General features: G+C 44.9%; 1 protein-coding gene across 1 annotated transcript; it reads left to right on the top strand.

The window, feature by feature from the left end:
* Window positions 1-41,084: 41,084 nt before the first annotated feature.
* On the top strand, window positions 41,085-108,087 carry Slc44a5 (solute carrier family 44 member 5). The gene is made up of 22 exons (XM_052178817.1): window positions 41,085-41,105; window positions 43,213-43,286; window positions 47,378-47,484; window positions 54,990-55,074; window positions 70,501-70,585; window positions 75,091-75,216; window positions 76,187-76,247; window positions 79,012-79,135; window positions 79,425-79,508; window positions 84,528-84,640; window positions 87,650-87,781; window positions 91,021-91,120; window positions 93,875-93,967; window positions 94,848-94,935; window positions 95,136-95,398; window positions 95,881-95,975; window positions 97,986-98,089; window positions 99,539-99,612; window positions 100,624-100,694; window positions 100,813-100,901; window positions 102,163-102,247; window positions 107,984-108,087. Exons 1-22 carry the CDS (start codon window positions 41,085-41,087, stop codon window positions 108,085-108,087), a joined length of 2,178 nt encoding a protein of 725 aa, XP_052034777.1.
* Window positions 108,088-144,179: the final 36,092 nt, after the last annotated feature.

Here is a 144,179-nt window from a genome sequence, read left to right as displayed (position 1 = left end):
TAGGACTCACAACACTGTCCTTGTGTGCCACTATTGACCATACTTTGCCTATAATATAGGTTTGTACTTTTTTCCTTCTGTTGACGACAGTGTGTGACTCATTCACTGTCCTATCCCATGTAGTGCCTCTGACCACACAAAGCACACACAGCAGGTACACATTGGGTTGCAATACATATGACTGAATTCTAGTTTCAAACTGTCTTATCTTCCTCTTCTTGGATGTGTATATGCATGCATGCATGCACTTGGGGGCATGCACTTACAGTTGTTACCACACCTAAGTCTACTGTTCTAACCTAAATCTGCTTCTGTTCTAACAAATCCTTTAGGCTTGATAGTTTGTAGTTTCTGAGCACAGACTTTATTTCCTACAGTTGAAACACCTCAGAGTCCACGATCAAGGCACTGGTAGGTCTGACATGGCAGTTGTCTCATTCCGAGGTGGTGCTTTTTGCTGTGCCTTCCCATACGGAAAGGAGGCAACATGGACAACATAGTATCTTAACATGCCAGAAGAGAGGGCTTTGTAAAGGCCGGGTAGCTCTTTGCATCTGTTGCCTGGAGGTGGGGGCAGGGTGGAAGTGTGGGGTGTATTGCTACCATTCAGTCTATGATTCTCCTATTAGTCACATTGCAACAGGGCACACTAACCTTTCCCCACAGTCATGAAGGTTTTGATTTCTTTTTTTTTTTCATATTCGCATGTCATTTATTTACATAACATAAATCATAAAACGAAACTACATGCACAGCAGCTCTGGCTAACCTCCACTGCCTTCCTTCACAAAGAAACTCACCTGAATAATAAAAGTACTATTCAAAAACAGAATCCTTCATTCCAGCACATTTTGATTTCTAATAACAGGGACTGAGGAAAATTGGGCTATATTGGCTTTGGGGCCCACTTTTTGGTAATGTCATTTCAAGTGTTACCAACAGGAATGAAGGATGTAAACATTCAGAGCATAGCACCATGTGACTTAGTATCTCATTGATTGCTTTATATGGAATGCTCCTTCTTTAAGTGGAAGTAGACATAGCCTTCCTGAATGCATTAGTATGCAGATTCTGCTCTCTAAGTGTTAACAGACCTTGGGTCTGCTGCAGGATAACCAGGATTCTTTGGTCCAGGAAGTCATAGGTCCAGTTAAAAAGTAACAAACTGACATGACCAAAGAGGTGGTTTGAAATCTGAATGTATTTTTCGGGTATCTCCCAAAGTCCAGTCAAGTTAACATCTCAAATTAAACATCACATACATCTGTAAAAGGCTAGCTAGGCTTTCTCTGGCAATACAGGGTGTTTACCCAAAGTCCAGGGCCCATGCGGCTAAACTGCTTCTTTATCTTGGTCTCGATGTTGCGCCGGCCTGGGAGCTGAAGAAGGATGATTCTCGTGCCTAGCCTTCTGGCAAAAATGGCGACATTGTAGAGCTTCGGAAGCTGCCTGGCTCGTGCTGTCTTTCAAGAGTACTTCTGCCTAGTCTGCTGGTTGCATTCTTCTCTGTGCCATGCTTGGGGCCATCGTGGGCCCCGGGCGATCAGCTCCAGTAACAACCTCTAGCCTCTAGCTTGGTAAAAACTAACTCATTCCTCTTCTGAGTGTCTGAGCAGAAAAAAATCTATTGCCTCTCTGAATAAAAGTTATCTACTGTTATCTAAAGTTATCTCTGAGACTAAATTGAGTCTTTGTGAGTATTAAGTATAAACTGTATCCTGAATCATACTTGGATAAGCTAAGAAATGTTGTTTTTCTCAAGGACTCCCTGCGTGAGGCCTGTAACACAAAAAGCCAGTTCTTTATAAACTTCCCTTGCTATTCAGGTGGGCCTGAGATAGCCTGTCTGCAAGCAAAATCAAGAGTTAAAGGCAGAACTAGATTAACTTGTGATGGAAGGTAGCTATGGAACCAACTCAAATGTAAATTCTTTTTACCTTGCTCAATACTCATCTGTATGGCAGGGACCTCATAAGATTTTTTAGATGTAAATATCCTTAGTCCTGGGTAGTTCCAGGATCTACCTGTCCTGAAAGGCAATGACTAGAAAAACCAAAAATGAACTTGTGACTGGATTTTCTGCAATGCCTTTTCTACCATAATAACATAAATGATTGGAGCAGAGCAAAGCAGAATTTTTTGCTATAAGATGGATTCTTACATATCTATATTTGCTTGGTTATACCATGTCTCAGCTATAAGGAAAGAGGAGAGTTTAGGAAATTGCCAAGTGAGAGTTTCAGCTTCTAAATATACGGAGAGGTCCATTATTCCCAGGAGACTTTTCTTTCGCCTGTCTGTAAAATATGTTTGCAGACTTCACTGGGTCACCGCGGCATCTAAGATGAAGGCTGACCATGCCTTACACATCTCCTGGACCTCCTCAGACAGTTCTGTGTACCCCAGATGGTTTGTACATATTTACAGGCTGCTTGGTTCCTGGATTTCCATTGCAAATCTATGCCTTTGCTGCTCTGTCCTGCTTGTTCCCACCCACAGAGGCCTCTGAGTTCTCCAGTGTGCTTTCCTACTTCGTGAAACTAGAGTCAACTTGCTGACATGCAAAAGGCTTTCCTCTATGCTTCTAAGAACCTATCTTTGATTCAGGACCAATTTTCTAATAGACTCAAATGTCTAGGAGGAAGAGGTTGGAGCACCCACAGGGAGAAGCCCTGGAGTTGGAGTTTATAACTGCAGGCTTTTGGCCAGAGGAAACTTTACAGAACATGACCTGTAACTTGTTACAGACAAAGGCCATTCCTTTGTCCAAAGGCCAAAGGACAAGGACAGGAGTGTTGTAGCACCACCGTAGTACAACCGTGTCTGCCAGTAGATTTTGAAAGAAACCTACAATATGCAGCCAATAGGGCAGAAGTCTGCAAGGACTGATAACTGGACTAGTGAAAGCAGGGGACTAGCTACTAAGAAGAAGAACTGGATCAGTAGCGTCTCCAGTTGGGATGTGCGCCTCACAGGTCCTCAGCCACACTCGGCCATGGCAGATGTTAGAGTAGTTGAGCAGTTTTGAAGGGTCCCCCAGATTTGTGTCCCCCAGATTTGTGTCCCCCATCTTCAGGGTTGATGCTCTTGACAAGAGTATATTTTCACAACATATGGGGCCCCCATGGTCTTGCCTCTCACTGGAGAGAAGACAAGATCTTGACAAGTGTGAAGAGGGCGCCCCTGTTTTTTCAGTGGACAAAGTAAGGATTTACCATTGCACAGAGCAGTGGGCCAGCCAAGAAGGTCTTTCCTCCATAATATTTTATATTAACTTATTTGCTGTAAATAAATTGGCTTCTATACTTAAAAAGATCTTTGTTTTAAATGCAGGTGACCCAAGGAGGTATGATCCAGATTTCCGGGGACCTACTGCCAAAAGGTAAACAACTTTTTTTCTAGTGAATGCATTTATTTAAAAACAACTACCAAAAGTTTATTTTGGGTACATCATTTTATAGCTCATGAAGAATTCTGTCTACTGTCAGGGACAAATACCTTACTTCTGCCTGAATATAACCTTATTTACATAGGGAGCATACAGAGAATAAGTCTCTCCTCGAATCACGAGCACTGTGTTCATTCAGCAAATGATCTGTCGTTAGTCACTAGACCTAGAGCTTGTGTTTGCCAAGAGAAAATCCCTGAGAAATGTTTTGTGCAGCTTATCATCCCTGTGGAGACTAGACTCATTCAGGTGGCTAGTTTGTGTGTCTGTGAGCTCTGTGACTCACTGTGGCCAATACAGAGTTGCTATGCCAACCTCTTCCATGCCAGCCATGTGTACCACTCAGCCCCCAGAAGCAGGGAACGTCTCAGAGACCGTCATTCTCTGATGATGTGTCATGGGTCTTTAGGACACCCTCCAGGGAAATAACCGTGTCTTTGCTGGCACTCCCCTCCCTCAACTGTGTGACATTTCAATTTCAGCCAATACTTTAACCCTCTTAGGATTTAGCCTATCCTGCATCCTCAGCTTTCCAGCTAGTCAGGGACGCGGCTGTGGGTGGAACAGCTAAATGGGAGAGGATTATGCAGCTGGTAGCTGTTTTCTACTGGGCCTTGACTTTGATTTTTGGCAGTCATATGTCATAATAAACCACGGTGCAAAATAATGATCAGCGCCCTCATTTGCACGTGCCAATCATTGGGACGTGTGCCAGCCATTTCTGCGATTTCCCTCGAATCTCCCAGCTCTAAGCAGCTTATTTTAATTCCATAAAATGTCAGGCCGGTTTTTTCAGGCTCCTCATCCACAGGCCTGCTTCTTTAGGAGGGGTCTGGAGCCTCTGTCACTCTCTCGGTGGTAATACTGTGAGTGTGCTCTGTCGCCTGGAGAGCAGGCAGCCTTCCTCAGCGTGGTCTTTAAGCTTCATAGTAACTAATTGACGAGGACTGAGAGGGGCCTGTTGTCCCTCAGGGAACACTAAATATCACTGAGCTTTGACAAGAATAATAATTGTAGTAAGCCACCTGTCACATTTAGACAGAGGAAGTATGAATTTCTTTCTTTTTTTTTTTTCTCGAGGCAGGGTTTCTCTGAAAAGCCCTGGCTGTCCTGGAACTCACTCTGTAGACCAGGCTGGCTTCAAACTCAGAAATCCACCTGCCTCTGCCTCCCAAGTGCTGGGATTAAAGGCGTGTGCTACCAAAGCCCGGCAGGAAGTATGAATTTCAAGTGTTCCTCTCCTAGCCACACAGAAGGCAGACGAGACAGGCCTGGTTGGTTTTATGGAAATAAATTGAGATCTCCCCCACCTTCATGTTCACATGTAGTGAACCATGGGTGGGGTGGTGGTTACACCAGAGCATAACGGATCATGTGTGCAACAGCAACGTGTCATCGAAACGTCCCTGCCAGGTGGCATCACAGCAACCACGCTGTCCTCATGTATAATGCACTGCTTCCTTGCACTGGTGAGTTGTGTAGACCTGTTGAGATGCACATGCGCTCACTGTTGGGTTATAGCAGAACTAGCTTGATGTACAGGTGTGTGGCTGAGGAACACTAGGTGAGGCTATTCAGTTGTATGTGCTTATGTGCCTATGAACCATTACCTAGAGATGTAGTGTAGCATTGTCTACCATCTGGGATCATGTAACTGTCCCTCCAATATTCTCACAGTGCCAGAAGAACTAGTGATGCATTCCTTAGAGATCCCTACAGTTAATAGACACATGATTAAGGGCCCTATGAGATGGCGCAGTGGGTAGGGGCACTTGCCACGGAGCCTGAGGCCCCGAGTGCCATCCCCAGGGCTGAATGAGTGGAGGAGAGAGTGATGGGAGAAGACAATGACTTGTCTACAAGTCGTCCTTGAGCTCCACGCATACACACTGTGGCATGTACACACTTACACACACATGAATACACGTACACACACACACACAGACACACTAAACTCTAAACATCCATGATAATCACTTTGAGGAAATAACTTTAATCCAGGGCTTTGGGGATCCTTCAGACACCACATAGGTGTTTCTGTGAACTCACCACACACCATCCAAGGACTGAAGTCAGGCCTCCACCATCCATCTAAGGACTGAAGTTAGGCCTCCACCATCCATCTAAGGACTGAAGTCAGGCCTGCGTAGAAGGAAGATGCTGGGAGACTCTGGAAGCTGGGAAGGCAGCAGGCAGGCTTCTTCTAACCCTTACCAGGGAATGAATTGGGACACTTGACATGGGCACAGGGGAAAAGTTCCTGAACAGAACACCAATAGCTTATGCTCTAAGATCAAGAATTGACAAATGGGACCTCATAAAACTACAAAGTTTCTGTAAGGCAAAGGACACTGTCAAAAGGATGAAATGGCAACCAACAGATTGAGAAAGGATCTTCACCAACCCTAAATCCAACAGAGGGCTAATATCTAATATATACAAAGAACTCAAGAAGGTAGAACCCAGAAAACCAAATAACCCTATTAAAAAGTGGAGTACAGAGCTAAACAAAGAATTTTCACATGAAGAAATTCAGATGGCTGAGAAACATCTTAAGAAATGTTCAACATCATTAATCATTAGAGAAATGCAAATCAAAACAACCCTGAGATTTCACCTCACACCAGTCAGAATGGCTAAGGTCAAAAAATCAGGAGACAGCAGGAGTTGGCGAGGATGTGGAGAAAGAGGAACACTCCTCCACTGCTGGTGGGATTGTAAGATGGTGCAACCACTTTGGAAATCAGTCTGGCGGTTCCTCAGAAAACTGGGCATGACACTTCCAGAGGACCCTGCTATACCATTCCTGGGTATATACCCAGAGGATTCTCTGGCATGCAATAAGGACACATGCTCCATTATGTTCATAGCAGCCCTATTTGTAGTAGCCAGAAGCTGGAAAGAACCCAGGTGTCTCTCAACGGAGGAATGGATACAAAAAATGTGGTATATTTACACAATGGAGTACTATTCAGCCATTAGAAACAATGAATTTATGAAATTCTTAGACAAATGGATGGAGCTGGGGAACATTATACTAAGTGAGGTAACCCAGTCTCAAAATATCAATCATGGTATGCACTCACTGATAAGTGGATATTAGCCTAGAAACTTTGAATACCCAAGACATAATCCACATATTAAATGATGTCCAAGAAGAACGGAGGAGTGGCCCCTGGTTCTGGAAAGACGCAGTGCAGCAGTATAGGGAAATACCAGAACAGGGAAGTGGGAAGGGGTAGATGGGGGAACAGGAGGAGGGAAGAGGGCTTATGGGACTTTCAGGGAGTAGGGAGCCAGAAAAGGGGAAATCATTTGAAATGTAAATAAAGAATATATCAAATAATAAAAAAAAAGAACAAAAGAAAATGTCCTGGCAGGTAAAGTCCTTGTCAGAACAGCAGGGGTACTGGCTCCAAACAAACCAGCAGGAAAGCAGCAAAGTGAGACCCCACCTTCCCTTCCCACCATTGATTCCACAGTGTGTCTGTCAGGCAGTCTCCACCACCCCTTTTTGTCTACCTGCTGGTCTCTCCCCTCAGCGTACAAACACAGTACAGCGTTTCCTGACTGGTTGCCTCATCTGCTCTTGCTTACTTAAAATAGAGTATCTGGAGCAAGTTCCATAATATTGTCAAAAAGGTGATTTGATCATTATGTTTTTTTTTTCCTGTTCTGTTTGGAAAAGTTGGTCTCCAGGCCACATAGGTTACCTTCTATATTCAATAATCATGAAGGTCGGTTAGTGTTGGGTTGATGCTGTAGAAGCACTGCATGTGGGGGCAGATGCGGCAATGTGTAGAGCCTGGGAGACACTACAGGAGCAGAATAAGAAAGGCGAGCTCTGGAACAAAGCAGCGCCCGAGGGGTTCTGGGTATAATTCAGAACTGAGAAGTTTGGTTTTTCCCAACAGACAATGTGAGCTATGAGGGTCACTGCTGCCCTGTTGTGCTGATGTGTCCAGAGCCCACTAATGCATCTAACTGCCCGCAACTGAGTGGACCTTGAGTTAAGAAGCCTCTCGCTCAGCGGGGCATGTGGGTTAAAGCCTATATTCCCAAGCTACTCAGGGAGTTGTCTCACAAAGATCACAAGTTCATGGTCAACATGAGCAAGTGAGCAGGACCTCATCTCAAAATAAAAAGTGAAAAGAAGTCTGGGGAACATAGCTCAGAGCTAGGATGCTTGCCTGGCATGAGAGAGTCCCTGGGTTCAATCCCAAGCATGACCTCAAACAATCACAGAGCCCCAGCAACCACAGTGGCGGCAGCGTGTGCACTCAGGGCTTTTTCTTTTTCTTTTTCTTTTCTTTACTTTTTTAATTTTTATTTATTGAATATCATCTTCATTTGCATTGCCATGGTAAAACCTTTCCCAATTTCCTCCCTCCCCAAAGATCCCCCAACCCCTCCTCCCTCCCCTGCCTCCACATATATGCCCCTCCACCCGACACACTCCTACCTCCCCCGACTCGGTTTCCCTTTGTTGGGGCCTCTGTTGAGCCTTTACCTGACCAAGGACCACTCCTCCCACTGATGCCCAACAAGGCCTTCCTCTGCCACATTTTTGGCTGGAACAATGTGTGCCCCTTGGTTGATGGTTCAGTCCCTGGGAGTCTTGGGGTGTCTGGGTGGTCGAAATCATTGTTCTTCCCATGGGGCTGTAAGCCCTTTCAGCTCTTCTGGACCACCCTCCAGCTCCTTCATTGGGGACCCCATGCCCAGTCCAATAATTGGTTGCTAGCATCTGCCTCTGTGTTTGTAAGGTTCTGGCAGGGCCCCTCCAGAGACAACCATGGCAAGCTCCTTTTGGTATATACTTCTTGTCGTCTATAGTAGTGTCAGGGATTGTTGACTTTATAGGATGAATCCCCAGATAGGGCAGTCTCTGGGTGGCCTTTATTTCAGTCTCTGCTCCACGCATTGTCTCCCTTATTGTTCCTGTGAGTATTTTGTTCCCTTTCTTAGAGGAACCAAAGCACCCTCACTTAAGTCCTCCTTCTTCTTGAGCTTCCTGTGCTGGGTGAATTGTAACTTGTTTATTTTGAGTTTTTGGGCTAACTTCCGCTTATTAGTGAGTGCATACCATGTGTGTTCTTTTGTGATTGGGTTACCTCATGCAGGATGACACTTTCTAGTTCCATCCATTTGCCTAAGAATTTCATAAATTCATTGTTTTTAATAGCTGAATAGTACTCCATTGTGTATATATACCACAGTTTCTGTATCTGTTCCTCTGTTGAGGGACATCTGGGTTCTTTCCAGCTTCTGGCTATTATAAATAAGGCAGCAATGAACATAGTGGAGCATGTGTCCTTATTACATGTAGGAGCATCTTCTGGGTATATGCCCAGGAGTGGTATAGCTGGGTCAGCAGGTAGTACTATGTCTAATTTTCTGAGGAATCACCAAACTGATTTCCAGAATGGTTTTACTAGCCTGCAATCCCACCAACAATGGAGAAGTGCATTTATATGCACCCTCTATGTGCAGTGTCCACAGAGGCCAGAAGTGGGTCCTTTGCAACTGGAGTTACTGGTGGTTGTGTGCCACCATGTGGGAGCTGGGAACTGAGCTCGGATCTTCTGCAACACCAGCCAGTGCTTTTAACCATCAGAAATCTCTTCAGTCCCTTTGGCTCTGCTCTTAATGCCAAGAGTCAGAGAGAAAAGCTTAGCTCAGGCCTAGGAGATAAACACACAGCCCCTCGCCAAGTTCTGAGGAAGTCTGTGTTGTGTTCCTTAGAGAACTTCTCAAACTATCTTCACAATACTGTCTCCCTAAATTATGCAAGTCTCGGGGTTTTGTCTAAATTGAAATAATTGGTGTTCCTGTCAGAGGAAGTTAAATATCCAAAGGCAGTGTTAATCCCTATGTAGAAAACACAAGGAAAAGTCACAGTAGGCAAAGCCCAGAGTCCCCGAAAAACAAACCACAAATGTAAAATTGTCTGGGAAGAGGCCATAATCAGTTTTGATCTGGAGCAGAGGTTAAGGCAAGGCCTACAGCTGTAGTGTGCCATTTGTTGACAAGTCTTTTTAAAGTCACAATGAAGGAAGTAAAAGTAAACCATTGTCTTGAACAGCTGGTTCCTCTGCAGCTGCTAGCAGGAATTGGACTAGCCAGGCTCTAGAAAGCTTCAGAGTAAAGGCAACCCAAGAAGAGTCAGTAGCATGGCTTCAAGTCAGAGGCTTGAGAACAGCTGACCTGGAAATGGCCGTGTGTGAGCAGGACCCTGGAAATGGCCGTGTGTGAGCAGGACCTGCATGCCGTGTGTGAGGAGTGGCATGAGTGAGAGATGGGGCTGATGGGCAGAGAGGAATGCTGGGAGGTGAGGACCAGCAAGTCCACCAAAGGGTTAGACACAGTTCCATGTCTAAATAAAACAGCTAGCTGTTTTATTCTACAGACGCTGATGTAATTAACAGTTCTCCAGAGGAACAGAAACAGTAGGTGTATATGGAGTTTTAAAGGGGGATTTAGATTGGCTTACACATGTGACCAGGTGGTTTAACAATGGCTCTCTGCATGGTGGAGAGAGCCCAAGAGTAGCTCAGCTGGCTGCCTCATTCTCAGTCTGATTTAAAGGCTAGAGGGCTCCTGGGAGTCACTCACCCATCAGGGAGTGAAAGGTAAGTACTGTCCATTTCCTGAGCCACTTGCTGGAAAGTGCCCCTGACTGGAGACAGGGTCTTTCACCTGACCTCAGTGCAACTGTTCTGGAAAAGCCTGGTGAGCAATGCCTGCTGTCACACAGTCGTGCAGCAGCAGCAGACAAGCTGACCTCTCTCTGCTCCTGAGACCCCTCTTGCCCTGGGCTTCCTGGTGTCACACCAGTCAGCTTCTGTCACCTTATCGCCTCTCTAGCCATCTCCCTTCCGCTGCTTGGTTGTTCTCCACATGTGTGTGAGCCCCAGGACTGGCCTTTCCCGCTTCCTGCCTTCCTTCCCCTCCCTTCTCCCCTCCCTTTCCCCCCTTCTGTTGGAAATGTTCCAAGCCTGTGCTCCTGTTCACCGGTGACATCATCCTGTTATTTTTCTGTTGAAATGCTTTGCTCCCGGACAGCAATGGATCATTCCTTGTCATCCAGCTTTGAACTCAACAGTGATCTGCCCCAAAGCCCTTCGTGACAACCCCACTTTCCATCCACTCTCTGACACACTAACTGTATTTACTACCTCTGACAACTTTTTTCTCGATGACATCATGACTGTGTTGTCAAGACCATTAGTCTGTGAGAAACAAGGACCGAGATTGTTTTGTTCCCTGGAAAAGTCTCTTGAGATATGGCGTCCATTTGTTGAACAGTGGAATGGACTGCCCTGCTCTCCTAGATTCAGAATGATGGAGGGCTAGGAAGACAATGGGCCATTTAGAGAGCCACTTCGATGACCCAGCTAGGAAATTATTAAAACCTGGAGAAGAAGAGAGCTAAGATTAATACCCAAGCGAGACTCTACCTGGCTCTGGACTCAGGCTCTGTGTGGAGGAGGGGCTGGTAAGGCAGTGTCTGAGGGTGGAAGCACCTGCCTTGCTCCTGGAGTTGAGGAGGCTGGGGCAGGGGCTGGCAGAGGCTCATGCATTGAAGAGTTGATCTGGGGAAGCCTGGTCATATTGAGGTACTCACCAGATGGGTAGGAGAAATCTAAATATGTGTTTGGAGCTCTATGGACATCACCTATTTCTTTAAACTAAAGTGCAGGGACATCTGTGGAAGAATGCTAAAGCCCTCTGGAGATTACCTTCTCCTGCCATACTGCTGGCTCACCTGTGAAAGCCTTAGCCCGGGCCCTCCTGGAAGGGAACGTGGGTAATAATGTGCCTCATATTGCCAGTGTTTCCTGGTGGCTCCCCACTGCTCCATGGGCTTCTCTGAGGCCTGTGTGTGAGGAACAGTGAGTGAGTGAGTAAGAAAGGGAAGGAGTGAGGGAGTGAGCTAGTGAGTGAGTGATGGAGGGAGGGAGTAACAGAGGGAGGGAGGGAGGGAGAGAGTGAGGGAGTGAGTGAGTGAGTGATGGAGGGAGTGAGTGAGTGATGGAGGGAGGGAGGGAAGGAGAGAAGGAGGGAGGGAGAGGAGGGAGTGAGAGAGTGAGCTAGTGAGTGAGTGATGGAGGGAGTGAGGGAGGGAGGGAGAGGGGGAGCTAGTGAGGGAGGGAGTGAGGAAGTGTGGGAGTGAGGGAGGGAGTGTGGGAGTGAGGGAGTAAGGGAGTGAGGGAGGGAAAGAGGGAGAGAGGAAGGGATGGAAGGAGGAAGGGAGGGAGGAAGAGACAGAGGGAAGGAGGGAAGGAGGGAAGGATGGAAGGAAGCTTTGACTGTGTTACTTTCCTTTCCCAAAATTCACCAGTGATTTCCACTGCCTCCGTTTGACATTTCAATCCCCATCCAGTCTTGACAGAACATGTGTGTATAGCCTCTGCTATCTCTCCCCTTGCTCCTTCCTTTCTCTCTCCCTCCCTTTCCACCTACTCCTCTCTAACCTTTAATAAACTTACTGCTGAGCCAAGCCACCTGTGCCCTCACCCTGGGATGCTGCCACCTGGGCATGATGACTGCCACTGATGACAGCCTGATAGGGAGTGACATCATCCGGTAATGTCACTCAACAACCCTAGAAACTAATGATCCCAAGGCCACTTGATGTGTGTGGGATAAAGCAGGGACTTACAGAATGTCTAAAACTTCAGGCTCTTGAAGCCTGTGGTAGGAGGATCTTCCTCTGCATCCTATGTCCATGGGACTGTGTAGTCTGGACAGTGGCCACGGAGCAGCAGGACCCTGTGTTTCTCCTTTACGCTCATCATAAGCTCTACACATGCTAGGTGCCTACCAGATAGAGTGTTTAAGGCTATTTAAGTTCAACTTGCTAAGCTCACAGTGTCTGCGGTGACTGTCACCCTCATGTGTTCAATCATTATCAAGTTCTCAGAAGTTTAATTTTGGTGGGCCTCCCTCATTTGAGGCAATGTCTCACACAACAGCTAAGACTGGCCAAGCTAATCTGAAATGCATAGTAATTCTCCGTCTTTAACTTCTTGAGTGCTGGAGTCATAGGTGGCTCACAAGGCCACTCTTCACGTCCCTGAGGTTTAGGGAAGCTCCTCACATGAAGTCAGATGCTTTGTTGTTTAATAGCCCTGTGAAGGATCCAGCCCGCCTGACCCTGGCCCGGCATGCTGTGCCCACATTTGGTTCTACAGCTGTGCTTTAGTCCATAGTCTTGGGTACAGTCTAGACTGGTTGTTACTGCTTTTTGCCTGTCTGTAGATAAGTGCTGTCTTATCCTCCACGACCTGTGCTAGCTAGGAATTTCCCTTGGAGGACATAGGCCTGTTCAATCTACAGTTGAGAGGAGGGCTGGCTGTGTGTGCTGTCGTGGGTGGTGGTTTTCACTTCTCTAGATGCGTTCGCTGTTGGCTAGACAACACACATTGGAAGGCGTTCTGTTCATAAGGAATGGTGCTTTCTGCAGCTGCTCTTAAAAACACCGAGATTCTTTGTAGAATTGTTTTGAGTTGACACTTACAATTGCATTCATTTATAGACTATACAGAGATGTTATGAATTATGAACACAGTGAATAATAACTAAATTAAGCTAGTTAACATGTGAACTAACTAGTACAACTGTTTAACTTTTTTTGTAATGAGGAGACTTTGAAGTTTACTCTTAGCATTCTTGTTATTGGCTATGTGTATCAATAGATCTAAGAGAACTCGGACATTCTTCCGGTCTGAAGTTTGTACCCTTTGATCATTGTCCGCATCCTTCTCCACATCTGAGCCTCAGGTCCCACTATTCTGTGTCCTGCTCCCGTTAGTCCGATTACTTCGACTCTGCATATGAATGAGAAGATGCATTGCCCGCCTCTTTATGCATGATGTTCTCTGATCTACTTGTGCCATATAGAGCGAATAGTTGACTTTTCTTCTTTGCACGGCTGACCAGTGTTGTACTGTGCGCACCCACCACATTTCACTTATCCATTCGTTCATCCGTTGACATCACTTAGACTGCATAATGTGGTTTTGGTGAATGTGAACATGGAGGACAGACATTTCTCCACGGACTGGTTCCCATATGCGGGTGGGTACTCAGAACTGGGATCTGTGGATAATATATTCATCCTGTTTCTAATCCCCCAGCAGTTTCCACTTAGTCCTCTATAATGTCTGTGTGCTGGCGGGTTCTGTGTGTCAACTTGACACAAGCTGGAGTTATCACAGAGAAAGGAGCTTCAGGTGAGGAAATGCCTCCATGAGACCCAGCTGTAAGGCATTTTCTCAATTAGTGTTCAAGGGGGGAGGGCCCATTGTGGGTGGTGCCATCCCTGGGCTGGTAGTCCTGGGTGCTATAAGAGAGCAGGCTGAGCAAGCCAGGGGAAGCAAGCCAGTAAGGAACATCCCTCCATGGCCTCTGTATCAGCTCCTGCTTCCTGACCAACTTGAGGTCCAGTCCTGACCTCCTTTGGTGATGAACAGCCATGTGGAAGTGTCAGCTGAATAAACCCTTTCCTCCCCAATTTGCTTCTTGGTCACGATGTTTGTGCAGGAATAGAAACCCTGACTAAGACAGTCTGCATCAATTTACATCTTTATTAACAGAAGATGTGGGCTCATTTTCCCACAGATCCTCCTCATCATCTTCTGTCTCCCACAAATCCTCATCATCATCTTCTGTCTCATCATCTTCTGTCTTTTTTATAATAGCCTCTGACAGGTGTGAAAGGAGATTTGCATTTCTCCAATTATTTCCATGGATCATTGTCTATTTGTGTATCTTCCTTTGAGAATTACTGTCCATGTCCTCTTGTCCCCCAAATGTCCATACTTTATTAATGGACATGTTCATGAGAGGTTTTCTTTCCTGCAGTAACATGAAACCCAAGTAAAGCCATCTCCTCCCCCTGAGTGGCATGGGTGACTTGTACTGTACTGCTGAGGGTCAGCTTGGCTTCACACAATTTGAACTTTATTTTTCCAGACTCGAATCACAGATCAAGCAAATGCTTACAACACTGTAATGATTTTTACCTTGACATGAAAAGACTGAGGTAAACTAAATAAGCTGAAGTTTTTCCCACCAGGACCCATGAATCTGACCTGCCTTGATATCGCATGCTTGTATAACACAGTACTGCAGCGCCCGGGTCACATGGACACTTCATCAAAGGCGCGGAGTTAGCACACAGTCTGAACTGTGTCCCATCACATTGGTCACGCAGATGCCCAGAGCCAGGCGCTCATTTCCTTCTTCTATATCTGAATGCTCAGACCAACCCAAAGCCCCAACGATGGTGGCAGCGTTGAGCAGTTGGAGCACAGACACTTAGTGAGGACTTTAAAGCCCTCTGATGTCAACCTTCACCGGTGCATTAGTGACAGTTTTGTCTGGAATGTGAGACATGTCTGTGGTCATTTCCCACCTCTTCAGGGTTTATCTTTGTCTTTATCCACATGTTCTGAGTTCCGTGTCTTCCTTCTCACCCTTATTTCTTCCCTTTAATACTCACTGATAGGAATTTATTCCAGGTTAAGAATTATATCAGGTGATGGTAGCATAGTAGTGAGTTGCTCTTGTTCTTAAGGAGTTTACACACAACAGAAGGGACTGGCAACCAGCAAGGGTTTGCCGTCCAGTGAGAGAAGAGAAGCTGGGTACAGTGAGAAAAGGCCCCTTTCAGGGGGGTCTCATGTAGCTTCCATTCATAGGATTAGTTTTCAGAGATTCTCATTCAGTAAATATGTATTGAGCATATACATATGCACGTCTATTATGTGCATAGGTTCTCTCACATGTTACAGACAGCATGATTTCTGATAGTAGGTACTTATGACTTAAATACTGTCCCTCAATTGGTAGTGCTGCGGGACCTACGGAAGACGAGGACATGGTGGAGACATTGGTCAGTAGGCATGGTCGGGAAAGGCTCCATTCCAGTACCTGGTTCTTTCACTTCCTTGTTCACTGTGATGTGAGAATCACAAGCCCCTGCGGCCATGACCTGAGCTGCTTTGCTGCACTGAGGTCAGCCCCAATAAGCAAGCGATAGTAAGATGTTGAGAGTAGAGAGGTTGGAAACAGGAGGTAAAGGCATCAAATGGAAAGATCTGGCTTCTCAATGGGGATGCTCTTGAAGAAATCAAGACCTCTGCTGTATCCATGTGATGTGGACCGCCATCTAAATAGCTTCCTGGTGAGGGTGTGCATAGGTCTCCAGCTCTATGAGGAATAAAATCAGCTGGTGTGTGTGTGTGTGTGTGTGTGTGCCATGCAATCTACCCCCATGATGTGTCTGAATTTGTGTTCCACTCACAGAGGTGCTTAGCCTCATTACTTCCCACACTGCCACGTCAGGCTTGGTTGAGCAAAAGCCCTTTGGTCCTGTGGGCAGCACTGGCCTGGCAGACCAGGGCACTGCCTCGGTATCTGTGCTACTTACTTACATTGAGCTTTGCTTGACATAGTTAATGGAACTGTTGATTCAGAGAAAACTGATGAAAGAGCTGTGACCTGTCTATGTGATGGGAACTGGCAGATCTGGATTCAACCAGCCTTACCCAGAGCAGAAACATTTTTCTTCATTTTATTTTGAAGATGGCTTACAACTCATCCTTAAACTGCCTCATTATGTCTTTCAGAAACAGTTCTCAGAGAACAACTAATCAAGAGGTTCAGGGTGTTGGGAATACATTGGGAAAAACAGATGTTTGCTATTTAAAGCTCTGCGGATGATTGTTCATTCTGTTTCTAGTGAAAAGACGTTCTCACCCTCTAAATAAATGTATTGTCTCTATGTTCGTGCCCTTCTGTGTCGTGGCAGAGGGACATTTTCACTGCTGGCGTTGGAAATGAAAATGTTCTGCTCATTTTGCACAGTAGGGAAGGGGGGGGATGAGGAAAATTCGGTAAATTCACTCTTCTTAGCCTACCATGGGACAGGTGAGTGAGAAGGTGCTGAGGGATGCTGGGAAATGCTACCAGGTTGCATGACCTCAGAGGCCAGCAAGCTTAGTTGAGTTTGTACGAACACTATAGAGGCGGTCACAGGTAAACATAAATGTTAACATTTTAGCCAAAAGGAAAGATGGAGTGGGGGAAGAGAGCCATGGCCACGATTGCATACGACACTGTGCTGTAGAATTTAAAGGCATTAGCATTGTTAAATACTGACAAAAACAGGTTCTAAATAATTACCCATTTAATTAGCAAAGAACTTTACCATGTATTCAGTTCAGCTGCCGGTTTATGGGTGGAATCAACAAGCCCAAAAAAGACTGGAAAAGTCTAATCACAACGATCTGGTGCTGGGCTGGCGAAGTGCTGGATTCTGCTCTCTAGGTTAGACCCTTAGCAGGTTTCCCTGGCTTGTGCCACAGAAAGGTGAGGGCCCCCAAGTTCAGACCATTGACTGAGCTCACAATTTTCCCATTGACTCTACTCCTGGTGCCTACCAGTAAGGGAATAAAGCAAGCATATTAAGATCTTCAAGAGAAAAGGATAAGTGATTTATAAAGGCAGGTCCACTGGAATAACCCTGCATTTTTTAAACAGGAACTTTTACAAACAAAAGGAACTGAAAAGGTATATTCCGAGTTCTAAAAGATCACCTGTTCACCTAGACTACTATAACTTGAAAAAAAGGGAAGTAAAAATTAAAAAACAAAAAACAAAAACAACTTTCTAGAGCAACCAGATACTTATTTCCACTACACCAGCTCTAGAGATGATACCTAAGGAATACTTCAATCTGGAGAGGATAAACAGCCTAGAGGTCATAGGGAACAAGTAATCAACACAAGGTCAGGTAATCAAGAGATCTGAGGAAAACATCACAGGATCCACAGAATGACAGGAATTAGCACGCGCCTTTAATCGTAGCTCTGAATGTTAACATTCTCAATTCTTCTGGCAAAAAGACCAACCAGCAGAAAACAAGATCCATGCTTCTGCTACTTCCAAGAAACACGCCTTACCATCAGTGATTGATAGATTGCACCACTGGGTAAAAGGATAGGAAAAAATACTCAAAGCAAAAAGATTTTATAAACAGATTTAAGATCTGACAAGACAGACTTCCAGTCTCTAGACTGCACATCTTTAGTTCTTTCTTCTTCGCTTCTCAATATATAATAATTTTCTAGCATGTGCGACACTTCAGATTTCTGGCCTTGCTGCATAGACAAGTAAACTGGGTGTGAGAGGGGATCCACATGAACGCCCTTGAAGGAGAAAGAGGGAAGGGAGAACCAAGGCTTGTTATAAACTGAGTTTTGCCCCCAAGCTCCTGAATTGCTAATTTTCCTGGTTGCTGAGAGCTTTTAGACTGTCTCCCAGACTGCCGAGGGTGCTGCCAATCACTCAGAATTCAGTCAAATTGAGGAGGCAATACACGCCTATATGTACAATCACAGCTTTGACTGGAGATCATGCTAGGGTTTACCTGATGCAGTAAATGAGGTTTAAAGAGAGCAGGTGCACTGTATATATTTATTTATTACTCCCATACATACGAAATATAGGATGTTATTGTCAATAGCTTTCAGTTTTCAATGCGACACTAGAAAGAGTTACCCCATTGACATCACAAATGAGGTTTGAATTAAATTTCTTGTGCCATATCATTCCTGGTACCTTAAAACTAAACATGATACCACTGGGGGCAGCTGGACCGTGAAACTAAGAAAGTGAGGACAAAGACATAGCTGTTAAGGATGAATTAAGAAAACATTGAACTTTAAATTGCAGAAATCACTGCATTATTCATATAATACCTGATGTTAGAATGCATTTATAAACGTAAATCACATAAGATCGGTAGATCACTGAATATCTCCTTTACTTGCCAAGGACCAGCCTCAGCTTGGAGAGGAGTTCTGAGAGAAGGGTGTCTGGAGGCAGCAAAAAGAATGACTGGAAGTCAAATTGTGGGGCCAAGCTGCCGACCTGTGTTCTGCTTGATAAAGCTTTTCCAGTCTGCTTCTCTCTCTGTTTCGCTGGAGATCTCTCTGTCCTTGTCCTGCTTGTTTGTGAATGTGTGTGTGTGTGTGTGTGTGTATGTGTGTGTATGTATGTATGTTTGTGTGTATCTGTGTGTGTATATGTGTATGTGTATATGTGTGTGAGTGTGTGTGTATGTGTTTGTGTGTGTATATGTATGTGTGTATGTGTAAGTGTATATGTGTATGTATGTGTGTGTGTCTGTGTGTATATGTGTATGTGTATATGTGTGTTTGTATATGTGTATGTATGTGTGTATGTGTGTGTCTGTGTGTATATGTGTATGTGTATATGTGTGTTTGTATATGTGTATGTATGTGTGTATGTGTGTGTCTGTGTGTGTGAGTATGTGTGTGTATGTATGTGTGTGTTTGTGTGTGTATATGTGTATATATGTGTATGTGTGTATGTGTGTGTATGTGGGTGTGAGTGTGTGTGCATTTGTGTGTGTCTCTGTGTGCCTGTGTATGTGTTTGTGTGTGTATATGTGTATGTATGTGTATGTATGTGTATGTGTGTATGTGTGTGTATGTGGGTGTGAGTGTGCGTGTGTTTGTGTGTGTGTCTCTGTGTATCTGTGTGCGTGTGTGTTTGTGTGTGTGTGTATATGTGTATGTATGTGTGTATGTGGGTGTGAGTGTGTGTGTATATATGTGTGTGTTTGTGTGTGTGTGTGTTCTCTAAGCAGTTCTCTTTTTCTCCTAAAAACATTCTCTGGATAGCTCTTCTCCAGCAGAACACAGGCCCAGTCTTTTATTTTACACATCAATCCACTCATTTACTCCAGATTTCCTTTTGATTATTTTACAATCCTGTGACCCCAGCCCTTTGATTTGATTTGACAGCAAGCATACATTTTTTCTTAATGTTGCAAAAGAATTCAGAGATCTGTCTGCCTTTGTTAAGCACAGATGATAAAGTAGTTGCTGGGATCTTGCCCTGAAATGACCGTTTCCACCATGCTCTGTCCTAGGCTGATCCTGAACTTCATCAGTCTTTGCATAAACAGACACTAGCTGGGTGGGATCCCCTGCGATGCCCACTCCCTAAATCTCGTTATTCCCTCCCTTAGTAAGTTCCTAACACGTTGGCCCACAACGCCACTGCTTTTGTTCCTTTAGATTCGTGAAGCCCCTCATATAATTAATGTTGCATCCTTACTTTTTGCATAGTTGAGAGATTATATATTTTAGAACTCATGTATTTGGAGCTCTTTCCCAGAGCCTGAAGGGCGTCCTGAAGGTCCCAGTGTTTACCTTTTTGCTGAAACATTAGCCCTACCTGTGACTCCTAGACTCCTGCTGTTTCTAATTATCATAGAGTCATTAACATTAACAGTAGGGACATTCTTCAGAAGGAAAGAGTCCTCCACTGCTAGTGGGTCCAGCAAATGTGTGCATTATTACACAAGCAAGCCTTACATGCACAGCACCAGTAACACTTGTGGGGCTCACACCAGGTCCCTATCACAGGGGTAGGAACCATGTCACTCTGTCCTCACCAGGACCACATCGGCCTCAGCATTTACTTAATTACATATTTTTAATAAACCTGAGCATGAGCTGAAGGTCTGTGTTCTTCATAATTCATGTAGTTAAAGCCCATGTCCTCAGTGTGACAGTATTTAGTATTTAGGTGGGGGTCCCTCTGGGAAGCAAAGAGATCTTGAGAGTGAGATTCAATACTACAGTCAGTGTCATGTTTGAGACATAAGAGAGATTTGTCTTCACTGTGTGAGAACTCAATGAGGTAAATTCACCTAGAGAGTAGGAAGGGGTTGGAGAGACAGCTTGGTGAACAAGAGAACTTGCTGCTTTTGCAGAGGAGCCCCAGGGTTCTATTCCCAGCATCCCCATGGTGTCTCATAACTTCATGGTGTCCTGTAACTTCAGCTCCAGGGAATCCTATGCCTTCTTCTGGCCTCTGCAGGCACCTGTATGCACATAAGCACATGCATAAACACACATGCACATAAATAATAAATCCTAAATCCACAGTCAAGAGCAGACAGAGAATGGACACGTGCATGCCTAGTGCTCAGCTTACGTTAACTACTCTTCCGCAGTCTATTGACCCACACCCCAAAAGGCTGCTGCCTGCTTCACTGTTCCCTTATCAATTAAGTTAAATGAGACAATCGCTTGACCGATATGCCCACAAACCAATCTCATCCAGATAATCCTTCATTATAGTCCTTTCCCAAGTGATTCTATGTTGCCTCTAATTGACATTTAAAACTAACCATCTCAGCTCCGTTAGAGCTGGGTGTCCAAGCCTTTGTCCTCACCAAGGAGGCAATAGCAGGTGGCCAGGAGTACAGTTGTAGCTTCCACATCTGCAGAAGATGGTTCCAGAAGATGAATGGCAAACCCTGGCTCTGAGGCCCAAGGTCTGATTCCTTTTCCTCCTGGTTAAAATAAACTTATAATTGAAAGATCTTAATAAAGCTAAGAATTTTCTGATTGGTAGATTTTGTTTGCGCTCATGCTGCAAACAAAATTGAACAACAAAAGCTTTGCAACAAAATTCAGCAAATATATGAATGTGGAATGATGTTTATAAACTGTTCTGCCATCTGAGTTGTTCTGGCATCTATGACAAAGTCCATTTCCCTTCTGCTACTCTTGTATTCATAGAATGTGTTTGCTCAGAGACCAGGGACAGGGAGGGAAAGGAAAGATTGTATTTCTCTTATGTGCAAATATTAACATTTCTCAAGGCACACAAGAGTCTGTGCAGGATCAGGTGAAGCTAAATAAAAACCAACACGGCACACTGTTTACCAGACCCGCTTCTAAATGTCAGCTTGGCCAGACCTGTTTGCGGGTTTCCTTATTTGATAGTTTGATGTGCTTTTGACAACGAAGCACATTCCTCTGAAGATTTGCAGATCTGTAGTTATAGAGAGACTGGATGGGGGTGGGGTGTTGGCAGTGTCCTCTGTGTGAAATTGAACTGGGTGTTTACAATGGAGGGTGCTAGATTAATGTTAAGTATTGGTGCTAAAGTACAGGGCACAGGCTTTGCCCTTTATATTACTACAGAGGTCATCTCCTGCATCTGACAGGTGCCACAAATGCTGGGGAGACCTTGCAAGAGAGTGCACACAAAAGCTGAAGCTGGACATGTGCCCCAGGCCAAACATGAAACATGGGATGAAATACTGACTGGGGCAGGTGTGAGACCTGGGGACAATGGACTTTGTCCACACTGAGGCCAGGGGGTAATGTGGGTTAGGCTGACACTAGTGCCACCCTTTTACCATTCCTGGGGTTCATCTGTCCTTAGATTCAGGAACATGAAGCTACATCTCACTATGCAAAACCTATCTCTGATGTCCCAGAACTACATTTTCATGTGACATTGTAATCTGTGCCTCAATAAAATAACCAGATTATCTTGCTTATAATTAAATATACTCACTGATGTAAAATGTTTAGACATACATTTTGGTTTAATTTATGTAGGAGATTTAAGCTGTAAGACCCCCCCCAAAACCAAGGGTGCCCCAGCACCCCACACCCTGGAAGGTGACACCCAAATCGCTCGCGAGAAACGGTCTCGATGCAATAGCATGAGGATTTCTTTATTCCAGAACTCTGGGTTCCACAGCCGTACACCACGCAGGGGTAGAGGACTGAAGACCACGAGTGCCGAATTGCGACAGCTTTTATAAGTTTACGACAGAACCCGCGAATCACAAACCAATCATTTCTTAGCAAGGAGAGCCTGTGAAATGCGAGCCAATCAAGACAGCTTTTATAAGCTTACAACAAAGCCCGCGGATTACAAACCAATCATTTCTTAGCATGGAGAGCCCGCGAAATGCGAGCCAATCAGTTTAAATTATTGCAGCCCGTGCTCAGTGGACCAATTACTTTCCTATAATGTCTACAGCTGCATGAACTCCTGCATGGGGGTACAGAAGCAAGATAAGCTTAGCCCAGTTCCAGTTACCTTATGGGGCCAGGATCACCTATTCAAGGCCTTTCTGCTAGCTCTAAACAAAGGGCGGGCTCTGAAATGTGACCTTTTACCTAGTTTCTAACAAAGCGAGATAGCATTTTAAACTTCTGACTTCTTGGGGTCATTAGAGTTAGGCTGTATTTTTTCTATCCTTTCAAAGCAGCTACCAAGATTGTGAGGCACAGAGGGGAGCACATGGGGACAAGGAGCCCATGTGTATGGAAGCCAGGGATCGGTCCTGGGTGGTGGCGCTTAGGCTCTGTCTGTCTTGACTTTTGAGGAAGTGTCTCTCACTGACCCGGAGATCACCAGTTCAGCTGGCTTCCAGCAAGCCCTGGGGATCTGCCTGTCTCAGCTTTCCCTGGGACTGCAATGATGAGTAGACACTGCCACACGCAGCTTTTGTATTCTCCACGTGGTTTATGGGGTTACACTGAGGTTCTTGGGCTTGCAAGGCAGGCAATTGGCTAAATGAGCCTCCTCGGCCTGGTGAACAGAAAGGGGATGGATCCTACACCTACAGGACGATTTATTGAGAACACATCATGTAACCCATCTAAGGAATTTACTCTCTTTAGACATTCGAATCAATTTGTGCAAACCTGTAGCCATAGGCACCTGTGTCTGAAAGCTATGGTTGCTGAGCTGGGTTGTCTGGCTACTAGGGAGGCTGAGTCAGGAAGAGAGCGAGTCCAAGGCTTGTCTGGGCTACACAGCACATTGAACAGCAGCCAGAGATATTTTTTCTTTTTTTATTAGATATTTTCTTTATTTACATTTCAAATGTTATCCCCTTTCCTGGTCCCCCCATCCCCCAAAAAACATCCTATCCCATCCCCCCATTCCCCTGCTCACTAAACCACCCACTACTGCTTCCCAGGCCTGACATTCCAAGAATTCTCAACTGAGGAATACTGAATGGCTGAGAAGCTCCTAAAGAAATGTTCAACATCCTTAGTCATCAGGGAAATGCAAATCAAAATGACCATGAGATTCCACCTCACACCTGTCAGAATGGCTAAGATCAAAAATTCAAGGGATAGCAGATGCTGTCGAAGATGTGGAGAAAGAGGAACACTCCTCCACTGCTGGCGGGATTCTAAGCTGGTATAACCACTCTGGAAATCAGTTTGGCAGTTCTTCAGAAAACTGGACACAGTACTACTGGAGGACCCTGCTATACCACTCCTGAGCATATACCCAGAGGATTCTCCAGCATGTAATAGGGACACATGTTCCACTATGTTCACAGTCAGAGATATTTAATGAGACTGTTTCAAAATGAAAAGGGGAGGTGTAGGCTGGGGAGAGAGCTCAGTGGGAGACTGAGCCCTTTTCAGTACTGTAAACAAAAGTCACTTTGGTTCCTGGTACATTTCCATGACTTGGGGTTGGGGTAGGGGATGGCCCAGTGTTCCCTGGTTCTGGTTTACATCTTTCCTAAGTCTGGGACTTGGCCCTGAATCTCTTACATGTCTTCTTCCCAGCTACACATCCTACTTGTAAGGGGGTGAGTCAGGATAGTAGCCATCTTTGCAGTATCAGAAAAAACAGAAGAGTTACAGCACACTATCTCCTGCATTAAAATTATGCTTTTGGAATGTGTACTATTCTGATTTGGTAGATGTAAGATTCTTGTCACACATTTAGGTGTCATCTCTTCCATTTCTGTGGTTTTGGGGCCCCTCCTCCCCACTTAATTCAACAGATTTGTGAAATGTCAGATAGTCAACTTTCAGGATATGAAAGCTGACAGTGACGCCAAGATTCCTCTGCAGATGGTGTAAAACCCGAAAAACGAGGGCGCCCCAGTGCCCCATGCCTCGGAAGGCAACACTCACATCACTCGCGAGAAACTGTCTCGCTGCAATAAGCAAGAGGATTTTTATTCCAGTCCACAGTCATACACCACGCAGGGGTAGAAGACTGTGGGACCCCGAGTGCAGAATTGGGACAGCTTTTATAAGTTTACAACAAAGCCCGTGAATCATAAACCAATCATTCCTTAGCATCGAGAGCCCATGTAGTGCGAGCCAATCGATTTGTACTACTCCATAGCTTTTAGGCCAATCAGTTTAAATTATTGGAGCCTGTGCTCTGTGGACCAATTAGTTTCCTATTTTCTTTGAGGTCTACAGCTACATGAGCTCCTGGGTGGGGGTAATGGTGGAAGCAGTTTACAGAAGCAAGATAAGCAGATAATTAACTCGTTTCCAGTTACCTTATGGGGCCAGGATCACCTTCTCAAGGTCTTTTTGCCTAGCTCTTAACAAAGGGCAGGCTCTGGAATATGACCGTTCACCTAGTTTCTAACAAAGCTGGTTCAAGGAATATGAAGTGTTTGGGGCTCCTTAGAAGGCTAGAGTTAGAGCTTCTTTGGAGTGAGATAGCATTTTAAATTACTGACTTCTTGGGGTCATTAGAAAGTTAGGCTGTATTTTTTATCCTTTCATCGGAAGCACTTGGTCCTCAAGGTCCTTCTTCCACGTCGCTTGGTGAGGAGGTTTGTTATGTCCACGGCATTTGATATACTGAAAACAACTTTGGTTGAAATATTACCAGAAATGATCTCAGGGATGATTAGCAGTTACTTTCCTTGAGCTGCTGTCCACACACAAATGTGCGGGCTTGAGTTCTTAACACTGCTATAAAGACCCAAGTGTGGCAGTGCGCACCTGTGATGCCAGTGCTGGGGAAGAGGAGACAGGCAGAGCCCGGGACCCAAGGCCCAACTGACAGAGCTGAAATATTTTTTTCCTGGGAAATAAATTTTCTGGGAATAATAGATACTAAGACTAGATATCCTTGGTATTTGCTTTAGAAATCAGCTTTCTTGTTTAACCATCGAGTTCTTTAAACTATGAAGGAGGTTGTGAATTAAATAAATTTAAGGTACATTGACACCATCTTCCATCTTACTAACTACTTCCTCTCACTCATAAAATAGCACTTCTATAAGTGGTTTGTTACCTGGTCTTTTGTTCTATCCAAACCCAAGTAGGTTTCGGGAAGTTTCTGTAATTGTATAGCCTTGGCTTATTCTCCTCCCCTCTTTCTTTCTCTATCTCGTGCTCATGTTTGTGTGTGTGTGTGTGTGTGTGTATGTGTATGTGAGAGTGTGTGTATTTTGTAAGTGTGTATGTGTATGAATGTATGTGAGTGTGAGTGTGAGTGTGTATGAGTGAGTGTGCAACTGTGTATGTGACTGTGTGAGAGAGTGAGTGTGTATGTGTGTGTGAATGTGTAAGTGTATGAGTGTGTCTGTGTGTCTGAATTTATGTGTGAATGTGTGTATGTGAATGTGTGTGACTGTGTGTGTACATGTATGTGTACAAGTGTATATACATGTATGTGAGTACGTGAATGCGTGTGAGTATATGAGTGCCTGACTGTGCGAGTGTGTGTGTGTGGTGTGTGTGCACTCACACTCGCGCACACGCTCAGGGAAGCCAGAGAATTAGCATGGTGTCTTCATCCTAGCTTTTGAGACAGTCTCTTCCTAGACTGGAGCTCATGAATTCCGCTATACTGGCTGCTGTCGATCGAGTTCCCAGGATCCTTCTCCTGCCCCTCCCTCTTCCCTGCAGGGGTTATGGGCATGTGACACCACACCCAGCTACTTTATCTGGGTGCTGGAGATCCAAACTTAGGTTTTCATGGCTGTGTGGTAAAGACTTATTGACTGGCCCATCTCCCCAGCCCCTATTTTTAGAAATAGTTCTATTTTCTCTTGATCTTGCTTCTCTGATTTTTCTATTTTATCAGTTTCCCCCTGTATCTTTAGCATTTCACTTTTAACAGGAGCCCAGCCATTTCTGTCGCCTTCGCATCACTTCTCTCTTCTTGTCTTGCTTTCAGCTGTCACAGTTTCCTCTCCCTCCCTGACCTTTACCCTGAGAAGCAGCTGGCAAGTGCTGGAAAGGCACCTTTCAGTGACTTGTCACTTGTGCTGATGATGGGCTCTCTTCACCAGAGCCATCTCTCTTGAGACAGTAGAACAACCCATTTCATCCTTTGCAGGAAAAACAGGTGAGCTAACCATGTCACAGCAGAAAACTGAGAAGTAAAATCTTTGATCTCCAGAGGCCCAGGCAAAACACACTTCCATCAAACTGAGGCAAGAAATCCTGGTGCTTCCAAGTTGAGAAGCTCAAGCTGCTCTGGTAGCTCTGAGGCTCCTTTCCCTCAGAGTAAAAAAGCCTTAGAAACCTGGTCCCACCCAGCCAGTCTGCAGGGCACCTTTGAAGAGCTATAAACTGTCCCTGTGGGGTTCCGCTCATCCCCACAAGGCCCCGGAGGGGTGGGGCGGGTGGCTAGTGATAGTGGTGGGGAAGCAGCCCAGAACGCACTCCCCTCCCCGCTCCAGTCAGCTCCCACCTTTCCTGCTCCAACTGATCGCTGCTGTCTGTGTCCAGTACCTGAAGAAAACAGATCGCGGTCTCTCGGTGCCTGTCTCTGCAAGCTCCTCCAGTAGGAAATGAGCTGACATTCCAGATGTGATTAAGTTAGTTCTTGTCATGATCCAGGTGAGAAAATATCTGTAAAAGTTAGGCATGGATTATCGGGCCCTTTAGTATTTGAAATATCCTTACTGTGGATTCCGGGAGGGCGGGGCGGCAAGTACACATGGCGACCATTGGGTCCTCGCTCATTCGACTCAGGCACTTCTCCTCCCCGGCCTCAGGTCCCTCTCTGGACGCCAGCCTTCCCTTTCTTCTCTGTTGGTTTGCTCAGAGCGTCTGTCTGTCAGCTGCGGGACACACCCTGACTGTGCAGGACTTCAGAGTCTTGCTCTTTCTGCTGTTGGGAATATATATACCCTGCCATTCATTGCCTTGACCTTATTTTCCTCTAACGTTTATTACAGACTCTATCATTTTATTTATCGATCTTCCCACACGAGGTTGGGTCCTTGAGCCTTCCTTTCTGTCTAGCTCTCAGGGTATTCACCCCAACTGCACAGGTGCAGAACTGTAGCCGCCCGCGGCCACATGCGAACCGGAATACCTGGAAGAGAATTCTGGGGGTAACGGGAAGGGGGCGAAAGAGAAATGAGTCAAGAGGACAGTTGTCCATAGAGACTGACTTTACTATTATTTAGCCAATATATATAGTCTTTGGAAAACCACCCTGCCCCCCAAATGGCCACGAATTCCTTGGATCTTCTTCTCAGCGGGTTGCCTGCTTCCAGTCAAGCAGGTTTCTGCTGGTCTCCAGGTGAAACTGCCCTGAGGCAGCCTTGGTAGTTAAGGAGCCAGTGCGGAGCCCCAACTCATTGGGAGAACAAAAGATTGGCTGATTTTTGTGTGGTTCGAGGTAGCTGTTCTATCTGATAAGAACCCTAGCCAGCCAGACCTCTGTGCTTGATTCTGTTCCGTAGGGAGTTCATACACTTCCCTTTGCTGGAGCTGGGTTCCTTTTGCCACCTGTTAAAACCATACATATAATCAATACGCGAGCCCACCTCCTCTCCTCACTCCAGCCTCTCCTCTGCTCTGGCTCCAGGCTCCTTCCTTACCTGTGCTGCTTGGCTTTGCCTGTGCTGTAAAATGTTCTTTTTTTGCCTAAGAATTTCATGAATTCATTGTTTCTAATGGCTGAATAGTACTCCATTGTGTAGATATACCACATTTTTTGCATCCACTCTTCTGTTGAGGGATACCTGGGTTCTTTCCAGTATCTGGCAATTATAAATAGGGCTGCTATGAACATAGTAGAACATGTATCCTTATTACATGGTGGGGAGTCTTCTGGGTATATGCCCAGGAGTGGTATAGCAGGATCTTCTGGAAGTGAGGATCTTCTGGAAATTCTTAGGCAAATGGATGGAGCTAGAGAACATCATACTCAGTGAGGTAACCCAGACTCAAAAGGTGAATCATGGTATGCACTCACTAATAAGTGGATATTAACCTAGAAAACTGGAATACCCAAAACATAATCCACACATCAAATGAGGTACAAGAAGAAAGGAGGAGTGGCCCCTGGTTCTGGAAAGACTCAGTGAAACAGTATTCAGCAAAACCAGAACGGGGAAGTGGGAAGGGGTGGATGGGAGGACAGGGGAAGAGAAGGGGGCTTACGGGACTTTCGGGGAGTGGGGGGGCTAGAAAAGGGGAAATCATTTGAAATGTAAATAAATTATATCGAATAAAAAAAATTAAAAAAATGTTCTTTTTTACGATAATCTTTTTATCTTTGTGTGCTTTTGTAAAATAGAGAAATTGCAGCATGTAAGAGCTAGGATTACGTTTTTCACACTTTTCCTTTCCCTTGATCATTTAGGCACACATCACTTCTGTCTTGTTCTATGTACATAAACACATGTACATACATGCACACACACACACACACACACACACACAACTTCTCACCAGAGTAGCAAACAGCAGATGTATTCTAAACCGCCATAGAAAACCACCTGCTATGTGTTTTTGATGAGGCCCTGAGGATGGACGGGCCCCACCTGGGGGATGCTCAGAAAACTCAAGCCCTGCACAGACAGACTGCAAAATGTCAGGAGAAACTAGAAACCAGACCTTGTGTCTTTGGTGGCAATGTGTTTGGGTTGTTTTGTTGTCGTTTTGCTTTTTTTTTTTTTTTTTTTTTTTTAATGAGAATCAGGGCCATTCTTAGACAAAATTAAGTATAAAGTGTCTTACTGACTTCCAGAGTTATTTCCAAGTGTTTAATGCTGAAATAACGAAGACTGGTAGAGTTGGTGATATGTTTTGTATCTAATGATCAAAGACTATGAGGATTTCAATATGCAGCCTGTGATGGTTGCAACGGTATATATTTATGAGGAATTTATTTACATTTCAAATTCCATTCCCTTGAACATGAGCATCAAGGACTATATATATATATATATATATATATATATATATATATATATATATAATAGAATTTAAAATCTAAAATTATTTTCATCTCTAAGTTCCAAGAACTTGCTACTTTTCTGTTACTGGCACCAGGTCTAGACTGTGCTTTGCTGGGTAATGAGCAGAAGTTTGTCTTACTTTGAATTCTATAAGAATACAAAATATTCAGTTTCCCTAGATTTATCTTATAAAATGCATAAGTACTTCATAATAGAGAAAAATGTCACATCCTTTGCATAATCCATTTGAGTGAACTTAAAATTGTTAGAAAAAACATTTTGGTATAATTTGTGCGTGTAGTGTATGCATGTGTGTGCTGGGGTGCACACGTTTGTACATGTTTGTGTGGATGCCAGATGTGGATGCCAGATGTTGATGCCAGATGTCTTTCTTAGTCATCCTGTATGTTATTTTTTGAGACAGGATGTCTCACTAATCCTGGAGCTCTCTGCTTTAGCTAGGCCACTGTCCAGGGAGCTCCTGGGGTTTTCCTGTTCCCAGTTCCCCAGTGCAGAGATTGTTGATATGACATCCGGCTGACTTCATAGGTGCTGGGGATTCAAACTCCGGTCCCTGTGCTGGTGTGGCAGATACTTTAGACACTAAGCCATTGATCGACTTTCTGTAATGATACTTACGCTCTCTCTCTGTGCTTCGTGGGATATGCAGTGATTTCTTTTTCTCAGCGTCCATTCCAGCCTCCCTCCCCTCACACTCGTGATGTTAGAGGCAGAAAGGCCAAGGCTTCATTCTTCTAACCGCTCTCTGCAGCAACAGCCATGGTGCAGCGTTCTGACCGGGACTAAAGGAGGCCGCCAGGGACTTTCAAAGTCTCACTCAAGAGAATCAGGTGTCCTGCGTGCAGCCAACTTCTGACGGAGAGCTGACAGCATAGGAACAAAGCTGTGTGTGCAAGCTAAGGAAGAGGTTCCAGAAAAGGGCAAGTCTCCAGTTCCCAAAGGATAACACACCCCAGCTCAGGATCTAACCACAGGGCATATTTCTACAAACAAATTCTGTGGAACTTAAGACATACTTTTTAGTTTTAATTTTTTTCTTTCATAGTCACATATTCTTGGTGAATGACCACAAACTCCTCATTTGAATATATTACACAGAAAGTATTGTTAGAAATCTAAAACTCAATAAATATTTTAAAATTACTTAATTTTGGGAGATGACAACATGGTTCAGCCGGCGCTTGTCACCAAGCAAGATGCCAGGAGTTTACTCTTGGAACTCAGGAGTGTATGTGTGTGTGTGTGCCTGTTTTTACTTTCTTGATCTGTGAATGTATTGGCAGCAGAATGCTAACCCCAGAAAGCTTTTTGTTTTTTGATTTCTTATTAGCTTATTGTCTATTTAATTTAATTTCAAATTATATCCATGTGTATATGTGTTTGTGTGTGTGCATGCATGTGTGTGTGAGTGGGTGTGTATCTGTGTGCATTAATGTGATAGTAGGCACCTGTGTGTGTGCATGTTGTGTATGTATGTTGTATATGCATGGTAGTGCAGGCATGCATGGAGGTGGGGTAAATCAGCTCCTTCGAGTTGCCCTCTGACCTCCACCTGTGTGCACGCACATACACATACACAAGACAATGTTAATTTTTAAATTTAGTTTTTGTTAAAATACTCATAGAGTTTCAAAATCAGTCTCTCTCTGTCAAGTGCATGCTTTCTCTCTCACAGTAATGGTCCCATTACCAGGAAGACAGGTATTTATTGTCACATCAGCTCGTAGGTTGTATTGGTCATGTTTTGTTGCTATGACAAAAACAAATCAAGAAAGTAAGGATTGATTCTGACTCGTGGTTTGAGGACATAGCCGTCATGACAGGGAAAGCATGTTTGAGGGAGCATGAGGTGACGGGACCTGCTAGATCACCACCCGTCAGTAATCAGAGGCAATGGATGCTGGTGCCCAGCTGACTTCCTCTTTTCCCTCTTATCAGCCTGGGAATCCACCTGTCTTAGGGCTCCTGTTGCCGCCATGAAACGCCATGCTCAAGAGCAAGTTGGAGAGGAAAGGGTTGATTTGACTTACACTCCCGTATCATAGCCAGTCACTGAAGTCAAGACGGGAACTCAAACAGGACAGGCACCTGGAGTCAGGAGCTGGAGTCGGGAGGCCATGGGGGTGGGGATGCTGGTTGTTTCACAATGGCTTGGTAAGCCTGCTTTCTTACAGAATCCAGGACCATCAGCCCAGGGACAGAACCAACCATCCACATGGGCCAGGCCTTTCCTCCTCAATGACTAAGAAAATGCCCTGCAGCTGACTCTTATGAAAGGTGTTTTCAAGTATTTATTTATAGCCCAAATACTGTCCTCCCTCCTGATCCCTCCCTTCCAGAGTCCCTCCTCAATCCCCTTCTCCTCTGAGAGCGCCTCCCCCACATTCCCCATCCTGGCACTTCAGATCTCTGCCAGATTAAGCACATTCTCTCCCACTGACGCCAGACAATGAATGGAACTAGAAAATATCACCCTTAGTGAGGTAACACAGACCCCAAAGGACATGTGTGGTATGTACTCACTGACAAGTGTATATTAGCCATACCATGCAGAACACCCATAATACACTCCACAGACCCGGAGACAATAAATGAGAAGGCCCAAGCAAGAATGCTTGAATCACACTTAGATGTGGAAACAAAATAGTCATAGGAGTCAGAGGGAGGGAGAAAAGTGTGTGGGAGAGGGGGTGGGGAGGAGAATGGGGTTGTCAGGGTCAGGTGTGGGGAGAGACAGGGGAGAGACCCAGAGAGCCAGGAGAATGGTTGGAAATCTGCAGTTGGAGGCATTTTCATAGTTGAAGTTCCCTCCTTTCCTTTCAGATAACTCTAGTTTGTGTCAAGTTGACATAAAGCTAGCCAGCACAATTGACCCCTTGTCAGCTTGGTACAGGGACACGTAACTGTTCAGTCACAACCTTTCCTTTCTTGTTTATCCCCAAGATCATACGCTAATAACGCATAATATAAAATATTTTGCAAACTCCCACCGTCAACACATTCAACACTTTAAAAGCTGATCTCTTTTAAGATTTTTAAAAATTCCAAAGTCTTTTTTAAACCTAAATATTTTAAAATTCAGTCTCTCAGCTGTGGGCTTCAGTTAAAGAGGAAACTTCCAGGGCACAGTCACAGATCAAAACAGCTGGATCCAGTGTCTGGGATCCACTTGCAATCTTCTGGGTTCTTCTAAAGAGCTTGGGTCACTTCTCCAGCTCTGCCCTCTGTAGCACACAGCTTGCCCTCAAGGCTCCAGCTGGTTCCACTCCCTGGGATGCTGTTCTCGGTGGTCAACCCATGGTACTGGCATCTCGAAAATGCTGGGGTCTTCTGTTGTAACTGGGCTGCTCTTTCATCAATAGCCTCTCCTAGGCTCTCTTCCTGGTGCCAAGCTCAACTTGTCTGCATGGCCCCTTTCTGCTTTCAAAGCCAGTATCACTTGGGTGGCTTCTACACAACCAAGTTTGGCTACTAGCTGAGGTACAGCTTGGTCACTCTGAAGCACAGCTTCTGTGTGCTGGATCTCAGGAAATACTTCCCATGAGATTTCACCTTGGGAGTGCTGGTCTCTTCTTACTCACCACTAGTTTCTCAGCTCCAGCTAACAAGCATCAATTATCCCAGTAAAACAAAGGTTTTCTTTTGTAGTTCTGGTCTCTTGTTCCTAACAACCAATTCTTCAGCCCCAGCTGATCAGTACCGTGGACTCTTCAGACAAATGACAAATTTCTTTCATTTCAAGCCTGGATCCCTCTTACATTGCTCAAGCCAGGTCTCCATTGTCCACACTGCTCTCAGCATTCTTATCTTTCGGGCTCCAACAAAACACCACGCAGACCTCTCAGTACCCAATGGCTCTTATAGCCCATTATACAAAGTCCTTCCACAATCTTCCTCAAACACAGTTCACAGCAGTTCCCAACTATCCTGGTACCAGGCTGTGTCTCAGTCAGTGAAACTATGACAACTCTTACAAAAAACAAACAAAACAATAACAATAACAATTACAATACAATACAACAACAACAGACGTTTAATTGGGGCTTGCTTATAGTTTCAGAAGTTTAGTCCATTCTTACCACAGTGGGAACCATGACATCGCTCAAGGCAGACATGGTGCCAGAGAATTAGCTGAGAGTTGTAGATCCTAATCCATAGGAAGCATGGGCTGGGCTTGATCGTTTGAAGCCTCAAAACTCTTCCCAAGGGACACATTTCCTCCAACAACGCCACACCACCTAATCCTTTCAAACAGTGCCACTCCCTCCCTAGTGACCAAACATTGAAATCTATGAGTCTATGCGGTTCTTTTCACTCAGGCCACCATACACCCCACAGACTGTCACCCATGGCAGAACGGGTCTTCCTTCTTCAGTTAAGTCTTCTGAAAACTCAGATCCTCCAAGGGTGTGTCTCCGAGGAAATTTCAATTGTAGAAAAGATTGCAATGAAGATGAAGAGATTGGCAAATAAGTATGGGAAAGGACTTCTTGTATGACTGCAGGCTCTACATAAATGATAAGAATCCCTCGTTTTAAGGGTTGGAATTCCCTGTTTGTGGATAATGTGAGAGCAAAGGGTTACAACATTTGATGCATTTTTTGAAGGTGCCTAGAATGTATTAGCATCTGGTGTCAGGAGGCGTGTGTGTGTGTGTGTGTGTGTGTGTATACGTGTGCGCACGTGTGCACGCGCGCGCACGTGCATGTGTGTGTGTGTGTGTATACGTGTGCGCACGTGTGCACGCGTGGTCGGTAGGTAGGCTCTGAATGGCAATGGATCTTGACTCCAGAAGCTCACTGACACTTGCTGTATCACGTCAATCCATTCACTCTCTTGGTGAAACGAGCAGCCTTCCACTTGCGAGTGGGTTTCCCAGCAACCCCAGAGCCCAGTGCTTGACAGTTCTGCTGCAATGATGTCACCCGCCTTCATTGTTCTCCTCTGGAAATGGAATTATTGCTCCAACAAACTTGTAAACAAACTTTTATGATGCAGAAACTGTGTTTCCTACTTGTGTGGTTTTAAAGTACCATTGTCTTAGCTTGCAAAACTTGTAAACTTGTATACATAAACTTGTGAACTCAGAAAAGATCCAACACATTCAAGGGGGTTTAAGCTACTGATAGCAGGGTGGTGAAATGACTCTGTGACTGCCACCAAGTCTAACACCCTGAGTTCAATCCCCAGGCCCACATGGTAGAAGGAAGGAGCTGACTCCAGCTACTTTCCTCTGACCTCCATTTGTTATTTCCCTGCTTTGCCCCTCTAAAAACATTTAAACTAATTTAAAAGATAATTAGATTTCTAATGATCAAAGTTCAAATTTTCAATGACAATGACTTAGTAGTTCTCAATCCCATCCGGGACCAAGTCCCTAATGGCTTTATACCTAGCTAGCTGAGTGGCATTTGCATGAAACTGAGGAATCATATGCACTCATATTAATATCTGAGGTTATTTCTATTTCTAAGGGTCACAAAATCAATACAAAAATTTGTATATTGAAATTGTTTTTATTTTGACAGTAGAAGGAAAATCCATTTACAATGTAGGAGGTACAGAAAGATAAAGTAAAAATCTCTCTCTCTCTCTCTCTCTCTCTCTCTCTCTCTCTCTCTCTCTCTCTCTCTCTCTCTCTGTCTCTCTCTCTCTCTACTTCAATTGCCTTCTGAGATAGCCACTAACTCCATGCCTGGTGTACTCTCTATAAAAATAACTTAAAAGTGTTCTTCATCTAATGGACGCTTAATTATAAATACAAACAGGTTTTACAGGTGAAGTGGATTCATTGCTAAGCTAATGTTCAAAACTAAATTTTACTCTCAATTTGAAAGCACTGTGATGTCTACTGGGGTTTCTGGGGTCCGTCTCCTAGTGACTGCGGTGTGGTAGCTCGTTCTGGAGTGAGGATGCTCAGACTGCTTGTGCTTTTGTTCTCCTCCTTGGTGTGTTTGTGTGGTGTGAACCTACTCCAAATATTTTGGCATTTTTTTCTATTTTGTGTCTGTATTGTGTGTGTGTGTGTGGTGTATGTGGTGTGTGTGTGTGGTGTATGTGGTGTGTGTGTATTATGTGATAAGTGTGTGAGGTATGTGTGCAGTGTGTATATGTCTGTGTGGTGTGTTATATGTGTGTGGTGTATGTGATGTGTGTGTGGTGTATGTGTGGTATATGTGATGTGTGTGTGTGTGTGTGTGTGGTGTATGTGGTGTGTGTGTATTATGTGATAAGTGTGTGAGGTATGTGTGCAGTGTGTATATGTGTGTGTGGTGTGGTATATGTGTGTGGTGTATGTGATGTGTGTGTGGTGTATGTGTGGTATATGTGATGTGTGTGTGGTGTATGTGGTAAGTGTGTGTGTGATGAATGTTTGAGATATGTGTGGTGTATGTGGTGTGTGTGTATGTGTGTGTGTGATGAATGTGTGAGGTATGTGTAGTATATGTGGTGTGTGTGTGTGGTATGTATGTGATATAGGTGTGTATGATGTATGTGTGCATTGTGTATATGTTTGTGTGGTATGTGTGTATATGTGTGTATGTGATGTGTGTGAGTTGGGTGTAAAGTATGTATATATGTGTGTGGTATGTGTGTATATGGCTTACACACCTGGGTTATAACCAGAATGTGGTGGTGGGATGTTGCAGGAAATATTAAAAAAGAACCTGCCAACTCTCTGAGCTCCTGCCTGCTTCTCTCAACCCGCCAACTCAGCCTGCGACAACTCTGTCTTGCCACTGCTGCATCTGCTGCCGGCTCTGTCCCACATTCCAATAACCAAATAGATCAGCCATCCTCGCGGTTTGATAACACAATACACAGTAACCCCGTAGAAATCAAGACTCTTAAAGCTTAATTAACCAATCAGATTTATATATCAATAAAATCACAATTTACAAGATGCCGATAGAATAATTTCATAGCCAGTTGATAATGATAAAAGCTTTATCCCAATATATCTAACTTTGTGAAGTGAAATCATACACTGTCAGCAGCCATCTTGGTTTCTCTTCCTCTCTCCGACTCCCTCTCTCTCCATCTGCAATTTTCAACTCCCCCCTTTCCCATCCAATCACAGGCCTCCTCTGTACTGATGTAATTGGGCAGGGTAAATCCTGTGGCAGTGGGCGTGGCCTGCTCTATCACCCGCCTCTTCATTCTCTTGAGGCTCTCTCAGCTCTCCTGGAGCTGGGCTGCTGGGCAGGCTCTTCCTGCCTGTGACCCCACAGTACTGACTGATGGTTGTGCATGTTCAGCCACACTGGGCTTTCTGCACAGGTGCTTGGGATTTGAACGTTGACTCGTGCAGCAGGGTCCATCTCCACAGCTCCAGTATTAGCGTTTTAAACGGATAGCGATTCTCTGTAGAGCAGGCATTGATGACTTTGGAGAAAGGCCTGGCTGTCTGAGACCTGGCTGTCTTGTGCCTCTGCTGTGTTGCCCTTTGGTCTGTGGGGCCAGGTGTAAGATGGGCAACACCTAGGATCTGCCTTGCACCTTGGTTTCCTCTTTGTTTGTTCAGACATACACTGCCTCCATATACAGTACCACCGTGAACTCCAGGCTGACCTCAAACTTGTGAAAATGCTTCTGCCTCTGCCTCCAGACTGCTGGGATCGCAGGTGTCTGCCACCATGTCCAATCTGGCTTTCACCATAACAGCACTTTCCAAAGTGATTCCCACCTACCGACAAATCCTAGAATATTGCACAACATTTATAAACATGATGAATCATCCATGAAGACCAACTTTATCTAATCCTACTCCATTTTAAACAAAAGACATATTTATAGAAGCATCACTTAAACCCTGTGTAAAAAGAAATAGGCTTTATTTCCCTTGACAAATAGAAAATATAAATCATGCCCAGCTAAAGCTGTTTTCGCAAGATAGCAGAAACTCAAACGCAAGGAAAATGGACTAGAAGATTAATTGCAGAGAATACAGAAGGTTTTAAGACACAATTATTCAAAACCAACTAAGACAGATGCAACACTAAGCAATCTTATCTGACCTAAAAGCCTGAATGACATTGTCTGTGTTATCCCATAGTTCCGTGGAGGTGGGCTGATTGTTGAATTTTCAACCACAGTTTCCAAGTTCATATAAATATTAACCCTGTAAAATAAGTACTCTTTCTCAGTGGGGGTGCTAGTACTCCAATGTAGGCAAATGGTACCTTTGATGCAAAGTTTTAAGAGATCTAGAAAGTTAGAGTTACCCTTAAATATCCCAAAACACAGATTGATGTAATAGCCCTTCCCAACTAAGTTCCTGATTTTAACAAGTGAAATTCTTCCAAATATCCTAGAACTTTTTAGTGCAATTTAAAGAATGTGTTTCTAGACCTTTTCACATGTGTATGTAATGCACTCTGACCAGTCCCATCCCTCCCCCCTTCCTTCCTTCTCTGTGCATGTGACCAGGAGTTGGGAGCTGTCCATTGGAGCTTAGTAGTCTCAGCAGGTGCATAAAGGAAGACCATGAGTCTCCTACCCAAGCTTCTATCAGTAGCTAGCAGTGCAGTGGTAAAGGGAGCACCTCTGCCTCCCATGACTGATTATTAATAAAACAGTCCTGTGTGGATTCAATGTATGAAAACTCAGGATATCTATACTTATCACACATACACATGTGTATGTTCACACCTATAGATCCATACATACACGTGTGCACACATACACAGGGACAGATGCATGTGCACACACATATGCACATTCAGAGACACGTAGTGGGAACCAGCCTACTGTAGTGAATGCAATGAGCATTTAGGTAGTGTTTCTAGTAGGCAGAAAGCAGCAGATACAGACTAGTTCTTCGCATGCAAGCCCTAGAGCCTACTCCCCTCACAAAACCACCAGAGTTTCTACTAATCATGTAAAGTGGAGAAACAGAGGTCAAGTACTTGTAACTTGCTTTATCAGTTCCTTTATCTGCTACAGAAGTGACTTCAGGAAGGAGAGGTTTAGTGGCTCACAGAGGGCGCAGCCCATCATGATAGGATGGTGATGGAGCTGCAGTGGCTAGGTCCAAGGCAGCAGGAGGCCTGTTTATTATGCCCCCACCAGGAAACAAAGGTGAGTTTACCTTCAGGGATGACCCTAAGCCTCCCACTTCTGCCAGCTAGGCCATAGTCCCAGAGGCTCCGCAACCTCAGTGTTCAGTCATAGGAACTGGTGGAGAGTGTTTTGCATTCAAACCACCACACTTGCCTAGAATGCCACCTTAAAAGGCTTAACACATTTTGCCCTATGAATAACTTATTTGTTATTGGCTAGGGCAATGTGTGCCATTTCTACCACGTTCTACAGTTGGTAACTCAGATCTTAGCCAGGTTTAGAGGAAGATTCTCGAGTGCACTGTCTTCTGTTAAAGTCTCTGAGAAGTGAAACATGTATTCTGTTTGCTGTAGGAGGTGTGTGTGTGTGCGCGCACATACACACATGTGTACATGAATACATGTATGTGTGCATATGTGTACATGTGTGTACATGTATATGCACATGTATGTGCATGTGTGATGTATGCATGTGAAAATGAGTATATGTGTATATATGAGTGTGGATGTGTATATATGTGTAGGCTCATGTGTATATATGTGTACACATGTTTATGTCTGTGTATAGTGCACATGTGTATGTGTATGCACTCAAGAATACACAAGTGCTCTTGTGTGTTTGGGTGTACCTGCATGTGGAAATAAGAGGACGACCTTAGTTACTACTCCTGTGCCATCCACCTTGAATTTTGAGACAGGATCTCTCATTGGCTTGGAACTTGCTGGTTGGCGAATGAGCCCCAGTGATCTGCCTGCCTCTGTCTCCTCAGCACTGAGATTAAGCCCAGGCTAGTATGTCTAGTCCTCCAGAACATCGAATTGGGGCCACATGTTTTTATCATCTGATACCCCAGCCCTGGAGCTGAGCTTGGTGTTGAGAGCACATAGGTGGGGTGAGAGAAGAGTCAGTAGTATCATTCTGTCCCAGCAGAGCCACAGCACGGTGCCACTCCCAGCTGGTTGTTTATGCTACTGTGCTGGAGACAGGAGCTTTCAGTGGCTGGAGTCACCGACTGTGGACAGCTCCTAAGCGGACTCATTAGGCAATGACAGGGGATCTGTCAAAGAGTAATAATAAGTCCGCGAGCTTCCGTTCTCACTCTAATGGTTCTTATTAACAACCTTTCGGGATGGCCGGTATTGGAATTCCGTCTACCACAAAGGAAGAAACCTAGAAAATTAATCAGTTTCTGGATGAGCATGGAAAGCTGTCTCCAGAGAGGAAGCTGAGTGACGGTCATTGGGAATAAAAGCTAGCTTGCCGCGGAGACACACACACTGGCTTAGCGGATAGAGCTCTGTTGCTCCCGTGGAACTGCTTTGTTCTTAGTGACTTGACTTTACTGGTGGCTGTGTAAACAAGACCAAAACAATTAAATCCCTAAACAGCTCAGCCACTGTGCAGGGCGGGAAGAGAAGGGAAGTCTGAGCTTGGACGTTCAGCAGAGGCAGCGGTGACTGCCGACCAGTTCAGCGTGACTCTGTCCGTGGTGTGTGTGCATGGCTCGTCAGGCCTTGTGCTGAATGCTCTTTCAGAGCTGTCCATGTCTGGGGTCAGAGATCAACCAGCCTTTTATATAATGGCTCACGAAATAAATGTTTTTGATTTTGCAGGCTGGGTGATTTTCTCATGTAACTACCAAATTCAGCCATCACAGAACAAAATTGGCCACTGACCGTGCACATGCGAACGAATATTTGTTTTTTGAAAAATTCTTACTTATGGACACTAAAATTTGAATTCTGAATTTTTTTTACGTCACAAAACATGCTTACTGTGATTTTGTTTTTGAGGGGTTTTGTTTGTTTGTTAGGCAAGATTTTTCTACATTTGTATGTAGCCCAGGCTAGCCTCAGACTCACCCACCTCCTGCTTCTGATCATCCCCAGAGCTGTGGTTCACAGGTGTGCACCTCCATGCCAGGCTCTATCTGGGTTTTTGAAAACTACTTAAAAATGGAATACCCAGGAGAAGGCAGAGGATCAAGACTCTGAGGCCAGCCTGGTCTACACAGCAAATTCCCAGCCAAGTAGGACCCTTTCTCAAAACAAATGAAGAAAGTAAAAGTCACACATAGACAAGGGAACACTAGCTTTGCTGGTGGCTGGCAGCACCCCTCCCCCACCACCCTGGTCTACATCACAGTCAGGAGAGTGTGGACGTGGGGAGACGTACAGGGCATTGCTGGAGTCCGCAGATCTGAGAGGCATCTCGTCTGATGAATCCTTCATCTTGTTTAAAAAGTGTTTCATCAAAGGTTGCACTTCCAGCTGCTTAAAGGTTTTACTCAGTGGGTTAGAGACCCCAACTTGGACGTCTTGAGAACCAAGGGGACATTCTTGGTGGGATCTGCAGCCTCACGTGGACACGCGAACTCTGATGTGCCAGAGGGCGCGTGTGATTACCCAGGAGGGAAGCCCAGTGTGCTGTGAGCAGAAAGCTCTGGCCGTGATGGACAGATGGACAGACTGAACTGTATGCACAGGAAGCACACTGAGAAGGAGCTAGGGAAAATGGCCCCGGAAAAGGGAGTATGGGGCTCTAAGAAGGACTGGACTCAGGTTAACGTGAAACTGTGACATTCTGAAAGCCGGTCGTAAGGGAAATGGTGTGAGAGAAACTGATGTCGTCACGTCCTCGTGCTTCATGGCTGCAGAATGACTTGGGTGAGGCAGAGACTGCTGGCAGGAGCCCGGTAAGGAGGCCATGCGACAGTCTGAGGAGAAGGTGAGAGAACATAACGTACTCCAAACAACAAGGCCAGAAAGTGGAAGGTGGATTAAAGTCAGACCATGGAGGGGGAGCCTAGAGGACTTGCCAACTGGATGTAAAACATGCTTAGAAAATGGGAAGTCAAAGGAAAATCCCAATATATCCAGAGTAAGTGACCGTGCATATACCATATCCATGGTTTAGCGATACAAGGGGAGGAGACATTTCTATGTGCGTATATAACTGGGAGCCAGCTCTTACAATGTTTGGCAATTAAATACCAGGGAGCAAAGCACTTTTATAATTTAACTCGAACGTACTCTTGTGTTATGGATCCTCAATCTGAATTGTGGTTTTGGACGCTTTTTGGTAAACAGACGTGAGCAGCCTTGTTTTGGAAAATGAGATTTTGATTGGAGAAAAGTAATGAGGAGAGTGGGGCCATTTGTCCATTAATATTCATTCCCCCTGGGGAGAATATGAAGAAGGAGGCAGAAATAAATAAATAAGTAATAGTTGGCAATTATGGCAGATAATTATAATTACCTGAAAGTGGATGCATGAACATACACACACAGACACACAAGCACACACAGCACACAGAAACAGAAATACACAAATATACAAGCACACACATAAACACAGATATACTCAAAGAAGCACACACACCTATGCTAAAAGGTCAGTATATCCGATGCCTCTCAATTAAAATATTTTGCCTTAAACATTCTCTTCTACACCTTTTAATCCTATCAAACTGGGTAGTTTTTTTTTCTTTCAAATACATCCCCATGTGTAGCTAAGACTGCCTCAAGATTATATGTCTCCTGCCTCATCTTCCCGGGTGCTAGGATTACAGGCCTTACCACAGCTACAGGCTTAGACTTTTTGTTTAGTTTTTTTTTTTTGTTTGTTTGGTTTCTTTTGGCTTAACAGTTGAGTCATAAATAAGTTTTAAATGAATATCCAGTAATGTTGCTCACTTTAATGATGTAACACTAACTTTTAAGCCATTGAAGGCAGAACACAATATTACAGTAGAAATTTGAAAACCTTCAACATCATGGCTGAAGAGCTGGCTCAGTGGTTAAAAACAGTCTGCTCTTCCAGAAGTCTGAGGTTCTAGTCTTAGCATCCACACATCAGCTCACGGCCATTTATAGCTCCAGTTTTAGGGGATCTAATGCCCTCTTCTGGCCTTCATGAGCACCGGGCACACAAATGGTACACAGGCATACACATAGGTAAAACACCAATATACATAAAATAAAAGTCAAAATAATGAAAAGAGAAAACTTTGGAAGTTTTGGTTCCATAACCCTGTTCCTCAGAGAAAGTTAATGTAGTCAGTCCCCTTTACATAATAACCACACCAGTAGGACACATGTGGGAAACACGTGAAGTAAGGACTAAGTGTTTTAGACTGTGAGTTGGGAAAGCTTGAAAAAGAAAATCATATGACCAAACTATTTAAATAACATGTTTTAAAGAGTCAAGAAGACCAGTCTTTGGGTGACTTGCTTGTAGTATAAAAAAGCGAACCCATGTTTGAAAGCCAAATCAGAGGGGGGGGGGGAACTTGCCAATTGAATGCAAGAGATGCTGAGAAAATGTGAAACTCCCCAGCACCCACATAAAAGCTGATGGCTCTATTACCTCACCTGCAATTTCAGCCTCCAATGTGAAGGAGACGGGATCCTGGCTAGCCTGCAAGGGACTATTCAAATCAGAGGGCTCTGTGTTTGAATAAGGGCCTCAGTAAACTAGAGGGGATGGATTAAGGACATTTCCCAGTATCAACACTGTTCCCACACATGCAGGCACACACACATGCACACAAGCATGAAAAGAAAAAAATCTACTTGATGTCGGAGTATGATAATCTCTAAAAATATTTCACAAAAGAGCCAAGAGAGAACAAATCCTCAGAGCTCTGAGGGAGCTCTTGTCACGATACTCCCCCACTCAAGTCTTTGGTTGTCCAAATGCACCTGTCCTGCCCTTCAGGATTGCTGGCTCCAGGAGGCTTCTTACACTTACTATCTCTCTTTCCCTCCATTTCCGTGCCATGAACAAGTCACTTGGGATGCCTTTTAATTCTTCATTCCTTTTTTGTCTTCAGGAGGTGTACGGACGTTCTGTGCTGTACGATCTTCTTACTGTTTATTACGGGCTACGCTCTGTTAGGACTCTTGGGTGAGTAACCCCGGGTATAGACAATATTTTCCATTTGTTAATGGATTAAGCAAGTTGGTAGCTCATTTTCAACAGAAGTGATTTTCTTTGTTATTGACTGTTATCTTCTTTGGACCTGTTTGGTGGTAGACACAGGATAAGATCAACTCAGACCAGAGTAGCCAAATGCAAGCCCAGGTTAAGTAGGTAAGATAACAACAAAGAAGAAAGGAATTTCTACTTTTTCATTCTCTTAAAGAGCTGATTATATCTGTGCTGTTGCCTGCTGTAATAACTAGGAGAGAAGATTGCTGGGGCAATCTACAAACTTGTTTATTCATAAACTAGCCAAGGTAAGGGATTATGAATTTCACTGGGAAAATCATCATTTCGTTGAACTCTAGTCTCTGCTCTCCAAGGAAGAGGCTCTGTTGTTGTTGTTGTTGTTGTTGTTGTTGTTGTTGTTAGGTTCGAGATTTTTCTAGAATGCAAAAATAAAGAAGACAAGCACATAAAGATATCTTAAGGAAAACAGGCTAGAAAGAAAACAAAAAACATCACGTATTTTTCCTTTAAAATGTTTTACAGTTGTAGTCAGTGTACTAGACTGTTCACCAAGAGGTATAAATTCTGCCTTCTAGATATTGACTTACAAAAATTTGATTTGTTGCTGTTCCAGATATTAGCGACAATAATTATGAAGAGGCTTGTACTGTGCCACGGAATACTATAAAACATTTTGATCCTCATTTCTATCCTCTAGTAAGAGAAGTAAGTGTCCTAAAGATGGCAATAAGACGTAACTCCCAAAAGTTAATCTCTACATCAACATACAAACTATTCGGAATCAGAGAATTCAAAATTCATAACAGGAAAATAGGGAGAAGAGAAGCTTAAGAGCAATTAACTCAAAAGCAAACAATATGCATTTATACAGCTTGCAAAACGTCCTGCTTGTTCTTAAGCATTGCAGCTTTGGAACATGTAAGCATTCGTGCAGATTGAGCACAGCCTGTAGGTTGAATACTGTAAAGTATTTTCATACACAAGCCTGCCTAAGTTCAGGACACACTTTTCTATCCTTCTTGGCTATTTTTACTTATTGTCATCAAATTGAAATGTTGCATAAGAGGGGGAGGGTTCGAAGCCAGGCAGGTCTAGGTTCTTACAGAGTTCTTTGGGGCAGAGACAACTATTGAACTGATTCACTCATTGAGAAGGGCAGAAACACTCCTGATTTCCAAGGCCAGTTGTGAGGGACGAACCACAATGTCTGCACGCATCAGCAGTCCTGGTGAGAGTCCTAGAGAGTGCACAAATAATTTAGTTGTTCTAAATTGCAATCAATTTGTTTTAAATGTGATTTACAGTGCTGTCTCTATTACAACCCATAATTTTGGTTACTAAAGTGTAGTAGTGTACACAGGAACTCCCCCAAAGGCACTTGTAAGGAGAAGAAACTTTCATGCAAGGCCTAACTCCACAGTAGGTTGAGTCTCCTCAACCATAGGGAACTCCAAAGCTACCTATGTTCCTGGCAGGTTCAGCAGAAAAGCAAGACAAGAATTCTACCATTTTGGTCAAGATCTGCAGATTCAATTTGTAAATAGTTTAATTCCTATAGGAAGTTGAAGAATAAATGTTCCTCAACCAAACTCAATGTTCAACATTAAATTAATTCATCATTTGTTGCAAATTAATCCTGATGCCACTGCTAGTATCAAATGAGTCAAGAAATTCACTAAATATCCACATACTTACTTTATGCCTTAACTATAACTGTCTTTGTTGGTTTGATTTCAAAACAAAAATTTAAACCCTGCTATATTTAATGCTGGGCTGGAAGAAGATTGAAGGAACACACTTGGCCAGGGTGACTAGAAGTGTCAAGAATGGCCTTAAGACAAGAGAGTGAATGGTTCCCTTGAGCAGTTTACTTCAGTGGTGACGTTGGCAGCACGGTGGTGCTGGCCTTCTCTGTTAGATCATGGTCCTCACAGATTATCTTTTGTCCATAATCTTTTCACGAGCTTTAGCATGTTCATCGGTTACCTTCTGGTGCTGTAATAAAACATCACAGTCAAGGCAGCTCATGGGAGATTTATTGTGGCTTATGGTTGCGGCGGTAAGGTAGTCCAGGGTAGAAGTGAGGCTTGGTGGCAGGAAGTGGAGAGCTCACCTCTCAGCAGGAGTCTAAGCAGAGAGAAAACTGGCAGAGACCTGAGGTTTAAACTCTCAAAGCCCTCCCACAGGGACTGGCTTCTTCCCAGGACCTTCTTCCATCATACCATGGAAGAGACATTTCTATTTCTCACATAAAAAAAAAAAATAGTGGGGAAGACCCTGAGCTTTGTGCTTTGTGTGACGTGGCCAGCAGGGATAATGCTTGCACGTGAGAAAGGCACTTAGCATTCTGCAGACAGAAAGAACCTCCTTTGCTGGAGTGGATGTAGAGGCATCTGGGTAGCCGGAATCCAATCCGCAGTCACATGACATTTATGATAATAGTCCTCTTCTCCTTCACTGGGGAGATTGCTGTTTAATTATTGCAGTAACTAGTAAAAAAAAATAGGAATTTTTGTTATGCAACTTGGTCTCTGTAAACCTTGGCCTAACATTATACATATAAAAATATCACAATTTTAACATTCATCAAAGTTCCATTTTGCTTTTCCAGTTGAGTGGGTTGGTCCCTTACTGAAGAACCTCGACTGGGAGCCCAAAGTCTGTCTTTGTTTTTGATGTTTTCCTGGAGTATTATTAGCTGAGTATTATTAGCCGAGAAGATAGGGGCATTCCTGCAGGCAAACCTGGAATTCTGTGGTCCTACTGTGAGAAACCCAAAAAGTACCGGAAAAAGCTTCTGAGATAGGGCGAAGGGTCCGGGACAACGATCTAAGCTGAGTATTCATGATTAATATCCTCTGTTGGAAATCTCTGTCTGAGAAACCCCGGTTGGAAGCCAAGCATTTCTTCAGATTTCCAGCTCCTCAGATTATGAGCAAAACGCAAGCACATTAAGTCAGCATGCCTGAAGGAAAACAGCCAAGAACCAGACAGCCTAGGAGCAGCACCTAGGAGCCTCGCCTTGTTTCGTCTCTTGGCGAAGAAGTCTTGGGGTACTTGTGTTGTTTTGGCCAGGAGATCTATCTGAGTAGGTGTGTGATCTATCTTATGGTGAAATCTCAGGGAGTTTGAAGGATTATCCCTTATATTGCTCAGAACAAATTGGTGTTTTGTTAATCCTGAGATTCGCCAGAAAAAAAAAAATCCACCATTTGGGGCCATATTTAAAGCAATCTTTATTAAATATTAAATACTGACCAAGAGATGGACTTTGGTCAAGACCATTCCTGAGGATTACCCAGCTGAATGGCCCAGAGGCATGTGTTGCAAGGCTTTACAAAGACAAACCAATAAGCCACCATATTTTCCCATGAACCTTTGTTATTTTTCCAAGAACTACAACTCCCAGCATTCCAGGAAGTTTCCTGGTTCTTAGGCAGGTGGGGCATACAGATTAATTCTGGGATTTACTCTTTTCCCATCATAGGGAGAAATTCCCTGTCCCTAAGTGAGGTCACTCACTTTCGTAATGTTTTCAAAAACAAAGTGAGTTCTAGGATGATTTTTTGATTTTGTCTGTATAGAAAAGCAAAGGACTGTTTCTATCCAAATAAACACTTCAAAACTTACTCATTTTGTTTTTAGATGTATTAATGTAATATTGTAGGTGTTTGGGATATACAACATAGAGGGTTTTTAACCTAGAGGTTGAACCCAGGGCTCCACACATAACAAGAAGCATTCTTCCAACTGAGCTATATTCCCAGCCCCGACAGGCATTTTGCTATTAACATTATCTGTATAATTACTATCATAATTAATCTGATTAACATTCATCTCTTGACATAATTACCTTTTGTGTGTATGGGGGGTGAAAGCGCTTATGATGTGCTCTTGGAGAAATTTTGACGCATGCAGTGCACACCTCATGCTCTATCTGAGTCTGTACTGTGACTTAACAGCTTGCACTTGCTCCTGGTTGCTCCAAGCTCCTGTTACATTTGTTATGCAAGTTTATAAAAAGTCAGACTCTTCTTGTTCTCAAGATTGATACTAGGCTCTCCCAGGGAGATGGTGCAGGGATTTGATCCAGAGATGAAGGCTGCTGTCTGCAGAGGTTCCTCTGCCCCTGTCATGCTCCCCTTGCATAATGGTGCTCTCTCCTCCTCTGCCTCCCCTTCTCCCTCTTCCTCTCCTCTCTCCTCCTTTCCCTCCCCATCCCTTCCTCCCTCTCTCTCTCCTCCTCTCCCTCCCCTCTCCCTCTCCTCTCTCCTCCTCTCTCTCCCCATCTCTCCCTCCCTCTTCCTCTCCTCTCTCCTTTCCCTCCCCATCCCTTCCTCCCTCTCCCTCTCCTCCTCTCCCTCCCCTCTCCCTCTCCCTCTCCTCTCTCCTCCTCTCCCTCCCCTCTCCCTCTCCTCTCACCTCCTCTCTCTCCCCATCTCTCCCTCCCTCTCTCCCTCCCCTCTCCTTCCCCTCTCCCTCTCTCACTCATAATAAAGCTCCCCTTGAGGCTTTGAAGGGAAGCCCCTCCCTCTCCTTCCTTTAAGGCTCCCTCACCTTTAGCCCTCCCCCACTGCACTGTTTCTCTCTGGTGCTCTCCATCCCACCTCAGGCTTTGCAGCTTCTCATTCAGATAAACCTCACACCTGAAGGGAATCACATAACTGAATGATGTGCCCATCCTGGGCCAGCTGTTGCTGTCATCTCCTGTTTTATTTAAAATTTATCTCTTGATCTATGTCTTCCCCCTTGCGCCATACACTCCTGGGTTTCTTCCCACTGTTCAGCTCTGTGCATGTGACTGTTGTTCTTGGCAGAGTTCACATATTAGTGATATCAACTGATAATTGGTTGCCATTTTTGTGCCTGGGCGTCGTCACTTAGCCTAAGGCGTCCGAATTCACCTTTGTTGCCACAAACAGTAGGGCTTCCTTCTTTTAATGATGTTTTGGGAGTATATACAGCACACTTATGTACTCACTTCCCTTAGCTGGTTCATGTGACAGACGATTAGATTGTCTCTGTGACTAACACTGCAACCTCAGACCACAGACACCTCTTTATTTGATCTCAGATGTGTCCCCAGAAGGGGCATTGATGGTCATTTTGATTTCAGTATTTTGAACAACCTATTTTTCATGATAATTGAGCTAATTTACATTCCCACCTACAAGGCACAAGGGCCTCTCACCCCACCTGCTTCTCAACACTTGTGACCACCAGGCATCCCGTGGTGGTTCTCTTAGGAGAAGCCATACTGAAATGTTCCCTGTTAGAGAGAACTGGCCACATGGGCTACGCCTTGCTTTTTGTTTACTTTGAAACCAGAGTGGACCTACCCGTTAAGTCACAGGCAAGAAACACTGTTTTACAAAAAGTAAAATAATTTCTTCAATTAAGCAGATTTTTAAAAATTCATTTCCATTACTTTGAGGATGGTTGTACCATATTTTTATTAACGAAAACTGTGTTGTGCTCTAACAGAATGACAGAGGCCAGTGTCAAATGTCCTGTTGTCTTCATGAATCTGGATGCATTTACAAACTAAGCCACACGCTCACGCTTCTGTTTCGGAAGTCTTCAGTCTGAAAAGGACATGTTTGGTCTCTGACTGAGATTTGGGCTTGTCTTTAGCACTGGAGGATTTTAACTTTTTGTTGGGTTTTACTGTGCACATCTGTCCTTGCAAGATTTCTTGAAGTGTTGTTAGCCTAAGAGGGACTGACTTGCACTCAAGGACAGGGCCCTAAATCCAGCCCTGGGTAAGAGGCCACCTGTGAGGTAATAAACATCTTCTCTCCCAGGCACTGGGGACAGGCTGCTTCCCCAGTGCTTCTATGGCAGCTCTGTCACCAGCACAGAACTTCAGATCCAGCTCATGTGTCCTGTTATCTGCTCCACTGCATTTGTAAATTGCTTGTGTTAAAAAGCCATAAGCGTGATCTGTCAGGCCTGTTCCTAACATGTTAAAACGACTAAGATGTACCTTTAAGGGGCGCACACTAATGATGTGAGAGCCAACCTCCTCACCCAGCGAGTCCCTAAGACCTGAGCTGCCACTAACAGCAGTAGCTGTTAATTTTTAAGTGTCAGTGTGAATAGTCAGGTCTGATCACTTTCTCCTTGGCAGAGGGCTTTGCGATGGCTGCTTCTCCACTCAGCTAAGAGCACAACAGGTTCGTGCTTTGGAAACATCTGAAAGAGAGAGGGTGCAAGATAGTAGCCCACACTCTCCAGGACAGTCAGGGCTGTACATTTCCTTGAGATGAGCGATGAGATCATTTGCCCAAATAAGACCTTATCAGTCCTCTGTGAGCTACCTCAACAGAGTGTACAAGCGTCCAGTTTCTCCTCCTCCCTCCTCTCTCTCTCCCTCTCTCTCTCTCTCTCTCACACACACACACACACACACACACACACACACACACACACACCATATAAGTAAGCATCAGATTCAGGTAAAGTGTTTCTTTAGAGTTATTTCTAGGAGCTGGAAAGATGGCTCCATCTATTCAAATCTTGTTGTGTAAGCATCCAATCCATCCCCATGAGTCACTTAAAAAACTGGGTGTGGCCGTGCCCACCGGAGGTACCAGCTCTGGGGAAGCAGGGGGCGATGGATCTGTAAAGCTCACTGGACAGTCAACCCAGCAGAATTGGGTTCTAACTCTTCTCAGAATCACCTTTATTTTCCTCCCAATTTCTAGTCCATTTAAAAAGAAGAAAAAAAAACTCCACATCCAGTTTGTGTTTTCTAACTACTCAAGGGTATAAGGCCATCCTGGAGCATAGTGACATACCACAGGCCACACCCTTAAAGAAAGCTCCTCCTCATCCTTCAGCAGACATTAACTGTGTATTGAATTTTTAGAAAAAAAACATTTATTTTATTAGTGACCATTATTGCTGGATTGTGAAAGGGACATGTTATAAAGTGTTTGTGTTGGATACCGTAGACTTCTAGGTGACTCATTAGCTAGGTCAATGATGTAGCAATACTAATCATCACCTTGTACCAGGAGCCCACATTTGTGAAGATGTCTTCTCGACCAGATCTGACAGTGCATGACATGTGTAATCTCCAATTCTTCATCTTTGAGAATGTCTTCAAACAAACAGCTAGAAACTAGTGAATGTATTTCAGCAAATTAATAATGTATTCTATTTAAGTATCACTACATATGTAACCAGTATAAAAACATTGAGGTTTATTCTCTGAACTATACTATGTTTAAAATATGTATTGGTGAGGATATGGCTTGGTTGCTATAATGTTTGCCTAGCAGTCACAAAATCCCGGGTTCAATTCCCTATACTACATAAACTAGGCACAATAGTACACACCCATGACTGCAGCACAGTAGTACACACCCATGACTGCAGCACAGTAGTACACACCCATGACTGCAGCACTCTGGGGTAGGAGTGGAGAGACAAGCATTTAGAATCATCCCTGACTACATCTCTATTCCAACCTGGCTTACACAAGCCCCTGTCTCAAAATACAAAACTTCCGCAAGACATGTATTTTTGCATTCATAGCCTAAGTTTGTTCTAATAATCCATGTAGTTCTTAGTGGCCATGTGACTTCTACAGCAGATGCCCTGACCTTCTGCACAGTGTCACACTCATGGCGCCTGCTGTCGCCTGTTTGCCTTTCCTTCTCTCTCTGGCAGCTGAGAGCACAAAGTCTCCATGCTCAAACACTCACCATCTTTGTCCTGGCTTCCTCACCAGAGCTGACTGGGGAAGGTAGAAGTTGCTCAATAAACATGGCTGAAGCTCAGTGCCAGAAGGTGGAGAAAGGAAGTCCTTCTGGGATACCTTTATCTTTATGTCCTTCCCCTGCCTCTGAATGGACAGATCCAGCCCCTCCCTCTCCCTCCTGACCCCTCTGCAAGAACCAAATGACCAAAGCTTGCAGATTGCTGGTGTCATCTCCTTTCATTCATGACAGATCTCAAATTGTGCTGGTGTCATTTCTGATGTTCACAGTATGACTTAGCCTTCTTTGTCATTGTAACCAATACCTTCAAGAGTTTAAAAACAAGAAAAATGTGTGTTGGCTCATGGATTTAGTCAGTGGTCAGCTGGCTTCATTGCTATGCCTGAGGTGAGGCTGAATACCGAGGTGTGAACACTGGGTGCTTCTCTCAGTGTGGACAGGAAGCAGGGAGAAGAGAAGAGGTCAGGGACCAGGTATAGCTCACCAAGGAACACTTCCCCACAGTGACCTATTTCCTTCAGGTAGGCCTTCCTGCCTAAAGTTCCTGCCACCTTTTGACAATGACAAATTATCATCAAATGACAGAGCTATCATCAATGGGTCATCCCACTAACTTCGGAGTCCTCCAAAGCAATCACCTTCCTGGGTCCTCAATTCTGAGCATTCTGCTTTAGGGTCACTGTAGCAGCTGGAGGGGACACTTCATTCCCAACTACAGTTCTTACCATTAACAAGCTCTGCTGTGGTTAGTGATAATTGCTGGCTTTGAACAATTTAAAATCAGCCGAGAAGAGTGTCTCAGTGGGGGACTGTCTAGACAGGTTGGCCTGTGTCTGGGAGGTTGTTTGGATCCCCTCAACAGGTATAGAAAGAACCAGCCTTAAAGTGGGCAGCACCATGACCCACTCAGGGGGTCATGAACTCTGATGTAGTAATTGAGCTGAGCGCAGGGCAGGGCAGGCTCACTTCTCTCAGCCATTGACTATGGATACAATGTGATTAGCTGGTCTAAGTTCCTGCCTTGACTTCTCTGCAGTGATACCATGGCACATGAGCTAAAATAAATCTTTCTCCCCTGAGCTGTTTTTTTGTCATGGTCTTCTTATCACAGCAACAGAATGAAACTAAAGCAAGCTTATTCTTAATGTATTCTTAGCAGGAGTCTTCATTATTTAATGTATTTAATATTTCTCATTAAGAAATTATCTTTTAATATTTAACATTTTTAAAATCTTTTATTATGGAAGTATTTTTTTATTTATTGTATCTGTTTTAGCTTCTTTGCCACTATAGTCTGCTGGATAAGACCAGAGGACTCATGAAGCAACAACCGCTTATATCAGTTAAAAGATGTATAATTTTGAAAAATAGACTATGTGTAAAATAGGTCAAAAGGATGCCAACTTCTCAGAGTTACTGTGAGATGCATGAGTCACATGAGGACCAGGTAGAGTAGAGACTCCTTGATCCACTGCAAGCAGGTAATACAATCTATTTTAGGTATACACACAGATAAATGTATACATATATAGACATTTATATGCATATCTATATACCTATATCTGTATCTATACCTGTTCCTATATCTATATCATCTGTATATCTCACACGTGGGAGTTGCCCACGCCCAACTCCATGTCCAAATCATAGTCATTTTCAAACTGTCTCAGGTCTCACTTCTTCCCTCTGTAAACCTGGTTCTCTCCTTTCCATTCCCCTTGAGAACTCTTCCATGCGTTCATCCCAGACATGTCTTCTGACCCACATCATACAGTGGTTACTTAGTTAAGTCTTTACTTAGGAGATAGATGATATAAAAGGGAGAAGTTGTCACAGCAGCTGCTACTGATGGAGCCCGGCCTCCTCTCAACCCCTCTGCTGTGTTTACAGTTACAAGAGCAAGTGTACAATGAGGTCCCCAGATGCTCCCAGATACCACATCTGCCTGTCATAGTGTCCTGTTTACTGGTGTCTCCTTTATTGTCCCTAGTTGTTCCTGGGTTAAGCACCATTGTACCTGTGGAAGCTTCTAGAATTTGGTTTCAGATTTTGATTTCTGAGACTGGGTTTTGGGGGTTCAGTAGTTTCCCACCTCCATAATTGTCCCTTAGTCTCAATATTCTATGCATTCTGATACATTGTGTCTGTGTTTTAGTAGTTAATTAGAAAGGCAGAATTAAAAAATAAATAATTCAATCTGGGTTATAGATAATAAGAAATAGATACATAAATATGGGAGACACTCTGCAGGCCCCACTCCTTACTGGGGAGCTTTTGGGGAAGGGAGAATCATTCCTTTTTCAGGGTATGTCCATGTTCCAGTGAATGGCTCCAAACCCTGCACACATGAGCAATACTACTGCATTTCAAATGAAGACAAAGGGAGGGGTGGGGGAGGGGAGGGGGAGGGGGAGTTGGTGATACAGGCCAGTTGAGGAGGATATGATCACATTGCATTGTGTATATGTATGAAATCCTCGAGAGTAAGGAAAAATTACATAAAAAGGAATTGGATGCCTAATTCTCGGTTAATAATTATTTGGAAAAAAGGGAAAATGTTTTAAGATAAAGCTAAAAGAAGCACATTAAGACAAAGAGTTGAAAAAAGAGACAAAGTTGGATAAAATTGGATCTCTCTCTCTCTCTCTCTCTCTCTCTCTCTCGCTTAGCCAATGTGTGATAAACTGAGGCACGAAACAGTGTAATGAGGGTCTGAGTGAGCACTGAGCACCCCGATGTCATTTATGCAGTTACTTACAGTTCACTTTCTTTATTCTGGAGAATAAGGACAGGAAGACATGGTGGCAGAGGGCTACCCAGATCTCACAAGACGGAATTCAAGATGTCGGCCTCTGTGACATTAGAGTGAGGTAGACAAAGGAGGCCTCCTGGTGCTTAACACTGGACAGAAAAGCTTGGGCTGATGAGAAAGATATGGAGCAAAAGACCCTCTTCCTCAAGATCATCCTCTTTCAGAAAATTGATTATTATTATTATTTTTTGCCATCTCTGGTCACACCAGCCACATGTATAAGGGTGCTTGAATTATAAGGCAAACTGTCAGATCCGATAAGTGTGCGTTAGGAGATGACTGAGCAACATTACCAGAAGCAGAGGACAAAGGTGCGTCTTCATCTGCAAGCTGCGCTTTTAAAGACTGCGTTGTTGAAACTTGAGAAGGTGGAAAAATTCAGTTACAACAAACAAGCATTAGCTAACTTAGTGGTAGATATTACTTTCTATAGGTTTGTAGTCTAGCTTCAGAGAGTTTATAATCCTCATTAAAACAAACGAAACAGGCGACAAGGTTGTGTGAAGGCCCAGCATGTCCACGGAGAATACCACCGAGTCCTTATGGTACTGAGGTCAGGGGTATATCGTGTTTGTATTATGCTCTGTTTGTGATTGTCGGACAAACACTTGGTGATCTTTCTGTGGGTTGCCTCTGCTGTGTCCTTGATTGCCTTTTGAATGTCCTAGGAAATCAGAGATGCCGCTGCATTTTGCAGTGTTTTTCCGCTTCTGTATTCCGCTCCCCAAAAGCATTACCTCATTCTGCTTGGAGTAAATCTATCAGCGCTGGTATGAAGTCATTTCTGCTTGAGCTTTAGAAAAGGCGTCTTCTTTTCCAAGTGAGCTTTTGTCTGCGCCCCTCCCCCTCCTTTTAATAACTGTCATTTTCTCTGTGCCTTACCTCATGTTTTGGCTGCGGCCCAGATGAATCTGGAGGGGAGAAAAGCAGGCTTTCAGAGCAATTCGCGCACATATCATTTTTCTTTTCATTAAGAAATTACTCTTTGAAGAAAATCAATAATGTTCTATGACTGAGGGGGAAGAGGTGAGCATTGCCCTGGCAATCCTAATCTCTCAAATTAGACTGCCTTCAGCCAGATGGTGCTGATGGAGAATTTGTCCTTTCTTCTTCCCACAGCTTGGGCACATGGTGACCCCAGGAAAATGGCCTATCCTACAGACAGCCAGGGACAATTTTGTGGCCAGAAGGGAACCCCCAATGAGTGAGTATGGCCACCACCTATGCTTTGCATGGTTTTACTGTCTAAGCCGGGACCTACACACATCAGCCTCAGTCCCACGGGACCTCGTAGGAAGGCTGAGACTCAGGAGGCGGTTTCTCCTGTCCCTTCTTACAGATAGCTGTAAGTGGTTTGGAGATTTTATGCTCTGCATCTCCACTCTGATCAGGGAAAATCAGATCAAAAGTAAGGATGGGACCATGGCCATATTTAGAGCATATCCTTTGGATCGGGATATAGGGCGGCCATACTGAACAGTGGTTGAACTGCCTACACCAAGCTGCTGTTGGGTTCTTTTTCCTATGTTTACTGACAATCATTCTGACTTTTGTGATGTTCCTAGGTCTTCAACTATCTCTGGGGGGCAATTTGACAACTGTGGTCAGTGTGGAAAAAATGTGCCCAAGGTCAATTATAACAGAGGTGTCTGGTTTTGGAAGCAGACAGACAAATACACGACTCACAGTTTTAGAAAACTTTTACCCTTTTCTCCTGGTCCATTTCTTTCTTTTGTCTTCCCAATGGGGTTGCTGCTAGATCTTCTGGCTCTTTGCAACCAGTTGAGTTTCTGGCTCTGAATAACTATGGAACAGCAAAAGTTTAGTTAACAAGAAGGTTGCAATAGAAACACAGTCCAGAATGCTCAGGCCTCTCTGTAGCGCAGCCCATAACTGAGAACGCACTATGGCAAGAGATTTAAAGATGGGCACCCAGTAAAGAGCTGAAGAATCCACAGGCAGAATAACTGCAGAGAAACCAGAAAACCTGGAGGCTTGGAGGAGGGAACAGGAAACCCTTATAATCAAGGCAGATTTGGGGAAGGTTTCCCTTACACAAAGCCTCTGCGTAACAGACACCTGAACTAAATTTTAATCCAGGCTGTAAATGTATTTTAACCTTAGAAAATAAAACCAAAAACCAAAAACCAACAACACACACACACACACACACACACTTGAACTCTAAATCCTCAGGTACTTTGAAACAGGCAATTTTCTGTTTAGAAATGATTCTTGCCTAACAGACTAGTTACTCAAATACAAGGTCTGATAAAAAAAATAAAAATAAACAAACAAACAAACAAAAAAATAACCTAGTTTGAAATGGAATGGTTTCAGCAACATGTGAGCAACAGTTCCAGTCCCTTTCCTCCATTTACTGAAAACTAACAAACTCAGTGGGGAAGGTACCCATAGCCAGTGCTGTTCATATTGCTTTTTAGTTGCATCAGAGTTATGATCTAGAGTATCATTTGCTCTTACTTCTATAGTTCTTTTTGTAATTTCCTTTTATATATTTAAACTTCCAACTTAGCTGGGACTTACTTCTTGTGTAAGCAGGATGGAGCAGGAGACAAACATTTTTTTTCCAACTGCAAAGAAACAATTATTTCAAAACATTTTGTTGGATAATAGGATTTTTATATTTTCAACTTCATGCAAAAATTATTGTATAGTAACTTATACTTTTTCTGAACCTTAAACCGATATTAAAAGTGCGATATTTGTGTGTGTGTGTGTGTGTGTGTGTGTGTGTGTGTGTGTGAACATGTATGGATGGATACCCATGAGGCCAGAAGAGGTCACTGGATCTTATACTGGCTAGTTTTTATATCAACTTGCCGCAAGCTAGAATCATCAGAGAGGAGGAAACTCAACTGAGAAAATGCCTTGGTAACATTTAGCAAGCTTGCAGGGCCTTTCCTTAGTTAGTAATTGATGTGGGAGGACCCAGACCACTGTGGGGGTGCTGATGGTTCTGGGGTCTCTAGAAACCAACTGAGCAAGCCATGAGGGGCAAGCCAGTAAGCTGCACCCTCCATGGCCTCTGCGTCCTCCCCTGCTTGAGTTCCTGTCCTGACGTCCCTTGATGATGAACTGCGGCATGGAGGGTAAGTTGAATAAACCCTTTCCTCCTCAGACTGCTTTGGTCATTGTGTGTCATCCCATCAATAGTGACCCTCAGTAAGACAAATATGGTGGAGCTGATGTTTTAATGATCATAATAAAATGTGTACCAATTTAAAATTTTAATGAAAAGTTATTTTAAATTATGCTTACAGACTTGATAGTAAGTGGAAATACTTAAAGCAAATCAAATTTTACTCAGTATTAAATTGTTTAAGTAGGAGTCTGGAAAAGTAACACAGTGTTTGAGAACATTGGCTGTTCTTCCAGAGGACCCAAGTTCAATTTCCAGCACCTATAAGGAAGCCTGATTTTAAGACCAGTGCCAAGGGATTCGGCGCCCCCTCCTGGCCTCTGTGGACACTGCATGCACATGATATACAGCTATACATAGCCTACAGGTAAACAGCAGGCAAGACACCCATATGAGTAAAATAAAAATGGAGTTTTTTTTTATTTAAGGGGCTAGAAAGACATTTTATCTATTTAGAATGCATACTAGTCTTGCAGAGAGGTCCAAGGATTGGTCTCCAGTTCCAGGGGATTGGATGCCCGCTTCTGGCCTCCGTGGACAATAGGCAATGCACACAGTCCACATGTGCACATGCAAGCTAAACGCTCATACACATAAGATAAAATAAATAAACCTTAAAGATTAAATACATATATGTGCTACTGAATAAAATACGTCTAAAATATTAGAGTGAATTCATAAGAACTATGGCACTATTCTAAAGTATAGAATGGTCATAAAACTAAGTAGAAATAAGTCCAATTGTAAATACAGTTTTTCAGGGTTGATGATTGACTCTGGGGCCATGCACATGGAGATGGGCATTATACCAGAGTCATGTGTCTAGGCCTCATTCATTTGATTGTGTATTTATTTTTGTATTTATGTTTTTTTTTTTTTTAAATTTTGGAACCAATGTGAAGTTGCCTATGGTGGCCTTGAACTCACACTGAAGCCAAGGCACTAAACGTGCGATCTTCCTTCCTTGGCCCCTGGCATATATAACCCATACAGCTTCCGAGGTTATAGGCCCGTGTCCCTGGATTTGGAACAAAACCAGAGTTGTAATATGATACAGAATTTCAAGTCATTGGCAGAAAATGCATTTTTAAGCAAATGGCTTTGAGATAAATGGAATACTATTCATGTAAGTAAAGCTGTGTCTGTTTTATCATAATCCACCTAGAGCCTTTGAGGCAGTGAAGACTTTACATATGAGATAGGATCAGTACGCAGGCCGGGAGTATTTTTATAAAATTGTGGGCTAAACAGCATCTTCTAAATATAATAGCAAAGCCAAAAAATGTAACAGAAGATTTGAAGAATTCTGTCATTGAACGTGAACCTCCAAAAGGTCCAGCTGTGGTGCCACATCCCTGGGATCCCAGCACTTCGAAAGCAGAGGCAGATCACCAAGAGTTCGAGGTCAGCCTGGTCTGCACACTGAGTTGTGAGTTCCAGTACCACACAGAGAGATCTTGCCTCAAAAACAAACAAACAACCACAACAAAGGCAATCCAAAAGCCCAAAAAACATCACACACAAACAAAAAAAGGAAACCATCAAAATCATTATAAACAGAATTAAAGATAAATGGCAATCCTGGGATATAATTGCTTCGTGATCTGAATGCAAAGCTCAAGACTGAAATGCAGATCATCTGGGGCCTTCAAGATAGATCAGCACGTAAGGAGGTCTACTGTGCCAGCCTGGGCCTGACTCCAGAAACCTATGTAAGGGTGGAAGGAGAGAATCAGATCCTCCCATGAGCCTGAGCGCGCGCGCACGCACGCGCACGCACGCGCGCGCGCACACACACACACACACACACACACGCGCGCGCACGTGCGCGAGCGCACACACATGTGCACACACAGGCGTGCATGCACACACACACACACACGGGCATGCGCTCCCGTGTGCACACACGCGCGCACACACACATACACACACACACACATGATATACTGAGAGAATCCCTGCCGGGAGCCACACAGCAAGGGTGGGGCCTAGCACTCCAGAGATGACCCCAGACCACGAGAGTCCCCAGGCACCACTAAGAGGAGCAAGTGGGTGACTGAAAAGGAAGAGAAAGAGAAATGGAGGATGCGGGCACAGTGAAGAGAGTCAGAACTGGAGACGTGAGGGGAGTGAGGAACAACCTGGTGTGAGGAGCCGGTAAGGCCACCTAAGGCCGTGCTGTCACCAACAGCCATGTCTGGGTCCATGACCCCGCAGCAGCACGGCTCTGTTACCACCAAAGGCCTTGCAGAAGTCCCTGGTCTGGGCTGCTGCCTGGGGCCATGCTGATGCCTGAAGGCTGTGTGGAGCTGGCCCTGCCCTTCACCTACTGAAGAACTGAGGAGAGCTGGCCCCACCCCTCACTGTCAGGCAGTGACATGGGGTCCAGGGAGAGGTACCCCCAACTCCTTACTACCTACAGCAGGCTGGAGAGCTGACCCCACCCTAGCCTGGACAGGATGTAAGAGTGGAAGACCTGTGTCTGCGCCTTGCCAGCTGCCAGTCAGGAGAGTGAGCCCTGCACCTAGTCTGCCAATCGGGAGAGTGGGTGAGGGAGAAAGGCCCTCCCCTCCCTCCTCCTCCCCACCTGAGGCAGGGCAGTAGAGTTGATCACCATCTGTAGCCCTCCTGAGAGTGAGCCTTCCACCTCACCCGGGCAGCCCAGTAGATCTGCCCCTGGTGGTGTGGGTGTGAGAGAGCTGGTGGGCTGACCAGCTCAGCTACCACTCAGGCCCAGATCAAGGACTGTGAGTTGGCCCACCCGATCATCCGTTCCATGTCTGAACAGCTGGAGTGCAAGTTGAGGCCGCCCTGCAGGTCCAAGTTGCAGCACTCCATGGCACAGGACAACAGAGGAGTCCCAGTGAGGCTCCAGGATTGACAGTGTGGGCGAAGCCAGAGGCCTCACATGGGACCAAGGACTCCGCACTGAACATTTGCAAGCAAAGGCGTGCAGACAGCAGGCGTCCTGCAGCACACACTGTGACACACTGCAGCTTCCACAATGAGGTTTTGTTTTCTTTTGTTGGGGGAGGGTGCAAGGGCAGAGATTGGATACAAAGGGATGGGGAGATGAGTGGGATTGGGGTGCATGATACAAAATTCACAAAAAACTTCAATAAAGTTTTCTAATTACTTTTGCCCATGAGTTTGTCAAACACAAAAAGGTCAAAATTTCCAGTGTTTGGTGAAGTGACAAAATAGCACACTGCTGACTACTGGTGGCAGTGTACCACGGTGGCAGTGTACCACGGTGGCAGTGTACCACGGTGGCATTTACACGGTTTTATCACTTACCAACATTCACTCTTTTGTGACTTCTGCTTAGAATCTAATTTAATGGAGGTTTGAATGCATTTTTTAAAAACGGTACCAGCTGCGTTCACTTCCATCACTCCGAGGAAACAGAAATGAGAATAAAGAGCGAGGCCTTGTGTGGCCCGCGGGTTCAAAAGTTCAAGTTCATATTTTATCATCCCGCTGCTTGGCGGTTGCACAGTACACCAGGGCCGAAGCCCGCAGCAGATGAGGCAGGAGCCTCTCATGAAAGCTGGGAACAGCCACAGTCTGCACCCCTCCAGCAGGGCTCAACCTCAGTGGCCTCCGATGATGGGTCAAACACTCACCAGGGAGGTCACCTATCGGACTTAGCCTTTGAAGATGGCCCGTGGAAGAGATTTCGGGGAGACTCATGCTGTCCCCTGTCACAGGCAGAACAGTAACAGTGAGACCAAACAAACAGTGTAGCCGGTATCAGGCAGAAGTCAGAATGGAATGCCAACAGTCTGTCAAAAGATTGATTAAACGGGCTATGATATGATTATATAACGAAATACCATTAATCTTTCAAGGTACTGTGTATGGCTGTGTTTTTGGCATGGAAATTTGCCAGATATGGTTCAGATCAAGGAGCAAAATTGGGCCAAGTGACGGCCTAGTGGGTGAAGCTGCCACACCTGGGTTCATCCCGGGACCACACAGTGGGGGGAGAGCTCTCCATCCCGGGACCACACAGTGGGGGAGAGCTCTCCATCCCCGGACCACACAGTGGGGGAGAGCTCTCCATCCCAGGACCACACAGTGGGGGAGAGCTCTCCATCCCAGGACCACACAGTGGGGGAGAGCTCTCCATCCCATCCCGGGACCACACAGTGGGGGGAGAGCTCTCCATCCCAGGACCACACAGTGGGGGAGAGCTCTCCATCCCAGGACCACACAGTGGTGGGGGAGAGCTCTCCATCCCGGGACCACACAGTGGGGGAGAGCTCTCCATCCCAGGACCACACAGTGGGGGAGAGCTCTCCATCCCAGGACCACACAGTGGGGGAGAGCTCTCCATCCCAGGACCACACAGTGGGGGGGGGAGAGCTCTCCATCCCGGGACCACACAGTGGGAGGAGAGCTCACTGACTCCTGTGAGCTGCTCACAGTCTTCCACAGAAGGGGCAGGGAGATGACTTAATTAGTTCTGCTCTGTAGGCATGTAGACCCAAGCCCAGTCTGTTCAAAGTATATTTTAAAAGCTGGGTATGGTGAACTGTGTTCGAGACCCTGGTGCTGGGGAGCCAGGGCAGGTAGATCACCAGATCACCGGAGCTCACCACACAGCCAGCCTGATTGCTGAGCTCCAGGCCAGTTAGTCACTGCCTTTAAATAAGAAGTGGTTGATGCCTGAGGAACAACATCTGTGGTTCACACACACACACACACACACACACACACACACGCACACACACACACACACACACACATGCACATACACATGCATGCACACACACACACACACACACACACACACACACACGCACGCACACACACACACATACACATACACACATACACACACACACACACACACCAAGGCATACCAGATGCAGTGAAATGGACTTTCATGTAACTTTTGACATAGGACTTGCTGGTAGAAATGTATTCAATAAAGCAAGGCATAAATAATGTGCGTATTTCTGCTCCAGACCGCAGTGGACACATCTCAGGATGAGTAAGCCCAAGCCGGCACCACACTCCGGTCAGTGTAAGCACCGGAGTGACTGTATTTTGTGTCATGGCAGCCTTGCCGCTTGCCTTGGACTCCCATATGCACAAGAGTCCTCGTATTGGGCACGGAGCCTGTTTTGCGAGGACGTTGTCATACCTGGGCTAGTGACGGATCCGGACTTGTATGCTTTCTCTGTTCCCAGTGGAAAGGACTGAAGGAGATGCACGGATAGTTTCCTGAAATTCCAAACCAGGTGGAACCAAGGCTTCAGAGGGCACAGGATTTGTAGCTAAGTCTAACTTTCTCTGCAAGTTGCTTGCCACATTTGGCTTTAAGGCCTGTAGAAAGCAAGAATTTGGTTGATTGTGGCGCCACCTTCTGGGTACTGCAAGAACTTCAGCTCACAAAGATTGCTGGAAGGGATTTCAACATGGAGAACATGGGAAGGAAAACAACCTTCGAGTCACCATAGAATTGTTCACAAAATGACAACTGCCCCAGAAATCTGTTGGAATACGTGACCAACCCAAAATTTCTATTTGATTTAATTTTTTAAATTTTGCATAATTTTGAACATAGAACCTGTCTTTAGAGGATATCGTTGTGCTTGGGATGGTATGCTAAATTTTCCGCCAAATTTTAAAATTAAAAAAACAAAAACAACTATATATACTTGAAAGCAAATTACACTGTAATGAAGAACCTGTAACAAAAGGAATGGCCACTCACATTGATTCTTTGCCCATAATTGTATTCCATGGAAATACTCTTTCCTATCTCAGGTTTAGGCCTGGCAATTTAATAGCGTTCTTATCCTATTGATACTTTGTTAACTTTAGTTCGTATCCATTGGATAACCAGCTTTGTTCCTCCTTCTGTCCACACCCCCATGTCTGGGCTGGGATCTCTTTCCAGCTCCTTTCCGTAGCATATTGATAGCTCCCTCTGCTTCTCGTCCTAACGTGACTATGTCTGGGATCCTCCTTGTGCAGAGAGTATGATCCACCCCCACCATCTTCCCTCTGGTTTTCCTTTTCTGCTCCACTTTGCAGCTTTTGTATTGGCTCTCTCCTTCACACAGTCCACTTTGCCACTGTGCACACGCAGTGTTGTAGCTTCAGCAGAGCCTGCCATGTCCTGTTGTGTTGATACCAGAAGCTGGAAGCAGTCAGTGACTTTGCTTTTACTGTAACTACGCAGTCTTTATTCACTGCCAGGCTATTGTTTTTTGTGTCTACCAAGGTCTGATGTAAAAATCATAACTGCAGCTTAATAATAGTGTTAATATCATCCCACTTCTTAGTTTGTCTCAACATAGAGCAAAACACACACGCATACACACAGAGACATACACATATGCACTCTCACACACACAGAGACATACACAGACGTACACCCACATACACACAGGCACACTTACAGACACAGACCTACAGAGACAAGACACACAGAGACATACAATATGCTCTCTCTCTCTCTCTCTCTCTCTCTCACACACACACACACACACACACATATGGACACACACAGACATACACCCACATACACAGACACACTTAGAGACACAGACCTGCAGAGACAAGACATACATATACACACACACACATACACACACACACACACACACAAACATATACACAGATACACATTCACACACATAGACACACACACTTCACACAGAATTCTAATACAATTTGTATTTGGTTATGAATTTTATTTTAAGTATTATAATGGCTAATGTTGGCTGTCAGTTTGATGCAATTTAGAATCACAATGGAAATGGCCTCCTGGCATGTCCTTTGTGACAGAGTTCCTAAATTGGGTCAGTTAGGACCTTGGGTGGCGCCATTCCTGAGCTCGGGTCCTGGAGTGCATCAAAAGGAGAATGTGTGTGGAACCCTAGCATTCACAGCCCTGTTCCTGACCACGGATGCAATGTGATCAGTAGTCTCGTGATCACGCATGACTCCCTATCATAATGTGCATCTGTGAGCCTAAAGTAGTCCTCCTCCTTCCTTCAGTGGCTTTGTCTAGTGTCAACGAATACAAACAGCCACTTCCAGGACCACCACACAGGGTCAGATTCAAATAATTCTCCTTCCCAGGAGTCTGCTTTCTCTAAAGACCTACCTCAGTGCATGGGCATATTTACCTCAGTGCATGGCCATCTTTACCTCAGTGCATGGGCATCTTTTACCTCAGTACATGGGCATCTTTACCTCAGTGCATGGCCATCTTTACCTCACTGCATGGGCAACTTTACCTCAGTGCATGGCCATCTTTACCTCACTGCATGGCCATCTTTACCTCAGTGCATGCATCTTTACCTCAGTGCATGGCCATCTTCACCTCAGTGCATGGGCATCTTTACCTCAGTGCATGGCCATCTTTACCTCATTGCATGGCCATCTTTACCTCACTGCATGGCCATCTTTACCTCAGTGCATGGCCATCTTTACCTCATTGCATGGCCATCTTCACCTCAGTGAATGGGGCAGCTTTACCTCACTGCATGGCCATCTTTACCTCACTGCATGGGCATCTTTACCTCAGTGCATGGGCATCTTTACCTCAGTGCATGGCCATCTTTACCTCACTGCATGGCCATCTTTACCTCACTGCATGGCCATCTTTACCTCAGTGCATGGCCATCTTTACCTCACTGCATGGCCATCTTTACCTCAGTGCATGGCCATCTTTACCTCAGTGCATGGCCATCTTTGCCTCACTGCATGGCCAACTTTACCTCAGTGCATGGCCATCTTCACCTCAGTGCATGGGGATCTTCATCTCACTGCATGGCCATCTTTACCTCACTGCATGGGCATCTTTACCTCAGTGCATGGGCATCTTTACCTCAGTGCATGGCCATCTTTACCTCAGTGCATGGCCATCTTTACCTCACTGCATGGCCATCTTTACCTCACTGCATGGCCATCTTTACCTCAGTGCATGGCCATCTTTACCTCACTGCATGGCCATCTTTACCTCAGTGCATGGCCATCTTTACCTCACTGCATGGCCATCTTTGCCTCACTGCATGGCCAACTTTACCTCAGTGCATGGCCATCTTCACCTCAGTGCATGGGCATCTTCATCTCACTGCATGGCCATCTTTACCTCACTGCATGGGCATCTTTACCTCAGTGCATGGGCATCTTTACCTCAGTGCATGGCCATCTTTACCTCAGTGCATGGCCATCTTTACCTCACTGCATGGCCATCTTTACCTCAGTGCATGGCCATCTTTACCTCACTGCATGGCCATCTTTGCCTCACTGCATGGCCAACTTTACCTCAGTGCATGGCCATCTTCACCTCAGTGCATGGGCATCTTCACCTCACTGCATGGCCATCTTTACCTCACTGCATGGCCATCTTTACCTCAGTGCATGGCCATCTTTACCTCACTGCATGGCCATCTTTGCCTCACTGCATGGCCAACTTTACCTCAGTGCATGGCCATCTTTACCTCACTGCATGGCCATCTTTGCCTCACTGCATGGCCAACTTTACCTCAGTGCATGGCCATCTTCACCTCACTGCATGGCCATCTTTACCTCAGTGCATGGCCATCTTTACCTCATTGCATGGCCGTCTTTACCTCACTGCATGGCCATCTTTACCACACCACATGGCCATGCTCTTGGTCTACTGAGGAACACTGTGGTTAACTGTAGGCTTCTCACAAGCTTTGATCATTGTTCAAAAGTTGCCAAATTTAGCAAACAACTCACAGAATGCCCAGTTAAAATTTAATTTCAAAGAAACAGCAACCATTCTTTTAGAATGCATGCTCTGTTCTTGGTTTCTCTGTGCCAGGCAGACTCCCTTCTTTGTCAACTGCTTGTCTTGATGGAGGGCGTCCGTGGCTACCTTCCTGAGGTCAGAGATCACAGGAGGAAAGCATCTGGAACTCTGGAAAAGCCTTTTCCTTTCATCTGATTTTCCCTTCTTTCTATTTGATTTACGGCCCAACTTTGTAGAATAGTGGCTTGAACGGTAATTTTCCCCAGGAACCTGAGGACATTGCATTCTGTGTTCAGAATGTCTAAGGCCAATCTGGTGACATGCTGTGCTGTGACCTTTCCTTTAGGAAAGTGTTTGAAATAGCATACTTCTGAGAGGCGAAACTCTCGCAATTCAGCACATCTTTCTTTTTTTCTTCTTCAAAAAACTAAGTTTTAAGATCACCATACAAATTAGCAGGTTATATGGTAGCATTTTTCAAGGAGAATTTGTTTGTAGTGATCTTCCTCCCACCTCTTCTCCCCACTCTCCTGCGTGCGCCCTTCCTACCAAAGACTCCATTTCACCTCCATGTTCTGCTGCCCTCTACCTAATCAAGTCTTTCCCCTCCATGGTCACTTTTCTACTTATACAGGCTATAGTCACACACATGCATGCGTGTGCTCACATAAACACACACACACACACACACACAAAGAGCGAGCGAGAGAGAGAGAGAGAGAGAGAGAGAGAGAGAGAGAGAGAGAGAGCTAGGGTCTGCATATATAACAGCCTTTGAGGCAGGATCACTTCACTTAATGCAATACTGTCTAAATCCATCCATTTTACCCACAAGTTTCATAATCTCATTTTTCTTTATGGTTAAATAAAATTCCATTCAAGATAGGTCTTTCCCACCCCCCAACCCCCGCCCAGGTCTCCATGAATCTTTGTAGGTATGTATGTGTGTGAGTGTTTTCCTGGGTATGTGCATGTATAACGTAATACACGCAGGAGAACAGGCATCAACACCAGTCTGTCCTTCCTGGAGCACCCTCAGGTTCTGTAAGAGGGTCTCACGGAAAGACAGCCCACCTCTCCTCAATGAAACTTTTCTGTATCTTACCAACAGCTCTCTCTCTAGTGGACTTCCTCCTACCATTTCTGCTTAGATGCTCAGGGCTAGATATGGTAGGGGAGAAGGAAAAGACTAGTGGGGCCTTCCACAGAGAGCTTCATGCATTTCTGGGTTTGATCTTATCTAGAACATTTTTGTTTGTTTGTTGTTTGAAATGTCCCTTGTACATTTATGCTACACTTCAAGACACAATTTTTATTGGTTATTTTCTTTATTTACATTTTAAATGTCCGCATTCCTAAGTTTCCCTCCACAAACCCTCATCCCATTCCCGCTCCCCTTTGCCTCTATGAGGGTACTCCACCACCACTCACCCATTCCTGCCTTACTGGTCTAGCATCCCCCTACGCTGCGGCACCAAGTCTCCACAGGACCATGGGCCTCCCCTCCCACGGATGCCAGAGAAGGCCGTTCTCTGCTACATGTGTACCTGGGGCCCTGGGGCCCTCCATGTGTGCTCTTTGATTGGTAAACCTTCGGAGTCGATAAGGAGAGGAAGCGGGATCTACAATCAATGCTCACAGTTGCCTTTTGTGCCCTGAAGCTGAACAACCACAGGAATCCAGCATCATCTTGGTTCTTCCACACCACTGCAAAGTAGGCAGGGCTGCGGTTGTCTTCATCTCCCCAAGGAAATGAGAAGGAGAATATCAAATGACAGGGTACTATTCCATTGGAAGCTCATAACTTCCACTTATTATAATTTGCAATAGAAAGTGTGACTACTGTTTATTTTTACACCACCACCATAATACATGCTTATATTAAAGAAATCCCTAAATAAAAAATTAAATGAAAAAATATAATCCCCAAATTTATATGATAATTTCTTTTTTACACTTTTATACCTTTTATAATTATTTCTATACTAATACATAGCAAAATAGTGTTAATGATCTTTTAAGAAAGCTCCTCTCTATCGGCAGGATTAATATAGTTAAAATGGCCATTTTTCCAAAAGCAATATACAGATTCAACACAATGCCCATCAAAATCCCAACTCAATTCTTCACAGAGTTAGAAAGAGCAATCCTCACATTCATCTGGAATAACAAAAAACCCAGGATAGCTAAAACTATTCTCAACAATAAAAGAAATTCTGGGGGTATCAGCATCCCTGACCTCAAGCAATACTACAGAGCAATAGCGTTAAAAACTGCATGGTATTGGTACAGTGACAGGCAAGCGGATCAATGGAACAGGATTGAAGATCCAGAAATGAACCCACACACCTATGGCCACTTGATCCTCGACAAAGGGGCTGAAAACATCCAAAGGAAAAAAGATAGCCTTTTCAACAAATGGTGCTGGTTCAACTGGAGGTCAGCATGCAGAAGAATGCGAATTGATCCATCCTTGTCTCCTTGTACTAAGCTCAAATCCAAATGGATCAAGGACCTCCACATAAAGCCAGACACTCTGAAGCTAATAGAAAAGAAACTGGGGAAGACCCTTGAGGACATCGGTACAGGGAGAAAGTTTCTGAACAGAACACCAATAGTGTATGCTCTAAGATCAAGAATTGACAAATAGGACCTCATAAAATTACAAAGTTTCTGTAAGGCAAAGGATACCATCAAAAGGACAAATCAGCAACTAACAAATTGGGAAAAGATCTTCACCAACCCTACATCAGATAGAGGGCTAATATCCAATATATATAAAGAACTCAGGAGGTTAGACTCCAGAAAACCAAATAACCCTATTAAAGAATGGAGTACAGAGTTAAACAAAGAATTTTCACCTGAAGAACTTCGGATGGCAGAGAAGCATCTTAAAAAATGCTCTACTTCATTAGTCATTAGGGAAATGCAAATCAAAACAACCCTGAGATTTCACCTTATACCAGTCAGAATGGCTAAGATTAAAAATTCAGGAGACAGCAGATGTTGGTGAGGATGTGGAGAAAGGAACACTCACTCCTCCATTGCTGGTGGGGTTGCAAATTGGTACAACCACTCTGGAAATCAGTCTGGCGGTTCTTCTGAAAACTGGGCACCTCACTTCCAGAAGATCCTGCTATACCACTCCTGGGCATATACCCAAAAGATTCCCCAGCATGTAATAAGGATACATGTTCCACTATGTTCATAGCAGCCCTATTTATAATTGCCAGAAGCTGGAAAGAACCCAGGTATCCCTCAACAGAAGAATGGATGCAAAAAATGTGGTATATATACACAATGGAGTACTATTCGGCCATTAGAAACAATGAATTCATGAAATTCTTAGGCAAATGGATGGAGCTGGAGAACATCATACTAAGTGAATTAACCCAGACTCAAAAGATGAATCATGGTATGCACTCACTAATAAGTGGGTGTTAACCTAGAAAACTGGAATACCCAAAACATAATCCACACATCAAATGAGGTACAAGAAGAATGGAGGAGTGGCCCCTTGTTCTGGAAAGACTCAGTGAAGCAGTATAGGGCAAAACCAGAATGGGGAAGTGGGAAGGGTTGGGTGGGAAAACAGGGGGAGGGAAGAGGGCTGATGGGACTTTTGGGGAGTGGGGGTCCAGAAAAGGGGAAATCATTTGAAATGTAAATAAAAAATATATCAATAAAAAAGAAAGCTCCTCTCTAAAAAATAATATGTTATTAATATCTCCTTCCATTAAACATGTGTGTTAACATCATTTCCAATGACAGTGTAATCATTTGTCTCATATTATAGTCTTGCTGGTGGACAAATTACTTCAACTTTTATTATTTTCTTTTTATTGGATATTTTCTTTATTTACATTTCAAATGTTATCCCCTTTCCCAGTTTCCCCCTGAAACTCCTACCCCTCCCTGTGCCCCTGCTTCTATGTGGGTGCTCCCCACCCACCAGCCCATGATTTGCATTCCCCTACACTTAGGCATCGAGCCTTCACAGGACCAAGGGCCTCTCCTCCCTTTGATACACAACAAGGCCATCCTCTGCTACATATGTGGCTGGAGCCATGGGTCCTTCCATGTATACTCCTTGGTTGGTGGTTTAGTCCCTGGGAGCTCTGGGTGGGGGGGGGGGGTCTGGTTGGTTGATATTGTTGTTCTTCCTATGGTGTTGCAAACCCCTTCAGCTCCTTCAGTCCTTTCTCTAGCACCTCCATTGGGGTCTCCATGCTCAGTCCAATGGTTGTTTGCAAGCATCCTCCTCTGTATTTGTCAGGCTCTGGCAGAGCCTCTCAGGAGACAGCTATATCAGGCTCCTGTCAGCATGCACTTCTTGGCACCCACAATAGTTTCTGGGTTTGGTAACTGTATATGGAATAGATCCCCAGGTGGGACAGTCTCTAGATGGCCTTTCCTTCTGTCTCTGCTCCACACTTTGTCTCCATATTTGCTCCCATGGCTATTTTGTTCCCCCTTCTGAGAAGGACCGAAGCACCCACACTTTGGTCTTCCTTATTCTTGAGCTTCATGTGGTCTGTGAATTGTATGCTGGGTCAATGCTTGGATTGTTAGACGGTGCAGAAGCAGTCTGAGAGTACACTGCACCCACATACCAAAAACGGAGCTGATCTTTTAAGGCATTGCGTTCAGAGTTTCTGTGGTTTGATGTGCATTCCCTACTGCCACTGAAAAGATTCATTTATGTTTCTCTTTTTAAACAGGAACAAGAGCATTTTGTTTTACTTTAACATATTTAGATGTACCAGTACTTCCATGATGCTTCGACTACAGTGTTCCACCACACAGGTAAGGCTGGCTGCCATCGTGCTAGAGTTAGCAGTCTCTAGCATGCTGGCTGAGAGGATTCAGGAAGCCTGTGTCAGGTCTGCGTGCGGTAAGCAGATGTAAGCCTGGTATCATGGCCACTCACAGTCAAAGCTAAGGCGGAGATAAATTATGTCACAGCGACTGAGGGACTTCAGCGATGGTAACTGTCTGCTCCTACAAGCAGTGACAGTCCAGAAGTCCTTGTTGGCTGCTTCAGTCATCTCTGCTTCTTTGGATGAATTTACTGAGGAGTGTGGTTGTTTGGAAGAGCCAGTTGCTCCTTGACGGTTCTTGTGTTTTCTCTGTTTGATTTCTACATCTTTTGGAATAGATAATCTCCGATCTCCACACTTGTACACACCATCAGACACATGTGCACACACACAATCTCACTAAAAAGAAATGCTTTGCTATCTTTCTCCCTGAATTAAGGGACAGATGCCTTGAGGGTAAGGATGGATTCTTACCAGGTTTGTCTCCCATTGTTTTCACATTACCTCCAGTTCCCCAGAGTAGGTGATCAGTGAATCTATGGAATGAACGAGCTTGTAAACCAATGAATGACTGTCTTCCCACCCTTTCCACTATACCTCACACACCAAAGTCCCTGTAATAAAACAAAAAGTCACATGTTTGTTATTTTCATAAATGTTTTCCTAGATTATCTAGGATATATATATGTATATGTATATAATGTGTATACAACAATATAGTATTTTAATCTTCGGCACAATTCACCCTCCCAGGTACACAATTCTTATTGATAATAGTGTTGAAATACCTGAATTGATGTTTTAATAATGAAGAATGGTGTTGAAAGTGTTCTGTGAAACCCATGGGGATCTCAGCTCAGCGGGATATGTTGCAGCTGCAAATGTTGGTCAGCCCTGCGATGGTGTATTCATAGATCGGAGCTGTCTATATTCCATGCATAATGTTTCTATCAACTGGCAGTGTGGTCATAAGCCCTTGAATAGCAGGCCAGTGTCAATTCAGATACATAGCCTCAGTGCGACCTTCTTGGCTAATTATATCTTGATTGCTTCTAATCAGCATCCCATTTGAAGTGAACAACTCAGTCTGATAGAGGAAAAGGAGACAGAGCAGTTGCTATGGTTTGTTGTTTTAAGCTCATTTGTGTTTTGATTGAAGTTCGTTATGATTCTCTTTGACAAACTACTTTTTCTCATTTAATTGTTTTCTTCTTGCTGTTGCAAATGGACCAGTCTGTGTGTGCGGTATACATTGTGCATGTATTTGTAAGTGTAGAGTTGTCAGGGTCTCAGAAGCAGCACCTCCCATTATATGAATCTCCAGAGAATGTTGGCTCTTTGAGCTTTCACTTTAATAAACGCACCGAAATGTATCCATCTTCTGTCTTCGCCATGTTATGGGCAAAGAGTCAAAGCTAGCATGTCACCGAGGAATCTCCTGACACATTCATGATTTATTCAGCCTGGATCCAATCACAGTGAACTTTTCCCATTCTCATCGGTAATAACTTTGACCTTCTTATAAAACATGTGGAGGTGTTGGATGCTGTCAGTGTCCCTATAAGCAGCTCTTCAGCTTTGAGACCTCCTGAGCTTCTGCTAGAAGTGAGTGTGTGTGTGTGTGTGAGAGAGAGAGAGAGAGAGACAGACAGACAGACAGACAGACAGAGATATAGAGGGGCATAGTGCATATGTATGTGAGTATATAAAGGACAATCTTATGGAGATGGCTTGTTTTATGTTGTCAAACTTATGGAAGGCATTGGGCTCCTGCAGCTATCACACGACATTACTGTGAGACTTGAGGTACACATTTAGTTCTCCTACTGAGTTGTGTGGTCAACGCCAGGTGCCCTCGTAGACAGTAGAAACCCGTCAAAAGGTGAGAAAGCAGCTCACTTAGCAGTCATGCTTTTGCCGAACTGTCAGTAAGAATAATCACCAGCACTTTGGCCAGCTATTCATCTCTGCATTATTTATAACCTCCTGCAAACTGAAGCTTCTCAAAACAATGCTGAGACAAGTGCTAATCTATGGATATAAAAATGTAAAAAATAAATATTTAGAAAGCAGTTTTATAACACATCCATTCAGAAAAGCAACAGTAATAGCTCCTCCACCTCACCCCCAGCCTGTATATTTGATGCCTATGCACCTTTGAACAGGTTTATAGTATCAGGTTTAAATTCCCTCCTATAGAGCAGGCTTCTAACCCAATGAGAAAGCATCTGTTTTTTGACATAACAGTCACGCTGCTAATGCACCAGTGGGCACATCTTGGTGGCCAGTTGACACTGTCGCTCTCAGGTTTCACAGATGAGTAAGACATTCTAGCAACATGAAAGCTATAAATGGTGTTGAGGATAAGTTATTGTTGACTGATGGGCCCCAAGGAGGGCATCTATATCACCTCCTCCTAGAGTCAGGAGGTGTGGCAGAAGAGCACACAGAAAGAGTTTAAGAGAAAGGTGAAGAATATTGCTCTGAAATGCAGTCTTCTGGAAAAAACATGGTATTGTATCTGTGAATTCGCATCATCCATGGGCCCATCAGTGTTCCTTCACAATGGGGAAGAAGTTCACGAAGCCTCACTCCACCCTGAAGCACTATTAGCAGCTGATGGTTGGGGTGCATGGTGAGGAGCCATCTTTGTCAGCCGTGTAGTCACTGGTAAGTTGCTGATGATAGAAAGAAAGGAAGGGAGAGAGAGGGAAAGAAAGGAGTTCAGCAGAGGTGGGAAAAGGCGAGAAAGAGAAGTAACAGGATCTGAAATCCATGATATCATTGTGATATTGTCAAAATATTAAAACATTGAAAAGGAATAATTACTAAAGGCTTGGTGGAGGATGATGGACAGGCCGGGTCAGGGTTTTCCACGGGAGCTGAGCTGAGGAGATGCACAGAAGTTAATGCAGGTCTCTCAGTTTGCAGAGCTTCTATTTAAAAAAAAAAAAAAAAAAAAAAAAACCATAAGCAAATCAAAAGCAACAGACTGTACCTCCCCTCCCCTGTTCCAACATTTTTAGTGAAATCACACATTGGGTTGCTATCACTTTGTCATGACTCTGTAGATGACCACAGTAACCTGTGTGCCCTAAGTCCATTACTGTAATAATTGCACAGGGGACCTGGTTTGTCATTGATGTGACCCAAGTCCATTTCTGTAAAGTAATTGCATATGTAACCTCTCTTACCCATGTCCACACAGTGTTGATAAGAGACCTTGAGTTGATTAATTGTGGCAGATATCTAGATTTGGCTTATTTCTCATGGTGACAAACTGTAATTATGTTTTCAGAATTATGGGAAACTCACAGACACGCTGATGAATATTTCCCCTGTACACTAACAATTGTCAGGATATTTCAAAGTCATTTTATTCATACAGAAAACAAAGCAAGATTCTAACCTAGAATGTACATAGACTCAGCTATATACTAATTATAAGAAATGCCTCATTAAAAAATCATGACAGAGGAACTCGGTTTGCTTCCTAAGCACCCAAGTCACATGACTCACAATCTTCTATAACTCTAGCCCCAGAGAGTGTTCTACTCTCTTTGGGTACCTGCATGCACATTGTACATATTGAGATGTATCTACGTAAGTGTGCACACATGTGTACACACATACACACACACACTAACAAAAATGAAAACCTTTAAAAGAAAAATTTTTAAATCTGCATAAACCATCCCTCACAGGTACATCCTGAATGGATATAAAATTAGTGTAATCCAAGTGAGGAGAGTGGTTATAGTACCTCATAGTTATGCAAAATATTGCTACCTGGAGAATCAGAGTGACAGACGTCCTGAGACTTCTTCCTCACCCAACTACTTTTGGATTTACATTTATCAAGTTAAAAATAAATTGTCTAGAATTTTTAAAGTTTACCCATACTTATACCTGTATGTGTGCGTATACTACACACACACACACACACACACACACACATATATATATCATGGGCCAGAATCTGTGTCTGAAAGAGAACACTCTGGCTTGCCTTCTGAGTTTGGGTCACCTTACTTAACATTACACTCCCCTAGACAGGTATTAAGTCATGAGGATGGATGGGAGGTGGGAAAAGGACCCGTGGGCCCTTTAAAAGGAAAATAGGGGATAGAAGCGGGCAGTAGGTGTGACTCGATGGAGGAGATAGAAAAGAAGCATGGAAATACTTGGTTTGAAAATGCTAAAAAATGGTCTGTAAGGCAGTATATGCTGATTTAAAAACCCAAGCACAAAATACCATTACTGCTTGATATCTTGTTTTCATGCAGACCAAGAAAGCAGGAAGTCTAGGTTGCTAGCATTCTAATGTCAACTTAATTTCACACAGTCATACTGGAAACACGATTTAAGCCACTTAGATGGAAATTGACGCTTTCCTGGTCATGCTGGTGAGGAGCTCAGCAGCCCATCCGACCTTGTAGACTCCTTGGTTTATCCCGTTCACCCTCTTCCCTATGCCTCTCTGTCCCGCAGATCTGCGTCTCCAGGTGCCCAGAGAGATTCCTCACCTACTTGGACATGCAGTTTTTGAACAAAAAAGACAAAACCTACTGGGAATACTATCGCCAGTTCTGCAAGGCCAAGGCCAGGCCTGTGGAGGTGTGTGTACTCAAGCTCACGCCTGGAAGGCATTTAGCTGCTGCTTTGGTCTGACGTGGAACAGCCCAGTTTGCTGCTGGAAAAAAAAGTCCAAATCTAGACAATGAGTGTTAATGTTAACTTCTAGTAAAACATGAATATGGACACTCAAAAACACATACTGTTCATGGTGTGTCACTGTGAGGACATACACCAAAACACGGGATACTTATGATATACACTGTGTAGACAAAGAATCACACTGTTCATGATATATCACTCTGCATACCCATGAAATAGGAGAGACACTGCAGTCTGCTTAGCTCCAGCTGACGCATGGCGCAGAGATTTTTCCATATCTGGATGGGTTTGTTGCTGACAAGAGCTAGGATTTTTTTTTCTGTCATCTAGAATCATCATTACAAAAGCATGCTGCTGTGTGTCTTAGCTGATGAGGGCACTTGGTACCTGACCTGAATTTCATTCCTGAAGATAAAAGTGAATACTGGCAGTCTGGGATCTCTACTGTGCGCTTTAGCATGCATGGTACACACACACACACACACACACACACACACACACACACACAGTGTATAAAATAGTGCAATAAAAATGTGTAAGCCCACCCTTACCTATGTTGAACATCAAGAGATTTCTAAAGCTTTATTATATTAAATAATTAAGGGTTAGAGATTCAGAGTATGACTAAGATACCTTTACAGGTATGTTTTACTTTTGTAAGATCTCTCTCTCTCTCTCTCTCTCTCTCTCTCTCTCTCTCTAATCTCTGTTGGTTCATTTAGAGTATTTATAGGCAGTTTTTTTTAAAACAAGGATTTTTATGTCATAATCTTACAGTCACCGGAAGCGGGAAAATGATTTGGGAAAATGAGATGCAGAGTTAAGAGTTGAAGCTCAAAATTCTGATATTGAGAGTGAAAGTGGTCGTGGCTGGCTTTGAAATGTTAATATGCCTTCTCTTCCCTTTCAGACTCTCACAGATCTTCTGTCTAGTGGTGACTGTCCCCTAGCAGTGTACCCAAGCAGACCTTGTAAGTGCTAATTATTTTACCTTTGAAACATAGAATCTCCAAAAATGTGATTTAATTTCCTTATTTCACAGTTGATAAAACCAAGGCTGAGAATGATCCTGTCCCTGCCCTGAGAGCCCTGTGTCAGTTAGGAGGACTGTCTCTGGACATACCTGTCCGCATTCCAGCCGGACATCTCCAACAGAGCTCTGTGAGATCTGGGGTTTTGCAACATAAGCACATTGGAAAAGGATAGGATAGGTTTTAAGATGCTGCTGGTGTGGTTATATGTGTCCTACAAGCATTTGCAGAAAAATTTCCAACGCAGTGTTCATTCGGAATAAGGAAGAGCAATTACTACAGGAAAGCCCAGATGGTGGGGGCCAGAGGGAAATGTGAAGTTACAATATCCAAGGGCAAGAGAATACTGGAATCATACCATGTGTTTTGAGAGGAAATATCTTCAACCTAATAGAGTAAAGTGCATATGTGTAAAATACACAGCAAAACGCAAACTGTTGTAGGCATTATGATGGCAAGCATACAGAAATTAAAATGAATCCCAGAAATCATTTAAGGAAAATGATCAGAAAGAAATATACCAAAAATATTAAGTTGTTTGCCAGAGGGAGAGGGAAGAGGGCAAAACTGGGCATTTTCTCTTTCTCCTGTTTTTCTATTTCTCAATTATTCCACAAGTTCTAGAACAAAAGAAAATAATAGGCACCAATCTAAGTGGAAAGTGAAAGATATTGAATTAGCTTCCACAAAACCCATGTGTTGAGAGTCCCCTGCATCTTTCCTGGTCCATTATAGACCCTGAAGCAGAGATGCTGGTTCTCATGAGAACCAGCAATCACCAGGAAGCCCTAACGCTGACTGTATGTGGTCAAGAACGGCATTGAAATGTTTTATGGGAAAGGGGGAAGCAACTGTCCTCACAATTACGGTTCAGTCACATTTTAAAATATACATTGGGGATATAAGATGAACAACTGACCCATAATCTCCCATCGTCTAATGAAGGAATGAAAGAGACATTAAGATCAACATTACATTAAAGAGGGTCAGGTATACCAGTATGTTGTATTGTCTACAACACACAACTAATAATGTGTAGACCTTAAACTGTTTATAAAAGGAAACAAAGTAAGATTATGTGAGAGAGAGAAGAGAAAGGAATTCTATTTCCTGTATCATTTTGATATTCAAAAGGGAAAAGATATCGAAGAGAGATTGGAAGGACAGTGATCACCAAGACCACACAGCTCACTGGTATCATTTGTAATTTTCCTTAATATTTTCTCTACTTTCCAACTTTACTATGAGCCTATTAGTTAACAAGTGCTAACAGATTGGAAGTGACTGCCAAATACTATGTGAAAGGTAGTCAGGGGGTCTTCTTGGCAGGAACTTAAACTTATGGAATATATAGGATCAAAAAGACCAGGAAAATGGGAGAGAAGAAATATCCTGATCCCTACTGTGTGCCAAGAACCCACTGGGGAATTAGGGTGAGCTCATCTGGGGACAGGGGAAAGTGAGGAGCTGGTGACTGAGAGTCAGCAGAGAGGGGTTGTAGAGGCTGCCATCTTGAATCTGCCTGAGGGGAAGGAAGGAGCAGGAGAAACACGGGCACATTATAAGAGAAATCATCTCTGTCATCAGACTTTGAGATGGACGCGCAAGACAAGGAAACCCAAGAAGGGCTTCATAAGCTCTTCATTCCCCGCATCCAATGCTTCAATATTTTCAGTTCAAGCTCCACATGTAAATTAGTGACACTACTTACAAGAAAAAAATATGAAAATCGTCTATCTGCTTCTGAATTCTCTCATCTCTTCACTTGAAATCCCGGCTCTAATATTTTAAAATATATTCGCTATCCATCACTGCAACAATCAAAAGAAATGTGTGTATAGAGGCCAGGGTTCCATTTAACTAAAATAAGACTGTAGATGACTAAGCCATGATTTAACTTTTCTCAGAAATCATACCAGTCTTACATCACTCTAAAACAGTATGCCCCGCCCCTCATCGACAGTTTCTGTCCTTCAACAACATGTAGATAATATCTCTGGCAAGGAGGCAAGTTATTAAGAATTAATCAATATAAGTCCAGCCTTCACAGGAGCTTGGAGTTTGAGCTGGATCTTGCTTCTCCAGGGATCGTTTACAAGTCTCTAGTTTCCACAGTTTCATTGAGGAATACTGAAAACTATTTTAAAAACAGACTCTTATGTATCCCTGGCTGATCTTGGGCTCATTAGATAGCTAAGAGTGTCCATGAATTCCTGATCTTTCTGCCTCCACTTCCCAAGTACTGGGATCACGGGTGTGTGCTACCGCATCATTCAGTGTTCAGGACGGAATGCAGGGCCTCACATGGGCACTCGACCTACTAAGCTGCATCCCAGCCCTACTGAAGACCCATTAAAGTGACAGCCCTAAACTACTCCCCGTCATGACAGCAGCTTAACTTTTCTATTAAATTGTGTTCACCATATGTGCCATGAGCCAATGTCACTTAGCCTGTGCACTTACCTGTGCACTTGACAAATCTTAATGTGTAAGAGAATGGGCAGGCTGGGATGCGGCTTCCAATAGCTGTATGTGTTTCCATCTCACAACCAGCAGAAACTCCTGGAGGAGTTGATAAAGGACAGTTAGCTGTCTCTCCTGAGCATATTTCACACCCAGCAGGAACTTGGCTGTAGATCACAGTTCTTAGGAGGAGAGACTAGTAAACGGAAGTGTTGACTGTGGCTCCTAATCTCTTTCACAGTTCTGCAGAGATGTGTGCCTGATCTTTCAGGCATCAATGGCAACCTGACTTTAGGAGACTGGACGCAGTTTAAAGATGGAAGCGGGCAGACCAGGAATATCGGAGAACTCAGGGAGGCTGCAAAGTATGTTTGTATTTCTGTTTTCATTTTTTTTGATGCATCCTATTGTTATACAAAATGTTAAAGTACCACTTTAGTACTTACGTGCTATGATGAACATATCAGTCACCCTCGAGGCATCCTGAAGTGACAGTCAGTAGATTGCTGTGGCTGGTAAAAGGGTCACTGCGGCAGATGCTGTCTAAGACTTCGATAGAATCTTGCAGAGTCTCTTTCATTATAAGAATTCCCCCCAAAATTAATGGAAGATGATAATTAATCAAAAAATAAACTTGCTCTTCGTTGAACTCAGCGGCATTAGTGATATGATCAATACCAGGACGATTGGGATGAAGATGCTTGAAGACTATTCGACATCGTGGAAATGGATTCTCATGTAAGTGAGACCCTGTGTTTCTTCTCTAAATCCTTTCTGAGGACCTTTGTAGACTCTTTAAATTACTTGTTCTTATTAAAGGCTGAAAAGTGGACTCAGCCCTCAGGATCATGTTTTTTCACATTTTGGTTTAAGGACAGGACAAACATTTGAAAATATGCCCATAGACTGTCAGTTTCGAGTTTATATATTCATTTACCTGTAGAATGGGTAGAACGGGCATGTGTGCCAAGCGCCTGCCTCAGGATCAGGAGGGGGGGGGTCCCGTGTTCTGCTATTCACGTGTTACAGAGGGTTGGCATAGTTTGACTTCCCTGGTTCTTTTACCTCCTTTGTCTCTTCCTTGACACCAAAGGATCCTTTGTAATTTTTACTGTGTTCTTCACATATGACAGTCATTACCATTAAGGTGTGTTCTAGTTCTGAGAACTCTAAAACACAAATGAAGGTGGAGATTTAGATTTCCAGATATAAGGTTGAAGAATGGGGTTCCTAGGCTCCTGTCTGCAAGCATAACAGAGTATCATTAATAGTGTCAGGGATCAGTGCTTGCCCATGGGATGGGTCTCAAGTTGGGCCTGCCATTGGTTGGCTATTTCTCAGACTCTGCTCCATCTTTGTCCCTGCACATCTTTGTAGGCAGGATCAATTTTGGGTCATAGCTTTTGTGGATGGGTTAGTGTCATTACTCCTCCACTGGAGGTCCTGCCTGGCTTTAGGAGCTGGCTACTTCAGGCTCCACATCCCCACTGCTGGAAGTCTCAGCTACAGTCTCCCCCATTGACACCCTGGAGTCTCCCCTGTCCCAGGTCTCTAGCACATCCTAGAGACGCCCTCCCCACCCCCCTCTGCCATTGATTTCTGGTCTCTCACTCTGCCCCTCCCTATGTCTGATCCCCTCCCCCACCCTTCCTCTCTTAATGCACCTCTGATGTCTATTTTTTTTCCCCTTCTGAGAACATTCAAGGATCCTCCTTTAGGCCCTCCTTGTTATTTGGTTTTCTTTGAGTCTGTGGACTGTAGTGTGGTTATTTTGTATTTCTGGATAATATCAACTTATCAGTAAGTGCATACCATGCATGTCCTTTCAGGTCTTGGAAATACTATCCTCACTCAGGATGATATTTTTTAGTTGCATCCATTTGTCTACAAAAATTAATGATGTCCTTGCTTTTAATAGCAGAGTAGTGTTCCGTTGTATAAATGAACTACATCTTCTTTTTCCATTCTTTAATTGAAGGACACATAGGTTGTTTCCAGTTTCTGATTATTATAAATAAGGCTGCTATGAACATAGTTGAACAAATGTCCTTCTGGTGTGGTGGAACATCTTTTAGGTATATGCCTAGGGGTGGTATAGCTGCCTGTTATCTGAGAGGCTCCACCCAGCATCTGACTGAAACAAGTGCAGAGGCCCACAGCCAAGCATTAGACAGCACTCAAGGAGCTTTGTGCAAGAGTCTGGGGCGGGGGGGGGGGGGGGATTGAGGGACCTGAAGGGGGATGGGGACCCCACAAGAAGACCAATAGAGTCAACCTAACTGGACCCTTGGGGGCCCCTAGAGACTGAATCACCAAGCAAAGGGCAAGCATGGGCTGGATATAGGCCCCCTCCATATATGTAGCAGATGTGCATCTTGGTCTTCATGTGTGTTCCCTAACAGCTGGAGAGGGGACTGTCCCTGACTGCTGCTTGCCTGTGGGTCCCATTCCCCTAACCAGGCCACCTTGTCTGGCCTCAGTGGGAGAGGATGTGCCTAGTCCTGGAGTGACTTGATGTGCCAGGGTGGGGTGATACCCAGATAGGCCTCCTCCTTCTCAGAGGAAAAGGGGACATGAGAGGAGGGGCTTTGGGGAAGGCACTGGGAAGAGAGGGAAGGCTGCAGTCAGGACGTAAAGTGAATATATAAATTAATCAATGGATTTTTAAAAAGCATGGGGTTGCTTTCCTGACAAAGGCAAGTGTTGTCTGACATGTCTCAGCCTGTGCTCTCTGCCTTTGTACCACTTTCCAGAGCTGGGAAGCTTCTGTGTTTCCCTAGTGACCAGAGAAAATGCTAATGCCGGCTTGACGACTCCAAGGTGCTTTATATCCAGTTCAGTGCAGCTTCTGAAGCACATCCCATCTCTTTCTTGAATAGCCCTACATATTGCCTGTATTTTAAAGACAGGTTCTTAGCAGGTAGCAAGATGCCACAGTGGTCAGGGCTCTTGGTGTTCCTGTAGAAACACATAGTTCAGTTCACTTTGGGCACCTAACAATTGCCAGTATTCACAGGACCAGGGATCTCGGGCTCTCTTCTGGCCTTTGTGGGGACCTGCACACAGGCAGATAGATAGAGACACACAGAACACACACACACACACACACACACACACACACACACACACAGCCATACAAACATACACAGACACACACACACAGATGTGCACGTACAGACACATAGACAGATAGAAGACACAGACAGATACACACACGCATATGCACACAGAACAGACAGGCAGACACACATACAGACACAGAGACAGACACACAGTTGCATACACACGCAGACACACACACACACACAGACACACACAAGTCTTTTTTGTAGTCTAGGCTGACTTAGATGTCACTGTGTAACCATGGAGGATAGCCTCGAACTTCATCCCCCAGTTTCAGCCTTCCAAGTGCTGGGATTACAGGCACGAGATACCCAATTACATAATTTAAATGTCCCAGACAGCCTGCCACCCCTCATCTGTGAAATTCCATAGCTGTGTTGTGTGACTTTTCCTATTTCCCTGAGCCGTTCTCAGAGTGAGGGTCGTGTCACTTGACCCTTTTAATTTTGTTAAGTGCTGAGCTCCAGCCTGGGGCTTTGTAATTTCCAGGCAGGCATCCTTCCACAGAGCTATGTCTCCAACTCTTGCACTTCATCCTTTAAAACCAGTTGAGTGATGCTTTTGAATCTTCTATTATTTCTCCCATTTTCCTCATATCTATTGTGTATATACGCACACCTCTATATGCACATAGCTACATAACATCTTTCATTCTGTATTTTATTTACCTGGTTCTTCCCTCTGATACACTGACAGTTGTTTGGGTTTTTTGTTTGTCTTCTTTTTGTTGTTTAAAACAGTTCTCCTGTAGCTAAAGTTGGCCTTGGACGCCTTATCTTCCCCACCTCTACCTCACACAGGCTGGGCTTAGTGACACTGTCAACTCCTTAGGACGCCTAGCTCTTCTCCATCTTCCTAGCTCTTTTATTTTATTTTATTTTATTTTATTTTATTTTATTTTATTTTATTTTATTTTATTTTATTTTATTTTATTTTTTGAGACAGGGTTTCTCTGTGTAGCCCTGGCTGACCTAGAACTCACTCTGTAGACCAGGCTGGCCTTGAACTCAGATATCTGCCTGCCTCTGCCTCTGCCTCCCAAGTGCTGGGATTGAAGGAATGTGCCACCACTGCCTGGCTTCCTAATTCAGTTTTATCTTTATCTTCCTAGCTTTAGCTTCCTAGCATAGTTCTGAAAACCTAGTAGACATGCAGAAATGCGAGTTTAGAGACAGTTAGAGAATTAAGAGTGGAACAAGCTAGATACCATGTCTTTAACCACAGCAAGTTTAGTTAATTTAGCACTGTATTGTGAGTGGAATGCTAAAGACTAGTTTTCGTAAGTGAAGAACTAGTTCTGTTTGTGTGCTCTTACTCATTTGGTGTTCTGCCTGCAACAACTCCATAGTCAAAGTTGCAGCCTACACTTGGCAGTAGTTCTCACTGTTACAAACAGATGTCACAGGGTCATTTCTTGTTTTATCCTACTCTTGCTTGGACACACCTCACCCAACACATATTAAACCTGTGTCCACTCCACACTGCTCACATCCCTGTACCCTAAACACTTCCCCTTTCTTTCTAGCCCTTCTGCTCCCACATCTTTCATAAATACCATTTTAAATATTCCCTTTGGATTGTACAATAAAGTAATCCTTCAGTCATATTTAAATTTTAATTTACAGCTTCAAGAGGGAAAGGCTTTTAAAGTTAAAATCATGCACACTCCTTCTTGTCAATACCACACTGTCATCTGTCAGGTGACAGATATTATGACGGGTCTCTTAGAAGATGGCTTTTGAGACTTCCTTCCATGAAGACACCAGGCTCTGTCTGATGCTTTTTGGCATCTTGTAGATTTCACCAAGGGAGTAAGTAGTTGGTAGGAGAGTTGGTCATGTTTCAGGTATTAATGAATTCTCTTTGTGGAGACTGTGCCAGAAGACTCCATTCTGTCCTTAACCTGGTAGGGGTGAGGATTAGGGCATGGACCCAGTTCTTTAGTATCTCAGTCAGGCTCCTGGAAGAAAGTAAAGTAGACAGAAAATATTCATGCCTCCTATGCTTAAGAAAACCACATAGCCAGGAGACTATTCTTGCCTGCAAGTCCTGGACCCAGAGCTCTTGGGACCCCAAGTAGATGTTGGATGGTGTCAGAGATCTCATACTGCTCAAGATAATTAACACGTGCCAATCACTAACTACAAAGTTACGAGTCTGGCAAAATTGTGTGGCCAGTCATGATTCTCATTTTCCACCTAAAGTCTGTTCTATTACTTCCAAACAACAATGTCGTGGTGTGTCTCCCTTACTCACTAGAATATTACCATGCACTTGTTTTATAATTTACCACTAAGTAGAAGGGTGTAAAGGAAGAAGGACAACGTGGAAAGTGTGTCAACAGGAAAATCTGTAAGCTGGGCACTGCTCACTCCCTTGAGTAAGCAGCAATGCTCTGGTTTCTGGAGACACACAGGATATCCTGAGTGGAAAGTCCTTACTGGGCCTCTGCTTTCCTCTTCATGTGAAATCCTTAATGAAATCTGTTGTTCGTACTTCTTAGAGTCATATGTGTACAGCCAGTAAAATAGAACATTCTAGGGTGATTTCAAACAGAAACAGCTCCCATCCTGATATTCATGTGATGTTGCATACAGCACACCTAACTCTGTTTATTGTGGGTTTTACCTCTAGCGGCCTGACTGTCGCCATGGCACTGAGTTGGGCTTTTTTGATACTCCTGAGGTTCACAGCTGGATTCTTCTTCTGGTTCTTCATATTTGGTGTGCTTGGAGTTATAGGATATGGTAGGTAACATACTTCTTAAAGTTGCCAAACAGCAGAATAAATTTTCCTTGTTCCTTTAGCAGCTACTGGAAAGCATTTATTTGCCTTAGGTTCAATTCGTTTGGATCATTAACTTCACAAGATGTATTTAATTTCACAATATATTTTCTTCATAACTCTTTTTTTTCCATTGTCTTGAAAACCAGTTCATAAGAAAAATCTACTCCTTTTCCTAGTAGTCTTTGGTCTTGGGCCTTATGGGAATTGGGAGGGGCAGAAAAGGTCCTTTTAGATGAATGAAAACATTTCAAACAGTTAGCCTTTCCCCATAACTGATCTTTCGATAGCACCCAGGTCTGCACAGCTGCATAGCTTGATCTATTTTTTATCAGCTGAGGTAGTACTTTTAATCAGGTGCTATCACACTTCTTAGTAGTCGGTCCCCATGTTGAGGCATGGCTGTCTAGGCAAGCACACTAAATCACACTCACTGGATGAAGAGTTCAATTCAATTCAATCTCCCCAGAGCTATGCATCTCAGGCCTGATGTGAACGCTAAATAAAGAAATTCAAGTGCCTCACTCTGGGTGGCATAACATTATAGACATTTGCTTTTGGCCTTCTAAGCAGCATATGGGACAATATAAAGCAATTTATATCAAAAGAATGATTTCCCCCACAACAGGATTCAGATAAGCAACATAGCTTTTATAATAGCAGACACCAAAAATAACCAGATTCTATTTCTGCTCCTTGGAGAGGTTTACGCAGTTTATAGCAAGGGTGTGGGCAGGTTCACAGTCAGTACCTAGCCTTGACTATAGCCCAGCTCTGTACTGTATAACTGAGTAACTATGGAAAACTGTAAGATGATAAGACCTAGCTCCACATCTGTATCATCAGTTCAAAGATGGATTCCCCATCTCAGAAGATAGAAAGGATTAATATTGATCCCAGGCTGTCAGAAGAGTCCAGATATAGCGAATGGTCAGTACTGGTTATTGTCATTACTGTCAGAGACCTTCTAGTAAACAATCCGGCCCTCCTTGGGCATTCTCCATCTACTCCGCTGTGTTACTACTGTGCTTCCTCCCCCACAGCCAGACAAAGCCTGGGCCTTTCTGGTGGAGACTCTTGCTCCAATCTCTCTTTGATTGGCAGGAATGTAGTAAAGTCAGCCATTGACATCGCTAACTTGATTCGAGCAGCAGGAGTTGGGATTATGCACCAGCCTTGACCCTGAAGGGGAGATAGACAGTAGATGCCAACAAAACCATCAGGCTCAGCTATCTGTTGACTGACTAGGGAGTGATAGCCCAGCAATTCATTGCATGGCAGTTAAGCTTGAAGCTATTCACAGAGAGGAAATGTCCAATTAGGTTGTGAACTGTAAGTGAGTGAGACTGGATGTGACTGGCCTCAGTGACTGTCGGGAACAACTGGTTATCTACTGTCATAGAAAACCATTCTTATTGATAGTGCCAAATTTTTCTAAATCATAAAAACAATGTGGATATGTCACAGTAAGCAGATTAAAAGATAGACTCTGTGTGTGTGTGTGTGTGTGTGTGTGTGTGTGTATGATGGAGGATTCACCAAGATGAACAAACTAGGTGGTGCACTGGAGTCTCATGACTCCTCCTATGATCAGCCTAGGACCCTGATTGAGCCCCAGATGTTGTTTGTCTGGAACTCTGGCTGCCAAAGGGGCAAGCACAGATCTCTTTTAGTGACATCACCATCAATTTATAAAACTGCCCTCAGCTCACAATCGACAAAATATGAGATTATACACATCACAGGTAGGAATCAGGTATGATTATACACAGAAGCTGTCAGTCCCACACAAAGTATATAATATGTACAAAACCTTTAATGAGTGGGGAATGAAACCACAGCAAAGACGTCAGCAGCGAAGCCTGTATGCGTGTGAAGATGAAACAAATCGAGTTCTCCAAAATAAAAACCAGTTAGAATAAAAGCTAAATTAGACAATGAGACCAGGTAGGGGGGTATTGAAATAGTCCATATGTCCTAGAGTGGTGGAGAGGGCCCTGGGCGTCAGCGGATGTGTTGCCAATGCCTTGGATAGAGAGGGCGAAGGGAAGTGATTCCACACAGTAAACGAGACTGATGAAGAAGAGTGAGCGAGGAGAGTGACTTGGGAAACAGTGGAAAGGTCATCTTTGGTCCTGTAAGACCAAATTTTTATGTTAAAATGCACATAGCTAAGATAGTAGACAAATGGGAGAATGGGCATGGTGGGTGTGGTTGCTGGGCAGTCAAAAGGCCCATCGTGTTTTCTTGTTAGATGTCACTCTGAGACTGACTACTCAGCACGCGGTAAATTTCCAAGAGAGATTGCAAGAGTGGGTGGCAGTGAAGTACAAGAAAAAGAGCACGTGTAAATAAAAACGGAATGGAAATTGTCAAGCCAGATTAAAATGTGCACATGCAAGTTGGAGCTATATGTTATTTACAAGCTTCACAGAGTGTGCAAGGACACACAACAATTAAAAGTGAAACAATGTTTAAAAACTAGTGGTTATGAAAAGAGATCTATAGTAGCTATAATAATATCAGAGAAAATAGAATTTGGAATAAAAACTATTAGGAGAAGGACCAGCCCAATTCAAAACAAAACCAATTCTAAACTGAATGTACCTGTTAATATACTCTCAAGATCTGTCTTCCTTATACAAAATAAATAAACCAGTAAGTAATAAAGTGGTACTGAGTCTAAATTAGACGATATCTTTACATTTTCTTAGGAGAGATGTACTGTAGCATATTAAAACAGTCCTGTTGGTGTTAAGTCCTGATGTTAATTAAGGTTTCGGTAAGCCAGGAGCACATTGAAAGCCACATAAATTCAGAAAGCATTTGTCAGGCAGAGTAGCCTAGTAACGCTATTGCAGACAAACACGAGTCTAACTGTGTAGGAACTTTTACACAGACATGCTTGATAAGCAGGTATCTTCGACTTGAGAAGATAACATTGTGTATTGGTCTTCCCTCTCCCATTCAAGGAATATGGTTCTGCTTTCTGGAGTACATCAGCCTTCAGCAGAAACCACAGGCACCGTTCTGGGTGTACGGCCTCGGCATCCAGCAGAGATTAAGCATGTTCTTTCACTTGAAGGAGACCTGGTTTTCAATGAGTGAGTAGGTTTAAGAGCCACGTTTGTTAAAATAGTGACAATGGGGAACCTCGTTCCTGCGTCCAAAAAGAAGCTCGACTTTGAGGCATCCTGCTGAGGCACAGACCCCTCTGCAATGGCTGATGTCTGTGAGCTTTATTACTTATTGATTTATTTATCGTGTGGAAGGACAGTAGATCTCAAGAGTATGTTACTAGACGCATTCAAGTTTAGATCTGATTTTGGTTGTCGTGAATGGGAAAGTTGCTCTGAATTTATTGTGTCATCTAAGGAAGCCATATTAGAAAAATCCCAGAATCAGGCCAGTTGCCATTAATTGAACATGGTTTGATTGTGGGCATCTGTGGATGCCGATCTATGAAAGAAGTAAATGACTGATTTATTTTTTTTTGTCTTGAGTTTTGGTCTTAAGATTTCCCCTTTTGTCATTCATATCAGCCCTTTCCTGTCAAAGGAAGTCAGGAGGGAGGGAGGGACAGGAAGAGACGCGTGAGCATCGTCTGCTTGCAAACAGTTATTCCCTGCATGCCGCTGTCACCGTAAATTTCAAACCTACGTGCCTCTTCATCTAAGAAACACTGGGCATTCAAGGGCAGGTGAGAATCTGCCCCGGAGTGACACCGTTATCACACTGCCTGTGACCAGGGTTTATCTGGAATGCCACTGCCCTGAGTCAGAGCAAAGGGGAGCACGGTTCCAGGATGGAGCGTTTTAAGCCAAGGGGCTGTCTTCTTTGTTCCCACGTCACATGCTATAAGCTCCATAGCACACGTGTCTCCACCACATTGTTCCATCCTGTCAGGTATATGCTCCAGAAAAACCCTGAAGCAAGTGGAGTAACAAATCTAAAAATAATGGTTTTTATCAGCCTTGGATTGTGATAAGCAATGGCACTTCTCGCTTTTTTTTTAATTTTTAATTTTTTGGTTTGTTTATAACTATTCAGTTAGCTATAGTGCCTGCTTTATATTAAATATGTTTCTGCTTTGTGCCCTATATACACTATATACAGAGTATATCTATTCAAAGGACAATCAAGTTTCTTTAATGTAGCTATTTTCATGCCATTGTATAAAATGTGTAAGTGTAATATAAAATATTCTTTGACAATGCAACTTTAGAATATAGAATCACCTTGATGTAATTTCATTTCCTTAGGTTTGTTCAAGGAAAACAATGTTTATATTATGTATATAGTGTATTACGTATAGTATATAAACAATGTTTATATACTATACATTGTTGACTCAAATTAAGTGTCTTATGAGTAAATTATGCCTATAAAAACAAATGTGTTGTTTAGAAAAAAAAAAGGCAAGAAAGCACAATGATTTATTGTCATGTTCCTACCACAACTTGGAATCTTGGAGCTAACTGATGTCTACAGACATGGTTCCTAGGATATCATGTAAACCCTGAATCATGGTGGTGGAACACCTTGGGGAGGCAGTGAGCCTCCATCACCAAGATCACTCAGCATGAACAAAACAGCTGTGTAGCTGGAAGAGAACCTTCGAGGTTGGGCTCATCGCTTCCCCAAGAGTTGTATCCTACATTCCAGGTCTGTTGCTAGCACACCACGTTTTCTCCATTTTAGGATCCCAAACTCTCTATGTCTTAACATTCCCAAACCCCACTGCATCTTATGGTCACTGGGTAGTTGTTTTAGAAATTAAGGATTTCTAAAACCCGATGTTGGTGACCTAAAGGTATGCATTAGAACTAGGGGGGAGGGGTGTACCAAGTGTGCTTGGCTTCAGGAATTTTTTAAGGCAGAGCTGGCCTCCAGTTCACCAGAAGGATCTGTTCTGGTTCACCCAATTCAGGGAGGCAGAAAGAGAGGCCCAAACTTTTCATCATTACTTGTATCCAGGAAAGTCTACAAATAGTATGAACATATGTGACCCAAGATGTCCTTGCTTTACAGCCTTCTTTACATAGAACATTTTATTCCTCAAGAATCATTTTCTTCAGTAACAGTAACTTTCAGCCTGTGTAGGTTATAAGTCCCAATCCCACACTAAACTGTAGAAAAATTTTACTTTTTATCCTCTGCCTCTGCTTCTCGAGTTCTGGTGGCCTATCCCCACTTTGCCCAGCGCTAGAGATCAAACCTGGAGTGTCAGGCATGCTGGGCACGAACTCTACCAACTGAGCTACGCCTCTTGGTCTAAGATGCTGCTCCCATGTCTCTTTGTATATACACCTTCATAATACTGTCTGTTGTGGAAAGGGTCACAGGATGAGCCAGACTCCACAGGCAGGGTGGTCACCTTAAGAACTCTCTTCTCTGATACTTCCTTATTTAACACCAAGGAAGGCCTTCTTTTCCAAAGACTCTGACTCCTGAGAAATGTTTCCCTGGGTGAAATGGAGCTGATTTGTGGGGTGACTCAAAACCCAACAAAAGCTCTGCTCTGTATTTTTGGTACTTTTTAGAGGGGTTGAAAGTAAGCTTCTCAGTCATTAAATGTCTTCCAACCAACAAAAGCCCAGGACCAGATGGGTTTGATGCAAAAGTCTATCAGACCTTCAAAGAAGGCCTAATACTGCAACAGAGAAACAGAAGGAACACTACCCAATTCATTCTATGAAGACACAGTTACGCTGCGTATTCTCCCTTGGAGATGGATCAGTTTCTGTCTAATCAGGAACCTGTCAAAATTTCCTTTCATAGAGGACTTCATAAGAGATTTTTTTCTACTTCTATCATGTTTAATATTCCAAATAGATTTTAAAAACTGGTTGAGTGTATATTACTTTTAGCTTCAGAAGATATCATGTATATTTAAGAGGCATTTAACTATTATAAATTATTTTGATGACAAAAAATGTCAATACTGAGTTGTATATTTTATTTTATTTTTTTAAAGATTTATTTATTTATTATATGTAAGTACACTGTCATTGTCTTCAGATACCAGAAGAGTGCATCAGATCTCATTACAGATGGTTGTGAGCCACCATGTGGTTGCTGGGATTTGAACTCTGAACCTCTGGAAGAGCAGTCAGTGCTCTTACCTGCTGAGCCATCTCTCCAGCCCCTGAGTTGTATATTTTAAAATAAATTTTATTAGTTTAATAATCAAAAAAGAAAGTGAGCTTCTCAGACTGGCATGGGAGGGGGCACTGTTTAAATTATGTAGTGTCAGAGCTAGCAGACATGAGCGGATAAACTCAGTCCTGGTTTTGCAGAAGATGCTTACTTCTGTGACTGACTGATGTCTTTTCCTGTTTAGTGATTGTCTTGTCTGCCATTGAAGTCATCATCATCATTGTGCTGATCTTCCTCAGGACCCGGATCCGAGTGGCCATTATCCTGCTGAAGGAAGGAAGCAAGTACGGGGTTCCAGTGCTTATAACAGATGTCAGGCGTGTTTGTGTGTGTGTGTGTGTGTGTGTGTGTGTGTGTGTGAGAGAGAGAGAGAGAGAGAGAGAGAGAGAGCTCAAAACAGATGTCAGAGGTGTGTGTGTGTGTGTGTGTGTGTGTGTGTGTATGTGAGAGAGAGAGAGAGAGAGAGAGAGAGAGAGAAAGAGAGAGAGCTCAAAACAGATGTCAGAGGTGTATGTGCATGTGTGTGTGTGTGTGTGCTCATAGCAGATGTCAGGTATGTGTGTCTGTGTGTGTGCGTGCACGCTCATAGCAGATGTCAGGCATGTGTGTGTGCTCAAAGCAGATGTCAGGTCAGGTGTGTATGTATGTGTGTGTGTGTGTGTGTGCTCAAAGCAGATGTCAGGTGTGTGTGTGTGTGTGTGTGTATATGTATGTGTGTGTGTGTGCTCATAGCAGATGTCAAGTGTGTGTGTATGCTCAAAGCAGATGTCAGGCATATGTGTGTATGTGTGTGTGTATGTGTGTGTGTGTGTGTATGCTCATAGCAGATGTCAGGCATGTGTGTCTGTGTGTATGAGCACATATGCATGTGCATGTGTTTGTGTGTGTGAGAGAGCACATATGTATGTGCATGTGTATGTGCACATGAGTGCATTTGTGTGTGTGCAATCATGTGAATGTGTGTTGATATGTGTGCATATGAATGTGTATGTGCATGTGTATGTGTGTGGATATGTGTGTATGTACACATGTGTGTGAATATTTGTGTGTGTGTGAATATATGTGTGCACATGAACATAGAGGCCAGAAGTTGGCATTGGATGTCTCACTTAAATTCTATTCACTTTAGCTTTTGGGACAGAACATCTCACTGAACGTGCACGTCACTGTTTCAGCTAGACTTCCAGGCTGGAGCTCCGGGAGCTTTCTGTCTTTCTGGTTCCTAGACCACAGTGCCAGCTAAGATAGACTCTGCATGGTCTGTGTAGACAAACATTTGAACATGCAGATAGATTCTGAATGGTCTGTGTACACATATGTGAACACGTGTATGTTTGCAGAATGTAAATAATGAAGAACTCTATGGAGCTGGCTGGAAGGTAGGTTTCATTTTTCTCAGGTGGCTCATGTGTTAATATTACTGATTGAGAGGAATCATCACAATTCCACAATATCAATTGTGTGCTATCCACTGTGTGTGCATGATGTGTTTTTCTAATGGACAAGGTACTGAGGCTTGAGGACCTGGCTATACATTCTGTATGTAAAACACATTATTCAGACACACTTAACACCCAGGGCCACTCTCACTTTAAAATGTTATGAAAAAACTGTCTTTTATAAAATTCGATAATACCTATAGTTTGAAAACTATTCCAAAAGGTCACTTGAGAGTAACCTGTGCAGGCGGTGTTTGAATGAGGAGCAGGGAAAACACCCCAGGGAAGCCAACAGACCCTCTGCATGGAACAGTAGAGACAGTTGTCAACTACCAAGAACCAAATGATGTTTAATTGTATTTAAGGACTATTTTAACAAAATTGCCATATTATTATAATAAGAGTGCCACCTGAAGCCAGTGGTTTAAACAGTTAACAAGCTGTTGGATACCCCCCCCCCACTTACAATAAATGAGGCCCTGTCATTATCCTCTGAAACTACTGATTTTCTGGATTTATTTTTAAATAGCATGTTATTGTGTAGTTTACTATAACTCAACTCACGTCTTACAACCTTAAGTGTCTGTGTGTGTGTGTGTGTGTGTTTAAAGATTAAAGGGCTAGTATCACTGTGACGGGCTAATGGATTGGGGGGGGGTGTAAGAGGTGGAATAAATGGGCCAGAGTTCAAAGTAAACTTTGGACACTTAGCAACTTAAATTCGGACTGTGCAGGAAAGGACAGACGCACTGCTCAGTGAGACAAGCCAGCATGGGTACATATGTTAGTGCGTTTCATGTAGGGATGTCCTTACTACTTATCCTTGGCAATACCAAACGTGTGTGTGTGTGTGTGTGTGTGTGTGTGTGTGTTTGATCTGGAGACATTGATGCAGCACCACTTAAGAGCTGCCAGTGACAACTAGCTAGGACTGGGTTGCAAATTGTCCCTTGGGGAAATGACAAAAGAGGAAAATGGTACTTAAAGGTGTTTGTAAAATGTAAAAGTGATTAAAGTAATAACATAACACAACCCTCTCTTCCCCGGGTATTAGTGAGTGTGGGATGCCAAAGGGCAGAGGAGAAAGACCAAGTTGATCTTTTGTTAAGACAGAGTGAACCACACCGTGGAAAAGTAGCCCTGTACTCAGTGTCTGCAGCAGAGACTGATCCTGGGTTTTGACCACCATACAGAATCAGGAAAGGAACCTTACACTTTAACAGAAGGTCCACCAGGTCTTCTCTCACTTTAGGAAGCTAAGAAACTAAGCAGGGGAAGAAATTACAGAACTGTGGTCTGTCAAAACCTTAGGTCAATCAAAGGGGGAAGGGAAATAAGGAATCTTGTGTGGGAGGCAAACACGGCCCTGGAAAGCACCCAAGTTACCTTAAAATGAGTGAATTAATGTTCGAATGTCAAAGCCAGCTCAGAGCTTGCAACCATGGCAATTGGAGAAAACCATCATTGTCTACAACTGCTATCACCAAACTCCAAGCTAAGGCTTGCTTCTGGTTCTTAACGGATAAACATTTAATTGTCAAGGAAGTGCAGACCTGAGCCAGGTTCCTTTCCAACATTCGATTGTTCTTTTCATTTCAGAGCCATTGGCTACCTTCCCAGTGCGTTAGTCTACCCAGTGCTAACCTTCATCTTGCTATCAATCTGCATTTCCTACTGGGCTGTGACAGCCGTGTATCCTTTGGCAATGGGCTTCTCTTATTAATTGTTTTAAGTTGGTGTACAAAATAGATTTCATTATGACATACCTACATATATGCACACATGCACACATATACATACATGCGCACACATGCACACATGTATGTATGCACAAATGCACACACACATATGATTTCCCTTCCCTCTCGCTCTGCCCTCTCTGATAACTGGTTTCTGGGTCCCTCAAGTCTACCTTGCTGCTCAGGAGCAGATGCTCATCTTGGGGTTTTTAATTCTTGTGAAGATGAGAAACAATCTAAAGAAGTAACTAGATTATGTTTCATCCCTTCTGAACTGTCAATAAAATTTAATGTCCCACTAAAGGGGTCACAGAGATCTGTTCTATTCTGATGGACCATCATCTTGGCAAAAAGCTAAGAAGTATCCTGTATAACTCTGTATAACTATATAACTCCATTATTCTGTGTAACTATATAACTTTACATATGTTTATAGCTATATATAACTATATAACTCTCTGTAATTATATAACTATAACTCTATAACTATATATAGCTATAGAACTGTAACTATATACCTCTATATAACTATATAACTTTACATATACCTCTGGGGAACTATATAGCTCTACATAACTCTATAATTCTATAGGTCTGTGTAGCTTTTTAACTCTGCATAACTATTTAACTGTAAATAGTTCTGTATGACTCAGGGCCTGCTCAGTGCAGCTGGCCCATGATATCAGCCTCCTAGGAGGGTAATTCTTAGAAAATGGGAAGAAACGACTTTTAAAGCTCATTTCTCTACAGGCTGTAGATTACCTTTATCCTTTTCTTGTTTGCTTAGTTTCAATTTAATGATAAATAGCTTGTCCTTAATCAAGTTTGTTCAGTTTCTTGGCTACATCAGGGGTACCAATATTCAAAGTTATGGTTCCAGAGGGGAAATGTATTTATGAAGATGAAACTTGTGACCCAGAGGTGAGTAAGAGACTCCTGGTCCAGGTCTTTCCAGAAGCTCATTAAAGAGTTCTATGAATTATAGAACATGAATGAACATCTCATGGAAGTGACAACCAAAAGTCATGGGGGGGGGGGAGACAGAATATGCAATTGGAGGCCATGAGAAAAGATAAGAACTGCATTTAATATCATATTTTCCTTTTTACTTCTGAGCGCAGATTTTCCCTAGTACTAACATTCCCAGAGACTGCCCTGGCGCATCGTGTAACTTTGCTTTCTACGGTGGAAGGAGCTTGTACCACAGTTACATCCTGACCTTCCAGATCTACAACCTCTTTGCCTTCCTTTGGCTTATAAACTTTGTCATTGCGTTGGGTCAGTGTGCCCTTGCTGGTGCCTTTGCTTCCTATTACTGGGCCATGAGAAAACCCGAAGACATCCCGCGATACCCACTCTTCACTGCGTTCGGACGAGCCGTACGGTAAGCTCCGAGCTGCGCATTGCGCCCCTTTCCTCCGTTACAGTTTGTGCTCTTGTATTCCTTCTTGGCTGGTGAATTCAACTGACAAAATACTAATGACTTGAAAATATTATTTGAGATTCTCGTGGATGCTGCGTGCCTTCTCTGGTTATAGCCATAGCTTTTCAATCCCTTGCCCGAGTCACTGTCCTAAATCCCATAGTTCCTGGAGACAGGAGATAGAGTTGGAAGACAAAGGAATTAACTTATGTCACTATTACAGTAAAGTCCTCTTTTAGGAGAACAGATTACGGGCTACATGGAAAGGCACTGGGTTTCAAACCTTCTGTGGAGGCCTCTATCAATTTGAAAGAGATTATAAAAATGCCTTCCTGTCCGCTGATCCACTTTCCCTGTTCAAGAGGCCCCCCTGCCCTCCGCCCCCTCCCCCGCGGGCATGCAGAACGACACCTTGCCTTCCATCCTGTTTTCTCTTCGCCTAGATACCACACGGGGTCTCTGGCCTTTGGATCTTTGATCCTTGCATCCGTTCAGATGTTTAAAGTGATCGTAGAATACCTGGACAGGCGACTTAAAAGTAAGCTCCCGGGATTGACCGTAGACTTCTGTGATGAGAATGGGACAGGGTGGGCACACGGAGACCCGAAGATTGATGTGGGTCAGGGTGGAAAGGACTGGAGTGGTAGGGATTTGAATGTGTTTTGAAACACAGCCCAGGAGGACTCGCCAGGGACAAGAGGATGGTGGGAAAGGTGGGGAAGGAAGACGGTATCTGGTGTCCTCATGATTGACCTTATGGAGGCCAGGAGAAGCACATTTCAAGAAGGGATTATGTTAAGATGTCTTAACATATTACTGCAGAGGAGTATGGTAGAATCTTAGGGTAGCAGTTGCATGTCTAGAGCTCAGGCCAGGTCAGACATCACAAGCTGTACATGCCTTCATACATGCTATATGCAGTCTACAGACACACGGGCTCCGCTCACACTGCATTGTAAAAGATGACCAAATGGAAACAAAGTTGGAGGACTCACATTTCCTGATTGAATTTCTTGATTTAAGACAAAATGGTAGCCATCAAAATGGGGTGGTTTGGGGATAGACTACTGAGAATAGTATGTGGGCCCTGTGCCTCAACTCTAACATTTCAAACTGACGGGAAAGATGACTCAGCTTCACAGTGATGTGAAAAGTGGAATGCCCAAATGCAAATGTGTGAAGTAAATACAAAATCAACCCAGAGCACATCAAAGATCTAAACATAAGGGGAAATGCTATAATATTTCTCGGGGAAAAAATTAAAACCGTGAAAAGAAATCTGCATGCCATCGGACTTGATGGCAATTTCTTGATTTTTCACACCAAAAAAAAAAACAAAGAAAGGAAAAGTAAATTGGACGTCATGAAAATTGAAAACACTTGTGCATCAAAGGAACAGCAGAGTAAAGAGACAGCCCACATAGTGGAGGGAAATAGTGTCAAATAATATGCCAGATAACGGACTCGTGTCCAGAACACACACGGAGCTCCTTCCACTCAATGGCAAACAATAAAAGTTCAAAGATGGCCTGAAGAGTTGAGAAGAGCTCTTGCACAGACCAGGATGGTCGTCAAGGGCGGGAAAGATGCAGTATCATTAGACAGGGACGCGCAAACTAGAACCACATTGTGATGGCGCCTCACATCCATTAGGATGGCCATGGAAACAACCACTAAAAACAAGGCCCGGGAGAGTGCGGGTTGTTGGGAAATTGGATCCTTTGATAGGAATGCTTCCTGGCATAGCCACTGTGGGAACAGCAGCAGTTTCTGAAAGGCTAAAATATAATTCATACTGACCCAGAAAGTCTACTTCTACCTTGTGCCCCACTCCACCCACCCTCATGCCAACCATCCATTTGCCATGGCCAAGGGTGTGAGCCACCCACATGAGCATTAATAGTGGACAGATCGAGGTGGGCATGATGGGCCTGCAGCAGAATGTTAGTGTCACCCACAAATCCAGGGTGCATGATGTGCCTGCATGTGATGCTAAGTGATAAAAAAGATCCTCCCTGTATTGTTCTGTTCAGGATTTCTAGTAGAGACAGCCCCACATCACCATGTAAAATATGAGCTGGGGATGGAGGATGAGTGAGAGGAGAATGAGGAAGGATGAATTTTTTTAATTGATTATTGATTACTGTTTGATAAGAACTTCTGAAAATGGATAGTGAAATGATTTTACAACATCATAAATGTGTTTAAAGCCACAGAACTGTATACTGAAGGATGATTAAAATGTCAATTAGGTGCACATCACAATAAAAAAAAAAGCCACCTTAAATCCTATTTTCAGTGTCATTACTTTGAGTCTGAAGGCTGACATCAGTGATGGACTTACAAGCCCTCCCTCCCTCCCTCCCTCCTTCCCTCCCTCTCTCCCTCCCTCCTTTCCTCCCTCCCTCCCTCTCCCTTCCTCCCTCCCTCCCTCCCTCCCTCCCTTCCTCCCTCCCTCCCTCCCTCCCTCCCTCCCTCCCTTCCTCCCTCCCTCCCTCCCTTTCTCCCTCCCTCCCTCCCTTCCTCCCTCCTTTCCTCCCTCCCACAGAAGCTCAGAACAGTGCCGCCCAGTTCCTGCACTGCTGCCTACGGTGCTGTTTCTGGTGTTTGGAAAAGATGGTGAAGTTTTTAAACAGAAATGCGTACATCATGGTAAGTAGGCCACTGCTTATTTATGATGATGATGCTTCGCAAGCCGACCCCATGTCCACCCTGTTGCCTGGAGAGCAGGACCGTATCACGTGGTTGACTCTGATATGTGGGTGTACAACTCCCAGACATCAATCAGGCTATACTTTTCTTGAGATAGTATTACATTTGAGGGGAAATATTTGTGTTGAAATTTAGGAAGTGTGCTAGAGGGCCAGAAAGATGGCTCTGGTAAAGGTGCTTCCTGCCAAACCCAGCAAGCCAAGGCAGCCCTGGCTCCCACACAGTGGAAGGAAAGAGTCAGATCCTGCGAGTTGTTCTCTGACTTCCATAGGCTTGCTGTAGAGTGAGTGCGCACGCTCACACACACACATACACACACACACCTAAACATGTACACACACACATGTACACACATGAACATACACATGCATGCCCATGCACATACACAAACACAAACACATGTTATTATTGATATTTTTATTACTATTATTATTATTAATTTTGGTTTTTTGAGACAGTTTTCCCATATAGTCCTAACTGTCCTAGAACTCGATATTTAGACCAGACTGGCCTAGAACTCACAGAGATCTTCCTTCCTTTGCCTTTAAATGCTGGAATAAAAGGCATGTGTCACCGCTGCCTGGCAATGTAATGAGTTTTTAAATAATAAAAGTAAAACCATGGGAGATTGACGTGTGTCTGATAACTATGTAAGAGGAAAGCTGTTGTCCCTGGTTCCCTCAGAGAAGAAAATGCCTTTCTAATAGGGAGATTTACATAATTTAAGGAAGAAATTAATCATTTTAATGAACTTTGTGTTAAGGAGGAGTGAGTGGTGGAAATGCTGGGCCAATCTCTACCTCATTTCCCGAGAGAATGTGGATGCCTCTAAAGAATTTCTTTCATTTACATAGTAGACAGAGAAAACAATTCTCTCAAAATGTAGAAGCTGCAGTATTCCAAAGCGTATTTATCATCACAGTGGGGTGGGGCTGGAAATGAGGTGTGTGTAGTCATGGACAGAAAATCCAATTAATCCATCTGCAATGACAGTGCTGAGACTTTTAATTAGTAACTCCTCATAGTTGAAGGGATTGTATTTCCTTAGGAGTAATATTTTTGTGATGACAATATTCAAACCTCTTAATACGTACTACAGCCAAATGTTTCAAAGATAGAACCCCCTATCTGAGACTTGACGAAAAGTCCACCGTACATACAGCGCTTGACGATCCTCTCACTGTCCATGAGTCTGCGAGTTCTGTGGGATCGAGATCAGAGAGATCCTGGGCATCCCACAAACTCACAGATCGGAAAAGTAAAGTTATTAATGTGGAAGGCAGCAATGAATGTGCACGTTCCCCAGTGCCGGGTGGCCCTGGGTGGCCCTGGGTGGCCCGTGTGTCGTTAGTCTATGCTACTAACAGGAGCCTCACTCACCTTCTTTAGATTGCATTATATGGCAAAAACTTCTGCGAGTCAACAAGAGATGCCTTCTATCTGCTCATGAGAAACATTCTGAAGTAAGTAATCAGGCTAAGACAACGCAGACAGTCTGGTGGGAGGGGCATGAGATTGTTGCTTGTAGTTATCCAGGCTGTTTCTAGCCTTATCGTCCACGGCTGTTACCTGTTTTAGTTTGGTAGATTTTAGTCAACATTCATTTTTTTCATATCTTAGATTACAGCTCCTCTCATCTACACAGGTGACTACATATTTAATCTTATTGAGTCTTTTGCTCGGGAAGGTCTCCAGACGACCTACATTAGCGGTTTCTTGGTACCCATTTTCTCTCTCAAAATGGCTGGGAAATTGGCATGCAGAATCAGAGAACAGATTCACAGCCTCAGATCCAAGCTCCCTCTGTTAGTCCTGCTGGCTGAGAACAAGGACCATTACCCAAGTTCTTTGGTCAAATTAAGCAAGCTTTATTTTTTGTCTGACAGGACTATTTCCCTAAAGTGGGGGTTGAAAATACAGCATTGAACATAGGAGAGGGGAAGGTTTATGTAGTCCAAAAAGACTGTGAAACTAGGTAGGTGGTTTTCCGGGTTTGGGGGTTTCTGGAGGACTCTGGGTTATGTAAGCACTTGGTCAAACATTTCAAAACCATTTGACGGAGCATCCTATCTTTTCAGGGTACACACAAGGTGTGAGTCAAATTCCATACGGTGGCGAGCATGTCCAGTTCAAGAAACATAGGCACATTTTGCAGCAAACAGAAATGAACTTGTTCTGGCCTTTTAACAAAATGGCTTCCATCCTTAAGATGGAGTCAGGGTGGTCTATTACCGCAGAGTCATGGGTCAGCTGTCCATGGTCCTGGTCCTACAGTGCTCTTGTCTGTGGTCTCATTAGAAACAGTGACCTCATGGCCGGCTTCCACATTCATGTCTTGTATTTTATAATCGTCAGCTAGAATATCAACAAATACACAGCAGAGTGAACCCATGAGTCCCCGCCTCCTACAGACTCCGAGCACTGAGTGTGTTCAAACACTGACCTATACTTTCTTGTCTCCCCCTGATGCTCAGAGTCGCAGTCACAGATGAAGTCACATATTTTGTATTACTCCTGGGGAAAATCCTGGTTTCTGGGATTGTAGGTAAGTAGTGTTACCAGGATGGATAGAAAGCTATGGAGAGTTTGGACACTACTCTGCTACAACAATCTCCACAGCCTTTTTCAGCGTGTGACTCCCATGTTCTGTTCTTTCTACATAGGTGCCTTGGCCTTCCTACTCTTCACAGAAAGACTACAATTAATTGTAGAGGGACCAACAACTTTAAATTACTACTGGGTCCCCTTCCTGGTAAGAACCGGTGACTTAGTCACAAAATCAACAAAGGGTGATTGATTGGCTCTGGCAATAGAAATGTATTCCTCCAATTTTGAAAGGCTGAGAGGTGCGAGCTGGGCTTCCTCACAGATGTGCTGGAGAGGAAGAGGGCAGACCAAGTCTCTTGGTAGCAGGCACTGATCCCTATATAAAGGTATCCCCATTGTGGCCTCTCTGCTTCCCAAACCCCTTCTCTTCAGTTCTGTTACATTGAGAATTGAGACTTTAATGTAAGTATTGGGGAAGCAGTTCAGTCTACGGAAGCTTAGCATCACTGATGCCATGATCATTAGAGACGGAAAGGTAAGAAAAAATAATAGTAAGATAGTATATTTTTAAAAAAATAATAGTAAAATAGTATAATAGAAAAAATAAATAGTAATAGTGGTGGGCATTATTTTTCTTAATCTGTGCCCCTGGCCTCAGGATTCGGATGCTGGGTTCCTTGGAAGGGACTACTCTGTTGGTAAGGTTGCATGTAGAAAGTTTACTGGGTGCTTTCTCATGAGATTCAGTTGTAAGGAAGTAAGGAAAGCTAGCAGGACAGCAGAAGCTGGCTCACAATGCACAATGCTGTCCCAGATAAGATGACAAGACCTTCTGGAAAAGAAGCTCACCTTGTGAATCATGTCAGCAGATCTTAGCCAGGAGCCAGGGCCCAAGATGGGGCTCTAACGTGGGTGGCGTGGTTCCCCGGCAGGGAGGGGGTGCCTATGCAGAGAGATATCTTCTTCTCTGTAGCCAACGCTCCAGACCCCTGGGGATGACTGCATAGACAGCTGGGGAGAGCTGGGGAGAGTCCTGCTGGATCGATCTGCTACCAGCTCTCCTCATCCGTGTAACATAAATGCTTCTCTTCCCCCATGCCAGAGCAGAGACACAGGCAGGTTGAGTAACTTTGAGGACCCAGGTGGTGCGTGATTTAACCCTTTAGACTCTATTGCCTGATTTTGGGATCTGAAAGCTAAGATCCTTTGGGTAGATACTAGCATCCTTGGTAAGAGGTAGTCATGGGAGCAAGAACATTTGTTTAAAAAAAGAAAACAACAAAAAACCAAAACAAAACAAAAACCACCTCAGGACAGCATGCTGTCATACAACCAATGGTGTCTTATTGCAGATGTTTTCAGCAGAGCCCTCCAGTACTTCCGTACCCCACCCTGCATTTACAGTTGCAGTATTGCTGCTCCGAGTCAGGTCGGTGAAGTTACCTCTCTTCTCTGTCGGTTCACAGACTCTTGTGTTTGGATCTTACCTGATTGCACATGGGTTCTTCAGCGTCTATTCAATGTGTGTTGAAACCATTTTCATCTGCTTCTGTAAGTATCCAGTGCGTACGTTTGAAAGAAGAGAAAGTAAAAATCCAGCTGCCTGCCTGGCTTGGTGATTTACTGTTACCTAGCTTCAAGTGCAGAGTAGCATCTATTTGGAAGGAGACATTACTTTGTAGATGCTCTTTAGTTTAGTTTTGTTTTGAGGAGGGGGAGAGAGAAGGGGAGGAGGGAGAGAGAGAGGGAGGGAGAGGGAGAGGGAAAAGAGGAAGGAGGGGATGGGAGAAAAGGAGGGAAGGGGAGAAGTGGGAAGGAGAGGAGGGAAGGGGAGGGAAAGGTAGAGGGAGAGAAGGAGGGAGGGGAAGGGAGAGAAGGAGGGAGGGGAAAGGGAAAGAGGAGGAAGAGGAGGGAGGGGAGGGGGAAGGAAGGGGAGGGGACAGGAGAGGAATGGGAAAGGGATAATGGCAGTCCTAGAGATTGTACTTAGGCCCTTGCCTATGCGCACACTACCACTGACCCCTAAGCCCTATCCCTGAATTGGCTGTAGGAATCCAGTGAGATCTCTTACATATAGACTCTGGTAAAGTCAGGAAGCAAAGGTTTCAAAGAGACATGGGGTCACTGCAGCTAATGAGCCATGGCGAGGCCCCTGGTTAGGAGTGTGCACAGAACACGTGTGTACCTGATTAGGAGTGTGCACAGAACATGTGTGTACCTGATTAGGAGTGTGCACAGAACATGTGTGTACCTGATTAGGAGTGTGCACAGAACATGTGTGTACCTGGTTAGGAGTGTGCACAGAACACGTGTGTACCTGATTAGGAGTGTGCACAGAACACGTGTGTACCTGATTAGGAGTGTGCACAGAACATGTGTGTACCTGATTAGGAGTGTGCACAGAACATGTGTGTACCTGATTAGGAGTGTGCACAGAACATGTGTGTACCTGATTAGGAGTGTGCACAGAACATGTGTGTACCTGATTAGGAGTGTGCACAGAACATGTGTGTACCTGATTAGGAGTGTGCACAGAACATGTGTGTACCTGATTAGGAGTGTGCACAGAACACATGTGTACCTGATTAGGAGTGTGCACAGAACACGTGTGTACCTACACAAAGACTCGGCATTAAGAGCTTTCTCTGGAGCACCCTATCCCTAGATCATGCCCTGGAGAATGGATGCTTTCCAGTAACCCATGACCTAGAACAGCCCAGGGAGCCTGCCTTACCAAAAGTGTCTCCTCTCCAAGTATCCCTGACAAACCTGGAGGAGGCGGGATCAGCATAGGAGAGAACAGAGCCCAGTCCATGCTGGCGCTGAGACCATGTCTCTAGCACATGGGTCTTCAGAGAGACAGGGCTACTTGCCGCTTCCATTACTTCCTGAGAAAGTCCCTTGTGGAAGAATAGCGGCTCCGTGGCCGGTCAGGGAGGAAGATGATTGCTGAATGGAAAAATCTAGAAAATAGCTTCATCTGATTTTTCCCCTAAGCATTTTAAAAATCAATTTTCAATAAACAGACAAAGAAATCTGGAAACTTTACACATTAGATAGAACTTTGCCTGGGTTCTCTGTTTTGTTTTTATTATTTTTTTTAAATGGAGAAAGAAAAACCAGAAAAGCTGGTTCACCTGGTAAATGTACTTGCTGCCAAGTTTGATGACCTGAGTTCGAGACCCACGATGGTAGGAAAGAACTGAGCCCTGCAGTCAACCCCTCACCCTCGGACATGAATTGTGTCCCATGCATTCATGCATGCACACACACAGAAATAAGTGAATGTAATTAAAATACTAAAGAAAAGCAGAAAAGAAAGGGGCTGGATTGACGTTTCCAAGGTTAAAAGCACACATTCTTGCAGAAGACTGGAGTTAGATTTTTAGTGACTCCAAGATCCTATGTTGGGTGATTTATACCTTCTTAGAAGTGCATCTCCAGGGGGACCAGACACTGTGGCCTCTGAACAGATGCCCTCATCACACACACACACACACACACACACACACCAATAAAATAAAACGATTGTAATGACTTTAGGATTAAGGAAAGTGCTGTCCACATTAAGCAGGAAGATCTGAGTTCCGTCTCCAGAACCAATGTAAAAAGTGGGGCATGCTTGCAGTCCCTGCGCTGGGAGGCGGGAGGGCGGATTCCTGGGCCGCACTGGTCAGCCTGTTTGGCTTAATTGGCAAGGTCGCACTCAGGCCCATGAACAACCTCATATCAAACAGCAAGGTGGACAGACAGCGCCTGAGGAATGATGCCTGAGTTTGGCCTCTCATTTCCATGTGAATGCACATATGTGCATATGTACACACACACACACACAAGCATGCTCCACAAATAGGTAAGTAAATAGGTAAAACAGTTTAGCCTTTGGCCCCAGTGCTGGGAAGGTCAAAACTAGAAGACAGTGGGTCCAAGGCCAGGCTGGGCTAGACAGCAAGACCTTACCTGAAGATTTAAAAGGCTTGAAATGTGGGATTAAATCTTTGTTTTACAGTTTTCATGGAGTTAGTGATATGTGGCAATTTGTTACTTTCCGAAATGAACAGTCATAGAGATGAAAAGCAGCATGTTAGAAACCCCCAGGAAAAGCTTCCTTGTGGTAGTTTTGGAAATAAAGCTCCCAGGGCTCGTGGAGTGGTGTGTGTGTGTGTGTGTGTGTGTGTGTGTGTGTGTGTGTGTGGAGTATGAGGTGTGTGTGGTGTGGAGTATGAGGTGTGTGTGTGTGTGTGTGTGGAGTGTGAGGTGTGTGCGTAGAGTGTAAGGTGTGTGTGTGTGTGGAGTATGAGGTGTGTGTGTGTATGTGGAGTGTGAGGTGTGTGCATAGAGTGTAAGGTGTGTGTGTGTGTGTGTGTGTGGAGTGTGAGGTGTGTGTGGAGTGTGAGGTGTGTGTGTGTGTGGAGTGTGAGGTGTGTGTGCGTGTGCATGGAATATGAGGTGTGTGCGTGGAGTGTGAGGTGTGTGTGTGTGTGGAGTGTGAGGTGTGTGTGTGTGGAGTGTGAGGTGTGTGTGTGGTGTGGAGTGTGAGGTGTGTGTGTGTGGAGTGTAAGGTGTGTATGTGTGTGTGTGTGTGTGTGTGTGTGGAGTGTGAGGTGTATGTGTGTGGAGTGTGAGGTGTGTGTGGTGTGGAATCTGAGGTGTGTGTGTGTGGAGTGTGAGGTGTGTGTGTGGAGTGTGATGTGTGTGTGTGTGTGTGTGTGTGTAGAGTGTGAGGTGTATGTGTGTGTGTGTGTGTGTGTAGTGTGAGGTGTGTGTGTGTCGTGGGGTGGGGTGGGCTCTTCTCCCGGTTAGAGACCAGTGCCCACCTTCTCCATCACCATCATTGCACGGTTGCCTTATGTATGACACGCTAACACTGGTTTTTCTGGTTTCTCCCTGTTCAACTATTCAATCTGTAAAATCCCGGGCATGTCTCTCTGCCATTGTTACTAACTGCCTTGGCTACTAACACACAGGTGAAGACCTGGAGAGGAACGATGGATCTGCAGAGAAACCATACTTTGTAACACCCAGTCTGCACAGAATTCTGACCAAGAAGCGTCCAGCCCCCCAGAGATAGAGTGGACAAGCTCCCAGCAGGAATTCTGTGAATTAGGTTGACTGCAATACGAAAATGTTGCTTTAGAGCAGGGTACAAGTGTTTCTGCTGTTTCTGAAAAGCCGTCCTTGGGGCCGTCTGAGGGACCGGGCATTTGACAGTGGCCTAGTTTACTTTACAGACTGGTCCCAAGCGCAAACACCTGTAGCTGACCATGGTTTAATAACTTTTATAACTTTGCTAGCCTTTCTTTTTTTATAAGTGTATGTTTGTAAAGGGTATTCAGGCAGTTTTTTACAACACTATCAATGTGTAATCGATTAGCCATAAAAATATTGAGTTGTAGTTGACCATCATATGGTATTGAATTTGTAATTATGCTGCTCTGGTCACAGTTACTGTTGAAGCTGGTGAACAGCTCTCTGAAACTGTGATTCAACGTGTGTTCCTGGTTTCCTGGAAAGCATATGTCAAGTGGGCGAGTTAGCCTGTGACAAGCTGTAGATGGGCAGGCAGGTCCCGTGGGCTCGGCACTAACCCTGCTGAGGTGACACGAGCCTGCAGCCTTGTCTCTCCGTTTGAGTGAAATGAGGCTCATACTTGGGTGACATTGGAGGTTGGGGATAGCCTCTCCACTGCTGTGAACCTCTGGCCACCCGAGGGTATCCAAACAGAGCAGAAATGGCTACCTCCCTCATCTCTTGCCTCCTGAGTTTCCTGACACAGCCATGTAGGAGGCCTGTGGACTCTTCCTTTTCAAGGGGACACCCATGCATAAGGTCAAAGTTCAACTTTCAGTGAGGAAACAAAGCAGATGAGTCTGCTCAGACGAGGGGCCTCCTATCAGGCACCAGGTCTGGTGCTCCCCTGTTTCAGGCACCAGGTCTGGTGCTCCCCTGGGATATGTATGTTTCAGATCAAGACCTCCACCATCACCACAGCTCCAGGACTGAGAATGGCAGCTGGATTGTTGTGGCCATGCCTACATTTCACATGGTGCAGAAAAGTGTGAATTGGACCCACACACATTGCATGCCTTTTCCTGTGTGTAGAAATGGGCCACCTGGCTAAGTATAAAAGAGCCCTCCTCAGAGCACAGGATTGACTGGTGCTCTGTTGGTTTTGACACTAAACTCACGTCAGATTGTCTATATATTAATAATGTAATGTGTGGCTATCAATACGGCCCACACATTTGAGAGTCAGAAATATATCCTTGTGTTATAAGTCATTTTAAATGCTAATTTACTTATTCTGGAGTGTGTGAGCCTAGATTTAGAATGGTTGTATGGCATCTTCCTACATAGAGCCAATAATTCCAGAAGGGTTTTCAAGTACTGGTCCACAAGAGAGTCACTAGCTTATTCTTGGCTTGCTTTATTGAGATTATCAGTCCCAAATGTTGCCTGTCACTTTTTCCTTGATAACAGAGAAAAGCAATCACTTATCTATTTTTCTTGCATTTTAGTACAAGTACAAAATTTATTTACAACCATGCAAGGACCTCAACAAAATCCTGTGACAATGGTGACTTATAGTGAGCCTGTGGCTGCAGGTGTCCACCTAACCAACGAGTTTATGTTAGGATGTGGACCACTCTCTGGACCATGATAAAAACCCTCTAGTTGGTTCAGATAGACGCAAAAATTGTGAGGTTGGCTATAGATCAGATGTAAGATATTAGCTGTCTGTTTGCTGTGTTATGGTATATTCCCACTCAGAAAAAAATAGTCTCTGTTTGTTACTTCTGTAATTAAAATGCATAGAGTAAAAATGAATGTTGTTTTCGAGAAGAATTTTAGAAGCCATTTTTCTTACACAGCAATTAAAGTTTTGAAACACAGAGCAATATTTCCAGAACTGTTTATGGAAAGATTTGAGATCACACACAAAGATCTCTTTGTTGAGGCTTTACAATCTAAATTGCCATTGATGAAACAAAGGCAATTTGGAAATAGATATTGTAATTTAGAAAGTGAATTTGGATGGGAGTAAATGCTATTTCCTCAGTCGTTCTATGGAAATGCTTGAACTGTCGCCAGAACTGACCTGGGACACAGAAAGAAATGATATCTTATTGATGTAATAATAAGGGCTGATTGTTTTCTCATAGCTGTTTACAATGCTGTCTAAACGAGCGATGTTTGGCGTTGCTGTGCAGCGGGTGGGCAGCAGGTGGCGATGTTGCTCCTCCCACCGCTTCACTGCTCTATTGACTTTGCCCTCCTCCCTCCTAGTGGAAGACCTAGAAAGAAACCAAGGCTCTCCTTCAAGACCCTATTTCATGACTCCGACTCTAATGAACATTTTGCTGGAGCCAGGCAAGATCAAGAAGCAGTAGGAGAGCCAGCTGGGCATCCTACCGCCTGTGTCGCCTCCCACACTGAATCTATCCAACACACCTTCCCTAGTGCTTTGGTTGGGGACATTTGTATCCCGGCCTTGGCCGGCTTGTGTTTGTTTGTATACCAAAGCCCACACACTGTAGCCTGTGAAGCCATCAGAAGTCGCAAGGGAATTGTTAATTACATGTAACATTTTTATACTAAGAGCTTTTGTTTTGTAATTTATTATTATTATTTGTTTTTTACGTAGTGTGACTTAGATGTTTTGAAAAAATATATTGAATACAGTCATAATCTTTTTAATAGTAACTCGGTGAGGGATACATGATTTAAATTGATAGCTCCTAGTATATTTTTAAAGACGACAACTAAAAGACTTCTGTAGGGAAAATTGGTAATTAAAGCAAGATCAATGTTTTTTAAGCCCCCACCCCCTCCAGTTTGACAGTCAACAGGTTAAGCGGACCACCCGCTTTGGTCTTTGCCTCAGTAGAGAATGTATCCCGAGAGAGCGGCCAGCCAGCCAGTCATCCAGCCCTTACCACTCAATTCTCTCAGTGCCTTCCTGGCTGGTCAGTACTTCCGGGATCTTGTGGGCAAGCGTACAGACCTCATTTGAAAGAAATTAAACTTTAAACCCTGCAATGTTGAGTGATGACAAGTCTTCTAATGTTTCTTTTGTTTTGTTACTTTTGTTTTATGGCATTTCGTTGTTTCGGTTTTTTTGATGTTTTGTTTTGCTTGGCTTTGTTTTGTTTAGGGGTTCTTTCTTCTTCTTCTTTTTTGTCACTGAGGAAGCTCCACTGGCCATGACTCTACTTTTGATATCCTCACCATCAGAGGACATCGTGTGATAGGAACAATTCCCCTTGTGCCTAGTGGATGTTCACAAATGGGTGTCACTCGCAAGCCTGGAAGAACACGTGTTGGATTTGTCTTTGTTTTTACTAAAAGAAGTTTTAAAGAATAAAATCTTTTCTATAGTAGTTCCTTAAAAATATGGGTCGGCAGGCCACGCCCAGTGTCTTACCCTTACCTGAAGGAGCAGCCTGTGGGAGCTCCACAGGAGACTTTCCCTCTGAGGGGAAGCTGTGCGCTGTGCTGAGGATTGTCAAGTCTACTAACTTTTATATGAGACAACCTGTCAGTTTTTTATTGTGCCGATAGAAACTGGAACGGTTTTTAATCCCGTTTTGAATAATTTTATGAGGATTGCTAAGTTTTAGGAGAACTTGACTCGGTTCGCCAACTCAGCATAATAGCAAATTGCCCCGAGATGGGGATTTACTGAGAGTCAATCAACAATAACCTGCTGTTGTTTATTGATGGTTTGTTGAAAACTCACTTTAGATATCTTTATACCAAAAAGTTCCCACTGGCGCCTTGCAGTGTGGCCTCCCCACCCCCACCCCCACCCCGCCCCACGCCTGGTGGTTTGGGCTCTCCTGAGCCCATGGCGGTGTGGCTTCTGTAATTAGTGTGTCTCTGCCATGCAGGGACACCGAAAGATATGGTATAAATACCTTTGATAGCTAAAAGGGTTAATATTTAATTAAATTTGTTAGTATTCATTGTATATTTGGTCTCTTCTAATAAAGATTTCCATAAGAGATAGATAAAAAGGCTGACCTTTGATTTCTTTAAGCTAGACAAGAGTGGTTGTGTGTGTGTGTGTGTGTGTGTGTGTGTGTGCGCGCAACTGGCTAGTTACACATTTGTGCATCTGTGTGGGAAGAACAGAAGACAAGTTTAGATGTCACTTTTCTCAGGCATCATTCATATTGGGCTATTTTGTTTTGTTTTGGTTGTTTGAAAGTGTTTATTAATTTTTTTTAAAAAAGTGGTTGTGGGGATTTAGATCAAAGTCTTTTATTGATCTTCTGTTTATGGATTAGGCTGGGCTAGCTGGCAACTGAGCCCCACAGATCTTTCTGTCTCTGCCTCCCCAGTGCTGGGATTATAAACAAGTACCATTCTGCCTGGTTCTTGTCTGTGACTTTAGTCACAGATAGACAGGCAGGCATACAGACACACACACACACACACACACACACAGAGATGCACACCATACCACACACACCATACCACACACATCACATATACCACACACACAAACACACACACACACACATGTGCCCTTTCCTGCCCTGCCTAGCTTTGGTTTTAGACCCACCACACAGCAGCAGTACCTTCTCTGTACCAAGGGTCAAGGTCTTCAATATCTAGATTTATTTTAAGCTTTTTTTGTTACCATATACTGTTGAGTGAAACCAAGTACAATTATATAAGCAAATAAGTCCAAGACAGATGAATAAATGATGGACTGGGATGGGTGTGAGCACCAAGCAATGGATTGGGAGGAGTTTGAACACTGAGCAATGGATTGGGAGAAGTGTGAGCACCGAGCAATGGATTGGGAGGAGTGTGAGCACTGAGCAATGGATTGGGAGGGATGTGAGCACCAAGCAATGCGTGGGAAGGGTGAACTCTGAGCAATGGATTGGGAGAGGTGTGAGCACAAAGCAATGTATGGGAGGGGTGAACTGTGAGCAATGGATTGGAAGGGGTGTGAGCACCAAGCAATGGATTGGAAGGGGTGTGAGCACCAAGCAATGTATGGGAGGGGGGAACTCTGAGCAATGGATTGGGAGGGGTGTGAACACCAAGCAATGGATTGGGAGGAGTGTGAGTGCTGAGCAATGGATTGGGAAGGATGTGAGCACCAAGCAATGGATTAGGAAGGATGTGAGCACCAAGCAATAGATTGGGAAGGATGTGAGCACCGAGCAATGGATTGGGAGGGGTGTGAGCACCAAGTAATGGATTGGGAGGGATGTGAGCACCAAGCAATGGATTGGGAAGGATGTGAGCACTGAGCAATAGATTGGGAAGGATGTGAGCACCGAGCAGTGGATTGGGAGGGGTGTGAGCCATGATCTAGCCTATAGTCTGCTCACAGCCTCTTGGAGTTTCACAAGGAGAAATTATCATTTCTAAGGTGAAGATAAATGTAAAGAACAACAAAAGATGAATACTCACAGTATCCAAATTAACAAACTTAGAAATGAAAAGGGAGATATAACAATGGAAACTGAGGAAATCCAAAAAATCATCAGATCCTACTACAAGAGCCTGTACTCAACACAACTGGAGAATCTGGAGGAAATGGACAATTTCCTTGACAGATACCAAATACCAAAATTAAATCAGGACCAAATAGATTATCTAAACAGTCCCATAACGCCTAAAGAAATAGAAGGAGTCATAGAAAGTCTTCCAACCAAAAAAAGCACAGAACCAGATGGTTTCAGTGCAGAATTCTATCAGACCTTCAAAGAAGAGTTAACACCAATACTCTTCAAACTATTCCACAAAATAGAAACAGAAGGAACCCTACCCAATTCCTTCTACGAAGCCACAATTACGCTGATACTAAAACCACACAAAGATCCAACAAAGAAAGAGAACTTCAGACCAATTTCCCTTATGAACATCTATGAACATCGATGCAAAAATACTCAATAAAATTCTTGCCAACCAAATCCAAGAACACATCAAAACGATCATCCACCGTGATCAAGTAGGCTTTATCCCGGGAATGCAGGGTTGGTTCAATATACGGAAATCCATCAATGCAATCCACTACATAAACAAACTCAAAGAAAAAACCACATGGTCATTTCACTGGATGCTGAAAAAGCATTTGACAAAATTCAGCATTTTTTCATGCTTAAAGTCTTGGAAAGAACAGGAATTCAAGGCCCATACCTAAACATAGTAAAAGCAATATACAGCAAACTGGTAGCCAGCATCAAACTAAATGGAGAGAAACTTGAAGCAATCCCACTAAAATCAGGGACTAGACAGGGCTGCCCCCTTTCTCCTTATCTTTTCAATATTGTACTTGAGGTACTAGCTCGGGCAATTCGACAACATAAGGAGGTCAAAGGGATACAAATTGGAAAGGAAGAAGTCAAACTATCATTATTTGCAGATGACATGATAGTCTACCTAAGTGACCAAAAAAACTCTACTAGAGAACTCCTACAGCTGATAAACAACTTCAGCAAAGTAGCAGGTTATAAAATCAACTCAAGCAAATCAGTGGCCTTCCTATACTCAAAGGATAAGCAGGCCGAGAAAGAAATTAGGGAAATGACCCCCTTCACAATAGCCACAAACAGTATAAAGTACCTTGGGGTGACTCTTACCAAACATGTGAAAGATCTGTATGACAAGAACTTCAAGACTCTGAAGAAGGAAATGGAAGAAGACCTCAAAAAATGGGAAAACCTCCCATGCTCATGGATTGGCAGGATCAATATAGTTAAAATGGCCATTTTGCCAAAAGCAATATACAGATTCAATGCAATACCCATCAAAATCCCAACTCAATTCTTCACAGAGTTAGAAAGAGCAATTCTCAAATTCATCTGGAATAACAAAAAACCCAGGATAGCTAAAACTATTCTCAGCAACAAAAGAAATTCTGGGGGAATCAGTATCCCTGACCTCAAGCAATACTACAGAGCAATAGTGTTAAAAACTGCATGGTATTGGTACAGTGACAGGCAGACAGATCAATGGAACAGGATTGAAGATCCAGAAATGAACCCACACACCTATGGCCACTTGATCCTCGACAAAGAGGCTGAAAACATCCAATGGAAAAAAGATAGCCTTTTCAACAAATGGTGCTGGTTCAACTGGAGGTCAGCATGCAGAAGAATGGGAATTGATCCATCCTTGTCTCCTTGTACTAAGCTCAAATTCAAATGGATCAAGGACCTCCACATAAAGCCAGACACTCTGAAGCTAATAGAAAAGAAACTGGGGAAGACCCTTGAGGACATCGGTATAGGGAGAAAGTTTCTGAACAGAACACCAATAGCATATGCTCTAAGATCAAGAATTGACAAATGGGACCTCATAAAATTACAAAGTTTCTGTATGGCAAAGGACATCATCAAAAGGACAAATCGGCAACCAACAAATTGGGAAAAGATCTTCACCAATCCTACATCAGATAGAGGGCTAATATCCAATATATATAAAGAACTCAAGAAGTTAGACTCCAGAAAACCAAACAACCCTATTTAAAAATGGGGTACAGAGTTAAACAAAGAATTCTCACCTGAAGAACTTCGGATGGCAGAGAAACACCTTAAAAAATGCTCAACTTCATTAGTCATTAGGGAAATGCAAATCAAAACAACCCTGAGATTTCACCTTACATCAGTCAGAATGGTGGCTAAGATTAAAAATTCAGGAGACAGTAGGTGCTGGCGAGGATGTGGAAAAAGAGGAACACTCCTCCACTGCTGGTGGGGTTGCAAATTGGTACAACCACTCTGGAAATCAGTCTGGTGGTTCCTCTGAAAACTGGGCACCTCACTTCCAGAAGATCCTGCTATACCACTCCTGGGCATATACCCAAAAGATTCCCCAGCATATAATAAGGATACATGTTCCACTATGTTCATAGCAGCCCTATTTATAATTGCCAGAAGTTGGAAAGAACCCAGGTATCCCACAACAGAAGAGTGGATGCAAAAAATGTGGTATATATACACAATGGAGTACTATTCAGCCATTAGAAACAATGAATTCATGAAATTCTTAGGCAAATGGATGGAGCTGGAGAATATCATACTAAGTGAGGTAACCCAGACTCAAAAGATGAATCATGGTATGCACTCACTAATAAGTGGATATTAACCTAGAAAACTGGAATACCCAAAACATAATCCACACATCAAATGAGGTACAAGAAGAACGGAGGAGTGACCCCTTGTTCTGAAAAGACTCAGTGAAGCAGTATAGAACAAAATCAGAACAGGGAAGTGGGAAGGGTTGGGTGGGAAAACAGGGGGAAGGAAGGGGACTGATGGGACTTTCGGGGAGTGGGGGTCCAGAAAAGGGGAAATCATTTGAAATGTAAATAAATATATCAATAAATTAAAAAAATAAAAAAATAAAAAACCTAATTAATTTTAAAAAACAATTTATCAATATAGCAAAATCACACCATGAAAAGTTCTGGAATCACCTAGGATGACATGACACATTTAAACTGGTATTAGCAAAAGGCTCTGTACAACAATCCTTACCCCAACTAGTGTCTGGCCAGCCAGCATTGCTCTAATATGTGTCCTTTTGCTCTTATAACGGAGCCTCAGGAAATTGCTCTTAAATTCTACCCAGGCAGAGTACTTATCTCCGTTATTATCTGGTTCTGGACTGAGGAGCATGCTTTATAGATCAGTCTTGCTTGGAATAAGATATGGGGGCAATTTGAACGCAAGTCATTACTGCAGTCTGTGGTGTGTCTTAACCTGTTTCCCAGTTGCTTGCAAATATTACTCTTGCATGTTTGCACTTTTAACATATGGCTATAGGGTTACAATAATACAGTGTAATAAGCCATTAATTAAAATATATGATCAATATCTCAGATGCATTGAAATCCACAGATTTCTGTCTTCTAATCTAATTTTCATTGTGTTGGTTTAATTTGGAAAAGAGTTATATATAAAAATATATCAGGAATAAATTATTTCTTCAAAAATTCTTTCCCATATATGTTTTTAATCTTGGAGCCAAAATGGGGATTGCAGACATTTCTCTCGGGATCCAGCTGAGGTGCTGTGGAACCTCAATGACTCCACTCCGGAAACACCAGCAGCCCCTTTAAGGCAAATTCAAATCCACTCATTCAGAGTTAGTTATGCCATCCAAAATGAGTATCTGGATAAAGCCACAGATAAAAGGTCCTCTTACAATGTGCCAGGTCAAAGCAAAGTGTCCGCCCCCCCTCCCCCACCCCCTCTCCTACCCCCACCCCCACCCCCTACCTCCTCCCCCACCCCCACCCCCACCCCCTACCTCCTCTCCCACCCCTACCCCCCACCCCCCAACCCCCCAACCCCCCCACCACTTCCCAGTTGCTTAAAAGAAAAGTTAATCAAGGCAGTGGAGAACCTGGGGATGTCTTCTACAATGGCTTCTCTACAGAAAGAATGTGGGCTGTTGTGTTGACACATTTACAAGCAGCTGGTTAGATTTACAAATTGAAGTCACCAAATTCTTTAAAGGTAACTCTGACTCTCTCTATACTTGTACTGCACGAATCATGATGATGTAAGCACGTCAAGAAATTGGGAAAGCCCTTGCTGATCAAAAGTAGGTCTAGTATAGTGGCTCATAATGGTGGCTCAGCGGGGGCAGGGGTGGCACTGGCTGCTCAAGCAAGGAGTCCTGAGTGGGATCCTGGAACCCATGTGGAAGGGGAAGGAGATAACAGACTTTGCAAATTCCTCCTCCTTCCCCTCCCCTCCCCCTCCCTCCCCTTCTCTCCCCTTCTCCTTCCCCTTCCTCCTTAACCTCCCTTTCCCCTTCCCCCTTCCCCTCCCCTTCCCTCCCCTTTACACTCCCCTTCCCCTTTCCCCTTGCCCTTCCCCTCCCTTTCCATCCCCTCCCCCTTAACTTCCCCCTCCCCCTTTCCCTTTCCTCTTTACCTCCCCCTTCCTTCTCATCCCCTCCCCCTCCTCTCCCCCTCTCCCAGGCTATGTACATGCTCTCAGACACACATAGGGAACACCATACCATGAGCCCCCACACGTACTCATCACATACACACACACACACACACACACACACACACGACACACATATCATCCACGTGTACCCTGGCACACTCACAATGACAAGCTTGTAAAGCCCTGTGGCCCTTCCTTTACTTCAGGCCCCTCTGTCCCAGTGCAGCAGCGAGCTGGAGGCGAGGACACTTATCAAAGGAGAAAGCTGTTTGCCAACTGCATGTAAACAAGCACCGCGGAGCCTGGGCTTGTGTCAGTGTTGAAATAACCCTGGGATTGCTGTGCCACATTCTTCCACCCAGGTGACTGTCCCCTGCTGAGGGAGACTGCACAGAAAAGACCTCAGTGAGAATGCTGGGCCAAGCGCTGGCATCCAAGCAGGGAAGAGAAACCCTAACAAATACAAAGACATTTCTAGCGCAACAGCGAAGGCATCGGGTGCCTTCTGAATGTCACCCGTGGGCCTATTGAAAAAGCAGCTCAGCAAATTAGAAGCCAGTAATTAAACAAGTGAAAACAGTTCTCAGAATCTAATGAACAGCACGGAGCAGACTGCCTTACAATAAAGCTAATCACTTGGATGTATTTAGCCCAAATAAACAACATAAAAGAATGATACCCTAATCTGGTTTGTGGTTAAGGAATTTAAAAACATCTTCCCCCCAAAAATAAATATTTGCTGCCATGATAGGTGTGGTCTCTTCTCTCTCTACCAGGAGATTTGTTTTCTGCTTTTCCCATTCTCTGCCTCCCTCTGCCTCTGCCCATGTCAGTGCAGCCTCTGCCTCTCTGCTTGTATCAGCTTCGGAAGGAAATGCGAAGGAAGAAATGAAGTCTCAGCCCAGGAACACAAATGGCATTTTGGGGTACCAAGTCCTACTTATGAGTCCTGAACGACTGGGGGCATCTAGGAAGGCCAATCACAGCTTGATGGCAAAGGGCTTAGAGTCGAAGCAGGCAAACGTCGTCCTATGACAGTGTGACCATGGCAAACTGCTCGAAAATTCTTAGCTGAGTACTGTGCCTAACCTTCTTCCTGTGCTGAGCTGTGCCCATTCTGGAAGGCCTGGCGGTGATTTGACACACCCACCTGGTCCTCTGCAGTGGATTTGAACCACTGAGGGCATCACAAGAGCTGGCGACGATGACTCCTGCTGACATCCTGTACCAGGCCAGGGAGGTGGGGAGGTATGCCCCACCCTCTCCAAAGCTCATTCCAAAGCCAGCAGAATTCTTTATCTGAGCTTGAGCTCTTGGCCACTGGTGACCAACTCCCCCGAGTGGCCGTGTATGTCTCACTTGGATCTCGGCCTCTGGATGGACTCCTGCCTCATCTCCATATCTTGCCTTCTCATTTTAACTTCTGGATTCAAAGCTGGGTTTGGGTAGCCAGTGAAGTAGATGGCATTCGGAACGCCCCTGACCTTGTTTCTGAACAGCATCTAAAGCCAGTGCTGTGTGCGTGGGTGACTGTAGACTCCAGCACTGGGCCTGCCTTTTACACTTTGTACTTCTGGAGGTGATTTCTCTCAGTGCACTTTGCTGCAGGGATTTGCCTAATTCTGACTCACTGCTCTGAGTTGCTAGACAAGAAGCCCTTGAAAGAGAGAGGCTGTGGGAGAAGGGATCACAACCACAAGCCTCACAGGTAGGTGCTTGTTTCCTTGAGGGTGAATGAGGAGAATCCTACCTTAAAACCAACGTTCTTTCCTTTTGGGTGGGTCCTACATTTGTCTTTTGGTGGCTGTGTGTGTGTGTGTGTATGTGTGTGAGTGTGTGTGTGTATATGTGTGTGTGTGTGTGTGTGTGTGTGTGTGTGAAAGACAGAGTACTTAATCCGTGCTATTTAAATAAGCATAGTGTTTATTTCCACTCCTCATGTGTACTGGCTGGTTTTGTGTCAACTTGACACAAACTGGAGTTATCACAGAGAAAGGAGCTTCAGGTGAGGAAATGCCTCCATGAGATCCAGCTGTGGGGCATTTTCTCAATTAGTGATCAAGGGGGGAGGGCCCCTTGTGGGTGGTGCCATCCCTAGGCTGGTAGTCTTGGGTTCTATAAGAGAGCAGGCTGAGCAAGCCAGGGGAAGCAAGCCAGTAAGAAACATCCCTCCATGGCCTCTACATCAGCTCCTGCTTCCTGACCTGCTTGAGTTCCAGTCCTGACTTCCTTTGGTGATCAACAGCAATGAGGAAAATGTAAGCTGAATAAATCTTTCTTCCCCAACTTGCTTCTTGGTCATGATGTTTGTGCAGGAATAGAAACCCTGACTAAGACACCATGTAAACTGATGAACAAATAAATCATTTTGCCATCTGTCACCCTAGTCCTGAAATATCAGAGTGTTTTCTGGAAGGTGAATGTCCTGGCTAGTTTCTGTAAACTTGACACAAACTAGAGTCATCAGAGAGGAGGGAGCCTCAACCGAGAAACATCTCCATAAAATCAGGCTGTAGGCAAGCCTGTGGGCATTTTCTTAATAAGTGATTGATTTGGGAGTGCTCAGCCCATCATGGGTGGGGCAACCCTTGAGCAGGTGGTCCTGGGTGCTATAAGAAGCAATCTATGGGAAGCAGGCCAGTCAGCAGCACTCCCCCATGGCCTCTGCACCAGCTCCTGCCTCCAGGGTCCTGCCATGTTTGAGTTCTGTCCTGACTTCCTTCAATGAACAGTGACGTGAAAGTGTGAGTCAAAGAAACCCTTTCCTCCCCAAGTTGTTTGGTCGTGGAGTTTCATCAGAGCAATAGTAACACTAAGTAGTGAGGGAAAAGAAATAAAAGATCAAATTTAAATTAAGCTAAGTTGAGAGGACAAAGTGAGATGTCGGAAGTGATGGGTGATGCTCTCTCTTCCTGTGACCTCACTGGTGCTCAGGGTGAGTTTTGAGCCTGAGGCACAGGATAAGGAGAGACTATCGACTACAGAGCATGTTTCCCAGTTCATACAAAAGTTAGATAGTAAGGGGGAAAATCAGACCCAAAATGTGTAAGCAAATCGTGTTTTTGTATCTTCTTAATTATGCTAAGTTTTCATAACATTTAAGTTTAACCATTAAACCATGTGCACGTGCGTGCGCACACACACCCACACCCACACCTACACCCGCACCTACACCCGCACCCACACCCGCACCCACACCCGCACCCACACCCACACCCACACTTCTGGAGCCCTTATCCTATTAGAAACCTCTTTTAAAGCTGGGGAGTGGGCAGTGTTGATGCACACCTTTAATCCCAGCACTTCGGATGCAGAGGCAGGCGGATCCCTAGGAGTTTGAGGCTAGCCTGGTCCAGGACAGTTCCAGAGAGAGTTCCAGGACCGCCAGGGCTACACAGAGAAACCCTGTCTCAAGAAAACAAACAAGGAACCTCTTCTTGGCTGGTTGTGGTGGAGGTGGAGGGAGTAGGACTTGGAGGGCCAGCTTTGGCTACACATTTTTGGTTTTAAAGAAACCTCTTTTTAACCTTATTTGGGTCTGCTCCTTACAAAACCTTTTTATCCATGTTGCCTCTGTATGTTTTTGACTCAGTATAGGAATTGCTCCTGAACCGGCTTCCTGCGTGCAAGCTCCCAGGAAATAGGTAATTGGAGCTGCTTCTTAGTGAATCTTTTTTTTCTTTATTTTTTTATTAGATATGTTCTTTATTTACATTTCAAATGATTTCCCATTTCCTGATCCTCCCCCCCCCAAAAAAATCCCATAAGCCATCTCCCTTCCCCCTGTTCCTCAATCAATCCCCTCCTGCTTCCCTGTCCTGGTATTCCCCTACACTATTGCAGCAAGCCTTTCCAGGACATGGAGCCTCTTCTCTCTTTGATGTCCAACAAGGCCATCCTCTGCTGCCTATGCGTCTGGAGCCATGGGTAACGCCATGTGTACTATTTGGTTGATGTTTTTGTCCCTGGGAGCTCTAGGGGTACTGGGTGATCCATATTGTTGCTCCTCGAATGGTACTGCAAACCCCTTCAGCTCCTTGGGCCCTTTCTCTAGCTTCTCCATTGGGGACCCTGTGCTCAGTTCAATGGCTGACTGAGAGTGTCCCCCCTCTGTATTTGTCATGCACTAGCAGAGCCTCCCAGGTGACAGCTATATCCAGCTCTGGTCAACAAGCAATTGTGGGCATCGATAATAGTGTTGTGGGGGAGGTGTAGTGTAGCTTTTCCCACCCTGCTTTAACACGCTACAGGAGCTCTGAGGGAGGGCACGTGCCTGGCGTGCTTGAATTGCTGGGTTCAGTGATTTCTTTTCTACTCTTTCCTACAAGCCAGGGAACCTGCTCATTAGGTTTACAGTGGTGCGGTGGTGAAGGGAAATGTTACTGACGATCTTTAAGGGGAAATTCACTGTTGCCACAACTGTTTGCTATTGTTTACTGTTTGTTTTCTGGTCAGTTATAGCTGAATTCACTCTAGAAATCATCTAGGTGTATTTCATTCAAGCCTGGGGAAGTTGGACTTCCTGCCAGCGTTGCCCAGTCAGTCCCAGTGAAGCATGACGGAACTGCTTCCGGAAGTTCCTGGCCTTGACCACTGGGTGATCTGACATCTTTAAGGCTCAATTGTTAGGAAGACCTTTAGGGTGTCTGATGGTCTTCCTTCTACAGGACCAGATTCAAATACTGTTAAGAGATCCTGCCCTAAGCTTCCCTTCGGATGAACAACACCCACTTTGATAGTCACGAAGACCTTTCTCAGTGGTCTACAGCATGACCGTAGCAGACCATGTTGTCACGCCACTGTGCCTTCTTTAAAATGGTCACTACACAGCTAGTCTTAGTCAGGGTTTCTATGCCTGTATAAAACATGATGACCAAGAAGCAAGTTGGGGAGGAAAGGGTATATTCAGTTTACACTTCCACACTGTTGTTCATCACCAAAGGAAGTCAGGACTGGAACTCAAGCAGCTCAGAAAGCAGGAGCTGATGCAGAGTCCATGGATGGATGTTCCTTACTGGCCTGCTTTCTTAAAGAACCCAAGACTATCAGCCCAGGGATGGTACCACCCACAAGGGCCCTCCCACCTTGATCACTAATTGAGAAAATGCATTACGGCTGGATCTCCTGGAGGCATTTCCTCACCTGAAGCTCCTTTCTCTGTGATAACTCCAGCCTGTGTCAAGCTGACACAAAACCAGCCAGCACACCGCATAATTGCTTATCTGCAGCATCTGCCCCCTTGACTGTAATTTCCATGAGAACATAGACTGCCTTGTTCTCTGCCATATAGTAGATGCTCGTCCCATGCCCAAGGAGGGAATCATGAGCTAGGAAGAGGTTCATGGAGCAGGTAGACAGGTGTTATCTTGGGTGTGTGCTCCTCACCACTTCCCATGGATAGTGAAGACCTCCAGAGCATTAAAGTTCTTTGACCTAAAACAGAGGCAGTACTTGTCTATAGGCAATAGGACATTGAACAAATCATTCCCGAAAATGAGAGTTCAAAAGGAAGGTGGGAAGGAAGAAAAACAGGGCCTGGGTTGTGGACACTGAGTCTGTGCTCTGTTGACACAAGGTCATCAGGAAAGTGCTGGTGAATGATATCACCTGAGGTCGGGATGGGTGGTAAATGCCATCAAGGAGAGGGTGTGAGCCTCAGCGTGGAGACCTTAGTGACTGGGTAGTAAGATGCTGAGATAGGGTCAGAGAAGGAATAGCCAAAAGTTAGGAGAGAGGTGGAGATCCCCACCCTTCATCTGAGGCAAAGAACCATTTCTTCCCAATACTCCGCCATGACAAACGCACACCTGCCTTTCTTTTCCTCTGTAGCAGGTCTTGGGATATTCTGTCCACACACTTGCCGTGTGCTCTTGGACTAATTCTGTTGTCTCTCTGAGCCTCACAGTCCCATCTGTAAGCTCAGATAACTGCCTCTTGACACAGGGAAAGCATGGGAAATTTTAATGTCTGTGGCATTTAAAATACCAAACCCACAGTACAGAGCAGGTGAGAGGAGAAGGCCGAGGGTAGGCTAATGCAGGCGATGTACATGCATGCTGGTCTACTGGGCATTCTGTTGCTGTGATAAACACCATGGCAGTGGTAGTTTGAAAAATGGCCCCCACAGGCCTGCCAGGAGTGGCACTCTTAGGAGGTTTGGCTTTGTTGGAGGAAATATGTCACTGGGGGTAGGACTAAGGCTTTCAGAAGCTGATCAAAGCTCACTGGTTCACTGTTTCTTCCGTGCTACCTGTGGATCCAGATGTAGAACTCTCAGCTCTTTTCTCCAGCACCATGTCTGCCTGTGTGCCGCCATGCTTTCTGTCATGACGATAATGGACTAAATCTCTGAACCTGTAAGTCAGCCCCAGTTAAATGCTTTCCTTTATAACAGTTGCCATGGTGACGCTGTCTCTTCAAAGCAATAGAAACTAAGACAATAACCAAAAGCAACTTGGGGAGGAAAAGAAATTTTTTTGGCTGAGACTTCCAGGTTCCTCTCCATCACTGAGGGAAGTCGATAGGCACTCAAACAGGAACCAGGAGCTGAAGATGGAAGAAAAGTCTCCCTTCTCATAGCCTGTTCAGCCTGCCTTCTAATACAACCCAGGACTACTTGCCCAGGGGGTGTCTCTGCCCATATCAATAATCAATCAAGAAATACCCCCACAGACATGCCTGCTGACCAATCTGATGGAGGTGATTCCTCTTCCTCCCAGGAGACTCTGGTTTCTATCAAAACAAAAACCGGGACGCACGGAGAAGCACACGTGGAGAAGTGAATGAGGCAGAAGCCGTGTGGACAGAGGCTCTTATTTCCCAGTCCATTGAGACAACTAACCCCGAGGACTCCTCTGTGATCTGGGCTCAGTTTCTTCCCTCTCAAAGACAGGAGGGAACAAACCTTAAAGTTATACAACACACTGACTCTCAGATTAGAAGAAGAAATGTCTGGAGTCCCATGTTAATGGGTTTTAGGAAAGCAGTTTGCTAGGAGAGAGAGAGAACTCAGTGATCAACAAACTTTAAGGACCGAGGACGTGACTTTCTGATTCAGGAGGCCTAGGGTCTTCTTCTTTATTCTCCTTATGGGCTACAGCTGTGCCCATGATCCTGCATTAAGAGTCAATTGTGAGTGGGTAGGAGTGAGGCTCAGTGCCTATGTCCTCTGGCATAAAGTGATACATGCCATCTTCACACAGGAGAGCTAAAGATGGATGCATGGGTCAGGAAGGAGGACCATCTAGTGCAGAATGAAAATGACAGTGACAGGATAAATCCTCCTGGGATCTGTGCAGTGAATGCTAGGACGCCACATCATGGACCTCCTGAATGTAACTGCATAGTGGACCAGGCTCAGGAAAGCTCCGACTCTTGACTGTTTGGCGCAGAGCCACAGTACTCACAGTGGAAGTTCTCAAGGCCCAACCCAATAGCCCTCATCAGGTGGTAAGGACTTACAGGCCTTACTCTTCAGGACCTGACACAGCCTTCATCTGAGACTGTGCACAAAGGTATCAACTTAACAGTGTTGGGATGACGGGTCGGCAAGATGGCTCAGGAGGGAGTGCTGCTTGGTACCAAGACTGATGGCCTGGGTTTGATCTCAGGACCCACATGGGAGAAGTAAAGATCTGATTTCTACAAGTTTTCCTCTGACTTCCACACAAAGATAGGTATGTATGTATGTATGTATGTATGTATAGATGATAGATTAGATAGAGAGATGAGAGATGATAGATGATAAATATAGATGATAGATAATAAATATAGATGATAGATAAATAGATAGATAGATAGATAAATGAGTTAAAAAAGAAAAAAGCAGAAGCTCTGTCTTAAAAGCCCAGGGCAGTCTCATCATTACAGGTAGCAGAACAGTCCTGTGCTATGTGAAGAGGTCCGGGTGCTTTGGAATCTTCATGCTCTAAGACCATGAGTGTGAATACTTAGTTCCTTCCTTTGCCCTGAACGGTTCTTTCCTTCCACAAAGTATCCCTTCAAAGTTCTCGGTCTGACTGCAAAGGTGGAAGATGCAGAAAAATAAAATACAAGATGTGACACTTGTAAACAGGCCTCAGGCGAGGAGCAGGCAGGAGGAAAGTCAGCGATAGAAACGTTATTGGATCGCAGTCTCTCCATCCTGTCTTTAAGGAGTTACTAGTTCTTGAGTAACACATGTGGGAGAAATAAGGTGACCTCTCAAGCAAAGGATAGGATCAGAGGAAGACAGGAAGACAGGAAGTGGAAAACACAACCAGAAAACCAAGTAAGAGGCAGTATAGGCTGGTTACATGATTGGTGTAGGCTGAGGGCTGGGGGGTTTCTGAAACACAGGATGGGTCTAGGGTGCAGGTCCTTTCCTGCCTGCAGAACTGTGGGAGCCAGGTCACTTGCATGTGGAAGGGTCGTAGAGATGGCTGTATACACAGACACTTAGGAACAAGACCCTGAAACTAATAGATTAGAAGAGTACGTACCTGGATTCTGGGACTCCTGTTAGAAGGTTACCTTTTGTTCTTTGAAGTGTGGGAGCATCTTTGAAACAGGAAGGGCTAGCTCAGACCTCTAGGTGCAGATCTGTGCTTGAAGCACAGGACCCTGGGTAACCGCAGCACACACTCAAGTTCAGAAGTGCTGGTCAGAGAGCTGGGGGAGCTGGCAGTGGGGACCAATCGTGCAGCTGGAGAAGGGCTGTGTGGAAAAGGCAGTGTGCTGAGGACACAGGCACAGAAGGCTGGGGTGCGCAGAGCTGGGGTGCACAGAGCTGGGGTGTGCAGAGCTGGGGTGCGCAGAGCTGGGGTGCGCAGAGCTAGGGCACTTGTGGGGGTGCGGAGGGGGGTGGGACCAAAGCCTTTATGGCCTTGTGATTGCCTTCATTTTCCACACATCTGACCAAGTCAATTTCCTGTTGGACCTCTTTCCATCTTCTGAAATCCAGAGTTTTCTGCTCTTCAATCTTGGCCTGGCTCAGTGGGTGATGGATTTTAATTTTTCTGCTTAAAAGGTACCAAGTGTTTGCCTACGGGAAGGAGTCCAGAGCGGCGTCAAGGGAGAGACATAAAGTTTAATTCTTTCCAAATGATAAAATGGGGGTCGATTTTTTCTTCTCCACCCTCTCTTTTTCCTTTCTTTAATTTATTAAAACTTTAAGTACACATAACAAAACCAACAGTTTAAACATAAAATTTTATGATGTTTAACAAATATAACCACTGCCACAATTAATTTTTGTAATCCCTTTGAATAAAACATTGAATAATCATGTTAACACTTCCACTAACATCATAGGACTGCTATTAGCCCAAGAATTGGTTGGTTTTTTTTCTGCTCAGAAGGATTATGTTGCTCATTAAGGCATTTTAAACATTGTAATGTTCTGTTTATACCTAAGAGAAACTTCCACTTCCTGAATACACAGATATAAATAAACAAGATCAACACTTTCCTGGTCTAATACAGTTGGTCCTACCAAGTATACCTTTCAAGTCCTCCCCCACGTTTGTCTAGTCTGAATGATGCCTGCATAGTTTGTTTTAAAGAATCTTGATTTTATTAGTGTATTTGAGTAGTTATTTATTTAGAACAAAATATGTGGTATCTGTTTTAGACACCGTGTTTACATTCCAGGACTCAGAAAGCAACCTGTGGAAACAAAGAAGAGACGGACTCAAATGTCAAGCTTGGCTGTCACACACACTCAGTTTCCAGCCTGAACAGAGTAATTATAGCCTAAGATGAGAGAGAATCTGTCTATAGTGTGGTCATCAAAGCCAGAGCTGGAGGGAGGAAAATAACCCTGATTAATGAATCCTAATCTGAATGATTCTGGATGGCCAAACAACCCCCTGCCCCAAGGCAGTTTACACAGCTTTGAGCTCTGAACGCCAAAGAGATCTCTTTTAGAGGCTTACTTGGTACAGAGTTTCCATTTCCATGGCTCCCTCAGCCTCTCATACTAAATGATGCAGCTAAACAGAATCCTCAGAAACGATTCTCTGACTCTCCAGGGCACACTTAGCATCTCCCTAGTCTAGCCCTCACGTGGCTCCTGGGGCACTACCCTGTTTGAGCCATGCTCGCTGATAACATGGTTATCAGGCTGTCTTCCTTCTTGGGCTAGGAGCTACCTAAGGTCAACTCTGTCTCTTCAATCTGGACACAGTCCACACAAAGAAACTACTTGTTAGTGGGTGAAAAATTAATGGATAAACATTGTCAAACAGGGTAATGGGGAAGTGGCTTGGTCATAAATTGCTCACTGTGCAAGCATGAAGACCTGAATTAGTGTCCCATGTACAAATCTTGGCACAGCAGAGCAGTGTGCACTTATAATTGGCAGCATATGCTAATTAGTAATCGTGGTGGTGTGGAGGTAAAGACGGGCAGATCATTAGCAATCAGTAGCCAGCCTGGCTAAGTTGAGTCCAGGTTCACTGACAGACTCTGTCCCCCCAAAAAACAAGGTAAAGAGGAACAGAGGAAGACACCTGTCATTGACCTCTGTCTTCTATACACAAATACACACACACATGCACAAACACTCACGAATGCCCATGTGCACATAGGCACATGAAAACATATACTACAAACATATGCACAATTGATTAAATAGTATCCCTAGTCTTTCAGTTCCCTGTGTGGGTCACAGTGTGCTGGGAAGACTGCAGTAACAGACAGAGGAGGCCTTGTCTTCTGCCTCACACTAGTTAGTGGCTGGTGAGGGAGAAGACAGATTCACACCGCTGATAAATTTAACGGATGTATTTCTTCATTGACAGACTCCACTTGAAATCAAGAGAACTCGTTTTCCACTGTCATTATTTTGGCATCGCCAGCATTTGAAACCACTATGATAAAGTCACAGTTTTGACACATTTTAATGTGTACGCATGTGTGCGCACGCGGGTGCAAGTGGGTCTGTGTACGTGAACGCCAGAGGTTGATGTAAAGTCAGAAGTTGATGTCTCCACGTTGTAGTGTAAAACCAGGTGTCTCACAAAGCCTGGAACTCACTGTCAGCGAGGCTGGTTAGCCACACAGCTCTGGGGAACCACCTGGTTCCACCCCAACACTAGATCAAAGGTATGTGCCACACACCTGGCTTCTTACACGGGAGCTAGGGACACAACTCACGTCTTCATGCCTGACAACTGAGCACTTTACCTAGCTAGCCATTTCCCAGCCTCTAGGACATTTTTATTTCTGGAGTTTTCTTATTTTGGCCACAAAGAGATGAGTCCCTTAATGCTAACCCCATTGTTCTTGGGACACATTTTCCATAAATGACATTTCTTTAGTTAGCTGGATGTGACCATATAGTGGAGTCAGTAACCTACAGTTCTAATTCTTCATGTTCACCATAGGGCTTAAATTATACATTTGATGATACTATTATGGTGTGGATTGGGCCTGGGTGTGGGCTTTGATCCTAGTACTCAGGAGACTGAAGCAGGAAGATCTATTCAAGTTCCTCACACTTCCCAGCCTGGCCTTCATAGTGAGTTCCAGGCCATTCAGCTAAATTATGAGACACCATCTCAAAACAAAAATAATAAATTAGTGGTCTGCCTGATTGATTAACATCCAACTTTCTTTTTTAGAAATTGGGTTGATTAAATGCAAGAAAACAAAGAGAAAAGAAAAAAAAACTTGACTTTCATTTACTTTCTGGTGTCTTGTTTGCCTTTACACAGAAAGAGAAGCAGCCTGCTTAGATTTTGATAATACTGTTTATCTGTAGATGGTGCAGGCAGGAGCCAGCTGTTTCCCATAAAGCTATCTTGGGAAATCACACCAGAGCTGTCCAGAGAGCACATGCTATCTGATTCCACTACCAGGGGGTAGTTCCTGTTGAAATGCTGTAGGAGGGTTTTCTAGAACAGGCCAAGATGTCAAGAGTGGTTACTGCTGACAGATGCCAAAGTCGATGTGAGGCAAGTAAAGAAGTGGGAAACTCCTCTCTCCAAGGGAGGAAGGAGATGCTGTGGACGCTTCAGGCCGAAGCCTTGGTCACTGGTATTCTGAATATAATAGATACTTTGTGACAGAGGCCCTTAGAATCTGAGGCTGATGATCAGAGAAAGAAAGGAGAACACCGCCAGCTGTTGTTTAACTAATTCCCCAGTTGGAAGTATTAAGGAATTGTCCTTGAAGTCCCCAAGAGAATAAAGCATTTTGATGATTAACATTGGTGGTAGCTTGATAGAATCTAGACTTACCTCGTCTGTGAAGGTCTTTCTGCAGTGGGTTAACTGACATTGAAGCCCTTTCAAAAGTGTGGTGGTTCCATCCCATAGCCTGGGGTTCTGGGCTGAATGCAAAGAAGAAATGGAGGTGAGCAGCCAACTGTGTTCCTTCCTCTGCCTCCTCACTACGGATTGCAATTAGACCCCCTGCTCAGCCTTTAGCAGACCAATTCTCCGCCCTTGAACAACACCGAGCCACAGTGAGCCCCTCCTTCCTTAAAGTTGCTTTTGTAAGGATGATGTGGAAAGTGACTAATGCCCGTCCTAAGCAAAGACACGGATGACCCAGGGGAGAGGGGCCTGCGTGCGACCGTGGACAGTGTACCTCAGGGGAGACCGCCAAGCTTCCCACATCAGCATGAAGCTGAAGAAGATTTCTAGTGCTGGGGAGAAACTGTCAGACTTAGGACAAGGGTGTTACATACACAAGACCACTGAGACAAAGGAGGAGTTCTGAGGGCCACACATAATCAGGGCAACACCTGCCACATGAGAAATGGAAGCCATTGTCAGAATGGCTACATGGCCTTCTGTGGTCTCTTTTTCCTTCTCTCTGTCATGTCTGGAAGGCTCAATAGCCTGTGGGCAGTGTGGACCTATGGGCAGTGTGGGCCTGTGGGCAGAGTGAGCCTGTGGGCAGTGTGTGACTGTGGACAGTGTGTGCCTGTGGGCAGTGTGTGCCTGTGGACAGTGTGTGCCTGTGGCAGTGTGGGCCTGTGGGCAGTGTGGGCCTGTGGGCAGTGTGGGCCTGTGACAGTGTGTGCCTGTGGACAGTGTGTGCCTGTGGGCAGTGTGTGCCTGTGGACAGTGTGGGCCTGTGACAGTGTGGGCCTGTGGCAGTGTGTGCCTGTGGACAGTGTGGGCCTGTGGGCAGTGTGGGCCTATGGACAGTGTGGGCCCGTGGACAGTGTGGGCCCGTGGGCAGTGTGGGCCTGTGGGCAGTGTGGGCCTGTGGGCAGTGTGGGCCTGTGGGCAGCGTGGGCCTGTGGGCAGTGTGTGCCTGTGGGCAGTGTGTGCCTGTGGGCAGTGTGGGCCTGTGAGCAGTGTGGGCCTGTGGGCAGTGTGGGCCTGTGACAGTGTGGGCCTGTGGACAGTGTGTGCCTGTGGGCAGTGTGTACCTGTGGGCAGTGTGTGCCTGTGGGCAGTGTGTGCCTGTGGGCAGTGTGGGCCTGTGAGCAGTGTGGGCCTGTGGCAGTGTGGGCCTGTGACAGTGTGGGCCTGTGGACAGTGTGTGCCTGTGGGCAGTGTGTTCCTGTGGGCAGTGTGGGCCTGTGGGCAGTGTGGGCCTGTGGGCAGTGTGGGCCTGTGGACAGTGTGGGCCTGTGGCAGTGTGTGCCTGTGGGCAGTGTGTGCCTATGGGCAGTGTGGGCCTGTGAGCAGTGTGGGCCTGTGAGCAGTGTGGGCCTGTGGGCAGTGTGTGCCTGTGGACAGTGTGGGCCTGTGGGCAGTGTGGGCCTGTGGGCAGTGTGGGCCTGTGGGCAGTGTGGGCCTGTGAGCAGTGTGGGCCTGTGAGCAGTGTGGGCCTGTGGACAGTGTGGGCCTGTGGACAGTGTGGGGCTGTGAGCAGTGTGGGCCTGTGGGCCGTGTGGGCCTGTGGACCGTGTGGGCCTGTGACAGTGTGGGCCTGTGGCAGTGTGGGCCTGTGGACAGTGTGGGCCTGTGGACAGTGTGGGCCCATGGACAGTGTGGGCCCGTGGGCAGTGTGGGCCTGTGGGCAGTGTGGGCCTGTGGACAGTGTGGGCCTGTGAGCAGTGTGGGCCTGTGGACAGTGTGGGCCTGTGACAGTGTGGGCCTGTGGGCAGTGTGGGCCTGTGGGCAGTGTGGGCCTGTGGGCAGTGTGGGCCTGTGAGCAGTGTGGGCCTGTGAGCAGTGTGGGCCTGTGAGCAGTGTGGGCCTGTGGACAGTGTGGGGCTGTGAGCAGTGTGGGCCTGTGGGCCGTGTGGGCCTGTGGACCGTGTGGGCCTGTGACAGTGTGGGCCTGTGGCAGTGTGGGCCTGTGGACAGTGTGGGCCTGTGGACAGTGTGGGCCCATGGACAGTGTGGGCCCGTGGGCAGTGTGGGCCTGTGGGCAGTGTGGGCCTGTGGACAGTGTGGGCCTGTGGACAGTGTGGGCCTGTGACAGTGTGTGCCTGTGGGCAGTGTGGGCCTGTGGGCAGTGTGGGCCTGTGAGCAGTGTGGGCCTGTGGACAGTGTGGGCCTGTGACAGTGTGTGCCCGTGGACAGTGTGGGCCTGTGGACAGTGTGGGCCTGTGGGCAGTGTGGGCCTGTGGGCAGTGTGGGCCTGTGAGCAGTGTGTGCCTGTGGGCAGTGTGGGCCCGTGGACAGTGTGGGCCCGTGGACAGTGTGGGCCCGTGGGCAGTGTGGGCCCGTGGGCAGTGTGGGCCCGTGGACAGTGTGGGCCTGTGTACAGTGTGGGCCTGTGTACAGTGTGGGCCTGTGACAGTGTGTGCCTGTGGGCAGTGTGGGCCTGTGTGCAGTGTGGGCCTGTGGCAGTGTGGGCCTGTGAGCAATGTGTGCCTGTGGCAGTGTGGGCCTGTGGACAGTGTGGGCCTGTGGACAGTGTGGGCCTGTGACAGTGTGGGCCTGTGACAGTGTGTGCCTGTGGCAGTGTGGGCCTGTGGGCAGTGTGGGCCTGTGGGCAGTGTGGGCCTGTGACAGTGTGGGCCTGTGACAGTGTGGGCCTGTGACAGTGTGTGCCTGTGAGCAGTGTGTGCCTGTGGACAGTGTGGGCCTGTGGACAGTGTGTGCCTGTGGCAGTGTGGGCCTGTGGGCAGTGTGTGCCTGTGGCAGTGTGTGCCTGTGGGCAGTGTGTGCCTGTGGACAGTGTGTGCCTGTGGCAGTGTGGGCCTGTGTACAGTGTGTGCCTGTGACAGTGTGGGCCTGTGAGCAGTGTGGGCCTGTGAGCAGTGTGGGCCTGTGACAGTGTGGGCCTGTGGGCAGTGTGTGCCTGTGGACAGTGTGTGCCTGTGGACAGTGTGTGCCTGTGACAGTGTGTGCCTGTGGGCAGTGTGGGCCTGTGACAGTGTGGGCCTGTGAGCAGTGTAGGCCTGTGACAGTGTAGGCCTGTGGGCAGTGTGGGCCTGTGGACAGTGTGGGCCTGTGGACAGTGTGGGCCTGTGGACAGTGTGTGCCTGTGGACAGTGTGTGCCTGTGAGCAGTGTAGGCCTGTGACAGTGTGGGCCTGTGGGCAGTGTGGGCCTGTGGACAGTGTGGGCCTGTGGACAGTGTGTGCCTGTGGACAGTGTGTGCCTGTGGACAGTGTGGGCCTGTGGGCAATGTGGGCCTGTGGGCAGTAGTGCTTTACATTACAAACTTGACGCCAAGCCTGCTGCTTTTAAGCCTCAAGCCCGTTCTTTCCCTAAAAGAGGGAGTGGAAAAGACTGCGTGTGCAGAGCAGGTGGAGAGAACAGGAGTCAAATGCTAACTCTGATTTTTATTTCCACCACACGGGTCTTTACTTACACTTTGGGTGAAACACCTCACGTGACTGTGTGAATTTCACGAGCTCACAGGCCCACACTGTGACCCAGTGGCTCTTGTAGTATCTGAGAGAGGCTGGGACAAGCACGGTGACCAAAGGAACACGGGAGGACCCAGGTTATGAGTCATTTTACAGGTCCACTCCACCTGAGAGCCAGTATCTCCAGGCAGGGGCTTGGCTTGTCCCCTCTGGCTCCTGTAGCTAGCTTTCTTATTCAGCTCAGGGCCACCTGCTGAAGGGGCCGTGCCCATCAATGGGCAATCAAGAAGATGCCCTACAGATGCAGCAACAGCCTGTCTAATCAAGGCAGGTCTTCAGTTGCAGTTTCCTCTTCAGTTGCAGGTGACTCTAGGTTGGTGACAAATTGATAACTGAAGCAATGGTGACACTTTATTTACTTATAGGTCAGGGCTACATGTGTGAGTCCTGTGTAAGAATGTTTCTTAGGACCATGTAATCTGATGTTACATTGAATGACCGGACATCACAGTCTCACCAAGTTAATATATAGGATTATAGGACTATTCTTCTTCCAACAATTAGGACATTGAGAAAAGACCAACTGTGGCCAAAGACAGCAGTCACGTAAAGGAAATAAAGCTATTTTTTTCTAGCTTCAACTCTGTCATAGTTATATGTGGGGGTGGTTGTTTTTGCTTGTTTTTGTTTTCTACAGAGTGAGTTCCATGACAGCTGGGGCTACACAGAGAAATCTTGTCTCAAAACCAAAACCGAAACCAAAACCTATCAGATGATTGCTTTGCAGTGTTATTTATCAGATAAACTGTATTGATAAATATAAAGTTTGTTAGTTTCGTGTTGCTTAAACTCACTAGAAACCAAAAGCAGAGCCCCACGACCTCAGGCTCACATCACAAGCCCCCACTCAGTGTGATAAACGGTGCGCTGCTGAAAGTCCCCCATCGGGGACTGGAGGCTGATGCTGAGTTCCTCTTTTTATACTGCTGCTGCCATGCGAGGCCAGGGTCCAAGAGGAATAGTGGGGCAGACCACAATGGTCGAGGAATTGCTACAAAATTTGCTTGTGACTGAGGGAGTAGAAGGAGTTTGGAGTTGCTGGAGATTGGGGTGAAATTGTGGGGAAAGTTTTAGAGGTTCCCCTCCCATCTTCTTCTCAATTTAGAGAGTGGGGCTCCCCGGGGGCCACTTGGGGAGTTGATGCTCAATTCTTTTAGTTGGCAGACAGAGTGCACCAGAGAGAATAGTGGAAGTTGATGAGATGCTTTGTGGTAGAGAGGGGCTGGGCTTCCAGAGAGAGGGAGAGAGAGAGAGAGAGAGGGAGAGAGAGAGAGATGGAGAGAGAGAGAGATGGAGAGAGAGAGAGAGATGGAGAGAGAGAGAGATGGAGAGAGAGAGAGATGGAGAGAGAGAGAGATGGAGAGAGAGAGAGATGGAGAGAGAGAGAGAGAGATGGAGAGAGAGAGAGAGAACAGACAGAGAGAGAGTGGTGCATGTTAGTGTGTGTGTTCCAGTATGGGTGTGCCTGTATGCAAGCAAGCTGACATTTAAGGCTTTGGTCTATCTCAATGCAGCTGTGCAGTCAGAACTCACTAGCTTCTTAAAGCACTTCCCAGATTGTGCCCCATCCTTCTCCTGGTTTCTCTCTTTGCTTCACTTTTACTAGCAGGAAGCCCCACACTCGTGACAAAGATCTAGCTCCTCGGGGATGGTTTATGAAGATTTCTAAACTGTTTACTTATTTCGGGGGTGGGGCATGCTTGCACCATGACACGTGCGGCTGTCACAGGGAAGTCTGTGGGAGTCTGGTCTCTCCTTCCACCTTGTGGGTTCCAAGGATCAGACTCAGGTTCTCAGACAGCAGATACCTGCTGAGCCTCGAAATCTGTAGTTTTATTAACTAAGGAAGGGAACTGCCAACCCAGTGGTGCTCTGCCTCTTGGCTCCATCCTAGTCCTTGGTCCTGCTGTTACCGCAATAGAGACCTGCCTCTCCAACAAGTGGGTGTGGGCCCAGGCTGAGCATGCTCAGTCTGCATCTAGTCACCTGTACTTTTCTTCAGAAGAAGGGAGCTGGAAAGGGACAGACCGCTGGCATTTGCAGTTTTCCAGGGAGGGTGTCCAGCCCAGAGCTATTTTAAAGCACAAGCAGGTAGTCTTGTGAAGACTGGGGGAACTTTGCCTCTCACAAGGGAGCCAAATCCCTGGGGATCCGCTCCTGCAGAAGGGCCCAGATAGTTTCTCAAGGATGCCAAAGCAGGGGCCCCAGCAGGCTTGATTCTGTTCCTATGTCCAGAGAAAAGCCACGAAGGAGGACAGGGACTCAGAGAGGAAAACGAGAAGATCCGATGAGTGACTCCTAAGGCATCCAGCATCCGACAAACACTGAGGCCCCGAGGATGACGCAAAAAAGTGACATTAATATTCCAGACAGACGAATTCCGGCACATGCTCAGGAAAATATGTCCCAACTACATTCCTGCTGAGCCCCAGAGCCTGCTCAGGAAAATGATGAAGTTTCATTCCCAAAGCTTCCTTAGGGATGCTCTCCAAAGGGAGAATGAAAGGAAACTGTGCAGCAGGGGAGGAGTCTGTGTGGGAGAGGCAGGGGTATAGGGGGAGGAGCATGTGGGGAGCACATGGGGGGGCATGGGTGTCGGGGAGGGGCACAGGTGTGTGGGGAGGGGCACAGGTGTGTTGGGGAGGGGGCCCCTACCCTAGCCACTTCCAGAAACCTCCCTACTCCTTTCACTGTGATTGGAAGACAGACTGTGGCTAGGGAACTTCATTTAGATGACAGTTTAAGACTTCTTCCACCAGGTGAAACCTGAGTACCGAGCCCAGATAACTTTACAAAGAGAATGGACCATGCTCTCTGCTTAGGACAGGTCATGGAGTTCACTATTGGATAGTCACACAGGGCACAAAGATGGGACTGAAGTGTTGCTGCCAGAGAACTGTTTTTATGCTTCAAGAGACACAGGGAAGGGGAGTTTTACAAGAGCTGGGAAGAAATCTCTCTGCTGTAAAACCCCTCTGAGGACACCTGTCCAGGTCCCCTCCCCTCCAGGAACATGGGTGCTCAGAGTACAAACTCTCAACACAACTGACCATGCCCCAACTATCCTTGCTGCTCCTGGTAGTCTTTTCATGCTATCTTTCTCTTGGAGAGGAGAAAAGGAGAAGTCGGAGAAACTTCAGAAGACATCATCCGGAACCTGAGGCTGTCTGCCCAGTGCACCCCCCATCTTTACAGTGTAGTGTTCATCAGGAGCAGCCTCACAGCTGTGGCTCCTGCTCCGGTTCTCTTCTCTTGATACACAGACACACCTGTGAGCTACGTTGTTTCGTCCTTACTGGCTCCTGTGTGGAGGGACTCTGATGCCACCACCTAGGGCCCCCACCACACTTACGGCCCCCACCACCACCTAGTCCTCCTCCCCCATTCTGGAAGAAGTGCTTGCCTGGAATGTACTGAGTACAACTGTGCAGACAAAGAGCAACAAACCATTAGGCTGTGCCTCTAGTCACCCAGTGACTCAGAATTCCTACCTAAAAAATAGAAAATGAGCTTGAGCCAGTGTCTCTGGGATCGGCCAAAATGTCTGGATATTTGGAAACACTCAGATGCTGGGTACCAAATACACCCATCCTCTCCAAACCACTGACACAACCTTGGCAGCCAAGAGATGCCAAATAGCATTTAGTCAGAGATTTCATGGGATTAAAAAGAGTCAGTGAAAGGAATTTCGCTATAAACAAAATAAGTCCAGTTGTTTGTTATGATTTTTGAACCCCTAGGGCCAGTTAAGTTCCCAGCATGCCTTAGCTGGTTAGCTTCCCACGCCACCTGCCTGCCATTCTTTCTAAGTCTCAGTGTAACATATGTACGAGTTCAGGGCTGAAGAGATGAGTCCGCGGGTGAGGGTGCCTGCTTCGCATTTGAATTTCCAACACATGAAGGCCAGGCATGGATGCATGTGCTAAAAACACAGTACTGGGGCAGAGGCCAGCAGACCCAAGGAGCTAACTGGCCCGCCAGCCTGGCCAAAATGATGAGCTCTGTTTAGCTAGGGATTCTTTCTCAAGGAGCTAAGGTGGGGGAAAGATGGAGGAAGACACCTAACATCCTGTTTTGGCCTCAGCATGCTTATGCATAATCATACATGTCTACACATACACATGTACATGCAGCACACACATCTATACATATGTGGAACTACCCTGTGACATTCAACTGTGGTCACTTTAAGTTCCTAGCCTGGCTCCAAGCAGATGCTGACTGAACAGTAGGTTATGGGGGCAGACATCACATGGACTGGATCTGACAAGGCAGAAGTCATTCAGCAGAAACCTGTTCTACTTCCTCTGCACTCTCAGGGGTTCTCAGAGGGTAACCTGAGAGCTCTGACCTCCTGCTCAAGAATCCCCCAAGACTCAAGACTTCTAGTCCCCTCCACAGTGACAGGAGGTCATCATCTCCGGGTGCCACTATTTCTAACACTCCTTTCTGCCCTCCCAACTGTTGAGAGTCTTGAGATTAACAAGCTCTGAACTAGAGCATTAGTTAAGATTTACCACCGCTTTTAGTCATTGTTTCCAAGGATCCGCATCGTTCTCTGCTGTTGCTGATACTGTCTGAGAGCATTTACAAAGTCAGCCAGGTGCTTCACAAAGTAGGTGGGCTTGAGTTGAGAATGTGGTTTGGGGGCAGCGTGCCTGCCTAGCATGTGTGAGCGTGCTGGGTTCCATTTTTGTTTGCTTGACTGAGACAGGCTCCCACTATGTAGTCCTGGCTGGTCTAGAACTGACTCTGTGGACCAGGTTGGCAACCAGGTCACAGAGATCTGCCAGCTAGCTCCTGTCTGGTGAGTGCTCACTGGGGTTACAGGGACACCGTGTGGCGCCACACCCAGCCCCGGCTCCACGATTAACATTTTGAAAAAATCCTACTATTGTTTTTAAGGTTTTTATTTGGTTTGGTTTGTGTCTCACTTGCCCTCCGACTGGGATATTTTTTGTATTATTACAGTGTTATATAGGTCCCATGTTCATCACTCACCTATTTCCCTGGACTATTAACAGACTTTTATTTTTAACTCGCTTAACTTTAATAAAAGTCCAATTACATTTGAAGGCACCTGGTCTAAAATCCACCTACTTTTAGACTTGATATGCCCAGAGGATTCATTAACCTGAGCAGTGAGGCAGCAGCTTTGGGTGGAGCAGGTGTGACATACTTGGCTACCGTGGATGCCGGGTAATACAAAGTTAAGGCCCAAGCAGGAAATGCTGGCTTTTTCTTTTGGCAATATAGCCTGGTATTTCTGCTGAAAGGGCAAAAAAGGAGTTGGCAGAGCTTCCAGGCTCCCAGGGGGCTACTGAGTTATAAGACCAGGATGTAAGTGGACAAGTCTCACTGCCAAAGTCTGGGAGCCCCAAGTCCTCGTTAGCTGGCCCCACAGCTAAGCAGTGATCTACAGACACTGGAGAGCAGCCACAAAGGGCAGTCAGATCAATCCTGTCGGAGGAGTAAATCCCTGTAGAACTGAGCCCCTCTGGAGGAGAGCAGGCTGACTAACACAGGGCTGGATGCCTAACGGATGGCTGAGATGAAAGATCTCCAATCTGAGTCTCAAAAGATGACCGTACTTCAATAGAGACCTGACAATGAGGGGCAGAGTTGACCTGTGTTGGAGTCTAATGTTGTGTCCCCTCCTGAGGGTCCTCTCCTGCTTAGCAGGTCCCTTACTCCAGGAACCACTACTTCTTTATGTAGGGTTGGGTGTTGGGCACTGCGCTGAATGATTTATTGTTAGCATGTCACGAGTCACCTTAACGTGATGACGGTATGCGTTATGCAACGTTATGGGGTGGTCAGGTGGTCAGGGGCATGATCATTTTCGGAAACAGAGTGAGATGGAGCCACAAGTTCCTACAGAAAGGCAACCACAGATCCCACAGGCTCGACTCTGCTTTCCCTCACCCTCTGCAGCCTGCAAGAGCAGGGCTGGAGGCATGGGAGCAATTTCGTGAGTGGGGAGAGGGTGAGGGGAGAGGCAGAGGGCTTCTGGGTGCAGACAAGTGTGGGCCGTCAAATGGCAAGTGCTCTCTGGGACCAGAGAAGGTGCACTGGCTGGTTTTGAGTGTCACCTCAACACAGGCTGGAGTTATCACAGAGAAAGGAGTTTCAGTTGGGGAAGTGCCTCCATGAGATCCAGCTGTGGGGCATTTTCTCAATTAGTGATCAAGGTGGGAAGGCCCCTTGTGGGTGGTGCCATCCCTGGGCTGGTATTCTTAGGTTCTATAAGAGAGCAAGCTGAGCAAGCCAGGGGAAGCAAGCCAGTAAGAAACATCCCTCCATGGCCTCTGCATCAGCTCCTGCTTCCTGACCTGCTTGAGTTCCAGTCCTGACTTCCTTTAGTGATGAACTGCAACATGGAAGTGTAAGCTCAATAAACCCTTTCCTCCCCAACTTGCTTCTTGGTCATGATGTTTGTGCAGGACTAGAAACCCTGACTAAGACAGAAGGTCATGGTTTCTTCTGAGTAAACAGGAAGCCATGGGAGAGGCTCAGCAGAGAAATGCCCATGTCCCATGTATCTCAGAGGAGGGTGGGGAGAGGGAAGAAACCAGCCATGTGGCTGGTAAGTAGCCCAAACGAGAGAAGGTGCCTTACTCCGACTCAGTAATGAGATGTGTGTGAATCACAAGCTCCAGAGACGGTCCCAGGAAATCAGATACATAGGAACTTGGTCTAAGGCGCCTAAGTAGCAAGAGGCAGGCCGGAGTATAGACGCTTATTTTAATTTGTTTCTATTGCTGCTATAAAACTCTGACCAAAAGTTTGGGGAAACAAAGATTTATTGCAGCATACAGCTCACCAGCCATTTTGAAGGAAAGTCACAGCAGAAACTCAAGGCAGGAACCTAGAGGCAGGAACTGGAGCAGAGGCGGTGGCTGTTTCCTGCTTGCTCACCACGACGGCCTTCAGGGCACTGGACCCTCCCACACCAACCAGCAACCACAGAAAAGCCCCCAACAAATATTCCTGCAGCCGAATGTAATTAAGGTATCATCTCAATTGAAGTTTTCTCTTTTAAGATGACAAAAACTATCATAAACACATGAAAACTAATTTTGTGATCTTTATACTGACTCTAGTAGTCTGTGGTCATGGTTAACAAGGAGAAGAATTTCTAATATCTAAACCTGAAGGCAAAACTGTAAAAGATCTCACTGTGTAAAACTCAGGACAGAAGTGGGATGTGTGTGTGTGTGTGTGTGTGTGTGTGTGTGTGAGTGAGAGAGAGAGAGAGAGAGAGAGAGAGAGAGAGAGAGAGAGAGAATATGAATAACCACCTTTTCTCTCCAAAATTAAAAGTCAGCAGAGATTTCCGGGATGCAGAGAGAGCAGTGGGCCAACGCAAACCTCTGGTTCTCTCTGAGGACTAATGCGTCAGCGTGAGCTTCGGGCCAGCATGGGTGCGATGGGTAAAGAGAAAGTCCTCAGCCACATTAGGCAAGAGCCAGTGAGGAGGCTGCACACTGTGGCCACATTTACACAAGGAAAGCCAAGTAGATTTGAGCAATTACCCCAGTAACTGCAGGCTGGGGGGCCTGCCAACTGGGCAACTCGGAGACAAACATGTGCGCTGGCTGCTTCCCTCGCCAGAATTACTTCATAATCACCCAACTGTCTGTTTTGCTTAGATAAAGAGAACAAGAAACAGGTCTCCATTTGAGGCAGCAACTCCCCAGGGGCCACAGTGAAGCCAGCTGAGGAGGGACAGGGTAGGTTGTCCCCAGGAGCACACCTCCAGCTGCACAGAGGTGTTAACCACATGGAAGACAGTGGGTAGGTTCTGGGGACCCTGATGTGAACAATGCCCTTCCCACATTCTCAAAATTAAACTTGAGACAAGCTTACGAAGGGAAGCCTAAATGTGTTGTACAGGCATAGTCTTTGAGGGAATACGGGATGCAGAAGCAGCAACCAACCTGTATGGGGCGGAGCCCGCGTGTGAGCTGGGCTTGAACAGTCAGTAAGGCTACCCAGGAAAGGACAAACAGGAAAGAGAGGAGCCTAGGGAAGGGGAATCTTTTCCTCCTTTAGTGTAAGAACTAGTTTAACAAGAAATCAGAGAATCCAGTACCCGTTAAGCACCAGGCACACTTTAAAGTCTTTCTATATGCCCTCTTGCTACATCCTGGCACGTACTGGAAGCCTTACTGTCATTTTCCCATTTGTATGTATAAGAAAGCAGGCTTGGGTGTGCGGCCCAGTGGTTAAACATTTGTCTAGCATGCATGAGGTCTTGGTTTCCATTTCTAGCACTATAAAGAGATGGAAAGGAAAGTGGGGAGGGGAAGATACAAGAGGAGGGAGGAAAGGGGAGGTGGGAGGGAAGGAAGAAGGGATGAGGAGGGAAGGACACACAGAGAGAGAGACAGAGAGACAGAAACAGAGAGACAAAGAGAAAGACAGAGAGAGGAACGTAAGGTACATAATAGTTGACTCACTCACCCACATAACAGTTTTGGGCTGTCGCACAGCCAGGGCTTAACCTACTGCTGTCAGTATCTGAGTATCTACTGCTCTCCTCCTGGACTGGGTTAGTCTTTAACAGAACCTCAACTGGCAGCAAGACCTGGTACTTCACTAAGACCAGAGCTGAGCTCCAAAGTCCAGCCCTGGCAGAACAAACTCCACGACAGAGCTTTGGTACTGCCCTTGTCTCCTGCCTCTCCTTCCTTTGGTCTCCAACTCCTCCACTTGTACCCTGCATAAACTGAGCATGCTCCTGAGAGCCTGGGCCACACAGCTCCTTCTCTCCTGGCCTCACAGGTGTGGAGACCCTTCATAAGGTGGTCATTCGATGACCTCGTCAGAGTTCTTCTGATCTCTTTCCAAATGTGCTTCCATGGCCTCTCACTCAGGCCTGTGCCAAGATACACCCCAGAGGCTGTGGAGCTGTCTGTGCCCCCGAGACACCGTCCTCTACCATCACTCATGTACAGAGCTGTTTCCTGAAAGCCAAGCGATGAACGGGAAGGGCTGCCCACACTCTGTCTCTCTTGGGGGAGCTTCAAGCAAAGAGTAAATGTGTGGCTGAGAACCTTCCTGGCAACAGAGCAGACCCTTCCTAGTGTGTCTGCAAGACATAAGCTAAGAACTAGTCGTGGTTCTCCAGAGACTTCACTCTGGTTCCTGGAAGTAAATATTTTGAAACTGAATTTGTAACAATGTTTCCATTTTTCAAATATGGCATCACAACTCTTTTAGGCTTTTTTTTTTTTTTTACAAACATTCAAAACATTCCAAATTTACAGATTTACAGACTTTTTTTTTAACCCAAATCACAGAGGGCGGTGTCACCTCTACTTGACTGAAAACTAGATTTAAGTTGGAGAAGTGAGCATGTGGACAACCGTGAATCTATGCTTTACATTTGAACTGAGGCTGGAACAAGAGAAGGCCAAGTGAGAGGCGCTTGCTTGGCAGCTCAAGTTCCACTGAGGGCTTAGTGAAAAGGAGGACAGAGGACCGAGTGGATTGCGCAGGACCGAGTGGATTGCCGATGCGATGTACGCTGGCAGCTCCAGCTCCCGCAGCGCCGGCCTGTCCTCGCACCTAGCCGCCTCTCCACTCCCAAACTAGAGGATCACGGTATTAAAACAGAGTCTTTTCTATTCGCTTTCTTATGGTAGTTTCAGAGAAGCTTTTTGCTATTTGAAAATCATCATCAAGGGAGGCTGAGTCCTCAGGTGCCTCACATGCCTTCAAAAGGTATACAAAAGATACCACAACCTGCTATGGCATGCAAGATACTTGCAAACAGAAAGAGGAAGCACAGAGTGAGAATCTGAACTCAGGGAACATGGTGTGGTCCCAGGATGCCCAAACACTGGGCAGTGTGTAATTGTTGCTTTCCCGGCATCCTCTACCAAGTGTTTACCTGCTCAGAGGGAAGGACCTGCCCCTTCCGTTCTGTTTCCTAACAGCCTTTCTTCTTCCTCAGATGCTCCTGCCCCTCACGTGCACACAGAGACACACTCTCTCCACTCTTCTCAACGACCCTAAGTCCCAAATTAAGTTCTATCAATGGAGGTTGCAGTCACAATTTAGAGAGAGGAAGTGATCCCCTGCGGTGGCTTTTATAACCTCCAAGCCTGCAGTCTGCTTCCTGGTAATTTCTTATGAAACACAAACCACCAACAATGCATAAACACATCTCCCTAAGAGCTTGCTGCACCTATAGAAACGGTGTGCATAATTCTTGCTCATAAAACCAGAATGTTAATACTTACGTTAATCAAAACTCCCTACATTTCCATTCCGCAGTTAATTAAACAGAAAACCATTAGAAAGATGTGGAGACCAAGGGCTAAGGTGTAACCAGCAAACTTACAGATTTCGAGTGAATGACCCTCTGGGAGTCCACTCTAACCATGCATGAAGAATAACTAAGGTGGGGCAGGGGAATAAGACTGGCTGTGTTTTATTTTACCCCCTTTGCAAGAAACCAGTTCTCTGAAATGCAAATTAATAGTCCACACTAAGTAAAGCCCATGGAATTAGAAAGAATAGTTAGGAAATTCATTTGACTGGCAGGCAAAGTAGGCGAGAGATCTGGAAAAACCTTGCTGTAGAGGCAACATGAAGGTCACAGACACTGTGGATACATTTCAAGTTTTAAGGCTCTGCCTGAACGTCACACCACTCCTAAGCGTGGCAGTTTGAATGACTGCTGTCCCCCAGAGGCTCCTGTGTTTGGACATTTGGTTCCCAGTCGGGGTGCCAGAAGTATATAACCTTAGGAGGGGGAACTTGATGGAGAAATCACAGTACTGGGGTGGAGGACAATCTGGGGGTTTCTGGCCTAGCCCCACTTCCTGCTTGCTCTCTGCCTCCTGCATTGAGGATGACAAGGGTGAGCTAGTTTCTTGCTCTTCTACTATGATGCTCTCCCTGTCAGGTTCTCTATCCTCCCTACCATGTTAGACTCTATCCCTCTTAAGATGTCAAGGAAAATAAACCCTTTCTCCCTAAAGTTGCTTTTTTACTGCAAGTATTTTTGTTGCAGCAATAGAGAAGTACCTGCTACACTAAGGAAACATGATGATTACATTTTATCCATAATAGTGTAGGTACGCCTTGATGGCCTTGGTTAAACTCCGTGAGTTATGAAACAAAATGAACAGTCAAGAGCTTGAAAGATTTGTGGGAAGGTGGGGATTGGACAGAGACTGTAGGGAGATGGAAGAAATGTTCTAGATGAGAGTAGTCGGCATGCACAAGCAAACTTAAGTAGTGAAAAGTTAGGTATAAAGATTCCTACCACAACTGCTATTTAAAATGGAGTAAACTTGATCCCTGGCATAGAAAACCCAATTAAAGATAAACAGAGAGTAAAGGCATAGAGGTCAAAGGTGGCACCTGGGGAGCAGAACTGCTCCACTTACACACTCACTGCCTTGTGGTTGCCTCGTCACACAGGGGGCATAGAGCTTTCAATTCCCACTCTTGTAATGGAGCAGAGAGGCTGATGATAGATCCTGTGTTTAACAAGTGCACCTGAGACATTCAGGGTATGCTTCCAGGACTCAGAAGTGTCAGACTACACTCCTATCCAAACCTGGAAGGCTGCTAAGGCTCAGCTTTCTATGCTGCCTGCCTCAGCACCCTGGGGAGCCACTACACAGTACCTCAGCCTGGGTGACTTGTCAGTATCAAGATGGCGTTCATAGTTGGAGAGGCTGGGCTGTCAAGATCAAAACTCTAGCACATTCAGGGTGCACTTGGGGCCCATTCTTCATAGATGGGCCCTGCTACACATCCTCCAAGAGGAAAGACGAAGGGGCAAACACGCTTCCTTAGGCTTCTCTGTGAGGCCAGGCCTCTTGCAATGGCTTCTGACCTCATCCTGCAAGTGCCTGTGTTTTGAGACAATGTTTCCTTGTGTAGCTCTGGGTGACCTGGAACTCACTGTTCAGACCAGGCTGGCCCCAAACTTAGAGACCCCACCCCCACCCCCGCCTCCTGAGCACTGGGATAAAAAGGCGTGTACCGCCTTGCCCCATATCTTTTTAAATCAGTATATATATGTATATGTATGCATAAATATTTGTATATGTATGTATGTATATATACACACATACACATAGATATATATGATGGGATAGGGAAAAATAGTATTGATATAGTTTACAATGTAACATATATTTTAAGTATTAATTTTACGTAAAATTCTCTTTTAGTATTTTGATAATGTAGATGGTTTTAATGTATAAGTTTGGGGAAGATAACAGACCAGAACCCTTTATATCTATTAAAGTATTATAGATGAATATTTCACTTAAAAGACATTTATACACAATTCCTTAGTAATTTGTCTCTAGATTGTCAGCAGTCAGTGGCTGTTTAGTCTTGCTTCTCATATTCAGACTTATTGGGGCATAGATCAATCCACTTGTGTCACCTAGGAGGTCTGTGTAAATGCTGGCTTTAAGTTGTTGTTGTTTTAATTAGTGCCGCCCTCAGCCTTGGTCAGAGAAGCTTCTCTCTGATGGGCAGTTAATCCAGACTCGTAACCAGCCCAAGTGCTACAAAATGTCACCATTAAATGATCATCCCTAAATGAAACATTTTTGTCAAATGCCTCCCTCCCCTGAGAGTTAGGAAACCTCAGGAAGGAGGTGCAGAGACTGCAGGAGGTGGAGGGTGGGGAGGGGGCGTGGGAAGCCACCTGCTGGCATTAAGTGGCTGATGCTCCAGTGAAGTCACTGCAGCTATGGTCACTTGCAAGATCAAGCCAGCAGCCAGCTTGATCGGTGAACATT

This window comes from Apodemus sylvaticus, chromosome 4 (assembly GCF_947179515.1).
Source record: "Apodemus sylvaticus chromosome 4, mApoSyl1.1, whole genome shotgun sequence".
NCBI classification, from domain to species: domain Eukaryota; kingdom Metazoa; phylum Chordata; class Mammalia; order Rodentia; family Muridae; genus Apodemus; species Apodemus sylvaticus.
Note: the sequence above shows the minus strand (reverse complement) of the source record. Positions and strands in the feature narration are given on the sequence as shown.

Excerpts from the sequence above, each read along its gene's own strand:
- Slc44a5 (XM_052178817.1), top strand. The coding sequence starts at position 41,085 with ATGCGACAGTCTGAGGAGAAG. Across the intron at positions 91,121-93,874 it reads CTGCTGAAGGAAGGAAGCAA|AGCCATTGGCTACCTTCCCA; the intron begins GTACGGGGTTCC and ends TTTTCATTTCAG. Across the intron at positions 100,902-102,162 it reads ACTACTGGGTCCCCTTCCTG|ACTCTTGTGTTTGGATCTTA; the intron begins GTAAGAACCGGT and ends GTCGGTTCACAG.